The sequence below is a fragment of the Hevea brasiliensis genome, chromosome 7 (assembly GCF_030052815.1).
Source record: "Hevea brasiliensis isolate MT/VB/25A 57/8 chromosome 7, ASM3005281v1, whole genome shotgun sequence".
Classification (NCBI taxonomy): Eukaryota; Viridiplantae; Streptophyta; class Magnoliopsida; order Malpighiales; family Euphorbiaceae; genus Hevea; species Hevea brasiliensis.
Genome location: NC_079499.1, coordinates 17,995,455 through 18,139,633, shown reverse-complemented (window position 1 = coordinate 18,139,633; position 144,179 = coordinate 17,995,455). Strand labels below are relative to the sequence as shown.

Genomic DNA, 144,179 nt, shown 5'->3' with positions numbered 1-144,179 from the left:
CTCAGCAGGAGTAAGATGCCCCGGACGTCATCAGGGGTACGTTCTGTCTCTACAATACATCTGTGCATGCATTGGTGGATCCAGGATTCACTCATTCATACATCTGCATCAACTTACTCGTAGAAAGGGGGATACTAGTAGGGGAGAGCGACCAAGAAATTCTAGTCACTAATCCATTGGGCCACAGTGTAGTGGTGAACAAAGTGTATAAGGATTGCCCGTTAAGGATTCACGGGTATGAATTCTTGGCAGACCTGATTGAATTGCCTTTCTATGAGTTTGATGTTATTTTGGGAATGGACTGGTTATCACGTCATCAGGCAATGGTTGATTGTAAATTGAAGAAGATCTCCTTGAAAACTCCTGAGGGTAATGAGATTACAGTTGTGGGGGAAAGGACGGATTTATTGTCCAATGGCATATTAGCCACAGTTGGAAGAAAACTGATGAGAAAAGGCTGTGAAGCCTACCTAGCATATGTGGTGGATACTAGGAAGGCTAAGCCAAATCTGTGTGACATACCCACAATAAGAGACTTCCGAGATGTGTTCCCTGAAGAATTGCCTGGCTTGCCACCAGAAAGGGAAGTTGAATTTGCTATTAAGATACTGCCGGGTACAGCACCAATGTCTATTGCTTCTTATAGGATGGCACCTACTGAGTTAAAGGAACTAAAAATCCAGTTGCAGGAGTTATTGGATAAGGGGTTCATACACCTCAGTATGTCACCATGGGGAGCTCCAGTGCTGTTTGTGAAAAAGAAAGATGGGACTTTGAGGTTATACATCGATTATCGGTAGTTGAATAAAGTGACAATGAAGAACAAATATCCGTTGCCTAGGATTGATGATCTGTTTGATCAGTTGAAGGGAGTAGGAGTATTTTCTAAAATTGATCTCAGATTAGGGTATCATCAGTTGAGGGTGAAGGATGCAGATGTGCCAAAGACTGCATTCAGGACCCGGTATGAGCATTATGAGTTCCTGGTGATGCCTTTTGGCCTAACAAATGTACCAGCAGCATTCATGGACCTTATGAACCGTATCTTCCATCCATACCTAGATCAGTTCGTAGTGGTCTTTATTGATGATATTATGGTGTATTCCAAGACCAGGGAAGAATATGATGAACATTTGAGAATTGTTCTGCAAACTCTGAGAGAAAAGAAGCTGTATGCTAAGTTGTCTAAGTGTGACTTCTAGTTGAATGAGATTGCTTTCCTTGGACACATAGTGTCAACTGATGGGATTAGAGTGGATCCCAAGAAAATAGAAGCAGTAATGGAATGGAAGCCTCCTAGAAATACAACTGAGGTCACAAGTTTCTTAGGGCTAGTTGGGTATTACAGAAGATTTGTGAAGGGATTTTCTTTAATAGCTGCTCCAATGACCAAGTTGTTACACAAGAATGTTAGATTTGACTAGAATGACAAGTGTCAGGCCAGTTTTGAGAATTTGAAGGCTATGTTGACAGAGGCACCAGTGTTAACACAGCCAGTGTCGGGAAAAGACTTTGTGGTCTATAGTGATGCCTCTCATAATGGGTTAGGGTGTGTATTGATGCAAGAGGGGAAGGTGGTCGCCTATGCTTCCAGGCAGCTAAGACCACATGAATAAAATTACACTACCCATGATCTAGAACTTGCAGTAATTATCTTCGCACTAAAGATATAGAGGCACTGCTTGTATGGTGAAAAGTGTTACATTTACACAGACCACAAAAGTCTGAAATACTTGCCAACCTAGAAGGAGTTCAACCTTAGACAGAGGCGATGGATTGAGTTCCTGAAGGACTATGATTGTGTGATTGACTACCATCTTGGGAAGGCAAATGTAGTTGCTGATGCTTTGAGCAGAAAATCTATCACAGCTTTGAGATCATTGAATGCCCATCTATCCTTGGCTCAAGATGGAGCTATTTTGGCTGAGTTGCAAGTGAGGCCAAATCTGCTACAACAGATTTTAGATGGGCAGAAGGTAAATGAGAAGTTAATGACTACTATGAGTAAAATCTCAGAAGGGAAGGCAACTGACTATGAGGTGAAAGCAGATGGGTGTCTGTACTACAAAGGAACAGTATGTGTACCAGATGATGGGGAATTGAAAGCAAGTATTCTGAAAGAGGCACACACCAGTGTTTATACTATGCACCCAGGAAGTACAAAATTGTATCATGACTTGAAGCTTCATTATTGGTGGTCTGGTATGAAGAATGACATAGCTAACTATGTGACTAAATGCTTGACATGTCAGCAAGTTAAGGTAGAACATCAAGTTCCATTGGGTTTCCTACAGCCTATACATATACCTGAATGGAAATGGGATTGGGTCACCATGGATTTTGTGAGTGGTCTAACTCTCACCCAAAAGAAGCATGATGCAGTATGGGTGATAGTAGATAGATTGACAAAGTTAGCACACTTTCTACCAGTTAGGACTGACTACTCACTGGAGAAGTTAGCAGAATTATATATCAGTGAGATAGTTAGACTGCATGGAATTCCACTTTCCATCATATCTGATCGAGACCCAAGGTTTACATCGAGATTTGGGAAGAAGTTGCATGAATCCTTGGGTACACAACTCTACTTCAGCACAGCTTTCCATCCTCAGACGGCTGAGCAATCAGAAAGAGTAATCCAGGTCCTTGAGGATATGCTGAGGAGTTGTGTCATTGAGTTTGAGGGAAGTTGGGATAGATACCTCCCACTGGCAGAATTTGCATATAACAATGGCTACCAAGCTAGCATCCAAATGGCCCCGTATGAAGCACTGTATGGGAGGAAATGTAGAACTCCAGTGTGTTGGAGTAAATTAGGCAAAGATAAACTGGTAGGGCCAGACCTGGTGAAACAGACTGAGGAGAAGGTAAAGCTAATCAAAGCCAATCTGAAAATTACCTCAGACAGACAAAAATCCTATGCCGACCTGAAGAGAAAAGAAATAGAATTTGCAGTTGGCGATAAAGTGTTTCTCAAGGTGTCACTGTGGAAGAAGGTACTAAGGTTTGGAAGAAAAGGTAAGTTAAGCCCTAGGTTCATTGGCCCATATAAAGTCATTGAACTTGTGGGTCTGGTGGCCTACAGGCTAGCTTTACCACCAGAGCTGGACAAGATCGACAATGTATTCCACGTATCTATGCTAAAAAGTTACCGCTCAGATCCTTCACATGTCATCTCCATGGAAGAAATTAAAGTACAACCGGAATTGACATATGAAGAAGAACCCATATGGATCCTAGCTCGAGAAATGGAAGAGTTAAGGAATAAGCAGATTCCACTGGTGAAAGTGCTTTGGAGGCACCACAATACCGAGGAGGCAACTTTGGAAAGTGAACAGACGATGAGGCAACAATTTCCTCAACTGTTTACATCAGGTAAATTTTGGGGACGGAATTTAAATTAGAGGGGAAGAGTTGTAACACCCTTATTGTAGCAATTCCGTACATTTTACTATTCCGGTGATCAGTGTCGGTCCGGATAGCTAGAACGTCTGGAAAAAAAAATATTTAAACTAAAGTGAGGAACCATAATTAACTCAAATATTAATAAGAAAAATTTAGGAAAAATTTTAGAAATAAAATACAACCAAGTTAAATGAGCCGGTGCCCTAGCGATGGGTAACTAAGTGGGAAGTTGCGGTCCTCGCAACTAGGAGCCCTAAACTCGAGAGAAAATTCATAAAATAATTTTTGGGACTCCAGAGAAGAGTCATTGAGGTTTCTATGGCATTAGAATGCTAAGAAAATGCCTAGAAAAAATTTTCAATCGGTACAGACAATTTTAGTTTGTTAAGCCAAACGGAGGGCATTTTGGTCATTTCATCTTCAGAGATGATTTTTGGCCGACTTTTCCAGTTAAGTAAATAATTATTATGATATAAAAAGTGAATAAATATTGCTAAAAATTAAATTAAAAATGAGTAGAGAAGAAAAGAAAAGAAAATAAAATAAAATATCAATTATGACATCATTATGATGTCATTTAAAAAAATTCCACCAATCACATATAATAACCACTTAATTAACTAATAAAAGAGGATAAGTGAGACCAGAAAAAAAATCAAATGCCATCTGCCTTCTTCCTCCCTCAACCAGCCGAAACCCTCACCTTAACCCATTCCTCCATGGAAGCTTAAGCAAGCTCCAAATCCCACCTCATTTCACCCTAAAACTACTAACTTGCTTCACTAAAAATTAATCTTGCATCTTCAACAACCTCTAGCCAACAAAAAGAAGAAGGAAAAAGGAAGTTTTGGAAAGTTGGAAGAGTTATCAATTGAGGTTAGTGACCAATCTCCTACCTTTTTTACTTAATCCATGTTTAATGCCATGAAATAAGTGGAAAGTGTAAGAAAACAAAATAAAATTTATGTGTGAGCATCCCTATGATTTGGGCAGTTTAGGGATGGTTAGGGTTGATGAATTACTTGAAGCAAAGTGGTTTACGAGCTGTCCTTGACATGAGATGAGTGATTGAACATGTAAGTGTATGTGTAATGCAAGTGTAATGAATGAATGGAACTTGAAAACTTGGAGATTTGAACAACATTAGGGTTTGCTCATGTAAAGGTATATTAACATTGTAATGGTCAATTAGTGACTATTTGAATGTGTGTGAGGAGGAATTGATTGAGTAAGGATAATGGAGTTGAGCTTAGGCATGCTACCCTTGGTGACCTGTAGGACAGGGTGTGAGTCTAGCAGGCTTGGACAGCCATAACTAGAGTTGTATAGGTTCAATTGGTGCAAGGCTAATTGGACATAAAACTAGACATAAAATGGCACAACTTTGGTGAAGAAACCCTGCCCAGAAAACTAAACCAAGTTGACCTAAAAATTATCCTAATCCGGGTGACCAACATGCTATCCCTGGAAAATGACAAAATAAACAGTGTTTGTTCAAATGGTTATAACTCAGTGTAGAAAAGTTCAATTGATATGAAATTTTACCAGTAGAAAGCTGAGACATAGCCCTACAACTTTAATGAAGAAAAAAAACCCAAATTTTGATCATAACATGTCTAAAAACTAACCTGCAGTTAGTATACAAAAACTGCAGAATTGATTCTGGCCAGAAAATCTGGAAAATTGTAATCCGGCCAGTTATGGTTTTTAGGCCATAACTTAAGCTATAAAACTCCCAATGGAGTGATTCAAAAAATCAGATATAACTAGACACAATAAGGAACAACTTTCGTGAAGATAATTTTATCAAATTTCTACCGTAAAAATGACCAATAGAACAGTAAACTTAGTGCTTGAAATCTGAAAATTGTAAATAACCAACACTAAGCATTGAAATGGTATTGGCAACCAATACCAACAACTTTAGAATGCAAAATGTGGTATGTTGAGGATATTAGAACCAATATACCTATTATCTATGGAAAATTCAATATTTTAGTTGACTAATGAAATGAATAGTAACAATTAAACTTCAATTTCAAAGAATTGTAAGATTTAAATGTGTAACATACCTTAGTAGGCCTAATGTGATTGGTTTGGATAGGTTGGCATGCCAATAGGGTTCAGTTAGCGGTACTGTACATAGCATTATGTCATTCTGTGATTTTATGGCTTTTAACCATTTTGATATTATGATAATACTTGGCCTTGTGCCTAATGTTTATTGCAGCTTATCAGCTGTTCTGTTGCACACCGGGAGATACATATGTGACCGATGGTGTGATGGCTCGAGGTACTTGATATCTAGTGCTAGTTTACCCGTTTATCCAATCCAGTCTTCCAGTATAGGTTATTTGGGCAACCAAAAATGAAAGTTGATAAATTTAAGGAAATAATGAATATAACAAGTACCAAATAAATAAGACTACAAATAATTACCAAAAACTTATCTGCATGAGACAACAATACACTCACTGCATATTTATTTCTTTTTAGTTCTTTTTATTTTATTATTTGCACCACTAAGAATTATTGCTTAGCGCATCGCTTTTTGTCATGTGTAGGTTCTAGAGAGACAGACAGAGAGCCCAGTAGACCACAGACTGGGTGAGGACACAAATCTGCCTAGAGTCAGAGTCGCCTCTCATCTACAGTGCATCAGTGGTAGGACCTTTAGGTCCCTTTTGAAATTATGCACATTTTGTAATAAGTAGTAGTTTGTAATTTGTAAATTATGAACTCATGTAAATAGTAATTTTATGTAATCATATGTTGATGTACATATTTTGTAAAATTCTGTTAATTAATGTAATTTGAGAAAATCCTCATGAAATTAAAGTTGATTTTGAACTTGAATGAAATTGTGGATTCATGTTGATAATTTGAGGTGATTGCTAGTGTTGAGAATTGTTGAGACCATGTTGATGGTTATTGGAGTTTAAGAATGATTAGAAATGATTATTGGAAGTGTTTTTCACAGGTTCCGAAGAACTGTTTTCTCTATTTTTAGCAGGTACTCTGCAAGATTTTCTATAAAATTTTCAGAACCTCAAATGAATTTATAATTTCTATAAATGACTTAAATGAGTTAAATTTCACCAATTGCACTTCATAACTATGAAGAAATAAATTAAGGAAGAATAAAGATAATTGAGATAAAATATGGTGTTCCGGTACACTGTGTAACATATCTTACTCAGCTATACTGTAGACAGGTAAGGGGTGTCACACAATTTGAGTTATGTAGCTCAAGTTATAAGCGTCTAATCTTACTAGACTCAAGCTGTCCAGATTCAGCAATAATTGCACAACATCTAACTACTCAATATTCTCCCCAAATCACTAATGTTCCCCAATAAATACTCATTAAATAATCATAAAACATACGTAATAACATCACATAGACTTTATATAAAGAAAGCCCTAAATTTTTATAGAAACCCTAAACTAAAGTTGTAATAACTTTCAAATTTAAGGAAGAATCATAGCACTAACCTTGTTTTCAAGCTCTAATCACCTTCAATTCACAAAAACTTTGATTTCTCTTCTTAGTCTCGCCACACCAAAATTCCTTCCTTCCCTAGTCTTCCAAGTTTCCTTGTATTTTTACTTGCTCTCTTCAAATTAGGCTTGAGGTTGGTTTTTCTCCCAATTTCTTTTAATTTTTATGGAGGGAACTTAGGGTTTTATTGTATAATGGCAAAATTGTAATTAAGGGGAAATGACAAAATTGTTATTAATTTGAAATCCATAATCATTAGGTTTTGACTATTTATATCATTATGTTTAATTTTGATAATCTTAGTTGATGAAATTAATCACACTTTATTAACTTAATAACTCTCGCTTTTGGTCAATGTTGGACCTTTAAATTTAATTAACCAAAATTTTCTTTTACCGGGTTTTCGGTTCATCTTTTCCCAGTGTAGTTACTTATCGCTATGTCTTGTGCTCATTTAACTAATTATACTTCACTTCTTTTATTTGTGTTTTAACCTTATTTGATCTTTATTAATTTAATATATAACTCTTTACTTAAATTTATGGGTAGTTCCAAACATCCCAGTCTATCCGGACAGATATTAGTCGCCATAATAGTAAAATGTACGGACTACCTATAGTGGAAGTGTTATACTATTTCCTTCTAAAACTTTATAGGATCATAGATAGTATGTTGCCACTCAATCTGCTTATATCCATCATCCTTAAAACCAAGGATTGCACTCATAGAGCCCATATCTAGCTCTCTATTTGCACCATCACATCTAAAGTAAATTACATCTTTATGTCCAGGAACATTAGGTTTGAAATTCAGCCTTAGGGAACTCAAAAACTCCAAAGTTAAGTCTTTGTGCATTGGTTTCTTAATTCTAGCAAACTCAGTCCAATTAACAACATCTAGATAAGCAAACACAGCATCATGTATACCTAATTCTCTTAAAATTTGCTCATCCATATATTTATTTGCTTAAATGGGTTTGGAAATTAAACTCTCATATGTATTTTTCATATCTACATCCTTAAAAGCCCAAGGTAATGGAGAAGTTAGCTCCTCTATGTCATTTGCAGATGCTGATGGTGCTGCTAAAACATTAGCAGGCTAAGAAGATGTCAATGGTGACTGAAAAATAGGGACTGGAGCTACTGGTGATGAAAATGATGAGGCTGACCTTGTTCTTTTATTGGCTGGCTCTGAGGAAACCCTAGGTGAAGATCTTAAGTCCATATGAACAAGGGATGACCCTTTCCTTTTCGCAATAGAGGCTTTCTTGGTCCTACCCACAACCATTTTGGTTTTAGTTTTAGGTTTGGATTGAGCTGGCGCAAGTTCAGGTATTGGTTTTATTGTTTCTTGAACTGGGGTTTCAACAATGGGTGTCTCAATAGGGGTTTCGATGGAAGGGGCAAGAATAGGGGTTTCTATGGGGGTTTCTTATTATGGTGTGAGAGGCGTTAGTGGAATGAGAAAAGATGTTTGGTCTTGGGGTAATGGTGGTGAATGTGGTGGTGGTGGTGGGTTTAGGTGAGGGTTAGGGTCGGCAGAAGGTGAAAATGGCTTTGCCATTTTCAATTTGGCCAAAGTTTTGAATTTTTGAGGTTTGTGGGAAGACCAAACCTTAGTTCTAACCATTAAATAAGAAAAATAATCTCTTTAACTTCCTTAGAACTGCTCGATGAAACGGTGGAGAGGGTGGTAGTGGACTCTGGTTTTTCAAGTGAGAAAATGGGATAAAGGGGCAGAAACTTAGGATTTTAACATTTAGGGCAAACAACTGATGGCTTAGGGTAATGCTTGGGTAAGCACAAAATTGCTTAAGGTTAGGCATGACTTGCATAAGGTAGTTGCTTAGGTTAAGCATGTAGCAATTGCTGACCTAAAAATTCTGGTAATGCTTAGGGTTTGCACAAATTTGCTTAGGGTTAAGCAAGATTTGCATAGGGTAGAGCTTAGGGTAAGCAATATCATCAGCAAGTTTTGGCAGGTTTTGGGAAAAATTGTGATTTCACTTATCAAAAACAGTTCAAATGCTGTGGAATGCTATTATGACCCTTAGCAATTATCAAATACACATAAACACCATAAAATTGAAGAATTTAAGTTCATCATCTCTTAAAAACTTATCAAGCATGATATAAACATGTGGGAATTGAAAAATAAATAGCTAGAATGAGGCACAAATTGTAGATTACCCTTGCAAACTTAATGAAATGGACTTATTCCGAAGTTTATACCCAAAACACACTTTCAACAGCATTTGAGACAAATTATAAGCATTCAAAAAATTGTATAAAAGACATAGAAATTGATTTCTTAAGCAACATGAACAGTAGCATAAATAGTAACATAAACAAAATTATGCAAATTCTAACAAACTATAAAAACTATAGATATACTAAAAGGTAAAACTCAATAAACACTAGTTTTGCACTTCAATAAAGCTCATATCAGTCCTAAATATCAAAATTAATCCTCATTCAAGTTGCATTTCACAAAATTTACACAAGACACACCTTTAAACATGTGCTATCAAATAGATTTTCTATATCAGCAAGTTAACACAAGTATAAAAGTGTTACTGTTCACAGGGACTAGATAAATGTAGAAATTTGCTTTATACTTGCTTCCTTTCAATTGTTCACTTTTTGCTACAAGTCTCAATTTGCCTAATCTTCATGAATGACCTATAAAAGATAAAAAAAATATCGCTTTTGAGTTTAATGAGGGTAAAAATGGAAATGAAATAAAATAGATTATCAATAAACTGTAAAAGGATATGCTTGGGTTGCCTCTCAAGAAGTGCTTGTTTAAGGTCTTAAGCTTGACCTTCCTCTCCAAATCACCTAATCATCTCGAGTTGGGGAACTAAGCCATGAAACCTTTACAACCTTTTATGTGCGCTCTCCAATAATATAGTGCTTTAGTCTTTGCCCATTAACTTTGAAAGTACCTGAGGTTTCATTCCCTATCTCTACAGCTCCATATGGATATACCTATGTAACTATGTAAGGTCCGGACCATCTTGAATTCAATTTTTTAGGAAATAACTATAACTTGGAATTATGTAAGAGAACAACATCTCCCTCTTTAAATTCTCTCCTCCTAGTGTGCTTATCATGCCATCTATTAGTTCTTTCCTTGTAAAGCTTGGCATTGTCATAAGCATCAAGTTTAAGTTCTTCAAGTTCATTTAATTGCAATATTCTCTTTTCTCCAGCAGCCTTTAAGTTAAAATTCAGTGTCCTTATAGCCCAATATGCTTTATGTTCGAATTCCAAAGGCAAATGACAAGCTTTCCTATAAACCCATCTAAAAGGGGTTATGCCAATGGGAGTTTTAAAAGCTACCCTGTAAGTCCAAAAAGCATCATCCAACTTTAATGACCAATCTTTCCTTGAACTGTTCACTATTTTCTTAAGAATCCTTTTCAACTCTCAATGTGAAATCTCCACTAGACCACTAGTTTGTGGATGATAGAGTGTTGCAATTTTATGCTTAACTCCACATTTTTGTAATAGTCTCTCAAATTGATGGTTGCAAAGGTGAGAACCTCCATCACTTATAATGGCACGTGGAGCTCCAAATCTTGTAAAAATGAAATTCTTAAGAAATTTGACCACAACTCTAACATCATTAGTTGGAGATGGTATAGCTTCAACCCATTTGCTCACATAATCTACTCCAACTAAGATGTACTTATTCCCAAAGGATGATGGAAAAGGTCCCATAAAGCTAATACCCCACACATCAAATAGTTCCACTTCCAATATGTTTTGGAGGGGCATCTCATCTCTTTTTGAGATATTTCTTGTCCATTGACACCTATCACATGCATTTACAAACTTTCTCACATCTCTAAAACTATGCAGCCAAAAGAACCCTGCTTAAAGAACTTTTTTTGTAGTCTTTGTAATACTCATATGACCCCTATAAGGTGAAGAATGGCAATATCTAATGACATCCTCTATCTCCTCATCAGCTAAGCATCTCCTAATCATCCCATCTCCATATCTTTTAAACAAAAATGGCTCTTCCCAATCATAATCCCTCACATTAAAAAGAAGTTTCTTCTTTTGTTGCCATGTCAAATCAGGTGAAAGGATTCCACACACTAAATAGTTCACAAAATCTGCATACTAAGGGATTTTTACACTAATGGTTGCCAAAAGTTGCTCATTAGGAAAATAATCATCTATTGGAAGCTCTTTACCTAAATTGTCTTGTTCTTGCCTCAATTTAAATAAATGATCTACTTTTACATTTTTTACTCCTTTCTTGTCCTTAATTTTCAAATCAAACTCTTGAAGGAGTAATAACCATCTTATCAACCTAGGTTTAGCCATTTTTGTAGTAGAATAATTTATTTAAGCATCATCTAAGGTCTTACTTGAATAATAGATAGCATACACCTTCTTATCTTTCCTTTGTCCTAAAACAGCCCTAATGGCATAATCACTTGCATCACAGATCAACTCAAACAGTAATGACCAATCAGGTGGCTGCATAATAGGAACAGATATCAATGTTTCTTTTATCCTGCAAAAAGCATTCATACAATCAGTATCAAAATGAAATTCCACATCTTTGCTCAATAAATTATTAAGAGGTTTAGAAATCTTAGAAAAATCCTTGGTGATCTTCTGTAAAATCCAGCATGTCCCAAGAAACTCCTCACTCCTTTTACAGATGTTAGGGGTGGCATTTTCTTAATAATTTCTACCTTTGCTTTGTCTACCTCAATACCCCTGTTTGACACAAGATGTCTTAAAAAAATTCCTTCTTATACCATAAAATGACACTTTTCCTAATTCAAAACTAAATTAAACTCTTCACATCTCTGCAAAACCTTACACAAGTTAGATAAGCACTCATCAAAAGACTTACCATACACAGAAAAATCATCCATGAACACTTCCATAATATCCTCAATGAAATCAGAAAAAATAGACATCATACATCTTTGAAATATAGCTAAGGCATTACATAATCCAAATGGCATCCTTCGATATGTAAAGGTACCATAGGGACATGTGAAGGTGGTTTCATCCTGATCATCTAGGTGAATAGGGATTTGAAAGAACCTTGAGTAGCCATCCAAATAATAAAAATAAGAATGATGAGCTAATCTCTCAAGCATCTAATCTATAAATGGCAATAGAAAATGGTTCTTTTTAGTTGCATTGTTCAATTTCCTATAATCTATGCACATTCTCCATCCAGTTATAGTCCTAGTAGGTATTAGTTCATCATTTGCATTTTTCACTACTGTGATGCCCTTTTTCTTGGGTACAACATGAACTAGACTTACCTAATTGCTATTAGAAATAGGGTAAATGATAATTGCATCAAGCAATTTTAAGATCTCTTTTTTCATAACCTCTTTCATATTTGAATTCAATTCACTACTGTGATGCCCCTTTTCTTGGGTACAACATGAACTAGACTTACCTAATTGCTATTAGAAATAGGGTAAATGATAATTGCATCAAGCAATTTTAAGATCTCTTTTTTCATAACCTCTTTCATATTTAAATTCAATATTCTTTGTGACTCTCTAGAGGCTTTATGATCATTTTACAACAAAATTCTATGCATGCACACAGAAGGATGTATTCCTTTAATATCATTAATGGTATAATCAATTATCCTCCTATGCTCTCTAAGAACTCTTAATAATTTTTCAATTTTACAATCATTCAATTTAGCACTAACAATCATAGGATATGTAGAATTTTGACCAAGAAAAACATACCTAAAATTTGTTGGAAGAGGTTTTAACTCTACCTTTGGTGCTTCACTTCTTTCAAGAATTAGTGGTAAAGTAGTATCTTGCTTCAAATCTTCAATCTTCTTAGCATTAGCCATAAGCAAACGTGAATTTTCTTCCAAAATTTGAGCATATTCTACAGCTTCTTTAATCTCATCCCCCTTTTTGATGTTGTAAACCAAACAAGCTTCTAAGGGATCTTCAGGATGTTGCTTTTCAAACACTTCTTCAACTAACTCATCGAACACATCAACTCTCAAACATGAATCTGAATCATCTTTCTTATTCATTGCTTGAAACAAATTAAATTAAACTTTTTCTTCCCCAACTTCCAATGTAAGCCTTCCATTCTTTACATCAATCATAGCTCTAGCTGTAGTAAGGAAAGGTCTACCAAGAATAATAGGAATGTGAACATCATCTTCCATTTCCAATACAACAAAGTCTACTGGTATAAAAAATTTTCCAACTTTCAGAGGAACATTTTCAATCACCCCAATTGGAAATTTAGTAGACCTATTTACTAATTGTAGTGAAACAGTGGTCAGCTTCATTTCTCCAATCTTCATCTTCTCATAAATAGACAAAGGCATTAGGCTAACACTGGCTCTAAGATCACATAAAGCTTTATCTATACTGATATCTCCAATGTGACATGGTATTGAAAAACTACCAGGATCCTTCAGTTTGAGTGGAAACTTGTTTTGCAAGATAGCACTACTTTCTTCTGTAAGAGCTACTGTCTCAAATTCTTCCAATTTCTTCTTGTTAGACAAAATCTCCTTCAAAAATTTAGCATATGAAGGCATTTCTACTAAGGCATCAGTGAAAGGAATAGTCACATGCAAAGACTTCAACACCTCTTAAAACTTCCCAAATTATTTATCTAACTTTGCTTTCTGAAATCTTTATGGGAATGGTAAAGGTGGCATGTAAGCCTTAGGTGCTATATATTTGGGGTCTTCCTCTGTACTCTTTTTCTCTTTACTTCCTTTTTCTTTCATTAAACTCTCCTTTTCAACTTCAACTCTAACCTCAACTTTAGCATTTTTTTTTATCTCCTTCTCTATTTTTCTCTTCTTCAACTTTCTCTTCAATCTTTTTATCCCCACTCTCTTATATTTTTCCACTTCTCAATGTAATCGCTTTGCAATGCTCTCTTGAATTTTCTGGTTGGCTAGGAAGCTTCCCAAATGCTTTGTTGTTTGAGGAGCTGGCCTGTTGAGCTATTTGATTCTCCGACATCTTATTGTGTGTTGCTATTTGATCCACTTTAGATGCTAATTGAGAAATCATAACTTGTTGACTTTTATGGCTTGCTATTAGAGTTTCAATCATGGCTTCCAATCTAGCTGTCTTATCTGGTTGTGCTTATTGTGGTGGAGGTTTTTGTGGTTATGATGGAGCAGTTGCATTTTGAGGTTCAGGAATTCCAGGAGGAGGACCCCTATTCTATTGAAAATTCTGATGTTGTTGATACCCAGAAGGTTATTGAAAATTCTAGTGTTGTTCTTATCTACCTCCCCAAGAGAAATTGGGGTGGTTTCTCCATACCAGATCATAAGTTGCAGAAAATGAGTTACCACCTGGTCTTTGATTGTAATTCCCTACATAATCCACTTGTTCACTTGAAAAGTCTTATCCAAATGCAGGAAAATCAGTTGCATAGTTGACATTTGTAGCTCCAACATCTATTGAATTACTTGAACCTCCAACTGAAGAATTTACTTTCATGCTTAGCTTGTCCATCTTCCTTGTCAAAGCATCAAACTTAGCATTAATCATATTCATGGCATCAAGCTTAAACATACCAGCTGGTTTCTTAATCTCATTCCTCTCACAACTCCATTGATATTTGTTATAATCAATTTTATATAAAGCAAAAAATGCTTAATCTTTATATTTCTCCACAAGATTACCTCCAGAAGATGCATCAATTGTACTTCTAATAGCTGGTGAAACTCCATTGTAAAAGTATTGAACAAGCATCCACTTAGGAATCCCATGGTGTGGACATATCCTTTGTAAATCCTTGTATCTCTCCCACACAAGCTCTTATCATCTCTAGGTTTGAAAAAAGTCAGCTCATTTCTCAACTTAGCTATTTTGCTTGGTGGAAAATATTGAGCTTAAAATACTTGAGAATGTTCATCCCATGTTGTGATAGAACCTAGTGTCACACCCTACCCCTCCGTAAGATGTAACATGATCCCATAGTACATCTAATGAATTACCGTACATCGCCTACTGGTAACCCATTAAATATACTACAAGAGATTTTAAAACCATTTTGTTACATTTTGGAAGTGGTGAGCGTTTTGGTAGGAATTAAAAACATTTAATTGAAGTTTCAAAACTAGTAAAAAAATTTTGTCCATTTTTATTTTTCCGCAAATTTTATAAAAATTTCGACAGAGTGCCATCTATATTTTGAGAAAATAGTTCTTCAAAACCTGTGAAACACACTTCCAAATAATTTCATTTCACAGCCTCAATCTCCAATAATATCCCAAACAATATAGTCAACCACAATTTAAATCAAAATTCACTTTTCAAAATATTGTTAAAATAATTCCATTCATAAACGTGGCATCAAAATTAATTTTACATACACAATCTTAATATACAGAAAGAAAATCTAAAATAATATTATTATAATTTTTCCTGTACAAATGCTCAAACTACAGAGATACATATGCATACTATCATATTTACATCAAACTAAACTACCAGAGTATAAATAAATACCTGTACAAAAATTCTTCAACTGTGCTCCTCTCTGACTGTAGTAGCTCACTCTGCTACTATGTCATTTTCTCTATCTGCAACAGCAAGTTAAAGCTATCGCTGAGTATAAAAATACCCAGTGGTGCACAATAAAGTATAAAATGCATAACATAAAATATTTATGAATAAATTATAATTCAAAAATCTCATAATCGCATTTCACAATTTTTTAAATCATATTTATAACAAATCATAATTTTCAAAGCTTAATATAACACAAATTTAATCAAACAATTTAATAAACACATTGTTGCCAATCAATAACACAAATTAGGCCAGGACACAAAATTTCCAAACATGCCGTGTTGTATACCACGACAAGGCAAACTCACCCCACTAATCGAAATCAATGAGGGAGGTGGCTAGCTAGCTAATGAGTACCCATCCAAACTCACCTCCTGACTGGGAAGCCAAAGAGGGAGGAAAGTGATCAAATATCAATCTCAACCCCACAAGTGGATGAGGAACATATTAATATTGCCATACCAAGTGTGAATTAAAAACAATTTAAATCAAGTTATTTAAAAATTTTATGCAAAACACAATCAATTTCCAAAGTCAAATTTCCATTCCCAAAGTGGCAACACACAAATTCTCAAATAAAATTTCCAAAGCCATAACCAAATTCAAAACCATATTATTCAAATATTTCATACAAATCAATAAATAATTTTCATTTAAAATTTTCATTGTAAAATAGGCAACACAACATTCTCGAAATTCATAATGAATAAAACATATTCACAGTGTATAACAAATCAATTGTCATTGTGAAAACTATAATTTATAAATTTTTGTGCACAAACCTGGACTTAGTCGCCTCTAGGCCTTCCAGGTCTTTTTTAGCTGAAACACAAAATTTATAGTGTCTCAGTATCTTTGCCTCACAATAATTCTAATAATTAATTCCTATAGCTTAAACTTCATCATTGAACATTTTCATGTTGAGGTTACTATTCATGACACTATTCAAGTCAAAATATTGACTTTCTTATGCTTAATAGGTATGGGAAATCCAATTATATCCACATACCATATTTTGGTTACCTAACTTATTGGTTTTGGTTGTTCTCCCAAAACTTAAGTCTTTTAGACAAAATTGCAAATTTTCAGTTTTGGTGACATATTTTGCACTGTTCCATTGGTCATGTTGCTGTTAGAATTTGGCCAAGTTTTCTTCATAGAAATTGTTCCTTATTGTCTTAACTTTATTTTCCTTTTTGAATCACTCCATTTGGATTTTTGTAGCTCAAGTTATAGCCATTTGAACATGGCTGGCCGGATTGGTCTAACCCAGATTTTCTGGGTAAATTTCTGGGTTCTGGCAGTTTTAGATCACCAATTTTGGGTGGCTAAATGACTTCGTTAAGGGCATAATTTGGGTTTATATTCTCATGAAAGTTGTAAGCCTATATCTCAGCTTTCTACTGGTAAAATTTTATGTCATTTTAACCTGCCTAGCCCAAGTTATGGCCAAATGAACAAACACTGTTCATTTGGTCATTTTGTATAGGGCAGAATACCTAAGTTCGAATTTAGTCAATTTGTTCACTATGCTATGGTCACTTTTTAGGCATGATTCCTAGATGAAAAATGTGTCATTTTGTGTCTAGTTTCATTCCCAATTGGCCTCACACCAATTAGGTTGGTAAAATTTTAGTTTTGATCCCTGAAAGGGACCGTGGTCCTGCTGCCTACATAATGGCCCTAAGCAATCCAAATTTCCATTCAATTCCAACACTTCCAACATGCCACAATTGGTCACAAATGACCATTTTTCAGCTCAAACTAGGTCAAACACACCATTTGACCAATTCTCCAATTTTTAGCCTCCAAAACCCTGGGTCCAAACCCTAATTCACACAATTTGTTACATTTAACCAATTCAACACCTATAACATACTTCCTCAACTCAATCAAGCTTAGATACAATTTTAATTCCATCAAAACACATGTATATTCATATCAAACCCTAGCTGGCCAAAATTACCCTAGTCCTCCAACACTTGTTTTCATTTCATTTTATGTTAATTTCTAAGTTCATTTAACTATAAACACAAGAATTAAACCAAAAGTTTCAAGTTTGAATCACTAACCTTAGTGCAGAATTTTCTTTCCTCTTTAACTTCTTCCTTTCTTCTTTCTTTCTCCTTAACCCTTGTTTTCTAGTTGCCCAACCAAAATTTAGTTATGGTAGGATAATTTTCTATGGTGAGATTTGTTGTCTTCAAGCTCAAAAATGAGCTTCAATGGAGGATTTGAGAGGAAAAGGGTGAGAGAGAAATGGGTTGGCAACTTCGAAGAAGACAACTTTTTTTTTCTTTTCCTTTATAAATTTTTTTCCTTTAGGAAGACCAAAATTATCCAAAAATTTAAATTTTTTTAATTATAATGTTTATTGCATCATGCATAATGTGATGCATTATGTCATCACTTTTCACTTTTTCTTTTTTTTTACTTTTTCTTTTTCTTTTGTATTTATTTTTTCATTAGTTCTTTAATTTAATTCTCGATTCTGAAATTTTCTTTTCTCCAATTTTATTTGACAGTCAGGTCAGGAGTCAGCTCTAGAGGTCAATTGACCAAATTGCCCCTTGCCGGATCGATTCGGTTTGCAAATAATTCAATATTTCTTCCAGATTCCTGACCTAATTATTTGACCGGCTTTGTAACACCCTCCCGGTAACTACTCCGTACATCCTACTGTTCCGGTGACCGGTGTCGGTCCGGATAGCTAGAATGTCCGGAAAAATATTTAAATTAAAGTCAGGAACCATAATTAACTCAAATATTAATAAGAAAAATTTAGTAAAAATTTTAGGAATAAAATACAACCGAGTTAAACGAGCCGGTGCCCAAGCGATGGGTAACTAGAGGGAAGTTGCGGTTCTCGCAACGAGGAGCCCTAGACCCGGGAGAAAAATTATAAAATAATTTTTGGGACTCCAGAGAAGGGTTATTGAGGTTCCCATGGCATTAGAATGCCAAGAAAATACCTAGAAAAATTTTTCAATCGGTACAGACAATTTTGACCCGTTAAGCCAAACGGAGGGCATTTTGGTCATTTCGCTTTCCGAGGTGATTTTTGGCCGACTTGTCCAGTTGAGTAAATAATTAATATGACATAAAATATGAAGAAATATTACTAAAAATTTAAATTGAAATTGAGTAGTGAAGGAAGAAAAAGAAAATGAGAAAAATGCTTATTAATGACATCATGAAGATGTCATTTAAAAACTATAACCAATCCTATTTAAACAACTAATTAACCAACAAATAAAAAGGACTAAATAAAGACCAAATTAACAAAAATGCAGCAGCCATCTCCCTTTCAAGAAAACCAGCCGAAACATACCTAGAACCACCTCCATTGATTTTCAATCCAAACCTTAAATTCCCTCTTCATTTCACCCTAAAACCCTAGAGATCTTTCACTAAAATTTGCCCTAGCACCTTGCTAAACCTTTTGGCAGCCAAGAAGGAGAAAGAAAGTGAAGTTTAGGGGCTTGGGAAATTCTGCCACTCAAGGTTAGTGCTACACTTTCATTTTCACTCTTTTAATCTTAGTTAGAACATCATTTTGAGCTAAGAGATTTTAAGAAATTGAAGTAAATTATATGTGTTAAGGGTACCTTCAATTTTCGGCAGCCCTATGGAAGGATGAGTTTGATTGTTTAATAAACTTAGAGTGGCTAGAAATGATGGTTAAGGTATTAATATGCATGGATATTGAACTATGTTAATTAAAGTTTATGAGCAAATTGATTTGGACATTAGGGTTTGGAAAGGTGAAAATGTGACTTGGCTTAGGAAATTGTTAGAGAACTTTTTAATGGTCAATTAGTGACTATTTTAGGTAAGTTGACCATAGAATGGACTGAAAAATAGGATTGCAAAGTGAAGTTGCAGGCTGCCCTAAGACAGCAGCAGAGGAACTAAAAATTCAGTCCACTTGCACTGCCATAACTTGGGCTGTGTTGGTCCAATTGGTGTTTGGCCAATTGGACATGAAACTAGGATTATAATGGCATATTTTTGCTGAAGAAACCATGCCCAAAAGACCAAAGCAAGAGGACCAAAACTTGGCCCCAATCCGGATACCCTGCCACTGCTTCTGTAGAATTGACCAAATGAACAGTAACTGTTCATTTGGCCATAACTCACTGTAGATATGGTCAATTGACCTAAAATTTTTACAGCAATAAGTTAAGACATAGAAAAACAACTTTCATGAAGGAACCTACCCCAAATTATGGCCAGAACCTAACCTAAATGGCAGTGGAAGTCACTGTTCATGTTACTGTAGATATGGTAATTTCTGCAGAATGGGAATCCGGCCAGCTGTGGTTTTTGGACCATATCTGGAGCTAAAAAACTCCAAATGGAGTGATTCAAAAAAGGAAATTCAACTAGACAAAATAAGGAACAACTTTCATGTTTTATATTTCTTCAAATTCCCACAGCAACAGTGTCCAATGAAACAGTGAAGTTGACTCACCAAAACTAAAAATTCTGCTTGTGTTGGTTTAAACTTGAAATGGTATTAACACTTAATGCCAACAAGTTTTAAACACAAAATGTGGTATGTTGGAAGTGCCAAAGTCAATGTACATAGTTTTATTCTAAAAGACAACATTTTTGTTGACCAATAAGATGAATAGTGACACTAAAAATTTGAAATTCACAAATTGAAGAATTTAAAAGTTTCAAATGCCCTAGTATACCTAACAAGATTGGTTTGGATAGTTTGGCATGCCAATAGGGTTCAGTTAGCAGTACTGCACATGGCAATATGCCATTCTATGATTTCATGGCTTGTAGCCGTTCTAACTTTTTATTGAGACTTGGCCTTGTGCCTGATCTTGTTAGCTGTTCTGTTGCACACCGGGAGATGCATATGTGACCGATGGTGTGACGGCCCGAGGTACTAGGTACCCAGTGCCAGTTTACCCGTTATCCAGTCCAGTCGTCTAGTGTAGGTTTACTTGGAGCAACCAAATGAATAAAAGTGAACAACGTTAACGAAATAATGGATATACCAATACCAAACAAAGAAAGCATACACATTCTATACACATTTATTTTCTTGCTATTTTCCTTTATTATATTATTGCACCACTAAGCATTATTGCTTAGCGCGTTGCTTTTGCCACGCGTAGGTACTGGAGATTCCGATCGTGAGCCCAGTAGACCACAGACTGGGTGAGTCCATCCTGCAGCTCTGCACAGTGTCCGTGTCACCCTAACTTCTGCAGTGCATTGGTAGGACATTAGGTGTCATTTTGACATTTTGTAACTTAACTTTGTTTTTCTCCTATGTAATTAAACTTGTGTAATGTATATTGATGTTTATGTAAATTATGAAAATTGTACTTGTGAATGGAAAAGTAAATGTTTACTTGTGATTTATATGTGATCATCACATGTGATGGATGATTGAGAACTGGAATTGAAATGTTGTTGAGATCTTAATATTGAGATTTTGTTGATAAATTGAAGTTGGGATTGTTTGGAAATTATTTGGAAGTGTTTTTAACAGGTTCCGAAGAACTGTTTTCTCCATTTTTAGCCGATACTCCGCCGGATTTTCTATAAAATTTTCGGAACCTCAAATAAATAAAAATTTTGCTAAATGGCTTAAATAAAGTATATTTCATAAATTATATGCAAAAGCATGATATAAATTAATTAAGGTATATTAGAGTGTGCCGGTACACCGTGTGGCATTACTTACTCGGGTATACTGTACACGGGTAAGGGGTGTCACAATTAGTGGTATCAGAGAACGGTTTAGGCGTTTCTGGGCCTAGATTGAGTCCATACCATGCATTGCATTTGTAAGAGTCGAGGTGACACTAACGCAGATCTGTTTATCTTTCTTATTTTGAATAGGATATGGATCCTTCATCTCAGAGAGCCGTTGAGGAGGAAGTGGAGAGTCATGCTCCACCTGCAGCAGCTGAGACTGGTGGCATGAGAGAATCTGCTCCGCTAGCTCAAGCAGAGCCTGCTCAGCCTGCACAGGCCATGTTCCAACAAATGGCCGACTTCTTCAGACAAATGGCTGGGGTAATGCCAGCACCACGACCACCACCACCAGCTCCACAGCAGAAATCACACCTGGAAAGGCTAAGAAAGTTTGGAGCTGTGGACTTCTATGGCAAGAGAGAAGATGACTCATTGCGATCGAGAATTGGTTGAGCAGAGCAGTGAGTCCTAAAACAACTCCACTGCACTCCAGAGCAAAACCTGGAAGCTGCCATATCTTTGCTGCAAGATGATGCTTATGAGGTGTGGGACACTGTGTCCAGTGAAGTGCAGCCAGAAGCTGTAACTTGGGACTTCTTCCTCTCCGAATTCAAGAAGAAATATGTGGGTACTGTATACCTGGAAGAGAGAAGAAGAGAGTTCATTAATCTGAGGCAGAGGCAGTTGTCAGTGGCCGAGTATGAGAAGGAATTTGTTCGATTGAGCCACTATGGAAGGGAGATAGTCCCTAATGAAGCTGAAAGGTGCAAGAGATTTGAAGAGGGACTAAATGACAACATCAAGATCCAGCTCACTGCCTTGGGAATCACATAATTTAGCAAGCTAGTGGAAGCTGCAATAAGAGTTGAAAAAGTGAGAATCAGTGAGCAGACTGAAGGGAGAGAGCGAAGAGGGGACCGTCGGTCTAGCTCAGCTCTGCATTTGGAAAGAAGTTCAAGGGTCTACCCACGCAGTTCACTCACCACATGGTCGTGGTCACTCGAGGCCCAGCCACGCTCACCCCTAGGAGAGGTCACCCACACCATCGGTGGGCGCTCTCCGAGGATGGGGTTCAGGACCAGCCCCAATATCTTCTGCTTGTCCACACTGTCTTAATTGGCACAAGGGGAGTGTTGGAGAGTAAGGTGCCTACTTGAGATGTGGGTCGTGAGCATCACCGAGAAATTGTCCACGCAGAACCACTACAACGCTCCAACACAAGCGACATGCACTGCTCCCGCACCACGAGGTAGAAAATCTGCAAATCGACTCGGTGGGACCATCACGAGGCTCAGATCCGAGCCAGAGAGGCGGATAACGGACCACCTGCCAAATTATGCCCCGAGAGCTCGGGAGGAGCAAGATGCCCGGACGTCATCGAGTGCGTTCTCCTCTACAATACTCTGTGCATGCATTGGTGGATCCAGATCCACTCATTCCTACATTTGCATCAACCTACCCGTAGAAAGGGGATATTGGTAGGGAGAGTGACCAAGACATTACGGTCACTAATTTATTGGGCCACGATGTGGTAGTTAACAAAGTATTCAAGGGTTGCGCGTTGAGGATTCTGTGGTTTGAATTCTTGGCAGACCTGATTGAGTTGCCTTTCTATGAGTTTGGCGTGATATTGGGAATGGGTGGTTGTCACGTCATCGGCAATAGTTGATTGCAAATTGAAGAGAATTTCTCTAAAAACTTGAGAGGGTAATGAGATCATAGTTGTGGGGAAAGGACAGATTTCTTGTCCAATGTCATCTCACCACGATTGCAAGAAGAATGATGAGAAAAGGCTGTGAAGCCTACCTAGCACATGTGGTGGATACTAGGCAGGCTAAGCCAAACCTGAGTGACATACCCACAGTGAGAGACTTCCCAGAGGTATTTCCTGAAGAGTTGCACAGTTTGCCACCGAGAAGGGAAGTTGAATTTGCTATTGAGACAACTGTTGTACACCCATTTCCATTGCTCCTTATAGGATGGCACCCACTGAATTGAGGGAGTTGAAAACTCAATTGCAAGAGTTGCTGGATAAGGGGTTCATACGCCTCAGTGTGTCACCATGGGGAGCTCCAGTGCTGTTTGTGAAGAAGAAGGATGGGACTTTGAGGCTATGCATTGATTACCGGCAGTTGAATAAAGTGATGAAGAACAAATATCCGTTGCCTAGAATTGATGATCTGTTTGATCGATTGAAGGGAGCAGGAGTATTTTCTAAGATTGATCTCGAATCGGGTATCATCGATTGAGGGTAAAGGATGTAGATGTGCCCAAGATCGCATTCAGACCCAGTATGGGCATTATGAGTTCTGGTGATGCCCTTTGGCCTAACAAATGCACCAGCATTCATGGACCTTATGAACCGTATCTTCCATCCATACCGGATCGGTTCATAGTGGTTTTATTGATGATATTCGTGTACTCCAAGACCGGAAGAACATGATGAACATTTGAGGATTGTTCGCAAACCTGTGAAAAGAAGTCAGTATGCCAAGTTGTCCAAGTGTGACTTTTGGTGAATGAGATTGCATTCCTTGGACACATAGTGTCGGTGATGGGATTAGGTGGATCCCAAGAAAATAGAAGCGATGATGGAATGGAAGCCTCCCGAAATACAACCGAGGTCCGAAGCTTCTTGGGGCTAGCTGGGTATTACAGAAGATTTGTGAAGGGATTTTCCCTAATAGCTGCTCCAATGACCAAGTTGTTACACAAGAATGTCAGATTTGACTGGAATGACAAGTGTCAGACCAGTTTTGAGAAGTTGAAGGCTATGTTGACAGAGGCACCCGTATTAACACAGCCAGTGTCAGGAAAGGACTTCGTGGTCTACAGTGATGCCTCTCATAATGGGTTAGGGTGTGTATTGATGCAAGAGGGGAAGGTGGTCGCCTATGCTTCCAGGCAGTTAAGGCCACATGAACAGAACTACCCTACCCATGATCTAGAGCTTGCAGCAATTATCTTCGCACTGAAGATATGGAGGCATACTTGTATGGTGAAAAGTGCTACATTTACACAGACCACAAGAGTCTAAAATATTTGCCAACTCAGAGGGAGCTCAACCTTAGACAGAGGCGATGGATTGAGTTCCTGAAGGACTATGATTGTGTGATTGACTATCATCCTGGGAAGGCAAATGTAGTTGCTGATGCTTTGAGCAGAAAATCCATGACAGCCTTGAGATCATTGAATGCCCGTCTATCTTTGATTCGAGATGGAGCTATTTTGGCTGAGTTGCAAGTGAGGCCAAACCTGCTACAGCAGATTTTAGATGGGCAAAAGGCAGATGAAAAGTTAACGGCCATTATGAGCAAAATCCCAGAAGGAAAAGCAACTGACTATGAGGTAAAAGCAGATGGGTGTCTGTATTACAAAGGAAGACTGTGTGTACCAGAAGATGGGGAAGTGAAGGCCAGTATTCTGAAAGAGGCGCACACTAGTGTATATGCTATGCACCCAGGAAGTACAAAGATGTATCATGATCTGAAGCTTCAGTATTGGTGGCCTGGTATGAAGAGGGACATAGCTGACTATGTGACTAAATGCTTGACATGTCAGCAAGTCAAGGCAGAACATCAAGTTCCATCGGGTTTGCTACAGCCTATACGCATACCTGAATGGAAATGGGATCGGGTCACCATGGATTTTGTAAGTGGTCTACCTCTCACCCGGAAGAAACATGATGCAGCATGGGTGATAGTTGATAGATTGACAAAGTCAGCACACTTTCTGCCAGTTAGGACTGACTACTCACTGGAGAAGTTAGCGGTGTATATCGCTGAGATAGTTAGACTGCATGGAATCCCACTTTCCATCATATCTGATCGAGACCCAAGGTTTACATCGAGATTTTGGAAGAAGTTGCATGAATCCTTGGGTACACAACTCCATTTCAGCACAGCTTTCCATCCTCAGACGGATGGGCAATCCGAAAGAGTAATCCAGGTAAACAATTGAACCAATTGAATTAGTACAAATATTGAACTAAAATTATAATAATAACATGAAATATATGTCAGGTCCTTGAGGATATGCTGAGGAGTTGTGTCATTGAGTTTGAGGGAAGTTGGGATAGATACCTCCCAGCGCGAATTTGCATACAACAATAGCTACCAAGCTAGTATCCAAATGGCCCCGTATGAAGCGCTGTATGGGAGAAAATGTAGAACTCCAGTGTGCTGGACTGAATTGGGCGAAGACAAACTGGTAGGGCCGGACCTGGTGAAACAGGCTGAGGAGAAGGTAAAATCAATCAAAGCCAACTTAAAGGTTGCCTCAGACAGACAGAAATCTTATGCCGACCTGAAGAGGAAAGAAATAGAGTATGGGGTTGGCGACAAAGTGTTCCTCAAGGTGTCACCATGGAAAAAAGTATTGAGGTTTGGAAGGAAAGGTAAGTTGAGCCCTAGGTTCATTGGCCCATATGAAGTCATTGAACGTGTGGGTCCAGTGGCCTATAGGCTAGCTTTACCACTGAGTGGACAAGATCCACAATGTGTTCCACGTGTCTATGCTCGTAAGATACCACTCGGATCCTTCACATGTCATCTCGGAGAAGAAATTGAAATACTGACGGTTGACATACGAAGAAGAACCTCTACGGATCTTGGCTCGAGAAGTGAAAGAGTTGAGAAACAAGCAAATTCCATTGGTGAAAGTGCTTTGGAGGCACCACAACAGGAGGCAACTTGGGAAAGTGAAGAGGCGATGAGGCAACAGCAGTTCCCTCAACTGTTTGCATCGAGTAAATTTCGAGGACGAAATTTAAATTAGAGGAAGAGTTGTAACACCCTCCGGTAACTACTCCGTACATCCTCTTATTCGGTGGCCGGTGTCGGTCGGACAGCTAGAATGTCCGAAAAATATTTAAATTAAAGTCAGAACCATAATTAACTCAAATATTAATAAGAAAAATTTAGTAAAAATTTTAGGAATAAAATACAACCGAGTTAAAGCAGTATGCCCAAGCGATGGGAAACTGAGAGGAAGTTGCGGTTCTCGCAACGAGGAGCCCTAGACCGGGAGAAAAATTATAAAATAATTTTTGGGACTCCAGAGAAGGGTTATTGAGGTTCCCATGGCATTAGAATGCCAAGAAAATACCTAGAAAAATTTTTTAATCGGTACAGACAATTTTGACCCGTTAAGCCAAATGGAGGGCATTTTGGTCATTTCGCTTTCCGAGGTGATTTTTGGCCGACTTGTCCAGTTGAGTAAATAATTAATATGACATAAAATATGAAGAAATATTACTAAAAATTTAAATTGAAATTGAGTAGTGAAGGAAGAAAAAGAAAATGAGAAAAATGCTTATTAATGACATCATGAAGATGTCATTTAAAAACTATAACCAATCCTATTTAAACAACTAATTAACCAACAAATAAAAAGGACTAAATAAAGACCAAATTAACAAAAATGCAGCAGCCATCTCCTTTCAAGAAAACCAGCCGAAACATACCTAGAACCACCTCCATTGATTTTCAATCCAAACCTTAAATTCCCTCTTCATTTCACCCTAAAACCCTAGAGATCTTTCACTAAAATTTGCCCTAGCACCTTGCTAAACCTTTTGGCAGCAAGAAGGAGAAAGAAAGTGAAGTTTAGGGGCTTGGGAAATTCTGCCACTCAAGGTTAGTGCTACACTTTCATTTTCACTCTTTTAATCTTAGTTAGAACATCATTTTGAGCTAAGAGATTTTAAGAAATTGAAGTAAATTATATGTGTTAAGGGTACCTTCAATTTTTGGCAGCCCTATGGAAGGATGAGTTTGATTGTTTAATAAACTTAGAGTGGCTAGAAATGATGGTTAAGGTATTAATATGCATGGATATTGAACTAAGTATGTTAATTAAAGTTTATGAGCAAATTGATTTGGACATTAGGGTTTGGAAAGGTGAAAATGTGACTTGGCTTAGGAAATTGTTAGAGAACTTTTTAATGGTCAATTAGTGACTATTTTAGGTAAGTTGACCATAGAATGGACTGAAAAATAGGATTGCAAAGTGAAGTTGCAGTGCCCTAGGACAAGCAGAGGGACCAAAATTCAGTCCACTTGCACTACCATAACTTGGGCTGTGTTGGTCCAATTGGTGTTTGGCCAATTGGACATGAAACTAGGCTTATAATGGCACATTTTTACTGAAGAAACCATGCCCAAAAGACCAAAGCAAGAGGACCAAAACTTGGCCCCAATCCGGATACCCTGCCACTGCTTCTGCAGAATTGACCAAATGAACAGTATTTGGCCATAACTCACTGTAAATATGGTCAATTGACCTGAAATTTTTACAACAATAATTTAAGACATAGACAAACAGCTTTCATGAAGGAACCTACCCCAAATTATGGCCAGAACCTAACCTAAATGGCAGTGGAAGTTACTGTTCATGTTACTGTAGATATGGTAATTTCTGCAGAATGGGAATCCGGCCAGCTGTGGTTTTTGGACCATATCTAGAGCTACAAAACTCCAAATGCAGTGATTCAAAAAAGGAAATTCAACTAGACAAAATAAGGAACAACTTTCATGTTTTACATTTCTTCAAATTCCCACAGAAACAGTGTCCAATGGAACAGTGAAGTTGACTCACCAAAACTAAAAATTCTGCTTGTGTTGGTTTAAACTTGAAATGGTATTAACACTTAATGCCAACAAGTTTTAAACACAAAATGTGGTATGTTGGAAGTGCCAAAGTCAATGTACATATTTTTATTCTAAAAGTCAACATTTTTGTTGACCAATAAGATGAATAGTGACACTAAAAATTTGAAATTCACAAATTGAAGAATTTAAAAGTTTCAAATGCCCTAGTATACCTAACAAGATTGGTTTGGATAGTTTGGATGCCAATAGGGTTCAGTTAGCAGTACTGCACATGGCAATATGCCATTCTGTGATTTCATGGCTTGTAGCCATTCTAACTTTTTATTGAGACTTGGCCTTGTGCCTGATATTATTCTGACTTGTTAGCCGCTCACTGGGAGATGCATATGTGACCGATGGTGTGACGGCCCGAGGTACTAGGTACCCAGTGCCAGTTTACCCGTTATCCAGTCCAGTCATCTAGTGTAGGTTTACTTGGGGTAACCAAATGAATAAAAGTGAACAACGTTAACGAAATAATGGATATACCAATACCAAACAAAGAAAGCATACACATTCTATACACATTTATTTTCTTGCTATTTTCCTTTATTATATTATTGCACCACTAAGCATTATTGCTTAGCGCGTTGCTTTTGCCACACGTAGGTACTGGAGATTCCGATCGTGAGCCCAGTAGACCACAGACTGGGTGAGTCCATCCTGCAGCTCTGCACAGTGTCCGTGTCACCTCAACTTCTGCAGTGCATTGGTAGGACATTAGGTGTCATTTTGACATTTTGTAACTTAACTTTGTTTTTCTCCTATGTAATTAAACTTGTGTAATGTATATTGATGTTTATGTAAATTATGAAAATTGTACTTGTGAATGGAAAAGTAAATGTTTACTTGTGATTTATATGTGATCATCACATGTGATGGATGATTGAGAACTGGAATTGAAATGTTGTTGAGACCTCAAATAAATAAAAATTTTGCTAAATGGCTTAAATAAAGTATATTTCATAAATTATATGCAAAAGCATGATATAAATTAATTAAGGTATATTAGAGTGTGCCGGTACACTGTGTGGCATTACTTACTCGGGTATACTGTACACGGGTAAGGGGTGTCACAGGCTTAACAATTCTTTTTCATGATTTTCTCTTTTCCACTGTGTTCACAATAGTCCTAAGGACCGCGGCGTCACATTTTACGGTTCGAAATTTGAGTTTAAATTAACCTTGCAGTCGTTCCCGAGAAGGTCACCCATCGCTTTGACTCTCGGCTCATTTAACTTCTGGTGTTCTGTTTTTCTTATTTATACTTAACTAATTGACAATTACTAATTATTTGTGTTTAGGGCTTATCTAGTTATCTTAGACGTGGTTCTAATCCTCTTAATTGTTCGGACTGACACCGGTCTCCGAAATAGTATAATTTACCAGGCTATGTAAATAGGGGTGTTACACCCAGTGGCAAAGAATGTAACCACTCTCTAGTTCGGTCCTTCAAAGAGAAAGGGAATAATCTGAGTCAAATTGCACCATTAGAAACTCCATTTATCTTCAACATATCACTGATCTCAAGAAAGTGTGCTAAATGCACATGTGGACTTTCACTTGGACTTCCCCCAAATTATGATTATTGTGCCATCTGACAAAGTGCAGGCTTTAATTCAAAATTATTAGCTTCTACTCTTGGTCTTGTGATACTTGGCATGAAATCCCCAATGTTAGGATAGGCATAATCCTTCACAGATCGGTTGTTATTATTGTTGTTAGCCATTTCTTTTTATGGTTACTTTTGCTCTTGTGCTCTTTCTTGTTGTTGTTGAGCTCTAAATTTAGCTTTTCTCCTCTTAGCTTTTGCTGTCTTTTCTATTTCTGGATCAAAAAATAAATTGATTTCTTCACTTTTTATCCTTCTCATAAAATAAAAGTACCTGAAAAACAAAATAAACGAATTCTCAAAGTAAAATGGTTAAAAGAAATTTAAAATATAATACCTAAATTAACCAAACAAACAATCGTTCAATATCAAACAAAAATCAAATCTTCGGTAATTGTGCCAAAAACTTGATGCATGAATCTGCAAGTATACGGGTCGTATCAAGTAATAAAGTGATAAGTCAAGTATCATTCCTACAAGGACTTGCCGTTTGAGTACCAAACTATGAATAAAGCAATTATTTGGGCTAATGATTGATGAATATATAATAAATGTAAATGAGCAAAGTAAAATTAATAAATCTAACTAAAATGAGTAAAGAGCAAGCAAATAAATTCTAAATCTAGATGCAATTGAACTAAATTAATAACGGGTAATATAAATCAAAGTCCAATTACGATAAAAATGATTCCAGAGTTAGGAGTTTATGTATAAATTAATTGGAATTTGTCTTGGTTATTCCAATTTTAAGGAAAAATAGAGTTTGAAGATGATTCATTCTAAATTTCTTTGATACCTTTTTCAAGCAAACCAAAGTGTGTTTAAAGATAACTAAGCCTACTTTCGTACGATATTTGATTAATTTAAAACCCATTAAGTTTTGTAATCAATCATTAAATCCTCTTAAAAACCTAGATTATTTCTAAATCTAGGTGATTTTAAGTTTTAATCCTTGATTATCTATTAATGATCTTTACCTTTTGATCCTTCAATCAAAGATTAACACAATACCCAATGGGTACCAATATTAGGCAAGGAAATTAAGTACACAAGGAAAGAATCTAAACTCATATTTATATAAAATATGGAAATAACCAGTCCAAATCGACAAATTAATCTAAAATATGTTTCCCAACTCTAAAATCCAAAGAGTCTACTTACTTATACTGGTATTTACAAGAGAAATCAATGGAAAAGTAAAGAAAAACATGATAAGGGGACCTAAAATAGAAAAACCCGGTAGAAGAACCTAAAACTCTGAGTCCTAGAGCTTTCAGAAATGGCTGCAGTAGCTCCTTTTCTTTAGAATTGATGGTGTCCTCCTACCTTTTATTTTTGTAATTTTTTCTTTCGTTTCTTTCTTGTTGTTACATCTTGTGGCAAAAACTAGAAAATGATGCTTTTATATGGTCCCAAAAGTTGCCCTAAAAATAGATAAGAGCCAAGGAGTGGATAAAAAATGAGGTATAAAGATATCCAGGTTAGCAAAGCTATTCATGTTCTGAGCAATCTGCTTAGGGTACTGCTTATCCTAAGCAACATCTTTAGCAATTTTGGGCCTCTACATGCACTATCTATTCAAGGTTAAGTAAACATTCAACAAATCTTAGCAGTTTTGGGATAAAATGAGTTTTTTTGTACATGTTTGACTTCTAAATTGACCTGAGTTGCACCTTAAGCACTGCCGTTTACCCTAAGTAGGATCTCAAGTAAGACCCTAAGCAAATCTCGGCAAGTTTATGGATGAAAACTTGAATGTGTTGTATTTAAGCTATGCTTGACTTGCAGCTTGCTAGGGCTTAAAGTTAAGCAATATGACATACCCTGAGCAATACCATAAGCAAAATCTCAAGCAAATTTCGGCCAACTTAATCTTCCAAGGCTTAATTTTTTCAACTTTTCTCCATGCTTAAGGGGCTCTAAATTTATTCAAATCACTTCTTAATGCACTCATTGACCTTCAATTTGCCACAAAAACTTATTAAAAATAACAAAATTGTAAAAATCAAATATAAAGTAATTGAAGTTAACAAATAAGCTAAAATAAAGCTAAAAACATAAAATATCCTAAAATATAAGGGCAAAATAAATGCAAAGCTACCTTAAAATGCCTATATGAAATGAATGCAACATCTGCTCTTATACACCTTGACAAAATGGGGTGGTTGAGCAAAAACACAAACACATGTTATAAGTAGCTCGAGCCCTTATTTTTCAATCTCACTTACCTAAAAAATTCTAGGATAAAACCATCCTAACTGCTATATATCTTATATATGTTACCTTCTTCTGTTTTAAAATGGAAAACAATTTTTGAAGTTTTGCATAACAAATTGCCCACCTATGATCATATTAAGATTTTCGGTTACTTGTGTTTTGCCACTAATACCAACCCATACAAGACCACACTTGAACCAAGAACCATTAAATGTCTATTCCTTGGATATGCAACTAGGCACAAGGCATACAAAGTTTATGTTATCAATTCCCACATAGTGTTTGTTTTCAGAGATGTGATTTTCTATGAGTTAGTCTTCCCATATAAACCCTCTTTTACAATAATTAATCCAGCTACCTCATCAAACACACAAATTCTTATGGTTCCTATCTCTACTACAATAGAACTTCCATTTTATATTATTACTACTCCAACTGAAAGTACTCTTCCTTTGTCACATTCACCTTGTCTAGAGTTAACATAATCATTATCTTCTACACTGCATGTGTCAAATCCCACACCATCCATTGTCCCATTACAATGTAGCACTCGCAATACATCAAAACCATCCTGGTTACAAGATTTTATTTCTATTATTACTACACCTACTTCCTTACCAATAGCATTATCTTCTCATCATGATGGTTCTAAAAGTATGGTCTTCCCTTATAATCATTTTATTTTAGCTCGTAAATTTCATTCTTCTTATCTTGCTTTTTGACTAATGCATCAACTATTAAAGAGCCTTATTCTTATCATTAAGCTAAGAATGATATTAGATGGGTTCAAGCCATGAAGCAAAATTTGGCAGCACTTGAGCACAATAATACTTGGCAACTAGTTGATCTTCCTATTGGTAAGAAACCCATCATTTTTAAGTGGGTTTTAATAAGTCAAATACAAGCAAGATGGTACAATGGACGGGTTTAAAGCACAACTAGTCATAAAGGGCTTCAATCAGGTGAAAGGAATTGATTATGTGGATAGCTTCTCACTAGTAGCTAATATAGTTACAGTTTGAGTTTTCTTAGCCATTGTCTTAACTAAAAATGGGTTCATTCACCAAGCTAATATAAATAATGCCTATCTCTATGGTTTCATCGATGAAGACCTCTATATGCTTCCTTCAGAGGGCTCTAAAAAGGCATAAACAGGGCAGGCGTGCAAGCTAATCTAGTCACTCTATGGCTTGAAACAAGCAGGCCATCAATGGAATAAACAATTCACCACAAAACTCAAATAGTTTGGTTTTCAGTAATCTTCGGCTGATCATTGTTTATTTACAAAGTTTTCAAATGGGGAATTTCAAGCTCTCTTGGTATATATCGATGATGTTCTTATCACCGGTACAAATAAAGGTTCCATTATATCCACAAAATAGTTTTTTGATGAAGTTTTTACCATCAAAGACCTAGGATATGTAAAATATTTCCTGGGTATTGAACTAGCACATTCTCTCAAAGGGTTATTTATCAGTTAAAGAAAGCATATAATGGACATGATAATTGATGTTGGCCTCTTGAATGCTAAGCCTGCTCCTTTTCCCATGGCAAAGACTCTTCGTCTTGTGCCTGATATGGGTGATCCTATGCCATATCCTGAGAAGTGTCGGCAGATTGTAAGCAAATTATTATACATAAGTTTAACTTAGCTCGATATCTCCTTTCTTGTTCAACAGCTCAGTCAGTATCTTCAGATGCCAAGAGTCCCTCATTAGCATGTTGTTATTCAGGTCTTAAAACACTTTTAGGGTTGTCCTTGCAAAGGTGTATTTTTCCCATCTCAGTCTACTATGACATTAACTAGGTTTCTTGCCTAACTAGTCGTAAATCCATCACTGACTTTTGCATATTTCTCAGGTCATCCCTCATCTCATGGAAATCAAAGAAGATAACAATCAGTCAGTCATCAGCTGAGGCTGAATATTGCAGTATGGCTAGTATTGCCTGCGAGTTAAAATAGATTTCTTTTCTCCCCCAAGATTTCCATATTTCTGTTCAAACTCCAAGACTATTGCATTGTGATAATCAAACAGCCATCCATATCAGCAATAACCCAACCTTCCATGAGAGAACTAAGCACATTAACATCAACTACCCTGTCATCTACGGTCATGTAAACAATGGATTCCTACACCTAGTTCACACCCCTCATGTCTTCAACCAGCTGATGTATTTACCAATTCATTGTCTACTACATGTTTTTATTTCTTTTTTTCCAAGCTAAGCCTGGTTGAACTTCACCCGTCTCTAACTTAAAGGGAAAGAGGGGGGGGGGGGGGGGGGGGGGCTCTATGTATAAATTTAAATTATTTTATTTTTAGCTTTTTAGCTCAGATGGAAATGGCGCCAAGAATTTGTTAGTTTGTTATGCCCAACTGTCATTTTAGAATGTTGTTAGGAGAATATAGTGTAGCTCACAATGTTAATATGTGTCGTAGGTGTGCTCTAGAATACTCTTCGCTTTGTATATATAGACCTCATTGGTCAGTTGTAAAATTCATATGAAATACATTGCTCTGTATTCAGCTTTCCTCCGTTTGTCTCTGTTTTCCTTCACTCAAAAGAGGTGAAATTTTCATATATTATTACATACCCCTCCATAATATCAATTTTTAATTGACACTTTGTGTTCTTGTGGTAACTCTCATTGGTTCGAATTTTAAAATGTAATTAATGCATATCCTTTCATTTATTGAAAAGTGTTACGATGGTAACCACAATCATAGAGATGTCATTTCAGTTGCTTATATAAAGGATTTTTAGTCATTGCATTTTAATGTACCCCTTTATTAGCATTGAAGTTTTCTTTTTTATTAGTCATTTGCTAGAGTTTTCTTGGTGCATGTTTATATCCAATTTTTGTAAGTACCGTGGTTATTATTTTTTAATTGTTTTAACTTTCTGAGTATGTTGGCAAGGATAAATAAACTTCATCCACCCAATCACAGTTAAGAAACCAAACCACGAGGCAAGATATTGCATTCATGCTCAAAGAGAGTGATTTACCCATGATTCATGCTCTATATTTTATTTGTGAAGAGTTTTAATGCATGTGATAGATGAAGACAATATAGTTTGTGTGAGGAAGATTTGAAGGTAAGATTTCATCTCCCATTTGAGAGATTTCCTCCATAAATGCTAAAAAGGTATGGTTTGGTGTCCAACTAGTGAAGCCTAAATATATGGTGTACCATCATTGGGATATGACTTCTCTTTTCCCTAAAAAATATCATGTGAACTATAGGATTATGGCACAAATGTTTGCTTATAGAAAGTGGCCAATTGAAGATCATTGGCATTTAACAACCCATCCTAGCTATGGAGTGATGGTTGGTGCCGCTTATCCTTATAGAATGATTGATTTTCATTGTCCAAGACAAAGGGCTTTGAGGACATAAGTTAGGCTAGACAATAGAAGCCAAAGATATTTTGAGAGAGAGAGAGAGAGTTAAATAAGTGGCAGAATCAGAAATTAACATTATGGGGCAAAGACATTATATATATATATATATATATATATATATATATATATATATATATATATATATATATATATATTTATTTATTTCTCCTCTAAAAAATAGTGATCACTTTCAATTGTAGCCGAAAAAGTAGCTTCTAAATTTTAAAAACCTCTTTTTATGAAATACGCATCAATAAATTTATTTTTACTTATAATATTAACTTTTTAATTTTACTAACTTAAAATTTTTTTAATTAGTTCCCAATTCAAACATACACATAATCACCAAAGTAATAACTTAAAGCAAAAATTATCATTTAATCTTTATATTTTAATGAAATTAACTATTTAGTCTTTGTATTTTAAAAAATATACTATTTAGTCCATATATTTTATTTCTGTTAAACCATTTAATCCCTCCATTAAATTTTTTGTTAGTTAATGCTAGTCAAATTACTATTTAGTCCCTTTATTTTAAGGAAAATAATTAGTTGATCCTTGTATTTTGAAATTCATTATTACTTAGTCCTTCTATTTTAGTGAAACTAATTAATTGGTTTTTACATTTTTAAAAAACACAATATTTTGGAAAACATATTCTTAGATAAAAATGGAAATTTTGTTATGTGGAGACTAAATGTAAATATATATATATATATATATATATATATATATATATATATATATATATATATATATATATATATTAAATTGTTTAAGTAAAACATCCAATTCCTTGGACATTATTTGTGTTTTTTTTCCTGTGAAAAAAAAATTTCTTGATTAGTTAGAGATTTAGGGAAATCAATTAACCTTTTTTCGCAAACATTTTGTACCATTTTTATTAAAAGATGAAAATAGAGAGAGAATGAGGGGGAGAAATGTATGAGTATAGAGGAGAAGAAACTTGAAGAGAGAGAAATAAGAGAGGGTAAGAGAAAAAATAAGGGAAAGAGGATTAGTATAGTTTAGACATAAATAATAATAATGGGACTAAATAGCTAGTGGAATCAAATTATAAGAGCTAACTAATGTGTTTTGAAAATTATAGGGAGTAACTAATTATTTTACTAAAATAAAAAACTAAATAATAATTTGATTAACATTACTAATAAAAAAATTGATGGAGGAACTAAACAATACATAGTTTGATCTACCATTAAGCCAATATAAATTTCTAATACCGGTTAATATAATCTCTATCATCTCAAAATAATTAATGAAATTAAAAAAAATGAGAGTTTTTTCTTTATCAATTAAAATTTAATTATATTTAAGAGTGTTTCAAGACTAATTATTTAATTTTATAATATCAATATATGTGCTATTCTTTTAATGTTATTTAAAAATGATTACGTATAAGATAAACATTATTTAATTGTAAACATAAAAAATATCTCTACTTGAATTATACTATCTTCATTTATTTTTATTTGTTACATTACATTTTACACATTAATTAAGAAAATAATTATATAATTTTATTTTTATAAAATTGACTAAATTAACTTTTATCTCAATAGAGATAAAAAATAAAATTAAAAAAAAAATCAACATTTCTTAATTTTCTAAATACAATAAATAATTAAAAAAAACTCAAATGAAATAATAACTAATTGTGGGTTGATCATAGGGTGTCTTCTATAAATTTTTCTTATTAAAGAGAAAAAAAAAAAGATTGTAAAATGTTTCTTTTGAAAGATTGAAAATTGTTGGAGAAGAGAAAATGGATAGAGAATGGAAAGATGTCCAAGAGTACGTGAGATAGAATAGAATGGATGGTTTTCTCCTCGAAGTGCTAAAACTATTATCTTAGCCTTCGTCCATCAACCATTTCACAAATCCCAACACCAACTTAATCCTCATACCATACCTTACATTTGGGAGGTGGGTTTTCCAAGTTGGAAAAACCATTAATGGTAATGGACAAATTTGCTTACTCATCATAAATAAATAAATAAATAAACATAAATAATTAAAATAAAATAACTTTAACTCAATACGATTAAGATTTATAATCAAAATATAAATAAAACGGTCATTAGATAAAATTAGGCCTTGACGTCGACACGATAATGAAATTTTACAATTTACACTGTCAAGTCATATAATCTTTTAGATAATAATGTTCATAACACATGATGTCAATACAACTGTGAATTTTACACGATGAGGCCATGTAATCTTTTAAACGGCAATGCTTATAGCATATGGACAGGTACACAACCTTGTAACTCTATGGATTCCAAGTATTGCTCACATGCTTGGATTGTGTCTTCCTTGCATCACAAATCCTTGCATCACACGATAAGGATGTGCAATGCACTACCTCCACTTGCTTGGATGCCTCCATACTGTACTATATAACAGTGGCTGAGTGGCATTGTCCCCGCACCCTTAACTATTTTCTAACAAAAACAAATATTAATTCTTCTAATGATGCAAGGATTATGTGTCTACCAAAACACAGCCTTATCGCGTGATGATGCTTACGTTAAGGGTAAAATTGAACAGTTAGCTGTTTTCCTTCTTTTTATTCTTGCAATTTACAAGTTAACTTTTCTAGAAGAACAGAACATTTCATAGCTAACTTTTCAGTTTAACCTGTATAAAAAATGCCATTTCTATCACTAAGTTGGTCAGGTATCCCAGAACAAGGCTGACCACCCCTCCGGCAACTGTGGAAGATCCAACATCCACTTCAAGCTGAAACTTAGACACATTGAAAGGTTTAACATTTTGAAACTCAAATGATTACAGTTTACTTGTGTTATATGATGATTATAATCTAGTAATCTACCTCTAGGTAGTTTTTCCCGCGAAAATAATTTACTTCTAATGCTTGCCCCGCCAAGCAAGCTTTCCTTGCCAACAGTCTGCTTCACAATCCATGATCCCTGAGAAAACACATCACATTCAATGCTAAATGTGAGGAAAAAAGAAGCATGACCATCGAGTTATATGCGAATGCAAAAGGAAGAAATTTTAATATTTGGAATTGAGTTTTACTGACCTTGGAAATATAAGGTATCAGCTTAAATCTTGAATTCCTATAGGCATCATCACCATTAACAAAGTTTTGTGGCAAGAGTGTTTCCTCCAGAGGAGTTTTTAGCATGTAGTACAATGCCAGGGTATACATGGTTGAACCTGGAACCTTGTCATAATTGAGTAAAATACATAATTTTATTCTATATGATGATGACGATGACAATTAATTTCAAGATTAAGATGATTTATTTAACATCAAGCTCACATTTATGTTCACAATAAAGAAGAAATCTGGTCGATCTTGTGCTGCGTAATTCTGCATCAATCCAACAATAATTTAAGGTATTGGGGAATTTCATTTCAATACTCGGTTGTGCCTTTTGAATCTTGCTACTATGTTGGCATAATTATCGATAAAGAAATTTCAATATTAGGAAATGGCATTAGATTATAGATTAAATTTAAACCTGAACAGTACTATCAGGACGGCTACCAAGATCATTTTCATTTGATATTTAAGTTTTTTTTAATAAAAAATTATCTGTCACATTTAAAAAATTAATAAGTATTAATTATTTTTTTTAATTTTATCTTTTACCTCTATTAAATATAATAAATCTTTATATAAAGAGTAATTAAGTAAAATAATAGTTAATTTAAAATCAATTAATAATATGTTTTTATAAAAATGAGGTTATCTAATTATTTCATTATTTTTTGTGTAAAACCTAAATATAATAAATAAAAATGGATGAAAGTAGTATTAGATTAAATATTTTATTTAAATTCAAATATTTTTTATATATATTTTAATTAATTTTACACACATCTCGATATAAATTTAATCTAACTATTATTAAGTTGTTCTAATATAAATTCAAATTTATATTAGATGTATTATTTTAAAAATTTGACCAAAATATCAGTAAAATGGATTAAATTTAAGATAAAATTTACAATTTACAATTATATAATTTAATTTTCTGATTCTTTTATATCTTAACATAATTTCCAATTATTTAGTCAATATTTTTGTCAAATTATGCAGAGGATTAATCAGACAAATAAATCAATCAATTATTTTTATATTATATTAAAAAAATTAGTAAATTAAATTGTCTACCATTCCAATTTAAAAATACAGAATATAGCGGCAGAGATAAGAATGGATGATTGGTGACGACAACTATATGAAGATTGAGAGAAAAGGTTTAGGATAGAATCAAATTGTCTTCTTTTATTTTTTTTAATCCGCATTTAATATAATTTTGATTTATTCTATTTAAAATTAAATATTTATATTAAAATTTACATATAATTAATTAATATATAACAGAAATATAAAAATTTTTCTTGAAATCCTTGCATATAAAGTTTAAATTTTATAAATTACATAGTTTCTTAATATTATTATCAGAGTCTCTCAAGTTAAAAGGTTGAGAGTTTAAATTTAAATCTCCCTATTCATTAATTAAATATTTTAATATAAAATATAGTGATTTCTCGACAATATATACATATGATATAATTAAAATAATAAATAAAGAAATATAAATATTTAATTTAAAATGATTGAATTTATTTTTATACAAAATTAAAATTATAATAGTCACAACTTCTTCCAAATAAAAATAATAATAATAATAAATCAAATAGTGATAGATGCAAAAGAAGATAGGGTTATCGACATAGTTTCTCCTCGGGACTACCAATTCCAATTTCTTCTAAGCATTTCTGTCGTCATCTCTGTGACCAATTTCCCACGAGAAAAGGTAAGCTCTAACTCTTCAAATTTATTGGGAGAATATTATAATTTTATGAAATTTTCATTCAATTATTTTGCTCATCTTTGATAAATTATTATAGTTCGTTGAAGGATTTCAAATTTAATTTAATATATTAAATGCTAATTTTTTAATAAAAATTGCAGTGTTATTAATAATAAGTATAATTTTAAGATTGAATTATTTTATAATTATTAATCATATGAGGAAATTATTTTATTTTATTTTTTAAATTTAAGAGATGATTTTATTGTAAATTTTATATATTATATATTTATTTAAATATGTAACTTACTTCATGTTTAATCTGAATTGTAAAATAAAAAAAAATTAATGATGTTAAAGATTAATCTTTAATTTTTTTAATATTATAAATATAATTATCTCAATATTTAAAAGGAGAATTTTCTTTCAGACAATATTAAGATATAAGAATGGAAATTTCATTTTCTTTCTGAGTACATAATTTTTCGTTGTTCAACTGTATCCATTTTCAGACTCTCACTTCGACCAATGCCGTGTTGGGTGAAGAGAAGTTGACAACGTGGTTCAGCTTCAGTTACGTGAACATCTTCTTCCACTCCATTTGGCGATAATTCTTTATATATACAACAATAATTAAAAAAAAAAAAACCTTTTTTTTTATTATCAAAACTTTTTATTTGTAAGAAAACATAAATTCATTAATAAAATCAAAAGTTTAAGCATTACAAATAATTATGAAAATACAATTCTTTATTTATTTTGGATAGCAAAATAATCTTTTTGAATTTTTTATGCCTCAACTGTTTTTACAACAATTTGATGCATACATGTATAAATGAGTTCAAACTATTATGCACGAAGAGGCTGCACTATCAGATTTTACTGGTCCTTTATTTATTTAGACTTTATTTATTTGGATGATAAAATAATCTCTCTGAATCTTTCATATTTGAATTGTTTTTGTAGGAACTTAATGCATACACAAATGAATTCAAGTCACTGTGAGTCAATAGAGGAATATGTGGTACTGCTAGACTCTATTGGTAAAAGATCCATATCTGCAAATTAAGATATAAAATTTCTAACAAAATAAAATCTGTTGACCCCACAAGCTCAAAGGAGCATAGATTTTGATGATACCAAAACTCAACTAGAATCAAACTAATATTGTTTTAAGTGTTATGCTTCTCAAAGAACAAAAAAAAAAAAAAAGACTCAAGGATTTCATGATGGATTCGTGCTTTTAAAGAAAGGATAACATTTTAAAATAACACAGGACAAATCAAAGGAGATAAAAAAAAAATGTTACCTTCTAAAGCTGTATTGAAGATCAAATTTGAAGGTCCATATAGTATAGAAGTTAGTTTTAACTTTTAGGATTGCTTGTGAAAAGAATTGAGGAGTAGAAGTCAATGATACTTATTTTCAATCCCTCAAAAGATTTTCTTTTGAATATCATTAATGGCCTAAAAGCATTTGATTATGATTTGGTATAAAATTTTAAAGTTTTGAAAGTTGTGTAGAAAAGTTTTCCTGGTATGCTAACTGGTTTGCTACTTGTTTTGGTATGCTAACTTGTTTGTTACATTTTCCAGTATGCTAACTGTCTCAACTCTGCACAACATCGCAGAAAAAGACAAAATAATAGTTATTTTCTTGAAATTCGAAATTATAACGTTCAAACGAGTTCTCAAACGGTCAAAAAACATTCCAAAGCTATAAATACACATATCCTTGGTCATTTGGCACAAAATGAAAGTCTCTCTACTGTTCAAAATTATAAAAGCTTTCATTCAAAGTGCTCAAAGTGTTTTTATTGCTCATCATTGGCTTATCTACACATCTCTTCTTTATAGATTTTGTTGTATTGAGTGAGAGCGAGTTTTAAACACTTTATTATCATTTATGAGAGGTCATTCAAGCACATATTGAAGCTTGATTGTGAAAAAGTGTTTGGGATAACACTTGGTAGAAGTGTGAAGCTACTTGTAAAAGTTTTGGTGAGAAGATTTGTAAAGGGCTTTTGTCTCTTGCCTTTAAAAGAGAAGAATAGTGAAGTGAAGACTCAAAGTGGGATCTTTGAGAGAGTGGATGTAGGCTAGTTGAGCCAAACCACTGTAAAATTTCAGTATTCAATTTTCTCAACCCTTACTCTTTACATTTATGCATTTTAACTTTCTGATTGATGTGTTTTTGCTGATATGAAAGTTGATACTGTTTATTGTTAACCTTGCTGCAAATTGAGAAAATTGGTTTACTGCTGAATCTGCTGACATCTGATTTAATCTGCTTATTGTTTGATTTGCTGTCAATTAATATATCTGGTGTATTGCTCTGTTTGCTGTGTTGTAAACTTATCCAAATTACTGAAATTTCTACTGAATGACAATATAATGTGTTAGATCAGTATACTGATTGCATATGACCTAAATTTGAATCAACTTATCAATAGAGCTGTATTATTCATATTTTATATTAAACAATTAAGTTGAACCAAGCTGTAATTTTTCAAAAGTTTTGAGCAAGAACCAAAAAATTATTTTTAAAGTCTAATTCACCCCCCTCTTGGATATATTTTGAGACATCAAAATCAATTATCATACTTTATTTATAATAACTAAAAACCAAACTCTTAGAATAGAATGTAAAAATTGATAGAAATAAATTCAAGATCTATTAAGAAGAACATAAATGAGAACAAATTCTCAATATCCGTTTTAGAACGGCACAAATTTGAGAGTTATTAAAAGAAAACAAAAAAATAAAAACACAAAAACAAGAAAAGAATGGAAGAAGAAAAGATCTAAAGGAAGGAGAGAGGGAGGGGTCGTCACCACTCACCAACAAGAAGCCCTCCCTCAGATTTGATTGTGAGTTGAGAGAGCTTTTGTAGAGAAAGAATTTTAGAGAGAAGATTCTAGTTTCTGCGGATAATTAAAACTTAATTTTAAATTAATTGAATTGATCATATATACTTTTTGCTAACATTTTGATATATATAAAGTAACTGGTCGCGATAAAAAGTAAATATGAAGTAACTGGCTTTCACTGTGGAGCAAACAAATATACAGAGGCAGATTAAGAAAAACCAAACAGAAAAACAGAAATCAGTTGAAGCATGAATATAAATGATGACATCATAGAGAAAAAGAAACAAGAAAAGTGCATGGTGGTGGCATATGGCCTGGATTGGAAAAATACGTGCCTGCAAATGCAGCTCCCAAGGGACATGTTTCAATTGCTTTCTGAAGTTAACAATTCAAAATTTATTTATTATCAAGATAATATTTATATTATTTTTTAGAGGAAACATCACTGGAAATTTCTTGGTTTTTGTATTTTCTCTTTATCCAGAGATTGCAGCAGCCATCTTCATCACCTTCTTCTGTTATAAATTCATGTGCTTATTCAGACTCTTTTGCATGAACTTATACTTCTTCTCTTCTTTAACATTAAAACTTTCTTCTTCTTCTTCTTCTTCTTCTTCACAACATATAAAGCTTTAGACATGGCTGCTTCTTTCTCTGTTCCTTCAATGGTACCCTTCTCAACTCTCTTCTCTTACCTTCTATGCTTCAATCATTTGGCAATTCTCTTTTGGAATTCATTTTGTTCGCTTTTACTTGCAACGCATTTCCTTTATGGAGAGCTCAATCCATTTTAATATGATTGTTTTCTTTTGTTTCTTCCACCTCTCTTTTCTTGTTCGAAAGAAACGGGTTGAGGTTATGAATTTATGACATCAATATCTTGGATTATTGGTTGCTTTGCTTTCTTACCAAAATAATTTAGTTAGTGTTTAATTATTAATTAACATTTAGGCTTAGTTAATGACATTCTTGCATCATGTTTATGTGGCATTTTGTAATTTTTATAAAAAGAGCCACTCAGATACTCTTTATCTCCAAACCACTTCAGCTAGGCCTGCGTGTTGGTTAGGATGATTGATTTTTCTTTAGTATAACGGAAAATTTTTAAAAGAAAGGGTTGGAGTAGTGCAGCTTAGTTTTTGGTATTATTTGTAAGTATTTTTTTCTTTGGAATTTATTTTTCTTTTAAATAATAAATAAATTATTTATATATAATTAAAGAAAATGTAAACCTAACAAACCTAAGCTTTAATAACACTTTTTTGATACCATTTTATAAATGATGTTAAAGTAATAAAAAATATCAAGGTAACATATAAAATAATAAATAAAATATACAACATCATTTATAATTTATAATAGTGTTATAAATTAATGTGAAAGTGCTGTTAAAAACTTTAAGTTATAAGATCTATACACATCAGTAGATGCTTACTAATTGTTATTAACAACATATTTTAAATAGTTAACAATATATAATGCTTATCGTTAAAGGCAGGAAATTTTTATTTAGACCTGATTTATCATGAATACTAAATATAAATTTGTGAAACTAATATATTTAATGAGTAGATCATACCACATATCTTGGATCTTGGACTCATGATGAAACAAATTTAAGCAAGAAAAATCCTTATTAAATCTAATTTTATTATAGTGAGAAAGTTAATTTTCATATAATTTTAAGATTTAAATTTTAACTTACAAAATAACAATAAATTCATTTTTTATTTGAACTTAATACCTCACAATTCTAGTTTTATTAACTTATTTTTAACATAAAAAAAATTATGGGCAACTAGCTAGTTGAATTTTGTTAGAGGATATTGGATATTTGTTGATTAGAATAAATCTTCATAAATTATTTGCTTCCATTAGATTCAAAGAGTTATCCCAGAAACTGAAAAGAGATCATTGTTGAAGGACAACAATTTTGCTATTAATTCTGCAGCCAAATGACAAAGTTGCCAAGTTGTAGTTTCCCACCCTACTTTTAGTTAATTGTTAGCTGAGGTAGAACATAGTATTTGTCCTCACGTCTCTGCGTCTGACTCTAATTGATCTGCCATTTAGGCTGTCCAACAGGGACTTCCCCATTTGCTCATACCATAAGTGATGAGGATGGATGTTACGATCCAACATCCAGGGAATAAAAGAAAACACCAAATTATTCGCTACATCTGGTGGGAATTTTTTTTATAAGTTTTTATTATGAATTTAAAATATAAAAATGTGAAATTTATAAATAAAGTAAAAAATATTATTATATATTTTACATTTTAAATTTATGGCTTAGACTCATTTGATGAAAGGATATTATTCATATCACCTACTTAAGTTCGAATTTTTCAAATCCTTCTACTAAAAAAATTGTGATGAATTGAAGTAACAATATTTTAATATATATTTATCGATTTTTTTATTTAACTGAAATTCACCTTATATAAGTGTGATATATAAATTAAGAAATTATTAAATATATTTTAATACTTTTTCATTCAAATGAATATGCATTCAACTGTTCATTAATTAAGAGATTTCTATGTGTATAATTAGTGTATGATGTTTAATTAGTAGATGGAAAATACCCAATAATCTCCCTATGAATCTAATGTAATTAAGTGTTTTTTTAATCATATATATGAGTGTGTGTTTGTATCCCGCATACTATCTTAAGTTTTAACTTTCATATACCTTAATTAAGTTCTTCACATATTTCAAGCAGATAATGGACGAAGAAGGAAGATTCGAGGCCGAGGTTGCAGAGGTTCAAGCATGGTGGAACTCAGAGAGGTTCAGGCTAACCAAGCGACCATACACAGCAAGAGACGTGGTGGCTTTACGAGGCAACCTCAAACAAAGCTATGGCTCGAACGAGATGGCAAAGAAGTTGTGGAGAACCCTTAAGACCCACCAAGCCAATGGCACTACTTCAAGAACATTTGGTGCACTTGACCCTGTCCAAGTGGCCATGATGGCCAAATACTTGGACACCATTTACGTTTCTGGTTGGCAGTGCTCGTCTACACACACCACAACCAACGAACCAGGTCCTGACCTCGCTGATTATCCTTATGATACTGTTCCTAACAAAGTAGAGCACCTGTTTTTCGCTCAACAGTACCATGATAGGAAGCAAAGAGAGGCGAGAATGAGCATGAGCCGCGAGGAGAGGGCTAGGACCCCTTATGTTGATTATCTGAAGCCAATTATAGCCGACGGGGATACTGGATTTGGTGGCACTACAGCAACTGTTAAGCTTTGCAAGCTTTTTGTGGAGCGTGGAGCTGCTGGCGTTCATATTGAGGACCAGTCCTCAGTGACCAAGAAATGTGGTCATATGGCAGGAAAAGTTCTTGTTGCAGTTAGTGAACACATTAACAGGCTTGTAGCAGCAAGGCTTCAATTTGATGTTATGGGGGTGGAGACTGTGTTGGTGGCTAGGACTGATGCAGTTGCAGCTAATTTGATCCAAACCAATGTGGATACTACAGATCATCAGTTCATTTTGGGTGCTACCAATCCAAATCTTCGAGGGAAAAGTTTGGCTACCCTTTTGGCAGATGCAATGGCGACTGGGAAAACAGGAGTTGAACTTCAAGCACTGGAGGATAATTGGCTCGCAATGGCACAGCTCAAGACTTTCTCTGAATGTGTAACGGATGCAATCAAGAACATGAATATTAGAGAAGATGAGAGGAGGAGGAGATTGAATGAATGGATGAATTATTCTAGCTATGATAAGTGCCTATCCTATGAGCAGGGCCGAGAGATTGCTGAAAGAATGGGGCTTAAGAATCTCTCCTGGGACTGGGACTTGCCAAGAACCAGGGAAGGGTTTTACAGGTTTAAAGGGTCTGTGATGGCTGCTGTTGTTCGCGGCTGGGCTTTTGCTCCTCATGCTGATATTATTTGGATGGAGACTTCAAGCCCAGATTTGGTTGAGTGCACCAAGTTCGCAGAAGGCGTGAAATCAATGCATCCAGAGATCATGTTAGCTTACAATCTTTCACCATCTTTCAATTGGGATGCGTCAGGAATGACAGATGAACAAATGAGGGATTTCATTCCCAGGATTGCTAGGTTGGGATTCTGTTGGCAGTTCATAACACTGGGAGGTTTCCATGCTGATGCACTGGTAACCGATACATTTGCCAAAGACTATGCCAGGAGGGGAATGCTGGCATATGTAGAGAGGATTCAGAGAGAGGAAAGGAGCAATGGAATTGATACTCTTGCACATCAGAAATGGTCTGGTGCAAATTTCTATGATAGGTACCTGAAAACTGTTCAGGGAGGCATCTCTTCCACTGCTGCCATGGGCAAAGGCAAGTGATCCATACATAATTAAAAAGAAAAAAATTTTGTAATTAACTTCAAAATTTGTTTATAATTGTCTTGTGATCAATTTGAAAAGTGATTTTGTAGGGGTGACTGAGGAGCAATTCAAAGAGACATGGACTAGACCAGTGACCATGGAAATCAGTGGTGCAGGAAACGAGGTGATTGCCAAGGCAAGGATGTAGCTGAAACAGTCTTAAATTTCAGATTTGGAACATTAACCAGTTTCTTACATCGTGGAGCTGGGAGTGAATAATTTATGGCAATAATTTCACGAGCAATTAGCCCATCCTGCAGGGCTTTCCATTTATCTTTTTTGGCAAAACCACTGGGTTATTGTTGCTTCTTGATTGAGTTCTCTAAAGCCTTTTCCCTTTTTCTTTTCTGTTTTGGTTAGAAATGGAACCTCTTTTTGTTTACTGTAATTTGGTTTATTTCATATGTTTCCAACACCTGAATATGCGTGTTTTCTTCGCTGTATTGCAAGTTTTATAAAATTTATTTTAATTATGGAACAACAACTAAGTTTTAATATCTAACTTTGTTATGATGAACTGTATGGATAATTATTTTTTAATTATTACAATTGAAAATAAAATGTGTTCAAAATAAACCAAATAAATGTGAATGAATATTATCAATGTCAATTTAAAAAAAAAAAAAAAATCTTAGAGGCCTTTCTTCATGGGTTTATAATGAGAGGATTGCATACTTAGTAAATGTAACATCTAGAATTATTTATTAGCAAAATCAGAAAACAGAGAGGCCAACCTGCAATATAGTTTCTTGCATTATTTGTTAATAATGTATCTAAAAAAAAAAAGGGAGAAATACCCAAATACTGTTTCCCTTGGCTACTTTCCTGTGTTGGTAATTTGCATAGAGAAGAGCAAAATTAGTTTCCCTTGTTGGTTACTTCTTCCAAGGTTTCAAAATAGAAAGCACAATGATAATGGCAATAATCAAAAGCAAAAGAATGGAAATCATCATGCATTTCCTGGATTTCTTTTGCAAGCTCTTTGCAGTTCTAAGAGCATCTGTACCACTTTGAACATGATCCACTGCATTTGTCACCTGTTTCCAAAAATATCACAACTATGGGTTAATTAATGTGATGATATTGCTAAAGTCCAACATTTTTGGAAAATTTATAATATACACCAGAAGCAATGAAAAATAATGCTCCTTATAGATTTTTTTTTTAATAAAATTTTATTAATAATTAGGAAAAACTTAACAATGAAGGTTCAAACTAAACCTAGGCCAACAATCCTCCTAAACACACCCAATTTAAGACCTAAAATGTTAAGTGAAAAAACTTGGTGCAACTCCAGAAACAATAATATTACATAAGGATTATTTAAATTATCATCTAAAATTATTCAAACAATATATGTGACATGATTAGTGATTAATCCATAAAAGAACATGATGGACAGGATTCATATTAAGAATTTTTTATGAGAAAATGGGAAGAAACAAAGGAATGCTAGTCAATATAATAAAACTCTAATAAAGGTAAGGACATCACTCATGAGTTAAATGTTGTATATTATACCAAGTTTATCACTTTATGATGAAACTAAAAAATTTAAATTAAAAAAAAAAACACTCTTACCATTAATCAATGAGACTGTCCTATAGAATTATTATGGGTTTTACATAGCTCTCTCACTCACTAGAAGGATGACACTTTATCAGAATAAAATAAGGATTAATTAAGAAAAATTTGTTGAGGTTTTTGCATTAAAATATGCATTGAAACTTATTATTTTAAAATTAAATATTCTAATTTTTATATTATTATCGATGGAAAGTATAAAAAGTGTTCTATCATATAAAAATTTTAACTGCAGTTAAATTGTAATATTTCAATGACAAAATATGGTCTAGCTTAGAATGTGAAAGAATAAAATGTGATGATGAATTTATAATTTTATAATCAAAGACTAAAGCACAAAGTTATTAATAAATATAAGGAATAATATTGTTAATTACAAAATAATAAAAAAATAAGATATATGCAATATAACAACACTCTAAAATATAAATATTATCCATCGAAAATAAGCATTCCTAATTAATTGATTTCAGTAACACCCTCACTGTAGCAATTCCTTACATTCTACTGTTCCGATGATCGGTGTCGGTCCGGACAGTTAGAACGTCCGGAAAAATAATTAGACTAGAGTGAGGAGTCATAAATAACTCAAATATTAATAAGAAAAATTTAGAAAAAATGTTAGAAATAAAATACAACTAAGTTAAATGAGCCGGTGCCCTAACGATGGGTAACCTAGTGGGAAGTTGCGGTTCTCGCAACTAGGAGCCCTAAACCCGGGGAAAAATTCATAAAATAATTTTTTGGACTCCAAAGAAGGGTCATTGAAGTTTCTATGACATTAGAATGCCAAGAAAATGTTTAGAAATTTTTTTCAATCGGTACAGACAATTTTAGTCTGTTAAGCCAAACGGAGGGCATTTTGGTCATTTCGCCTTCAGAGGTGATTTTTGACCGACTTGTCCAGTTAAGTAAATAATTATTATGATCTAAAATATGAATAAATATTGTTAAAAATTGAATTGAAAATGAGTAGAAAAGAAAAATAAAAGAAATTGGGAATTATGACATCACATGATGTCATTAGTGTGCCTCCACCCAATCACATGGTGACACATGGCTATAACTCACTTAAAATGAGTTAAATGGGCAGAAATGAAAGAAAGAAATTAGTTTTCCTTTTACTTTCTTCTTCCATCCGTAGCTCTCCTCACCCTTACCACCATTAAAGCTTAACCAAGCTTTATAACCCACCCAAATCTCACTTGAAACCCTAAGTCCACTTCTACAAAATTTGTCTCTACATCTTGAGCAAGTGTTTGGCAGCCAAGAAAATTAAAGAAAGTGAAGGAAAAATCTAAGTTGGGTCAAGAAAAAATTCTGCTCCATTCAAGGTTAGTGCCCTAAGCAATTTCTTTCTTTCTTTAATCTTGTAAGCATGCTAAATCAAATAGAAAATTGTGTGAAATTAAAAGAAAAACTTGAGTAAATGAAATCTCTAAATTTGGCAGCCATGAGAAAGTTTAAGGATTGTTGGTTTTTGATGAAATTAAGTGGCTTAATTATGTTATTGATGAGTATAGATGATGGATAAAGTGATTTGGTATGAGTTTGGTGTGTGTATGCCATGAATTGGAAATTGGAGTTAGGGTTTGAGCATGAAATTGAGACTTTGATCATGTAATGATTAAAGTGAGTTTTAATGGTCAATTAGTGACCATTTGGTTATTGGTAAACAAGAAATGAAGTGTGTTTAGTGATGGGATTTAGGTTTAGTGTGGCTGCCCTAGGTGACCTGCAGAATTGGACATGAGTCCAGTAGGTTTGGGCAGCCATAACTTGAATTGTAGAGGTTCAATTGGTGTTTGGCCAATTGGACATGAAACTAGACACATAATGGCACAACTTTGGTGAAGAAACCATGCCCAGAAAACCAAACCAAGTTGACCAAAAGTTTGCCCTAATCCGGGTGACCTGCAATCTGCCTGGGCAAAATGACCAAATGAACAGTGTTTGGTCATTTGGCCATAACTCAATATAGAAAGGTCCAATTGACCTGAAATTTTACCAGTAACAAGCTGAGATATAGAAAAACAACTTTCATGAAGAAATCTGACCCAAATTATGACCATAACCTAGTCAAATTGCCAATCAAACTTAAGTCACCAAATCTGGCAGAACCAAATTGCCCAGAAAATCTGGGTACAGGTCACTCCGACCAGTTATGGTAAAATGACCATAACTTGAGCTACAAAACTCCAAATGGAGTGATTCAAAAAGGGAATTAAAGAAGACACAATAAGGAACAACTTTGGTGAAGAAAGGTTAGCCCAGTTTCCACTCTAAAATTGTCCAATGGAACAGTAAACTTAGGTAGTAAAAACTGAAAATTTAGAAATGCATCTAGGGGACTTTAAATTGCAATTGGCAATTAATACTAGCAAATGTAAAACTCAAAATGTGGGATATTGGTGTAATTAGAATTAATATATCCATTAAGTATAAAAAAGTCAACATTTTGGTTGACTAGTAAGGTGAATAGTAATCAAAATGATTAGTAAATTAAGATGAAGACCTAGAACCAATTCTAAGCTTAAATGCTTAGAATTGTATGACAAATGTGGACTATGCATCCTAGTCAAAATTGTTAAAAAGAAATTAAGGCCATAAATTTGAAATCCATGAAATATTCATGGATTACTTGAAACATGAAAAATAAGTCACCTAATTGATGTGAATAGATAGTTAGGGCTTATATGCCCATCACAAATGGAATTCATAAAATATTAGTAACTCAACTTGAAATATAAAATTTGTAATTACATAAGTAGATTCTTGAAAGTATAAATGAGAAAGGAAAAATGTTTTGAATACAATGGTACATGTGAACCATTGTTTAGAATTGTGATCAATATGAATAACATAATGAATAAATAAATGAACCATATTAATGTATGAATGAGACATTAGTTCTCATTATTGTAGAGAGGAGAAGTATTTTGAGTACAATGGTATAAAATGATAATTGATGTGAATTGTGATCATATAAATGATCAAATGAATGTATAAATTATAATTGAAATTTATCATGAAATAATGAAGTCATAAAACACAATATATTAATATTTAATGATATTATGTGCCCTTGTATTGCCTAGACATGTGTGTCAGATTGGATAGTTTGGCATGCCAATAGGGTATTGTTTTAACAGTACTGCGAAAGGCTTTATGCCTGTATTTATGGCTTTATGCCCGTATTCATGGCTTTATGCCCGCATTCATGGCTTTATACCTGTATTCATGGCTTTTATGCCCGATTATATGTTATTATGGCTTTTTAGCCATACTGACTGCATACGTGGTTGACGTTCCGCGTCCCATGGTATGACGGCCCGAGGCACCGCGGTGTCCAGTGCCAACGACCCGTTATCGATTTAGTCGACTGTCATAGGTTACTTGGGCAGTGAAATTTATTAAAATAAGTTAAGAATATTAGTAATAAAAAAAATATTAGAAATTAAATAAATGAGTAAGATGACCTAAAATAAATTAGAATAGTTATTTATTAGAAAGAATCGAAATGAACTGGACCGATATCAAAATTTACTTATTATGAAACAATCTGAGACAACCTAGCAAGTATAGAGAAAATGCTAAAAGATTAGCAAAGAAAATTATAACATAAATAAATATTGCAAATGTGACTTATATAATAATATAAGCATAAATTTATTATTTTCAGATCATTTTTCTTTGTACATTATTACTGTACATTGGCAAAATAAATACTTTCAAAGAAGACTAAATTAGGATAAAACATATTAAATTTTAGAAACCGCATGTGAAGTATAAATAAATCTTAATTATTTGAATTATATTTTATTTCTATCTTTATCTGTATATTATTTCCTTGTTATATTATTGCACCACTAAGCAGCAATGCTTAGCGCGATGGAATTGTTTCCTTCGCACAGGTACTGAAGCTAGAACCCAATGAACGTTTGACTGGGAATTTTGGGAGTTTTGATCAGCAGAGTGTCAAAGTTTGTTACCTCCTCAGCAATGCATGTAGATAGGGCCCATATAGATCATATTTTATATTTTGTATAAAATGTTTAGATATTGTATTGTAATGTATATTATGAACAGGTAATTAATAGGAATGCGATGTAAATTAATTAATTAGCTTTTTCATATGTAATTAATTTATATATCATGTAAATTATGAAATTTTGTAATTATTTTGTAAATTATGTAAATTAAGGAAATTTGAAAATTTTGCTTATGCAATTTGAGAATGTTTACATATGAATTGAGTATGAATGGAAATGTATGGAAATGATTATGAAATTGAAATGTATGGATGAGATTTGAAATATGAGAAAATTATGAGAATGATTGATGAGATAATTATGATTAGCATGGATAAGATTTTATTTTAGAAATATTGTTGAATTTCAAACAGGTGAATATTGAAATACGCCAAACGATAATAAAATAGGGGAAACTCCACTGGTTTCTCTGTCGAAAAATAATTGATATTAAATTAAATGAATTCAAAATTATTTAGAAAAAAATAAAGTAAGATAAGTTAGGGTGCTCCGGCACCGAATGTAGCACGCCTTGCTCGGCTACACTGTAGTCGGGTGAGGGGTGTTACAATTTCAAACCCCAGTTTAATTGGATTTCTACTATAATCACACTTATCATCCAAATAGTAAGTTTTCTTGATGTATATACAAGAAACTCAAGCCTCTATAATCAGGTACGCTGTTTTCTCTAATCAATTATTCTCAATTTCAGTTTTAATTATTGACTTAATCATTGGAGGGTGTCGCAAGGGTTTTGCGATCCCCGGACAATTCTCACTGAAGCAGAAAAAGTGAGGAGTTGCCACTTTAATTTTGAAGAAAATTAAAGAAAATTATTTGTAAAAATAAAGTTTATAAAAACCACTTTTAAAACAAAGATTCTAGATTCGGGGTCCATGCACGGGTGGGGAAGACGTTAGACACCCCACCTCATCCCTCAAAGAGGGCAAGTAGATCTAATGATGTACTCTTTATAATTTAATATTGATAATTTTAGGGTTAGAATTATGATGTTGGTCCCTTATATTGATAAAAGGAACATTCGATATTTCACCATATTAGGTTACCAAAAAACACTAGTATATGGAATGACTCTACAGTGAATTGATGTTGTGTTTATTTAATTTGTTATGTATTTATCAAGTTCCTCCCTCCTCGAATTAGGACTCTAATTCCGAAGAGGTATTATTTGGTCCTTAAAGATTCATAATGAATGAGGAGGACTCTCGGTTTACACATTATGTGCCTCATTATTGGCATTCGAATAGCTAAGGGTGTAGTGTGTGCGTGATGGATATGCAGGAACCGATATGGGTATAGATTTTCATTCCTTTTAATTAGGACTCTAATTCAAAAGGGATGTGTTAATTAAAACCTGGATAATTCCTTTCATTAATGAGGACTCTCAATTAATGAAAGGAAGTCTCATCATAGGTATAATTACCGGTAAAACTTTTATCCATATCATTTCTTCTTAAACAATTTAATGTTTTAGAACAATGGTATTTGTTTGATTAAGCTGAACTGAAGGAAGAACTCTCCCTTAATAATATGAGGACCTTGAGAAGGACTCTCCATCGGGTTTCAATATAAGATTCAAGGTTCTTGGAAAGACTCTGTCGCGAATCGATCACTAGAATGTGTGATAAATTTTATCTATAATATTCTAAAAAAATGTCAGGATTGTCAAGGAAAGGACTCTTTCCAGACCTCCCCAATTTAATACCGAACAGTTCCATAAAATGTGAAACTATGGGAATTTCAGGAAAGGACTCTCTCTCGATCCCCCTAATTTAATACCGAATAATTTTTAAACCTATAAGAATTTTAAGAAAAGAATCTCTCCCGATCCCTCTATTTTACACTGAATAGTTTTATAAGATGTATAACTATGGGAACCTAAGAATAGGCTATCTCCTGATCCCTCTATTTAATACCGAATAATTTTTAAAAACTACAAGAATTTCAGGAAAGGACTCTCTCCCGATCCCTCTATTTTGAAAAGTGAGTTTTAAAAATCACGAATGTTAAGCCGAACTCTTTATTATTCGAACTTTCTTGGTTCCCGATCTCATAACTTATGTTTGGAGCTTGTCTCGGTTTTCGATCTCGTAACTTGTTCGAGCTCATCTCGGTTTCCCATCTCGTAACTTACTTGTTCGAGCTCATCTCGGTTTCTGATCTCATAATTTGTTATCCGAGCTTGTCTCAGTTTCCAATCCCGTAACTTATTATCTGAGCTTGGCTAGATTTCTGATCTCATGTTAATTGCCCAAACCTTTCTACACCTACCTGAACTACGTCTATTCATCCCAATTATTTTCCCCTTTAACCAGATCGGAACTCTTAATGTCATCACTTCCATCCGTACTCCTTACAGTACTTGCGAAATTCCAGTAACTTTTATATCACCTGAACTTTTATTCTTGTACTAAAAAAAATAAAAATAAAGATAAAGATAAAAATAAAATTCTTTGAGGTGACGCAGACGTCACAATAGAAAGCAAAATGTGATATTTGTGAGATAAGTTCAATTGATGCTATCCTATCCTGCAAGTTTGGCATGACATGGTATCTTAAAAGTTCTTACATCATGAACATAGGTTAGTTATATTTGGAGAATGATAGGTTAAAACGCTTACCTGTGGAGAACTGAAGTGATGGGAGAGCTAATACTGATGTCCCACAAATCTAGAACTGCTAAAGCTGGGGTGACAAAATGACTTGAGCTACTGGAGATGATGAAAACAAGGTCTTAACGACGAACTGAGATTGGACCTTTGAGATAGCACGCAAGTACTAAGTATATGGAATTGCTATATTAGTAGCTCTGGTGATAAGATCCTTTAGAAAATTTATTTCTAAAGTCTCTAGAAAACTTAAGAGCAGTCGAATGAAAGCAACAAGGCTATAGCAATATTTAAATTTAGAGTTTTCTCTCGATACAACAATCTCCTCACTTTTTCCGCTTCAATGAGAATCGTCCAGTGATCGCAAAACCCTTGCGATAGCTTGGCGACTCCGCTGGGGATGAAAGCAGCCGCTGCCGCTGCCCAAGCTCAGAGTCGGATTTTGGTGGAAGTGTCGAGCTCCCCTTTCTGACCTCAAGAGCAGCTAGCCTCAGAAGCAGAAGTCATTTTAGAGCCCTCACCTTGACCATCTAAAGCTCCTTCTCTTCTTTCGGTCTCTTCGGGCACAGAAGACAGCTCTTCTAGACTAGTTGTCCCAGCTGCTCTACCGCTTTCTTGAGGTGCTCAAGTCCTAATTCAGTCATTGGAGAGGAACCGCTCTGTTCGGGGAAATCCTGATTTGGCTAAGGTCTTGGGCACTTCAATCTATTTTCCAGAAGATCGAACTCGGCTGACCCAAGATAGCATCGACAATCTTCTGACTCAGACAATGAGTTTGGGCTTAGAGGTGGTTGCAAATCAGCAAGTGATCCCATCTCTTAAGGAGGGAGATCATAAAGGTGGTCCATGAAGCAGTGTAATACCCCTATATGCATAGCCTAGTATATTACACTATTCCGGTGACCGGTGTCGGTCCAGATAATTAAGGGGATTAGAACCACATTTAAGACATCTAGGAAAGCCCTGAACGAAAATAAATAGTGCTGACTAGAAGGTTAAGTATAAATAAGAAAAATAATACATAAAAAGTTAAAGGAGCTGGGGGTCACAGCGATGGGTGACCTTACCGGGAAGTAACTGCGAGGTCAGTCTTAACCCTAATTTTGAACGAGAAATTATGACACCACGGTCCTAAGGACTATTGTGAAGCTATTGGAAAAGAGAAATTACAGAAAAGAGTTGATAAGTAGGTCAAATAATTAGGTCAGGACTCCAAAAGAAATATCAAATTATTTATAAACTGGGTCAAACCGGTGATAAGCAATTTGGTTAATTCACCCCTAGAAGTGACTTTTTACCTAACTGTCCAATAAATTTGGAAAAATGAAAATTTTGGAATGTAGAATTAAATTAAAGAAATAAGGAAAAATAAAGGAAAAAGAAAAAGAATGAAAATTTTGAATTATTACCTCATCCTTGTGACATCATGCATGATGTCAAAAATAAATTTAATTTCCCTATTTTTTTTGGACTAAGTCAAAAGCTAAATAAAAACACATTAAAATTTAAAAGAAAACAAAAATTGGTCATCTTCCTTACCCATAGTTGCAGTCCATTCCCACTCCCATTTCTCTCTCTTTATGTTTTTGTCCTCCATTAAAGTTTGGTTTCAAACTTGGTTTCCATTCACTTAACCCTAATTTCCCCAGAATTTCCCTATAAACCTTGCTAGTTCAACTAGAAAAGAAGATTGAAGAAGAAGAAGAAAGGAGAAAATGAAGGAATTGGTGAATTGGAACCAAAGAATTGAGGTTAGTGATTTAAATTAAAATTTCTAGTTTAATGCTTTTGTTTCTAGTTAAATTAACTTGGAATTAACATAAATATAAACAAAATAATCATCGGGGAATAATAGTGGAATTCAGCCAGCATTTAGGGAAGTTAAAATTGGTTGAGTTAGATGCAGTTAAAGTGATATAGAAGTGTAATGAAGTATGTAGATTAAGATTATGCACTTTAATTTCATTAGTTGCATGAATTACACAATTAGAGTTCTTGAGTTCTTGAAATTAGAGGAAAAATTGAAGGAAATGGTCAATTGATGCAATTGACCCTAATTGAGGTTAAAAATGATCAATTGGGATCAATTGTGATGTGTTGAAATGAGTGGAAACAAAATACAATTCGGATTGATTAGGGGTCCCAATCTGGTAGTTTGACTTAGGTCCTTTTCAGGGACCAAAACTGAAATTCTGACAACCCAACTGGTGTGAAGCCAATTGAAAATGAAATTAGACACATAAAGACACAATTTTCATTCAAAAACTATGCCTAGAAAATGACATTAAGGTAGTGAATAATTAGGTCAAATCCGGGTAATGTGCACTACCACTGTACCAAAATGACCAAATGAACTACAACTTTCATGAAGAACAATAGCCCAAATTCTGCCCATAACCAAGTGAAATTGCCAACCAAATTTGGTATCTTAAAACTGCTAGACCTAAAAGTTACCCATAATTCTAGGTTAAAAATCAATCCGGCCAGCCTTAGAAAAATAACCATAACTTGGGCTACAAAACTCCAAATGGAGTAATTCAAAAAGGGAATTAAAGATAAGACAATAAGGAACAACTTTGATATAGGACACTTAGCCAAATTTCTACAGTAACTAGACCAAGAGAATAGTACAAAATAGGAGATCAAAACTGAAAAATTTGAAATTTTGCTTAGGAGACTTAGAAATTGAAATGGCAACCAAGACCAATAAATTTGACACTCAAAATGTGGTATGTGGGTGTAATTGGAATTCACATACCTATTAAGCATGAGAAAGTCAACATTTTGACTTGAATAGTACCATAAATAGTAACCCCAAAATGCAAATTTCAAAGAATGTTAATTTAAGCATATTAGGGCTAGAATTTAGTAGACATGAATTTATTTATTGGATTTATTATAAGTTATAATACTGAAACACTGTAAATTGTGTGTTCAGTTGAAAATGCTACTGAGAAAGGGAAGGAAACATTGAGTCAAGGCTGAGAGGCTACTCGTACGAGGTTTATGCACAACATAGAAACTTTCTGTAAATTTTCTTTTGCAAATTGTTTTGAATGAATTGTAATCATTAAATTGTGACTTTATTTGTACTGAAAAATTGGATTGAAAAGAAAAATGTGTTATTGACTCAAAATGTTGAGAAAATAAACTATATGTGAATTATTGACATATGAATGTTTAGAAAACTGTTTAAATAGTTTGAAACCATAGTGTGATGACCAAATATTTGAATGCCTCACTAGCCTGACTAGTGGGAGGAATTAATTTTGTATTCTCTCTCTGGCTGAAGTGTTGAGGTGTGTGCTAGTAGAGGAAGAAATTTGAATGGGTACCCATAGATTTGAACTAGCTAGCCTTGGTATTCCTCATGAGCCTTTGGCTATTGAGATGAAAAATATATTGATGGCATGATATGACTGTGTGATTTTATAAAAATTATTTTATGGCTTATGAAGTGAAAATTCCTTTAATTAAAATTTTAAATTGTGTTGTGCATCTGTTTATCAATTCTAGTACTATATTTGGACTAATCATGATTTAATATATGTATAAATTAGTATTTTGTTATGTAATTGTACTCAGTGATGGCTTTTCGTTGCTATCGCAGGTAGAGAGACTGGTAAAGCAGCCGAGTAGGCTGCTAAGGACTGAAAGTACTTCACTTTTGGATTTTTGTCGGGTATTGAATTATACCCTTTTGTACATATTTATTTTGATGTATATGACTGTATGTATGCTTTATAATTGGTCTTGAGCAGTTGTACAGTAAAGTATAATAGTATATTTTTGGAGTTATATTATAAATTAAACTTATGGATGTAAAGTAAATATTTTAAATGCAATGTGATGAGTTGATTTAATTGTTCTGAAATATTGTAAATTACGAAAATTTGAGTTGTGTTGGTATATTGGAGGTTGAGGATAGTAATTGAAATTCAATTTGGAAGTGCTTCTTACAGGTTAAAATTTTTAGTTTTTCTCAATTACAGACGGCACTTTGCCGAAATTTCTATAAAATTTGCGGAAAAATAAAAATGGTTAAAATTTTTACCTAACATTTAAACTCCAATTAAAAGTTTTTAATATCTATTAAAAGTGCTCGCCACCTTCAAAAAGAGATAAAATTGTTTTAAAATCCCTTGTAGTGTATTTAATGGATTATCGGTAAGCGAAGTTTGGTAATTCATTAAGTATACTACCGTACCATATTATGCCTTTCAGAGGGGTAAGGTGTGACATGCGGCAGCTGCAAATACTCAAATCTCGGCTGCCAATGATCGGATCACTGACTTAGAGGGCCAAGTGAGGTCTTATGAGGAAAGGACAACTCAGCTGGAGCGGGAACTTGAAGACACTTGGGCCTGCAGAGCTGTCGATCTGGCTCAATTTTCTAAAGAGATCAAGGCCAAGAGAAAGAAGCTCTGGTGAAAAAGGCCGGCGCTTATGTGAATGCCCACAGCGATCTCTTAGCAGAGCTGGTGAAGCGCTACTCTGAAGAAGACTTCACCTGGCAGGAGAAGCTTGCCTCTAGAGTTGAGGCCGAGAGTGAAGAGGAGTAAGAGAGAGAGAGGAGGGAGAAAACATTGAAAATGTACCTGAAGAGTAGGCCAGGGAAGACCCTCCTGCTGAATGACTTGTATATTTTTATTTCTTGAAATGAATTTTAAAGTTTTTGTGATCAATTCTTGATGAGATCGGAAAATATCAAACTAAGTATGGATGAGTACTGAATCAACTCCCAATTGATTGGATAAGATCAAACACAGAACCTAGGATCGGTTATCGATCATAAAACATAACTCCTTAAAGAGATCGGAGAATATTACTCGCGAATATGAGATTGAAAAGCCTTGTGATCGAAAATCGATTAAAACTTGGAAACATTAAAAAAATGATTTGAGAACGGGTCCTAGTTTGAATTTGTTAAGTTCGGGACCACTTATTTAGTGATCGGATAAAACATTAACTTGGTTAAATACTTGAACAATTCGAGCGAGATATCTGATTACAAAACTGCCCGAAATTTGGAATTTGAAATCAAAAACAAAATACAAAATCAGATGGTCCGAAGGTCCAAAGATTAATCCGAACAGGTAGACGGAGAGATCGGAAAACACTTGATTTGAGTGTACATGAGATCGAATAGACTTGAAATTTATTATTTATCTAGAGATAACTCAGATTATTACCAGTTCAGAGAAAATGACCTGAGGTCAGGTAACTGGTAAAGATCGGATAAAACACTAAGATGGGAGATCGACTCGAGAAAGTATTTGAAAGTGAATTACAACCTAAGTTGTATATTAATTAAGCAAGTTATGCATTTGATGATCAACCAAAATATGGTATCTACAGAGGGAATTATCCAAGACAACCCACTTGATGTTTTTTTCCCTTTTCTTATAGGTATAAACTCATAGAAAATAAAATTTCAAAAACAACATTAATATGCTATAAAAAAAAATCTTAATAGGCATTTTGAAATTCACCTAGAAAATGAAGTACAAGGGAATGCTCGATTTAGGTTTTTAACAAGGGCCAGGGCCTAGTCTATTGACCAATAATAAGGTTTTGTTAGCTTGGGTTGGCATGTTAATAAAAACTACAACAAAAATAGGTTTACAAATCTATTAATCTATTAAATGCGTCATATATTACACACATATATAATGAAAGAGCTAACACATGAAGCGAAGAAAGATAATCCAATTAATCCTCTAATAGCATAAAAATAGAAATAAAAAGCAGGATCCATATGGTTTACTTTGAAAATAAAATGAAAAAGAAAAATTAATATTTCTTCCATTTCAAGTTCTTTTTCAAAATAGAAAAAATATTTTTAACGTTATATAAATTCAAATTATATAAATACAAGAGTAATAATATAAAAAAAATAAATTTTGATATATTAAATAAAAAATTGCAATATATTTTTAGTTTCACAATAAACCCAATGTAGCTTAAAATTGGAATAAAGCATCTAATAGAGAAAAAAAAAATTAATTTATATTTTTTATCATAACAGGAGATTGAAAATTAAAAGTGGAACACTAATTTTTATCTTAATGGTATTAAATTAGTTATTTGAATTCTATTGAAATATAATTAAAAAAAGAAAAGAAAAATACACTTTAGCACCCGTATTAAAATTAAAAGACAAACACTAATTTTTAATTTACTGGTATTAAATCAGTTATTTGAATTCTATTGAAATATAATTAAAAAAAAGGGAAATGTAGACTTTAGTACTCCATACTTTGGCACTTTTAGCTTTGAGGACATGTACTTTATTTTGTTGTAATTGAAGATAGAAACTTTTTACCTTTTGCACTTTAAGGACAAAGGACTAACGACGTTAAATATCACTGTGTGGCATTGCTAACTTTATCATCATGTTTGACATAACATGCTAATGTGGCTCACGTATGATGCGATATTGACATGACACGTTGACGTTAGAAATTTTTATACCATTATTCATTTTGTCAACTAAGTGTAAAAAGATTGAAAATATATGTCCTGAATTATAAAATATAAAAAATTAAAAATAAAGTTTAAACCCTGAATGCTAAAAGCGTAAAAATTTAAAAGGTACATGAAAAATTAGGAAAGAGATATACAAATAGGAGAAAAGAAAAGGCATGAGAGTGAGAGAAAAAAAAAAGGGAGAGAGGCATGGGAGAGTCTCTCTCTATCTAATTTTTAATCTCTTAATTAACCGTACTGCAAGAGAAAACGGGAAAGTTAGACAAAAATGAATAGATAAAGGGAGAAAGGTAGAGAGAGATAGGGAGTAAGGCATAAAGAGAGAGATAATAAAAGATATCAAGAGAGATAGGGACATAGTTACTTTTTGATGCGCCTCTCCTCAACTCTCCTTCTTCCTCTTTCTCTCATTCTGTCTTCCTCTCTCACCATCTCTCTCTCCTTATATTTTTTTCATGCACTTTCAAAAGTTTTACACTTTCTAACATTTAAAGCTTAAACTTTATTATTATTATTATTTTCCATTCAGGATATGCACTTATACCTTTTTGTATTTAGATAACAAAATTAATAATGGTATTAAAAATGATTGACATGGCAATGACATCAGTATATCGTGTCAACACCATGCCAACATGCCATTTTAGCACCACATTAATATGCCATATTAGCATCATATCATACATAGCGCCACTTTAATATGCTATGTCAGCATCATTTAACACAATCAGCAAATTATCCTTAAAGTGTTAATAGCACTAACATTTCTATTTATAATTACAATAAAACAAAGTACATATATTTAACTCTAAAACAACTAAAGTATAGGGCACTAAAGTATACTTTTCTTTTTAAAAAAAATTAGGACACAACGAATGCCGTAATTAAAGTGACACACATGCTATCAGTGGACTAAAAAAAAAAGGGATTCTGCAAAACGTATTGGACATTTTGTATTTATCAAAAAATAATAGCTTTGAAGATTATTTAAAATGATTAATAAAATTTAATTTAATAGTATTAGACTCAGACTTACAAAATTTTAAGTTTAAATTTAAAATTACATTGGAATAATGCATAAATTAAAACATTGAGGGTCCACTCATAAGGTGATAGAACTATACTTTCAATTCAATACAAAAAGAACGTAATTTTCTATTTAAAACTTTCAATTGAAAAAAAAAAAAGTTAACATAATTCATATCATAAAAATAAAAGTCATTAATTTTTGAAATAACAAATATAATACTGTAGTGAAATTAGTTGCGGGTAATGATAATTACTCAATATCAATATTCAAATGAAAAAAAAAAAAACTAAAGAATAAATTTTATTGATGTACATATTTTTTTTAAAAGATAACTTGTATTGGTTTTTTTTATAAAAAAGTAGACTTACTGATTAATTTATCAATTCAATTTGTACAAAAATTTACAAATAAAAATAAATCAGATCAAAACAAGCTAATGATTGATTTGATTCACATTTTAATCAGTCTGACTAAACAGTTCAAGTTTTTTTTTTTTTTTATATAATTTTTTTTAGAGCAAACCTGGAAGCTAATAGATACTTGATTTTCAAGTTGAGTACTTGCACATCCGATTCAACATCTTCACTAAAAATAATAACTAATTCCTGTGCTTAAAGTTTGAACATAGCTTAAGACTTTAAATGACGACTTCCAGACATAAATTAAATGAGAAATATTCAAATAAAATCATTTTACCATACAATTTTAACCTGTAAACTCAAAATTGTATCGTACTGTTTAGAAAACATTATTAAAATTTGAAACCTGTAAGGATTACCAAATTTATAGAGAGAGAGAGAGAGAGAGAGAGAGAGAGAGAGTAATCCCCACATAGCAATCATTGACCTAGAAAATACATATGATAAATGCATATGATAGAGAACCGAGGGAAGTTCCTTATGATTAGTAGAGAAGAAAAAAGTCAATCTCAAATGTATAAATGTCATTAAAAACATGCATGAAGGACCGATTACAAGTTTAATAACAGTGGAAGGAGATAGGGTAACTTCCACATGAGAGTGAGTTTATATTAGGGCTTTGAGTTCATACCTCTTTGCCTTGTTATATATAAACTAATAAATCAGATTTAAGATGTCCTATAGTACATGTTGTTTGCAGATAATATTGTCTAAATGGAAGAAACTAATAAGTGACTTAATCAAAAGTTGCAGTTCTATAAGACTATTAAAAGTAAGAGTATTAGATCAACTACAAATAAGATGGAATATATAAATTCTAGCGTAGCTCTCTTAGAAGGAATGGATGGGAGGTTCATTGAATGGAGTTTTTATTTAAAAAATGCAACCAATTCAAATATTTTGGTTCAATTATCCAAGTGAATGGAGTAATAGAAAAGAATGTAACTCATAGGATCAAAACAAGATGGATGAAATGGATAAGTGTGACTAGTGTGTTATGCGATCATAAAATCCTTGATAAAGTAAAAGGTAAGTTCTATGGAATTATGGTTAAGGCAAGAATGCTGTATGGAAGTGAATGTTGGGCATCTAAGATACAACATATCTACAAAATGAGTGTGGTAGATATGTAGATATTGAGTTAGATGTCTGATATTATAATAATAGATAAGATTAAAAATAGCCATATTCGGGAAAGAGTGCATGTAGAAAATTAAGATGGAAATGTCCTATATATCAATTAAGATGGTTTTATCATGTCCTATGTAGAAAATTAAAAGCTCCATTATGGAAATGTGATAATCAATGGTGGAAGGAGTGAGAAGGGAAAATGAGAGATCTAAAATGATGTGGAGGAAAGTAGTATCAAAATATTTACAGTTTTTAAATATGAATGCGGAATTAATATCAAATAAAGTTGAATGACAAAAAAGGATATAATTGACACTAACTAGTTTGGAATTAAGATTTAATTGTCATTTTTGTAGTAAAAGGGAATCAAACTAATTCTAGTTACTAATTTTACAAGTAACAATGATATATTATTAGAAACTTTGCATCTTAAAGAAACATTAGGTTTGAAAGATCAAGGGAAGAAGAAAGTTAACGGCAAACCAGAACTATATGATCACCAGCTTAGATCACATTATGAAAATGACTAAAGCAAACAAAATCTTCAATTTCTGCCGAAAAGTATTCACTTTATGGGGGTGTGTGTGTATATATATATTTATATATATGTCAAGGTCTTTCACACAAAAATCAAGCTTAACAGCAAATTGGAACTATATGGATCACCAGCTTAGATCACATTATGAAAATGACCAAAGCAAACACAATGCTTCATTTCATGTCCAGGAAGTATTCACATTATCGGTATATATATATCAAGGTCTTTCACACAAAAATCATGCTTGCAACAAGCAGCCAAACATCACCAAGAAGCAGGAAGAAATGAATTATGAAAATAAAAAGAAAATAGAAAAAGAGAGACACGGATAGGACAAACAATTTCAATTGGTTATAGGTACAGATGGTCAAGCAACGAAAACAGCAGACTCAAGCACCCTTGCTATTCTTCCAAGGTTGGACGACACCAATGACTATAACAGCTACTATAAGCAAAAGAATTATAATGGCAATGCACATCCATTTTCGGGAATTCTTCTGAAGTTTCTTTGCATTTTGAAGAGCAGTTGTCCCTGACTGGACATGATTCACTGCATTTGCAACCTGAACAACATTTCCATTAACACACAACGCCTAGCAAAATGCAACCTTGCTACAGACCATGTAGGTACACATACACATACTTGAGCCAAAGGGGATATGAGTAGCAAAACAAACCTGACTTTCAATGTTATCTAAGATCTCTCCTTGGGCCTCGACAAGAACAGCCATATCAAGATAAATCTGACAAATGATACTCATTAGACTATAGAAATTTTAATTTGATAGTTAACGTCTAGGTCTAGCTGCAGGTGTACCTGGTGCAGGTCAAGAAGCTTTTTCTCAATTTCCTTTACAGCATCATGCCTCTCCTGGATTTCTTCCAGGGTATTTAGTACCTGCAGCCAATATTTAAGCATAGTTCAAAATTACAAACTCAGTAGATACGTCCAATTACAAATTCAGGAAGCCATGAGAAATGTGTATGCAGAGCCAGAGCTCCCAAGAGAGGACAGCTATTTAGCAAAAGATTTTCCCCCATATTTTCCATATCTTACTATAATATAACTGTAGATACTTGGAACATGTTCTACCATTCTCATACCAATGAAGTAGAACCTTAAGACAAAAAAAAAAAAAAAGTACCAATCCACTAGGGAAAAGAAATTCCATTAGCTCACTGAAAAGCATTATTAGTTCGCATTTGATGAACTCCATGCAAGATTTTAATCAAGATTCTCACAGGCGATCAACAAGTGAAACGTCTTCAATCAAGTGTCTTCACCCATGCTCCCAAAAAAATTATTTATAGGATGAATATAGGGTGAACAGAGAAGTTCTGTGATGCAGAATAAGACACAAGCTTTTTGATGTCAACTGTTAAGATCCCACGTTGGCTTGGGATAGGAGTAATGTGCCCCTTATATAGCTTTGGACATTCCTCCTCCCTTGAACTAGCTTTTGAGAGGGAGTTAGGCCCGGCCCATTTTCTTAAGATGATATCAGAGCCTCCCCAACCAATATTTGAGCTTCTCACGAGTATTTCACGCTGCAAGTGTTCGGTCCTGGGCGTGAGAGGGGTGTGTTAAGATCCAACATTGGTTTGGGATAGGGTTAATGTGCCCCTTATTTGGCTTTGAGCACTCCTTCCCCCTTGAGCTAGCTTTTAGGGGTGAATTAGGCCCAGCTCATTTTCTTAAGACCAACAAGAGATAATATATGGACTTCTCGCTTCTACAGGAATCCCAACCATGAGGACAGAGAAAACAGCCAACAATATATGAATTATAAACTCTTGCACTAGCTCTTACATGGGCATTGAGATTTACTTTAAAAATCACACTGTGAAGTAGTGAATTACCTCGTAAATAGCAAAATAATTTCTAACACTTTATTTCATCTGTTATGGAAAGTCAATCACTATATTATTTCTCTGTATATTCTGTATTCTGTATTTCTATTTAGGATTTCTTATTTAGGATTTCTTCCTAATTAGTAGAACACAATTATAGGAATCAATTATATATATATACCCATGTACAGATTAATTGAAATCAATGAGAATCATCTCTTTCTACATGGTATCAGAGCAGGTCATCAATCTAGGGTGACTATTTGTTTTCACTACCCAGCTCAGGAGAGACCTTGGCCGCCGACCGGCCGACCGTTTCAACCCTGATCAACATCGCCGACGTCTCCTCAATCCCCTCATTCCACCACTGTGTGCTGTTGCCTGACCCAGTATACTATTAAAGGACTTCTGAGGTTTGGCTCTCAGATCCTATTTCGGTATTTGCTTGATTTATGATTTTTGGTTATTTTGCTGCTATAAGCACTTTGGATTAGCGTTTCTGTTAGTTTTCTTTGTCTCAACAAATGGCAGACAATAAGAATGTTATTTCTGATGTGATTTCGGTGATGACTAAGATCACGGAACACAAACTTAATGGTTCGAATTACCTAGAGTGGAGTAAGACTGTTAGGGTCTATTTGCGTAGCATTGATAAGGATGATCACCTTACTAAAGATCCACCCACTGATGATACACGACAAACTTGGCTAAGGAAGGATGCTCGGTTGTTTTTGCAGCTTCGGAACTCGATTCATAGTGAGGTAATTAGTTTAATTAATCACTGTGAATTTGTTAAGGAATTGATGGATTACTTAGATTTTACGTATTACGTAAAGGGAATATCTCCCGTATTTATGATGTTTGTAAGGCATTCTACGGTGCTGAGAAAGAGGATAAGTCTCTCACGGCTTATTTTATGGATTTTAAACGGGTATATGAGGAACTTAATATATTGTTGCCTTTTAGTCCTGATGTGAAAGTTCAGTAGGCCCAACGGGAGCAACTGGCTGTTATGAGTTTTCTTGCAGGCCTTCCTTCAGAGTATGAGACTGCTAAATCTCAGATTCTCTCCAGTTCTGAGATTTCCTCTTTGCATGAAACGTTCACACGGGTCCTTCGTACAGAGAATACTCAATCTTCACAGCCTGCCAGTAGTGCTCTTATTAGCCGTAATCCAAATGGACAACAGGGTAATAGAAGAGGAAGTAGAGGAGGAATTACAGGTGTTATGGAAAGTCAATCACTATGTTATGGAAAGTCAATCACTATATTATTTCTCTGTATATTCTGTATTCTGTATTCCTATTTAGGATTTCTTATTTATGATTTTTTCCTAATTAGTAGAACACAATTATAGGAATCAATTGTATATATATACCCATGTACAGATTAATTGATATCAATGAGAATCATCTCTTTCTACATGGTATCAGAGCAGGTCATCAATCTAGGGTGACTATTTGTTCTCACTACCCAGCTCAGGAGAGACCTTAGCCGGCCGTTTCAACCCCATCATTCCACCACTGTGTGCTGTTACCTGATCCAGTATACCATTAAAGGGCTTCTGAGGTTTGGCTCTCAGATCCTATTTCGGTATTTGCTTGATTTGTTATTTTGGGTTATTTTGCTGCTATAAGCACTTTGGATTAGCGTTTCGGTTAGTTTTCTTTGTCTCAACAAATGGCAGACAATAAGAATGTTATTTCTGATATGATTCCGGTGATGACTAAGATCACGGAACACAAACTTAATGGTTCGAATTACAGGTGGAGTAAGACTGTTAGGGTCTATTTGCGTAGCATTGATAAGGATGATCACCTTACTAAAGATCCACCCACTGATGATACACGACAAACTTGGCTAAGGGAGGATGCTCGGTTGTTTTTGCAGCTTCGGAACTCGATTCATAGTGAGGTAATTAGTTTAATTAATCACTGTGAATTTGTTAAGGAATTGATGGATTACTTAGATTTTCTGTATTCTGGTAAAGGGAATATCTCCCGTATTTATGATGTTTGTAAGGCATTCTACGGTGCTGAGAAAGAGGATAAGTCTCTCACGGCTTATTTTATGGATTTTAAACGGGTATATGAGGAACTTAATGTATTGTTGCCTTTTAGTCCTGATGTAAAAGTTCAGCAGGCCCAACGGGAGCAACTAGCTGTTATGAGTTTTCTTGCAGGCCTTCCTTCAGAGTATGAGACTGCTAAATCTCAGATTCTCTCCAGTTCTGAGATTTCCTCTTTGCATGAAACGTTCACACGGGTCCTTCGTACAGAGAGTACTCAATCTTCACGACTGCCAAGAGTGCTCTTATTTGCCGTAATCCAAATGGACAACAGGTAATAGAAGAGGAAGTAGAGGAGGAATTACAGAATGAAGTAATCAGCGTAAGAGAGGCTAGTTCTAATCGGGACTCAAGAGGAGTCATTTGTTATTATTGCCATGAGCACAGCCATACAAAATATAATTGTCCAACCGGAGGAAAAATCAGCGATCACGGATGGCAAATATGGCGTGAGAGAATTCTCTGATATCTTCCTCAGAAAACTATTTTAGTATCTGCAGAGGATTTTGCACAATTTTCCCAGTATCAGGCATCTCTAAAGCCTACCAGTTCCCCTGTCACTGCGATCGCTGAGTCAGGTAAATCCACTACATGCCTTGTGTCTTCTTCATCCAAATGGGTTATTGATTACAGTGCGACGGATCACATGACGAGTAATTCTAGTCTTCTATCGCTTTTAGTCTAATCTCACTTCCTCTATTACTTTAGTGATGGTTCTACTTCTTGTGTCATGGGTTGCAGGCTGCGAACCCGACTTCGTCAATTTCTTTGTCTTACATTTTGTGTCTACCAAAATTCTCTTTTAATCTACTTTACATTAGTAAACTTACTCGTACCTTAAATTGTTCTGTTTCCTTTTTCTGACCGGTGTTTGTTTGAGGATCTTACGATGAAACAGTTATTGGTAGAGGACGCGAGTCAGGTGGTCTCTACATTCTGGAAAATCATGTACCGCGGTCGCTTGTTTGCTCCAGTACCTTAACACCTCTTGAAGCTCATTGTAGATTGGGTCATCCTTCTTTGTCTACCATGAAGAAGCGGTGTCCTCAATTTCAGTCTTTATCAGTACTAGAATGTGAGTCGTGTCAGTTTGCAAAACATCATCGTTTGCCTTCTGTGTCTAGAGTCAATAAACGGGCTTCATCCCTTTTTGAGTTAGTTCATTCTGATGTTTGGGGTCCTTGTTCTATTACATCTAAAACTGGATTTCGTTATTTTGTTACTTTTGTTGATGATTACTCTCGTGTTACCTGGTTATATTTAATGAAGAATCGTTCTGAGTTGTTTTCTATCTTTTGTGCCTTTTGTAATGAAATCAAAACTCAATTTAATATTTCTGTGCGCATATTAAGAAGTGATAATGCCAAAGAATATTTTTCAGCACAATTTCAGTCTTATATGACACAAAATGGCATTCTTCATCAGTCTTCCTGTGCGGATACCCCATCCCAAAATGGCGTGGCCGAAAGAAAAAATCGTCATCTTCTTGAGGTAACTCGTGCTCTTCTTTTTCAGATGAAAGTACCTAAACACTTTTGGGCTGATGCAGTTTCTACGGCATGTTTTTTGATCAATCGTATGCCATCTTCTGTCCTTAATGGGGATATTCCTTATACTACCTTGTTTCCTACAAAATCTTTATTCCCTATTGAACCTCGTATTTTTGGTTGTATTTGTTTTGTGCGTGATGTTCGTCCACAGGTTACTAAATTGGATCCAAAATCTCTCAAATGTGTCTTCCTTGGGTACTCCCGGCTCCAAAAAGGGTATCGTTGTTTCTCTCCTACTCTTAATCGTTATCTTGTTTCTGCAGATGTCACATTTTTTGAGTCCACTCCATTTTTTCCTCCATCATCTGTGTATGAGAGTCAGGGGGAGGAGGATGATCTCTTAATATATACTGTCCAACCAATGTCTAGTCCTCTCCCACAGCCTGTTCCTTCTGTCTCTAGACCTACTCGACCTCCCGTTGTTCATGTTTATTCCAGGAGATTGGAGATTCCTGACTCAGATCCTCCACCAGCTACTTCGTTGGGCGATCCTGTACCTCATACTGATCATAATTCTGATCTAGACTTACCCATTGCTCTTCGTAAAGGTAAACGTTCATGTACTTACCCTATCTCTTCTTTTGTTTCTTATAATCAATTGTCTTCTTGTTCTCGGTGTTTTATTACTTCTTTAGACTCTGTTCCTATCCCTAATCATTAATGAGGCCTTTGTCTCATCGGTGTGATGCTATGAAAGAGGAAATGGAGGCTTTAGATGCTAATGGTACATGGGAACTATTGCCTTTGCCCACCGTAAGAAAGCTATTGGATGCAAATGGGTATTTCTGATGAGTAAATCCTGATGGTTCGGTGGCTAGGTTAAAAGCATGCCTTGTAGCAAAAGGATATGCTCAGACATATGGGGTTGATTACTCTGATACTTTTTCTCCTGTAGCTAAACTTACTTCTATTCGCTTGTTTATCTCTTTAGCAGCTACATATGATTGGCCCCTGCATCAATTGGATATCAAGAATGCTTTCCTTCATGGTGATCTTCAGGAGGAGGTGTATATGGAGCAACCACACAGGTTTGTTGCTCAGGGGGAGTTGGATAAAGTTTGTAGGCTTCGGAAGTCTCTTTATGGCTTGAAACAAAGTCCTAGGGCATGGTTTGGGAGATTCAGTGAAGCAGTACAGGAATTTGGTATGCAAAAGAGTAAGTGTGATCACTCAGTATTTTATAGGCAATCTGAGGCTGGCATAATTCTCTTGGTAGTCTATGTGGATGACATTGTCATCACTGGGAGTGATTCTGCAGGTATTTCATCTCTTAAAACCTTCCTCCAAACTCAGTTTCAGACCAAAGACTTGGGATTGTTAAAGTATTTCTTGGGTATCGAAGTTATAAGAAGTAAGAAGGGTATTTTCTTGTCTCAAAGAAAATATGTCCTCGATCTATTGACAGAGACAGGAAAATTAGGTGCTAAGCCTTGTAGCGCACCAATGACTCCAACTTTACAACTGTTAGCAGGGGATAGTGAGTTGTTTGAAGATCCAGAGAATCTGAGAGATTGGTAGGAAAATTGAACTACCTTACAGTCACTCGTCCCGACATTGCTTATGCCGTTAGTGTGGTAAGTCGGTTTATGTCTTCCCAACCGTTGCTCATTGGGAAGCCTTGGAACAAATCTTGTGTTATCAAGGCGCTCCAGGAAGAGGTTTGCTATATGGCAATCATGGGCATTTGAATGTTGAATGTTTTTCAGATGCCGACTGGGCTGGATCTAAGGTTGACAGGAGGTCAACTACTGGATATTGCGTTTTTATTGGAGGAAATTTGGTGTCTTGGAGAAGCAAGAAGCGAGTGTAGTTTCTCGATCTAGTGCTGAATCCGAATCTGAGCCATGGCACAATCGGTATGTGAGGTAATGTGGATACTTCAATTACTAGATGAGACCGGTTTTAAGACCTCTGCACTGCGAAATTGTGGTGTGATAATCAGCTGCTCTTCATATTGCTTCTAATCCGTGTTTTATGAGCGGACCAAACATATTGAGATTGATTGTCACTTTATTCGTGAAAAGATTCAACAACGAGATCATCTCAACAGGACACATCAAAAGCGGAGAGCGATTAGGAGATATTTTCACAAAAGCTCTGAATGGAGCTAGGATTGACTACATTTGTAACAAGTTGGGCATGATTAACATCTATGCTCCAACTTGAGGGGGAGTGTTATGGAAAGTCAATCACTATGTTATGGAAAGTCAATCACTATATTATTTCTCTGTATATTCTGTATTCTGTATTCCTATTTAGGATTTCTTATTTATGATTTTTTCCTAATTAGTAGAACACAATTATAGGAATCAATTGTATATATATACCCATGTACAGATTAATTGATATCAATGAGAATCATCTCTTTCTACAACAGGCAACAGAAGTAATCAGCGTAATGGAGAGGCTAGTTCTAATCAGAACTCAAGAGGAGTCATTTGTTATTATTGCCATGAGCATGGCCATACAAAATATAATTGTCCGCAACTTCAAAGGAAAAATCAGCGATCACAGATGGCAAATATGGCAACAGAGAATTTATACAGTATCTTCCTCTGAGAAAACTATTTTGGTATCTGCAGAGGATTTTGCACAATTTTCCCAGTATCAGGCATCTCTAAAGCTTACTAGTTCACTGCGATCGCTGAGTCAGGTAAATCCACTAATGCCTTGTGTCTTATTCATCCAAATGGGTTATTGATTCTGGTGCGACAGATCACATGACAGGTAATTCTAGTCTTCTATCTGCTTTTCAGTCTAATCTCACTTCCTCTACTGTTACTTTAGCTAATGGTTCTACTTCTTGTATCATGGGTTCTGGAACGGCGAATCCGACTTCGTCAATTTCTTTGTCTTCTGTTTTGTGTCTACCAAAATTCTCTTTTAATCTACTTTCTGTTAGTAAACTTACTCGTACCTTAAATTATTTTGTTTCCTTTTTTCCTGACCAGTGTTTGTTTCAGGATCTTACGACGAAGCAGATTATTGGTAGAGGATGCGAGTCAGGTAGTCTCTACATTCTGGAAAATCATGTACCGCGGTCGCTTGTTTGCTCCAGTACCTTAACACCTCTTGAAGCTCATTGTAGATTGGGTCATCCTTCTTTGTCTACTATGAAGAAGTTGCGTCCTCAATTTCAGTTTTATCAGTACTAGAATGTGAGTCGTGTCAGTTTGCAAAACATCATCGTTTGCCTTCTATGTCTAGAGTCAATAAACGGGCTTCATTCCCTTTTGAGTTAGTTCATTCCGATATTTGGGGTCCTTGTTCTGTCACATCTAAAACTGAATTTCGTTATTTTATTACTTTGTTGATGATTACTCTCGTGTTACCTGGTTATATTTAATGAAGAATCGTTCTGAGTTATTTTCTATCTTTTGTGCCTTTTGTAATGAAATCAAAACTCAATTTAATATTTCTGTGCGCATATTAAGAAGTGACAATGCCAAAGAATACTTTTCAGCACAATTTCAGGCTTATATGACACAAAATGGCATTCTTCATCAGTCTTCCTGTGTGGATACCCCATCCCAAAATGGCGTGGCCGAAAGAAAAAATCGGCATCTTCTTGAGGTAACTCGTGCTCTTCTTTTTCAGATGAAAGTACCTAAACACTTTTGGGCGGATGCAGTTTCTACGGCATGTTTTTTTATCAATCGTATGCCATCTTCTGTTCTTAATTGAGATATTCCTTATACTGCTTTGTTTCCTACAAAATCTTTGTTCCCTATTGAACCCCGTATTTTTTATTATACCGATTTTGTGCGTGATGTTCGTCCACAGGTTACTAAATTGGATCCGAAATCTCTCAAATGTGTCTTCCTTGGGTACTCCAGGCTCCAAAAAGGGTACCGTTGTTTCTCTCCTACTCTTAATCGTTATCTTGTTTCTGCAGATGTCACATTTTTTGAGTCCACTCCATTTTTTCCTCCATCTGTGTATGAGAGTCGGGGGGAGGAGGATGATCTCTTAATATATACTGTCCAACCAATGTCTAGTCCTCTCCCACAGCCTGTTCCTTCTGTCTCTAGACCTACTCGACCTCCCGTTGTTCATGTTTATTCCAAGAGATTGGAGATTCCTGACTCAGATCCTCCACCAGCTACTTCGTTGGGAGATCCTGTACCTCATACTGATCATGATTCTGATATAGACTTACCCATTGCTCTTCGTAAAGGTAAACGTTCATGTACTTACCCTATCTCTTCTTTTGTTTCTTATAATCAATTGTCTTCTTGTTCTCGGTGTTTTGTTACTTTTTTAGACTCTGTTCCTATCCCTAATACTGTTGGTGAGGCACTGTATCATCCCGGCTGGTGTGATGCTATGAAAGAGGAATGGAGGCTTTAGATGCTAATGGTACATGGGAACTATTGCCTTTGCCCACTGGTAAGAAAGCTATTGGATGCAAATGGGTATTTACAGTAAAGGTAAATCCCGATGGTTCTGTGGCTAGGTTAAAAGCACGCCTTGTAGCAAAAGGATATGCTCAGACATATGGGGTTGATTACTCTGATACTTTTTCTCCTGTAGCTAAACTTACTTCTATTCGCTTATTTATCTCTTTAGCAGCTACATATGATTGGCCCCTGCATCAATTGGATATCAAGAATGCTTTCCTTCATGGTGATCTTCAGGAGGAGTTGTATATGGAGCAACCACCTGGGTTTGTTGCTCAGGGGGAGTTGGGTAAAGTTTATAGGCTTCGGAAGTCTCTTTATGGCTTGAAACAAAGTCCTAGGGCATGGTTTGGGAGATTCAGTGACGCAGTACAGGAATTTGGTATGCAAAAAAGTAAGTGTGATCACTCAGTATTTTATAGACAATCTGAGGCTGGTCTAATTCTCTTGGTAGTCTATGTGGATGACATTGTTATCACTGGGAGTGACTCTGCAGGTATTTCATCTCTTAAAACCTTCCTCCAAACTCAGTTTCAGATCAAAGACTTGAGATTGTTAAAGTATTTCTTGGGTATCGAAGTTATGAGAAGTAAGAAGAGTATTTTCTTGTCTCAAAGAAAATGTCCTCGATCTATTGACAGAGACAGGAAAATTAGGTGCTAAGCCTTGTAGCGCACCAATGACTCCAACTTTACAACTGTTAGCAGGAGATAGTGAGTTGTTTGAAGATCCAGAGAGATACAGGAGATTGGTAGGAAAATTGAACTACCTTACAGTCACTCGTCCTGAATTGCTTATACCGTTAGTGTGGTAAGTCAGTTTATGTCTTCCCCAACTGTTTCTCATTGGGAAGCCTTGGAACAAATCTTGTGTTATCTGAAGGGTGCTCCAGGAAGAGGTTTGCTATATGGTAATCATGGGCATTTGAATGTTGAATGTTTTTCAGATACCGACTGGGCTGGATCTAAGGTTGACAGGAGGTCAACTACTGGATATTGCGTTTTTATTGGAGGAAATTTGGTGTCTTGGAGAAGCAAGAAGTATAGTGTAGTTTCTCGATCTAGTGCTGAATCCGAATACAGAGCCATGGCACAATCAGTATGTGAGGTAATGTGGATACTTCAATTACTAGATGAGACAGGTTTTAAGACCTTCCTGCCTGTGAAATTGTGGTGTGATAATCAAGCTGCTCTTTATATTGCTTCTAATCCGATGTTTCATGAGCGGACCAAACATATTGAGATTGATTGTCACTTTATTCGTGAAAAGATTCAACAACAGATCATCTCAACAGGACACATCAAAACTGGAGAGTAGTTAGGAGATATTTTCACAAAAGCTCTGAATGGAGCTAGGATTGACTACATTTGTTGGGCATGATTAACATCTATGCTCCAACTTGAGGGGGAGTGTTATGGAAAGTCAATTACTATATTATTTCTCTGTATATTCTGTATTCTGTATTCCTATTTAGGATTTCTTATTTAGGATTTCTTCTTAATTAGTAGAACACAATTATAGGAATCAATTGTATATATATACCCATGTACAGATTAATTGAAATCAATGAGAATCATCTCTTTCTACATCATCAAACAAAAATAAGAAATGGATATCATTTTAGGAAAAAATAAAACTAATTTTGATAGCTGCAATACATAATACAACAATTAGTGCAAATAACTTCAGATTCCACAAATCCAATCCTTGCAGATTTTGTGTCAAATTTCTAATTAAAAAAATGGTCAGAATTTTCAATGTAAATTGGAGTAAGATAATGGATACCTGTCCTCGACCCATTTCTTGAATTGCCTTCTGAAAGATTTGCTCACTGTTTCCAGTTTCAATCAGGTGGTCAATTGTCTAGCAGTCATCAAATTTTACCAATTATGATGATATCCATATCCATTTAGAGCATATTATAGTTTCAAAATTCATGCTCACCTCTTCATCTGGTCTGGTTCCTGTAACTGCTCAGTTGTAGACAGCAAAATAAACAAAAGATTATTAATAAAACTGGATCCAATGATTTAGAAAGGACAATAGAAGTATGAAATCACTATTATGCTGTAATGTTTTCTTTATATATATATATATTTTAATTATTTGCAAGAGAAGTTTTCAAACCTGTAATGACCCTTCTCTCCACAACTTCACGATACTCATCTTGGATCTTTTGTCTTAAGGTCTGGAATAAAATACAAAAATTAGAAAGCATAGAAAATAAAAAACTTTTCATCACCTTAAACTTGTAGATATACCTGAAACTCTGTCATTAAATCCCTGAATCTTTTTATCAAGGCACTGTGACCCAAAACAATGAAATAATAGTTAAAATACACGTGCAGTTTATACATGTATGTTAGAAATGCATGAAAGTTGTTTAGAAAAAAAAAAAAAAAGGGAGCGTAGGAATTTAATATTTAAAGATCTTCTCAGGCAACATACTTTGTAACGTTCATCCTAGCTCGGTCAACTCCAGTTCCCTTTTCGCATCCAGGTTTCTGCCGATTGGCTAAATTCTGGAGATGAAGACACGAGAAAAAACAGCAAGAAAAATTTTAATGCCCTGAATATTCTAGTAGAAATGTTCGATGATCTAGTTAAAAAAAAAAAAAAAATTGAGGTATTACGTCTCTGTTTATTGCTTCTAGTTTGGCTTTGACAATACGTGCAGTCTTACCCACTTCATCAACATCTTTCTCCATACGCTTCTTGATAGCTGCACTAGTTTAGCAATATTCTTACGGTCCAACAAACACAAAAGCCAAACAGCATGCACAAGTATTAAGCATGGATATTTTAAGATGACAAAACTATAAGTTTAAACAACAACTATCAAGTCCTAACACCAAGTTTCAAGAAGTTCTAAAATTTTACTTAAATTTTTTCCCAGATACGAGACAAGCTCATACTTTACTTTCCGTTGTGTGACTCAAGCTACTCAACCATTGGTGAGTCAACAAGAAGATGGTCCACATATCATGCTCAGGAAAATGACAGATTCACACTTAACTTAGAATGGTGAGTTCAATGTTCACATGTTTCAGCAAGTAGAGTAGACCAAGATTGTACCTTTCATGGAAGATGCTTTTGTTACAGACTTCGACTCCTCATTAGCTTCCTGCCCAGAAGTAAACATTAAAAAGTTTTACAAGAAAAGGCATGAAATTTTATTTGTCCTCTTTTCTTCTCAAGTAGAACCTTAGCAAGGGAGACACTAGACCATGCACTGGTTGGATTAATGAAAAGTTTTGAGCATTTAGCAAAGTTTGCTTATATACTTCATCAATAAGGTAGAAGATGATAGATGCACAAATACATCATTGATCATAGTTTAACCGTGTTGAATTCATTACTTCTGAAACTTGAAGCAACGTAGGAGAAATAACTCAACTAAATGTTATGACTAAGGGCGTTGAAAATAAATAGAGGGTCTTTGGGGTTGAAATTGTAATAAAGGAATATTATGGAAAGTTAGTGGAGTTAGCTAGAAAATAGTTAAGAGAATAGCGGGAGCAGTTATTAGAGAGATCTAAAGCCGTATAAATAACAACTATTGTAACTAAAGAAACTATTGCGGCATATTATCAATGAAATCTTCATTCTTTTCTTCATAAATTCAATTCTTTCTCCCCTCCTCTCTTCTTCTATCTTCTTCCTTTCTCTATATCTTCTTTCTTCTTCCCTGAGATTTCTTCCTTCTCTTTCCTCTAATTCTTCTTCCTTCATCCCTGAAATTTCTTTCCTTCTTCCTCTTTATTTCCTTCTTCTTCTCGGCAGATCCTGTTTCTTCTTCTTTCTTTCTTGAAATTTTTGAATCAAATTTCTTTCTTCTTCTGTTAATTTATGGTTCGTTCTTCTGTTCTTTCTTTTATTTTTCTCCTTTAATTTCATTTCCTGCATTTCAAGAAACATGTTTCTTGAAATTCTTGAAAGTTTTTTTTTATCAAGAATCAATACAACAGATATCTTTTTGCTTCTTCCCTTTTCTCTAATTTTTCCTTTCAATTCTGTTTCTCTTTTCAACTAATCTCTCTCTCACATTATCTTTTAGAGTTTCATTTCCACTTCTTTGTGTCAAACCTCTGTTGCAGGTCTGTTTCAGTTGACATCTTGTAGAAATATCAAGAAAATATCTTATTCTTTCCTCTCAATTTCCCTCTTTTTTCTCCATTTTCCCTTCTATTTTTTTTTTGTTCTCCTGCACTTGGGATTTTTTTTTTCTTTTCCCTTCTTTCCGTCAGTTTTTCTCTTCAAGAATTGTTATGGGTATCCATGGAACTACAACTTTGGCAAGAAAAGATCTTGCTCGATGTGCTTGAAGGTCTCGAAAGAATACAAGAAAAGTTGCGGACCACATTTGAGAAGCTTGACTTCAGTAAATAGAAAATTGATGAAGATTACATTCTTGGAAATTCAGACAAGCCAAATGAAGACCAAGATGGCTCAAGTGAAGTTTCCCATAATAATGACAAGGGCACTACTAAGATGGTGTAGGATTTTCTTGCTAATATGTCTAGTCTAGGTGAGGACTTTGAGGAGGAGGATGATGGAAATGTAGAAGACATAAACCTTGGAACTGGAATTTCTTGGAATGGTGGCAGTAAAATGCGATTTCTTATTCAAAAAGGAGAGACAAGCGGTTTTGATGTTAAGAAGGAGAATAACCTTCTTGTTGATGCAACAATTTTTCATGGTGACGGAGAAGAGGAAGAGGTTGATATTATTGGTAATGGAGAGTAGATTATCCCAAAGTAATCAAATTCAATGGAAAATGAAGACATGGCTGATGGTGATGCTATTTTGCCATTGGCATCAAATGGTACCCCATGCAAGGAAATATTGGGTATTGGAATAGTGGATGAAACTTCCAATTTGAGTTGCGATTCACATAAAAATGCTGAAGAAATATCTAATTTGTCTTTCTCAAAGGAAAGGATTTTGGAATATGCATGTGATTCTCATTTTTTCTATGTCACTGTTATTCATATTGAAGTTGGGAGAGCAAGGTTTCGACAGGATATTGACAGGGTTCCTATAGTTTCCATTCCCAGAGATACTCTTACTCTTGGTATTCAGCAACTCATTAATAGGCACTATCAGGTGTTTGTGGAACAAATATTTGAAGAGAAAATTTCAGGGAACCATAAGGATGTTTTCCTTCCAGAGAACGTTTGATTAAAGGAGGAAACATGGAAATTTTTGAAGAAGAAAAGTATTGGGATCTTGGTGGTATTATATTTGAGCTGAGACCATGTAATCGTTCGCTCAAAGAGAATGAGTTTGAAATCAAGAGAAGACAAAGAAAGAAAATGTGTTCTTCGAGATACCACAATCATTTACTACTCAAAGAGAATGAGTTTGAAATAAGGAGAAGGCAGAGGAAGAAAATAAGGCCTTGCTGTAGTTGTTTGTTTGCCAAAGGATTCTCCAGTTTTAGCATGCAAGATATTAGTTTTGAACATCAAAATCCATTACAGGTCCAAGTAGTGTCATGTGGTCTATAATTGCAATATGTTTTTGCTGATTATTGTTCCTTTCTTCATTCTTGAGGACAAGAATGATTTCAAGAAGTGGGGAATGTTATGACTAAGGGTTTTGAAAATAAATAGAGGGTCTTTGGGGTTGAAATTGTAATAAAGGAACATTATGGAAAGTTAGTAGAGTTAGCTAGGAATTAGTTAGAGAATAGTGGGAACAGTTACTAGAGAGATCTAACACTGTATAAAAAACAGCTATTGTAACTAAAGAAACATTCCACAATATTATCAATGAAATCCTCATTATGTTCTTCATAAATTTTATTCTTTCTCTCCTCTTCTCTCTTCTTCTATTCCTTCTCCCCTTTCTCTCTCTATTTCCTCTCTAATTTCTGTTCTTTCTGTGATGGAGAATCTGGTTACATAACAACAAACTCGTCTTTTATGCAATTTGGACCACCACCTAAGAATTCCCCAGCCAGAAGGATATTCAATAGTCAAACCACAATCCACAAAAGGGTACATAATTCAAGGAGAACAAATATTTCCTTCTGATTATTGCTGATTCAATTAAAGTAAATACTTGAAATCCTAGGCCATAACTGTTATAAAAATATATTAAAAATGATCAATATACCAAATACACTTCAGCACATTTCCAAGAAAACATGATTAATTATCTCACTTTCCAAGAATTTTCTCACGAAAACCTAACCTCAGTCCTCATATAATACAGCTAATCACAAACTACATACATACCTTCAAGTTCTTGAGAAGTCCAGAGACCTTATCAACCTGTTTCTCGACGTCTTGTATCTGAAAAGTAAAGAACAAGGAAAACATTGAGAGGAAATGTAAAATGAAAACTATTGAAGAGCCACAAAAAAAATAAAGGCATCATGCAAAAGAACTATAGGAAAAGGCTTTAGATGAACATTTACTCTTTTGATCCTACAATTATAAAAGAAAATTTAAATGAAAAAGAATGTGGGTGGGGGGGGGGGGGGGGGGGGGGGGGGGGGGGGGGGTGGGGGGGGGGGATTGGTTTGAATACGCGCAATGCATATATAGAATAACAACTGGAATACAGAGAATACCTGCTTATTGAAAGCGTCCATTCCCATATCGGAGTTACTCCTTGGAAGCTGCATTCCCATTTCAATATCATTATTGCTGGGAGGTCTTTTGGCATCACCAACAAATGAATCCTGAAAATGGGAGACATTACCACAAAATAAGTTCCCACTTTAGAAGGAGGTTAAAGAACGATAAAACTGTAGTTAGGTCTAAGAACAATAAAATAGCCATAAGAAAAGAATTCTACGAAACTATAACGATCAAAATGGACATCTTATGTTAAAGAGGAAAGGAAAAGAATTTTTGAATTCTTTGAGAAATATATTCTATTAATTAATTAATAAGAAACTCCAAAGTATTCATTACTTGGTTATCAGAGGTTCTCCGGATACTAGAAGAGGCCCCAAAAAACAAAGGACACCACAGGATTCTAAAGAGTTTAGCAATCCTCCATTGAAACTAAAATCATCATTGGGCCATAAACTCATTCGAAACTTGTACTAGGAGAATCAAATTGAGAACTCTAGTTCAGTTAGTTACCCTTACTTTCCTTAGAAATCAAGCACAGCCATGAAAAATTCGACATCTTGCCATCTCTTGGGAGCTTGAAACACTCATGGGTATCCATTAAAAGTTCAAATTGAACTAAAGTCCCCCTAAAAAAGAAGCCAATTTCACAAGAAGCAAGAACTATGCCAGCTCCAAACACCACTAGACCAAAATTCAAGCAACAAATGAAGCATTAAACTCAAATTCAAGAATAGACAATTGGTTGAACTGCAAAATCAAGATCTAAAACTATCCACTAAAACAACAATCATCTTAATCAAAGACATTAGACGGGAAATTAAAAAGATAGATGCTTTACAAAGAAAAACAAAACCAGACATACCGTGAGCAAGTCGTTCATCTTGATTGAGAAATCCCAGAATGAGAAAGGTGTTGTATTGTTGAAAGAAAGGAAAGAGAAACCAAGATAAAAATAGAAATAATGGAATAGTAATGATTAAAAAAATAAAGTGTTGGTTGGCCTGCAAAGTTTGATCGCTATATACATGATCTGCGAGGAAGTGGGAGACCACCAAACAGCCAAAATCATAGACGTTACAAACAAAAACCTTATAATGTATGAGCTTTAGCTTAGCTAGTTTGTTTTGTTCAGGATATTTTGGGATCTTTACGTCCTTGTTGAACTCCATTTGGGAATTTTATTATTATTTTAACTGAGAAGATCCTATTCCCTATGACAAATTTGTACTCCCCATGCCGTTTGGGACATTGGAAGTTGAAACCTTGGATGGGACCAAAGAATGTTTTTCTTTTATTTCTATCATCAACTGAAATCTGAAAATAGGTAGTCCTTTTTGGTGTTTGACTTGTCTTCCTTCCAAATCCAGTAGTATAAGGTAGAAAGCCAACAAGATTTATGTCATATTCTTATCATATTTTAGCATTGATGATATATTTTTACACATACTATTATAATTTTATTAATAAATATATTAATTTTTTTATACCAAAAATGATACTAATATCACCAAACTAAAGTTCATTGGTAAGTATTAAATCTTTACTTTTTTTTTTAATTGCAATTGTCCTTGCATTAAAAGCCCAAATTGGACAAGGATTCGCAGACAAGACCAAAGGCCAATTTACATGGAAACCCCAACTTAAATGCAGGCCCACTAATAGAGGCTCCTTTCTCTACATGGTAAAACCCTAGCCCCATTCCTACACAGCTCAAGGAAAACTCTGCGCCACTCATTGAAAACCAAAGGACCAAAGAAACGTTGAAGATCAAGAAAGAAAAAGCTTCCTCAAAGCCATGCATAGCTAGAAAACCAACCAGAGTCAAGACGGAAGCTCGAAAAACTCCATAAATAACCCATCGCCTCTCGAGGGAAATATTGGCCTCTGGAACCATTAACTTGGGAAAGAAGAAAGACATAGGGCATGGCATTACAGTCTTCTCTATTCTTTAAATGCTAGCTCTTAACCTTGGAGACGCCTCCCATTAGATCTACTCCTAAAGCCGATATCTACACCCAAACACTCCAACCCATGAACCCATATAGCTTTAGATCTGCAAACCAAGAAACAAAAACCAAAATCTTATCTACACCCATCCTAAAGGATGGGGAGGAAAACAACCCACACTCTAGGCTGGAGAAATGTATCCCCTACCTGGAAGGGCAAGTATCCCATAAAAAATGAAGGCTTCAACTTGACCAAAGGGAAGTGGAACCTATGAAGCACAGAAACGGCACTGAGTCATGTTTCTCAGTGTCGGAAACGTTTCCGATGAGGAAACGAACTGACACGGCTGGGAAACGTTTCCGGGCCGTTTCCAAAAATATTGAAAATCGGAAACGCGTTTCTTTAAACAAAATTAAAAAAAAGGTTAAAATCGATTACTTCACAACATTCACCAACAGAAAAGGAAGAAAAAGAAAAAGAAAAAGAAAAAGAAAGAGAAAAAGAAAAAGAAAGAGAGTACCTTCAACGACAGTTGGCAGTGTCGCAGATTGCAGTTCGCAGTGCGGGTAAGAATCGCAACACCTTTCTCTTCTTTTCTCTCTGATCTGCCATATTCACTCTTTGATATACTCTCTCCATCATTATCAAAAGAAGAAGAAGAAGAAGAAGAAGAAGAAGAAGAAGCAGCAGCCGAAGGGAGAACATCGACATATAAGTGGCCTTTCCTATTTTCTTTTTCTTCCCGATTGTGAATGAGAGTAATTAGGTTTATATTGGGGTTTTATTAATTTATTATTATTTAATTTATAATTTTCCTTATTATTAATTTATTATTTTTCTTTTCTAATTTCTTTGTGAAATAATTTTATTAACCAACTTTTATTAATTAATTATAATTTTATTCCATTAATTAATCATAAATTTATCATATTTAATATCAATTTTTTTTTCTCTAAATATATATTCCATAATAAGATTTTTCTCAAACTAAATTTGAGGAGTTATCATAAATATTTTTTTTAAATAAAAAAAATAAAAAAAATTTTCCCAAATTCACTAAAAATTTTCAAGATTTGCCATATTTTTACAATCAACATTTTGAAGGAAATTAAGGATAAATGTAAATATATTTTTAAAGTTATTTTTATAATTATAAAATTTCAAGTTTAAATTCTAATTAATGATAAATAAAAAAAAATTCCAACATTCAAAATTTGTATTTTATATTAATATATTTTATATTTTTGTAATAATTTATATATAATGTGTTTAATATAATTTGTTTTAATGTATCGTTATATTATTTATTAAAATTTTTCATAATATAGTCAATTTATTCAACTCTATTATTTAATTCTTTAATCTTTTAATATATAATTTGCATTGTGCTTTAATCCTTAGTATATAATTTGTTTAAATAATTTGTAAATTATATAAAATTGCATTTTCTTTTTGTCATTTTGATAGGACAATATTTGAATGGATTCTTCGAACTCAAATTCTACCCAAGCAAATAGCACTAGTGCCACTTCTTCAAAAACTAGGGAGGAAGAATTTAATCCTTTTGTGGAGATATGTAACTAAACTAGAGAAAACTAGAGAAGAAGGGGGTAATTGTAAATGGATATGCAATTTTTATGGACAAGAAAAGCAAGGGACTTATACTAGAGTGAGGGCTCATTTATTGAAAATCACTGGAAAATGGATTGGTGTGTGTAAAAAAGTGATGAATGATAGTATTTCTGAAATGAGGAAACAAGAGGATGAGGCAACAAACAAAATTACCAATTCACAATCTAGGCGAGTTTCTTTGCCTATTAGTATAACTTATGTTCCTTCATTGAATATAACTGAACCAAGTATTTCAGCAGCTTTGAAGAAAATAAGAGTTAATGATTCTCCTCTTGATAGAGCTTTTGACTTGTAAACTAGAGCTCAATTAGATGCAGAGATTGCTAGAATGTTCTACATTGGGGGTCTACCTTTTAATTTTGCTAGAAATCTTTATTATGTGAGTTCTTATTCTTTTGCTGCTAATCATGTTTTGGGTGGTTATGTGCCGCCTGGTTATAACAAATTGAGAACCACATTACTTTAGCAAGAAAAAGCAAATGTAGAGAGGTTGCTTGAACCAATTAAAAGCACTTGGTTAGAAAAGGGTGTTAGTATTGTGAGTGATGGATGGAGTGATCCCCAGAGAAGGCCTTTGATTAATTTTATGGTTGTTTCTGAGTCTGGCCCCATGTTTATCAAATCTGTAGATTGTTCTGGTGAAGTGAAAGATAAGCAATTTATTACTAATTTACTAAAAGAAGCAATTGATGAGGTGAGTCATCAAAAAGTGGTACAAGTCATTACTGATAATACTTCAAATTGTAAAGGTGCTGGAGAAATCATTGAGGAAATGTTGCCACATATTTATTGGACTCCTTGTGTTGTGCACACTCTTAATCTTGCTTTGAAGAATATATGTGCAGCAAAAAATTTGGAAACTAATCAAGAAACTTTTGATGTGTATCACTGTATCACTGAAATCCATGGGGATGCTTTGCAAATCAAGAATTTTATAATGAATCATTCCATGAGGCTTGCAATTTATAATCAGTTTAGCCCTTTGAAATTGCTTTCAGTTGCTGACACTCGTTTTGCTTCTATTGTTGTGATGCTTAAAAGATTTAAACTTATTAAGCGTGCTTTAGAAGCAATGGTTATGAGTGATCAATGGGCACAATACCGAGAAGATGACCAAGGCAAAGCTAGATTTGTTCGTGATAAAGTGATAGATGAGGATTGGTGGGAAAAGGTTGATTACATCATTGCTTTTACTGGGCCCATTTATGACATGATCAGAGTTTGTGACACAGACAAACCATACCTTCATTTGGTTTATGAGTTGTGGGATTCTATGATTGAAAAGGTGAAGCAAGTTATTTTTTATCATGAAGGAAAGCAAGCGGATGGGTTTTCTCCTTTTTATTATGTGGTTCATCGAATTCTTGTTGATCGTTGGGCAAAGAGCAACACTCCCCTTCATTGTTTAGCCCATTCATTAAATCCAAGGTAAATTTCTAACTTACATACTCATTTTCTTGTTATAATTTTTTTTTATTATTTTCTGAATTTATTTTCTTATTTTTGAAGATTTTATAGTGAAAAATGACTTCAAGAGGGAGAAGGTAGAGTGCCTCCTCATATGGATGGAGAAGTATCAACTGAGAGAGTTAAATGCTTTAGGAAGATTTTTTCTAATGAAGATGAGCGAATTAGAGCAAATGATGAATTTGCAAATTTTTCTTTGAAAAGTGGACCTTTTGCTGATCCTGATTCTATTGGAAGTATGTATGTTACAGATCCTAGGAAATGGTGGGCATGTTTTGGTTCTAATGAACCTATACTTCAAAGGTTGGCTTTTAAAGTGCTTGGACAACCTACTTTCTCCTCTTGTTGTGAAAGAAATTGGAGTATTTATTCCTTCATTCATTCATGCAGAAGGAATAAATTAACTCCAAAACGTGCAGAGGACTTGGTTTTTATCCATAATAATCTTCGTCTTTTGTCGAGAAACTCCTCCCAATATTATGATGAGAAGAAAAAATTGTGGGATGTTGGTGGTGATCAATTTGGGAGCATGGAAGATGTGGGAGTTCTTGAATTTGCCAACCTTTCATTAGATGAACCAGAGTTAAAGTCTGTTTTGTTTGATGAAAATGAAACTACAAGCATGGAGAAGGAGAATGAGAAAAACAGTGAAGTTGAGGAAATGTCATAAATTTTATTATCTTTTCTTTTTTAACATTTGAATGTGTTGTAGTTAATATTTATTTCTTATAAGTATGAAACTTCTAAATATGTATTTTTATGGTTGAATTAAAATATTGATTTGAACTTTATTTATTATTGAACATCTTTCATGATATATATATATATATATATCATGAAAGGGGGATGAGCTAACAGGGAATAAGTAATAATCTAGATCTTGAACAATATATAAATAATTAAAGAAATAAACAAAATGCACAAAGAAAGGAAATCTTCAGAAATGAAAATTAAACTTGTAAATTAAAGATTAAATATATATATCCTATAGGCGGCAGAGCCAGTTCGTTAAGAATATATATACTTAACAAAAAGAAAATTAAATTTGTAAATTTAAATATGAATATACATGTATATATTCAATAGGCGGCAGAGCCAGTCCGTTATGAACATATATACGTATATTTATGCAGATCAGGCGGTTGAACCAACCATATGCATGCTAAAGAAATAAATTTGAAACTTTGTAAAAGAAATTGAAGAAAACTTACTTCAAAATCTTATAAATTTTGTAAGATTTGTACAAAGGTTTTGGAGATGTAATTCCGGGTAGGACTTACAAAGGTTGCTCAGCACATGAGCTTCCTAAGATCTACTACAAGGAGATTCTGAGGTTTGTAGGTTTGTAGGTGAGGTAGAGGTAGGGCTAGATGGGAAGTGAATCGACCTTCTTGCTCCTTCTGAACCTCGGTGAGAACTCTTCTGGGACTTGAGAAGCTTGGGGATGGAGAAGCTTGGAGAGGCTTTGGCTCCTTTGTAAAAGCTCTGAAGTTCCAAAGAAAGCTCTTCCTTTGCCTTGGATGAATGCCTTCTTAAATAGAAGGGTCCAGGGGCAGCTTTGTAATTTTGGAAAGTTTGAACAGTGTCTGCCACTTGATGCCTTCACGTGTGAACAGTGATTTTTGTCTCCTTCACATGCGAACAGTAAAAAGTAAACAGTACAAGATATGACAGGTGAACAGTGTCCTGTCTGGTTTTGAAATAAAGTAAAAGAAAATAATTATAAAAGGAAAAGTAAAAGTGCAAAATTTTTTAAAAAGTAAAAAGCAAGATAGATAATTTTGCCGCCATAAATTTCTTTTGCCGGTCTTAATTTTTTCTTTTCTTTTCTTTTCTTTTCTTTTCTTTTCTTTCTTTTTTTTTTTTTTTTTTTTATGGAGTGGAGCTGGGACCACTCTTTTTACAACAGATTTTGTATTTGTGAAGAGGTACCACAACCTTCTTCATCATCATCTCCCAAGTCTATGATGGGTTCTGAGTCAGAATTGGCTGCAGATGAATTGGTTCTGTTTTGCAATAATTGTTCCATTATTGCAAAATATTCTTCATCATTTTTAGCTCCTGCTAATCTTGCCATAGCATGTGATCTTTGGGCCAAAAACAATTGATTTGAAAAGTTTTGTATAGGAGTTGGTGGCAAAAGGTTTTTTCCCTTAAGCCAGGTTTTTACTCCTTGGTTTGTAATTGTTTCTGGGATATTAAATGAATCCCACCATTTTACCTTGAACCTTCTGATGATCGTATTCAATCCATCTTGGGGTCGAAATTCAAAAAACCAGATAAGAACCCAAGGTAAAAAGAATTTTGAAGAGAACAAGAGAAGAGGAGGAAACCTTTTCTCTTTGGGTGAGGGTTTGTAATGGGTTTTGAAAAGGTTTAAACTCTCTGATATTTCGGGTGTAAGAATTTCAGGTAGTGCACCAAAATACTTCCACCACTGAGCAAACCATGAAGGGGTTTTGGAAGGATCAAATGTTTTTTGGAAATAGAACAGCTATGAATGACTATTCTTGTGATTTTGTATGAGAAAGGTATTGTACCATGCCTGTTGGTAATCCCAGTAATTGAAATGTTGGCAATGGTCAATCTTGTTTTGGAATGATAATGGGAAAATTTTTGGTTTTGTAAGGTCTTGTCCCCAATCAGAAGGATTAAGGATGTTTTGAATGTGGCAGGTTGAATAAGCCGGATCAGCATGATTTTCTTTTAGATAAAAATGTTTGAATTTTGTTGAGCCAGTAAATTCAAGTATTGCCTGATAGTAGGCTTGGGTTTTGGAAAGATCCCAAGGTTTGTAATACCATCCTTTTGTAAAGGCTTTTGAAATTGCCATAGAGGCATCTTGGTGTAAGAACTCATCCTCTATGATCAAAACATTTTGAAAATGGGTTTTTGTAATCCATTCCGAAGACTTCTTTTTTAATTTTGTTTGAGACAAAACTATTTGAGAAGAATTTGGTTGGGAAACATTGGTTTGAAAATCTATTTGTAAAATCTCATGGGCTTGAGAAATGTTTTGAAAAGTTTGAGAAAGGGTTTTTTGAGAGGAAGACTCTCCTTTCTCCTGGGTTTTGGAAATAGGTTTTGTAGATTTACCTTTCTGGGCCTGATTGGCCTGAGTTATGTTTTGTAGAGCCTGAAGAACTTCAGGAGATTTGGATAGTGATTCTATCCATTTTTGAATCTGACTATCTGTTTCTGGAGCCTGAGATTCAATAAATTTGTTTGATCTTCTTCTTCTGCTTCGACCATATCTGCCCAAGTTTGAATAGGTTTTGCAGAAGAGATGATAGGTTTTGTAGGGTTTGGTTTTGTAGAGGCTGAGGCTTCAGCCTTGGTATTTTTCTTTCTGGGCATTGGCATGTCTTGAAGAAATTCTCTGGTTAGAAAGTCTGGGATGGAATTTGTATCTCCTTTTATAAATTCTATTTCGAAATAAAAAATACTTAAAATTGCTTGCCATCGTGCAAAAATTTGTTTTGATGCAAGATTTTGAACATCTTTTTGCAAAACTTCTTTGGCTGATTTGCAATCAATTCTAAGTAAAAATTTTTGATTTAATAAATCACTTTGAAATTTTTGTATGCACATGACAATTGCAAGAATTTTTTTTTGATGGTAGAGTATTTCTTTTGACAATCATTCCAATGTGCAGAATGGAATTGAACTATTTGTTCTTTTCCGTTTTGAACTTGTTTTAAAATTCCACCATAACCTAACTCTGAGGCATCTGTCTCGACTACCTTAGGGACTAATGGATCTGCCAAATGCAGACAAGGAATGGTTTGGACCTGTTTTTTGATATGACGGATCACTTCAGTGTGATGATCTGTCCATGGAACAGGGTTTTTCTTTAACCTATCATGCAAGGGTTTTGCTAGACGGTTAATATTTGGATAAAAATCTAAGACATAATTCAGGCTACCTAAGAATCTCTGTAGCTGGGTTTTATCCAAGATTTTGTCAGGAAATTTGTTTGAAAATTCTAGACTTCTCTCTATTGGAGTAATGGTTCCTTGGGATATGTAATGACCTAGAAACCTAACTCTGGTTTGGAAAAGAGAAATCTTTGATTTTGAAATGGCAAGGCCATTTCGTTTTATAACAGAGAAGAATGTTCTTAAGTGTTTGAAGTGTTGTTCAATTGACTCCGAGAACACAAGAACATCATCTATGTAGACTATGCAAAATTTTGAATATGGATTGAAGATTTCATTCATAATTCTCTGGAATTCTGATGGGGCATTTTTCAGGCCAAAAGACATGACTTTCCACTCATACTGTCCAAAAGGAACTGTGAATGCGGTTTTGTATCTATCTTTTGGATCAATTTGTATTTGCCAAAATCCTGATTTCATATCAAATTTGGAAAACACAAATGCAGAATGAAGTTTTTGTAAAAGATCTTTTTTGTTTGGAATTGGATACCTGATCCATTTTAAAGCTTTATTCAAAGGTTTGTAATTAATTACTAATCTAGGAGTGCCTCTTTCTATTTCTGAATTTTTGTTTACATAAAAAGCTGCACAACTCCAAGGAGATCTAGATTCTGTAATTAATCCTTTTTTCTTCAATCCAAAATTTCTGAACGACAGTGTTGTTCTAGCTCAGCATTCATTTGGATTGGTCTGGCTTTTGTAGGTATCTGTTTTTCATTGAAATCATTTTCATATGGTAGATCTACCATATGTTGTTTTCGATTCCAAAAGGCGTTTGGTAAATCAGAACAAATTTCTCTTTCAATTTGGGTTTTGAAATCCGAAATTTTCTTTTTTACCAAATCATTTTGTAATTGTTTTTCAATTCTTGTTAAAGAAACATCTTGCTGCAAATACAACAAGTGTTGCCTTTTTTCCTCTATTAAAACATTAATCTCATTATTATAAATGGAACAAGCTTTTATAATATTGAGATTTCTTGTTTTTGGTTTTGTAACGAAAGGGAAAACAAGAGTTTGTTTTGTAGTTTTGAAGGAGATACTATCATCGTTAACCTTATAGGGAGTTATCAAGTTAATGAAAGGAGTCCCTAAGATTACACTATGATGAATATCTTGAACAATTACGAATGAGGTTTTGAAAAGAAAATCACCATTAGCTATGGAGGCTTCTGTCTTATAGCTAATAGCCATTTTTGAATTATTTGCAGCTGAAAGTTTTTCTGTGGTTTTTTCATAAAATTTCTTTGGTACAATTCCTTCTTTAATACAGTTCAAATCTGCTCCTGTATCAAATAAGGCAATTGTCTTAATTTTGAAATCTTTTGAAAAAACAATGGTAATTTGTATCAAATATTTTCTGGAGGTGATCTGATTAAGGATGAAAAGAAAATCTTCTGGAGATTTTTGAGTTACCAAACTATTTTCTTTATTTTTCTCAGATTCTTCCTGGGGTTTTGAAAACAAAAGCTGGATTGCTTTTGAGTCCTGTGCCTTTTTCTCCTTAAGCTGTTTAAGTTCATTCTTAGTGATTTTTATTTCTCTTTGGAGGCATTGGAAGGGAGGGTTTTGTAGTTTTTTCTGTTCTTCAGGAGTTTCTTCATGCTTTGAAACATCTAAGACTAATTCTTAATTTTTTAAAAGCATGTGAACATTTTTTGTATTTTCTTCAGATTCAATTTTAGAATCTAAATTGGATTTTTTAGACTCCTGGTTGGAGTTTGAAGAGGAAGTTGAAGAATTAGTACTCAAATTTTGAATGACTAGTTCTTCTTTTTGTAATGATTTATGATTGTTAGTGGATTCAGAGATTTTGAATTCACTTTCTATTTGTAATTCTGGAATTGATTTTGGAAGAGGTTTGTTTTGTAATGTAAAGGTTTTTTGGGGTTTTTGTTCCTTAAAAACCTGTTGTTTTGAATTCCTTTTAAGAGGAGTTTTGTTAATAACAGGATTAACAGACAGTTTTTCTTCTGCTTGTTTAGCAGATAGTTTTTCCTCTGCTTTCTTTAGAAGATCTTTTAGAGCTGCAATGAACTCTGATCGATTATCTTCTGGCTCCTGTTGTTTAGGTTTTGTAATTGGAGAAGGTTTTGAAACTGGAACTGATTTTTTGAAAGTTTTTGGAGTTTTTGAAAACGGATATGAAATGTTATGCTCTTTAGCATACATCTCAAACCAATCAAAGAAAAGAATATGAACTCTGTGTTGGTGTACAAAGTCATAATATTTCTTTTGAATTTCTTCCCTTCGACCAGTGAAATTTTTGAAAAACCATATTTGCTTTTTATGATTTTTAGGAGAATAAAAATCATCATGCAAATATTGTCATCTACTTCAAATTCTTTTTCAAGCACATTAAGTTCATGGTTTACATTTTACGTAATGGTGAAAAGGTAGGAGAAGTGAGTTGACTCTGTTTGGGTTTCATCCTGAGCAGGACTCGTTTGTAAATTTGTATAAACTGGATGTGGAACATTTGTAGAGTAATTCACGTTTTGTAAAGTGGATCTAGGTATTTACAGTAGAAAACCTAGAAGAGCTAGGTAAGTCTGAGGTAGAATACCTAGGCTGTATATTTTGTATTTCAACTGGTTTTGTAATAGGCAAACTAATGACAGAGGGTATACGAGATACTCTTCCTATGTCAACAGTACTGGACGTTGAGGAATCATCTGAAAACCTAAGGCTTCTGTTAAAGCTAAGGCTGACTCTTCCATCGTCATACTGGGTTTGGCTCAACTAATTTTGAAGATTCTGGTTCCACTGCACCTTCTAAAATCCATTCTTCTGGTAGGGTTATGTCCTTCCATTAGATAGATCTAGGGATTACAGTATTGGATTTTGTAAGATCAGTTTGTAAAAGCAAAGTTTCTCCTCTTTTGCTTTGAAACTTATGTTTTGTTGCAAAAGCAGAAATCATAGCTTTGTAATGAATTTTGCAAATCAGTGCAAGAGGAATAGATCCTTCAAGCATTTTGTAATTGTGAGTTTTGATTTGTAAAACAAGAGATTTTGTAATGTTACTGTCGTTTAACGAAACAGTAAAATTTGGATAGCAATCAAAAGATATTGGTCCATTGCACAGGCTAGACTCGACTGAACTAAGCAAGGAGTCCTGGAAGTTTATGAACCTAGTATCTCTAAGGACTGCTAGGATTGAGGTATTCAACCCTTCTTTTGTAAGCGGTTTAATTCCAATTTGGACTAAACCTATATGGATGTATTTGTATTGTTTTTCACGGTGTTTTTGTAAGGATTTTTGAGACAGAAGAGAAATCGTCTCAAAGGGTTTTGTAATCTGAAGATCTCTCTCTTCAGTTTTGATTGTGAAATCAGTTTTGAAAAAATTGAGTTTTGTAGTCTGATAGATTTGATCCTTTTGTACTTTTGGAATTTCCCAATTATCTATACATTTTTCAAAATTTTCGATTATTATTTCTTCACTATTAACTATTTTTCTCGACTCGGAGGACGAGGTAGAAGAGTTTGAAGAAGAAAGCATCCTCTGAGAAAATTGGATTCATACTTAAAGAATTTTACTGAGTTGATCTTTTGAGTTAAGTGAGGTAACCGCACTGGAATCAACGCCTAAAACGCCCTCTCTGCTAAACACGGGACTTACAACCCAGGCCTATTTACACCTCTAAAGAAGCTGTCTTATCACCTTAAGATCATCTTACCAACCTCTCAAAATGTTTAAATGTGAATCCGAACCTTAAATAGAACCTTTTCCCCCCCAGGCTCTGATACCAAGGGGACCCAAAGATCGAAAGGAGGATGAGCTAACAGGGAAGAAGTAATAATCTAGATCTTGAACAATATATAAATAATTAAAGAAATAAACAAAATGCACAAAGAAAGGAAATCTTAAGAAATGAAAATTAAAGATTAAATATATATATATTCTATAGGCGGCAGAGCCAGTCCGTTAAGAATATATATACTTAACAAAGATAAAAATTAAATTTGTAATTTAAATATGAATATACATGTATATACTCAATAGGCGGCAGAGCCAGTCCGTTATGAATATATATACGTATATTTATGCAGATCAGGCGGTTGAACCGACCATATGCATGCTAAAGAAGGAAATTTGTAATTTTGTAAGAAAAGAATTGAAGAAAAACTTACTTCAAAACTTTATAAAATTTGTAAGATTTGTACAAAGGTTCTTCTTTTTGTAATGATTTATGATTGTCAGTGGATTCAGAGATTTTGAATTCACTTTCCATTTGTAATTCTGGAATTGGATTTGGAAGAGGTTTGTTTTGTAATGTAAAGGTTTTTTGGGGTTTTTGTTCCTTAAAAACCTGTTGTTTTGAATTCCTTTTAAGAGGAGTTTTGTTAATAACAGGATTAACAGACAGTTTTTCTTCTGCTTGTTTAGCAGATAGTTTTTCCTCTGCTTTCTTTAGAAGATCTTTTAGAGCTGCAATGAACTCTGATCGATTATCTTCTAGCTCCTGTTGTTTAGGTTTTGTAATTGGAGAAGGTTTTGAAATTGGAACTGATTTTTTTGAAAGTTTTTGGAGTTTTTGAAAACGGATATGAAATGTTATGCTCTTTAGCATACATCTCAAACCAATCAAAGAAAAGAATATGAACTCTGTGTTAGTGTACAAAGTCATAATATTTCTTTTGAATTTCTTCCCTTCGACCAGTGAAATTTTTGAAAAACCATATTTGCTTTTTATGATTTTTAGGAGAATAAAAATCATCATGCAAATATTGTCTGTCTACTTCAAATTCTTTTTCAAGCACATTAAGTTCATGGTTCATTTGAACCAGAAAAGCTAGCTTGTCCAGTCAAGGCCCATAATTATTATTATCCTTTCGGACCACGTTGGGCATCCCAGGCATCCACTCTCCAACCCCTCTCCCACCGTGTGAGTTGAGAGGCCCCGGGTAGGGGCCCACATGGGCCCCATCCGGGGGGCATTATACACCACCAAGGTCTCTTGAGTTGGATATTACTAACCCCTCCAAGATTCGAACTCAGGACCTGGGGTAGCTTACCGTGGCTCTGATACCATTTGAACCAGAAAAGCTAGCTTGTCCAGTCAAGGCCCATAATTATTATTATCCTTTCGGACCACGTTGGGCTGATACCAAGGAGACCCAAAAGATCGAAAGGGGGATGAGCTAACAGGGAAGAAGTAATAATCTAGATCTTGAACAATATATAAATAATTATAGAAATAAACAAAATGCACAAAGAAAGGAAATCTTCAGAAATGAAAATTAAACTTGTAAATTAAAGATTAAATATATATATCCTATAGGCGGCAGAGCCAGTCCGTTAAGAATATATATACTTAACAAAAAGAAAATTAAATTTGTAAATTTAAATATGAATATACATGTATATATTCAATAGGCGGCAGAGCCAGTCCGTTATGAACATATATACGTATATTTATGCAGATCAGGCGGTTGAACCGACCATATGCATGCTAAAGAAATAAATTTGAAACTTTGTAAAAGAAATTGAAGAAAACTTACTTCAAAATCTTATAAATTTTGTAAGATTTGTACAAAGGTTTTGGAGATGTAATTCCGGGTAGGACTTACAAAGGTTGCTCAGCACATGAGCTTCCTAAGATCTACTACAAGGAAGTTACAGGGTTTGTAGGTTTGTAGGTGAGGTAGAGGTAGGGCTAGATGGGAAGTGAATCGACCTTCTTGCTCCTTCTGAACCTCGGTGAGAACTCTTCTGGGACTTGAGAAGCTTGGGGATGGAGAAGCTTGGAGAGGCTTTGGCTCCTTTGTAAAAGCTCTGAAGTTCCAAAGAAAGCTCTTGGTTTGCCTTGGATGAATGCCTCCTTAAATAGAAGGGTCGAGCGACTTTGTAATTTTGGAAAGTTTGAGCGATTATACGCCACTTGATGTCTTCACGTGTGAGCAGTGATTCTTGTCTCCTTCACATGCGAATAGTAAAAGTGAAGCGATTACAAGATATGACAATTGAAACGATTGTCTGGTTTTGAAATAAAGTAAAAGAAAACAAAGTAAAATGATTACAAAAAGAAAAGTAAAAGTAAAAATGAAGAGAAAGCAAGATAGATAATTTTGCCGCCATAAATTTCTTTTGCCGATCTTTTCTTTTTCTTTTTCTTTTTTTTTTATTTATTTATTTTTTTTTTATCGGAGTGGAGCTTGGACCACTCGTGTTAGCCTTCCAACATGTTTTGTAGGTTATGCCATGTTTCCTCATCATCACTTGTTTCGTCATCGGACGAGACAGAAGATAGGTCGTAGTAGTTTTCATATTGAACCATGTAATTTTCATCTGGGTTTCAATGTGAAAGGGTTTTAGATTCGCAAATGTTCGTAATGAGCGAATATCAGAGAATATGTACTGTATGGACTAGTATATACTCGGATATCTATATTTTACTTGATTGTCAGCATCGTCTTTGCTCGCCATTTGTTGAGTTGGGCGAAATAATCTTCATGATTGCATGGCCAATCGGAAGATGATAGAGAGGAGGAAGTTTTGTATCGGTAGAAGTAATGGATTGCTTGTTGGAGCTCTCCATTTGCTAATATACGGAGGTGTTGAAATTATTTGTCAGTGGACTGGTTTCTGGAGTAATAATAGTCTTCTGACTTCTTGAAGGACTCTATTTCTCAAAAACCTTATCATTTCACAATCAGATTTTGTAACTCGAACTCCAGCTAACATACCCCATTTGAATAGTTCTTGGGCGTCTAGATCTGGGTACGGACATCGAGTGGTTTTGAAGTGGGAATCTTTGAAATCTAAAATTTGTGTTCACAATTTGGATAGCACAGTCATTTGGTTGTGACGGTCCTGAGTCTGATGAAAACGGGGTTTTGAGTAGTACTCCCATTCCCATGACCATCCATTTTGACCTTCTGATTGCTTTTTGTAAAGTTGAGACCTTTTTGGAAAACATCCAGCTGTTCTTTGATTCTGGACTGGATGATATTTTGTAGGATCTGCTCGCGGATCTCTTGAGAAGACCGTTGAGAACTTGTTGCTGAATTTCTTGAAAGACAACGGGTTTGGAAATGTGCTAAGGACCTATTGGCACCAAGTGAAGCAAAGAGGACTTCCTTTGTGGTGATAATTTTCACATTGACCGATGGGGCCAATGGTAATTTTACACTAGAATCCGGTGGGGATCCTAGGCCTTGATCCTTCGCATTTGAATTTTTACACTAGAATCCAGTGGGGATCCTAGGCCTTCAAATTCCTGTTTTTGTAATTCAAGGTGATGATTTTGGTTAGAAGTGAATGGATCTGATGGACTAATTCTGGATGTAATGGATTTGTATAAAATTTGGTTTTGTAAAAACTCAATGAATGATTGAGCTACCATGATATGATCCTCATGATATTTAATTCTACTAAGGAGGTCAGCCACATAATTATTAGCTTCTTCAAACTCAACACAAAGTGCATTGAGAGCTGAAACTCCCAATCGTTTGTTTTGTATTAGAGTCCAAAGATTATCTAATAAACATTGGTGCCTCTCTGAGGGAACATATGCAGTTCTGGCTACATTAATTCTGAATTTCTGAGCAGGAGTTTTGGATAGGACTATTGGTCCAAAATGAACTAAATCTCCATTGTTGGGTGATTACATCATCTGCAAAAACTCATGAGGTTAGTTTGTAATAGCGATAATCAAATTGATTTTTGAAAACAAGCTTGTTTAAAAAGAATTTTGTTTTTTGTAAATGCGGTCTTGTTTCCTGTTCCAAAACATTTATTTGATTATCAAAAATGGAATAAGCCTTTATGATATTCAAATTCTCTGTTTTGGGTTTTTCAACAAAAGGGAAAACAAGATTTTGATTTTTTGTTTTAAAAGAAATACTATCATAGTTGACTTTGTAGGGAGTAATCAAATTGATGAAAGGAGTCCCTAAAATGACACTATGACTAATATCTTTTATTAAAACAAATGAAGTTTGTAAAAGAAGATTTGAACTGGCTATTGAAGCCTCTGTTTTGTAATTAATTTTGATTTTGGAATTGTTTGCAGCTGAAAGATTTTCAGTAGTTTTTTCTTGGAATTTTTCTGGAACAATGCCGTCTTTAATATAATTTATATACACTTTGTATCAAATAAGGCAATTGTATCGATCCTGAAATCTTTTGAAAAAACTATCGAAATTCTTATCAAATATTTTCTGAAAGAAATCTCATTAAGAATGAAGAGAAAATCCTTTGTAGGTTTTTCAAGACTTTGAATTTCTAAAGTATTTTCTTCATCTTCTTTTTCGACTTCTTCATTGATTTGTTTTGAAAGTAATATTTGAAGTGTTTCTGAGTCCTGTGCCTGTTTTTCCTTAAGCTCGTTAAGTTCAATCTTAACAGCTGTTATTTCTTCCTAGAGGCTTTGGACTGAAACAGTTGGTTATTTTGAAGTCTTCTTTCTACCCAATATGGCCGTAAGGTCATATGTGTTTTTTGAAACAGAAGGCAGAATAGAAGGTTTTTGTATTGGTTGTTCTTCAAAGGTTTTTAAAAGTTTTCCTAAAAATTCCTGTTGTAGTTGAGAATCTTCAACCTGTGTAAGGATTTCTAAGAGTAACTTCTGGTCTTTTGAAAGAACATTGATTTTCAATTTTGGTTTTGTAAACAGTTCATTTTCAGAATCTGAACTGGATGATGAACTTGTGATTAATTCATCAATTTGTAATCCTTCTTCTGTGGGTTCAGAATTACTGGACTCACCTTCAGTTTCAATCAAAAGAGCAGTTATCTTATTAATAACTTCTTCTTCTAATTGCAACTCATGAAGTTTTTTATTTAATTTGCAAAAATTTGCAGTGTGGCCTTTGTTACCACATTTGTAACAAGTCCAATTTTTGAACTTTGTTTTGGATTGAGGACTAGGTTTGCTAGTCTTTTTTGAAGGTTTTTTGTAATAGGAATCTTTTTCTGGTTTTGAAGAGTTTTTGTATTTTTGGGATGATTTTTGTAAGGTTTTACACTACAACTTCCTCCTGATGGAGTAGGGTTTTGGTTCCTATTTCAAATTGTTTGCAGAAAGATCCTAACTCTTGTGAGTTTTCTAATGTCTCATTTCAAATGTTTTTGTAATTTCAAATCCTGACAGATTTTTAAACCTTCTTTTTTAGTGAGACTGACTAGTTCACCATAGGTTAATTTTTCATACGGGATTTGATTTCCAAATGCTTCCTTAATTTTATTCCTAACCTTTTCTCCTAAAAGGATCGGAAGTCCAGCAAGGAATTTTTCTTTCCAAAAGGGATGACTAGAATCTTCTCTAAGCATTACCCTAGTAAGGAAAGTGGTTTTGTAATACTGAAAATCACTCAGTTTTTTGCATCTAAGATTTGAAAGGAGTTCGGCATTTTTATCCTTAAGATGAGATGGGTCACCTACGAAGTGTAAGGAGATTGTCACTATCAAGGTGGCTACTGCATCAGGGATTGGTTGTCCTAACTCATCAAGAATTGGGACACCATCTTCTTGGGTTTGTATGGATTCTAGAATCTCATATTTTTGTAGGTTCGTGAGATGATAATCCCACCATCCTTTGAGCTGTCCTGAGAATCCTGCAATGAGGAGTTCAACAATAGCTCATGCAGGGTTCGATTTGGGTTTTGTAAGCATTTCTTTGCCATGGTCATTTGCTGGAGCAAATTCAAGATGTTGTATTCAGACATACCATCTATGTTCCATTCATAGACAGTAGAGGCATTGAATTTAGACTGGGTCAGGATTTCAGATCTATTTTCTATGCCTAAGTCTGGAGCTGTTATTGGAAGGGGTGTTGCTACCCGCGGCCAATAAAGTCTATTGATTTGTAAGGGTTTTGAAGACTGAATTTCTTCAGTTTGGATGGGCTGGTTTTCTTGGCTTTGGATATCTGAATCTGAATCTTCCTCAATTATATTGACACTCCTTTGGGAAGTTTGAGGTGTTTCAGGTGCTACTGGAGTAGAAGTCGAAGCTTCTAGCCTAGTTTTCATATCTCTCAAAGCCTGAATGAACTCAGAATTGTTGTTGTTTTGTAAATCTTTTTGACTGTTTTTGGAAACTTGGAATGGTTTGAAAATTGGGTTTTTCAATTTTGTATCCCATTCGTTTCAACTTGGGAAATCAGAAATGCTGGTTTTGTTCCATTTTTGTAATTGCTTACCAATGGTATGCAAATGGGCATTTGTAAAGTTATTCTCAGAAACAATGTTTTTATATTCACGTAATCACTTTCATTTGGAATTTTGTAAGGGGTCGCTTCTCGCTTGTTCCAAGTGGGAATTTTTACTATCCTAAGAGGAGGATGTTGGTGTATTTTTCTACCATCCAAATTTCCCATTCAGAACTTTGTTTCTAATAAGAATGTGATTATGACAGTTTTCTTTCTGTTTGCTTAGCAGACAATTTTTCTTCTGCTTGTTTAGCAGACAGTTTTTCTTCTGCTTTCTTTAGAAGATCTTTTAGAGCTGCAATGAACTCTGATCGATTATCTTCTGGCTCCTTTTGTTTAGGTTTTGTAATTGGAGAAGGTTTTGAAACTGGAACTGATTTTTTGAAAGTTTTTGGAATTTTTGAAAACGGATATGAAATGTTGTGCTCTTTAGCATACATCTCAAACCAATCAAAGAAAAGAATATGAACTCTGTGTTGGTGTACAAAGTCATAATATTTCTTTTGAATTTCTTCCCTTCGACCAGTGAAATTTTTGAAAAACCATACTTGCTTTTTATGATTTTTAGGAGAATAAAATTCATCATGCAAATATTGTCTGTCTACTTCAAATTCTTTTTCAAGCACATTAAGTTAATGGTTTACATTTTCTGTAATGGCTGAAAAGGTAGGAGAAGTAGGTTCTGACTCTGTTTGGGTTTCATCCTGAACAGACTCGTTTTGTAAATTTGTATAAACTGGGTGTGGAACATTTGTAGAGTAATTCACGTTTTGTAAAGTGGATCTAGGTATTTCTGGAGTAGAAAACCTAGAAGAGCTAGGTAAATCTGAGGTAGAATACCTAGGCTGTATATTTTGTATTTCAATTGGTTTTGTAATAGGCAAACTAATGACAGAAGGTATACGAGACACTCTTCCGATGTCAACAGTACTGGATGTTGAGGAATCATCTGAAAATCTAAGGCTTCTGTTAAAGCTAAGGCTGACTCTTCCATCGTCATACTGGGTTACTTGCCTAAGTTGAACGTTTGGCTCAACTAATTTTGAAGATTCTGGTTCCACTGCACCTTCTAAAATCCATTCTTCTGGTATGGTCTCCTTGGTATCAGAGCCTGGGGGGGAAAAGGTTCTATTTAAGGTTCGGATTCACATTTAAACATTTTGAGAGGTTGGTAAGATGATCTTAAGGTGATAAGACAGCTTCTTTAGAGGTGTAAATAGGCCTGGGTTGTAAGTCCCGTGTTTAGCCGAGAGGGCGTTTTAGGGCAGTGATTCCTGGTGCGGTTACCTCACTTAACTCAAAAGATCAACCTGGTAAAATTCTTTAAGTATGAATCCAATTTTCTGTAGGACAGTTTCTTCTTCAAACTCTTCTACCTCGTCCTCCGAGTCGAGAAAGATAGTTAGTAGTGAAGAAATAGTAATCGAAAATTTTGAAAAATATATAGATAATTGGAAAATTCCAAAAGTACAAAAGGATCAGATCTATCAGTCTACAAAACTCAATTTTTTCAAAACTGATTTCACAATCAAAACTGAAGAGAGGGATCTTCAGATTACAAAACCTTTTGAGACAATTTCTCTTCTGTCTCAAAAATCCTTACAAAAACACCGTGAAAAGCAATACAAATACATCCACATAGGTTTAGTCCAAGTTGGAATTAAACCACTTACAAAAGAGGGGTTGAACACCTCAATCCTAGCAGTTCTTAGAGATACTAGGTTCATAAACTTCCAAGACTCCTTGCTTAGTTCAGTCGAGTCTAGTTTATGCAGTGGACCAATATCTTTTGATTGCTATCCAAATTTTACTGTTTCCTTAAGTGACAGTAACATTACAAAATCTCTTGTTTTACAAATCAAAACTCACAATTACAAAATGCTTGAAGGATCTATTCCTCTTGCACTGATTTACAAAATTCATTACAAAGCTATGGTTTCTGCTTTTGCTACAAAACATAAGTTTCAAAGTAAAAGAGGAGAAACTTTGCTTTTACAAACTGATCTTACAAAATCCAACACTGTAATCCCTAGATCTATCCAGTGGAAGGACATAACCCTACCAGAAGAATGGATCTTAGAAGGTGCAGTAGAACCGGAATCTTCAAAAATAGTTGAGCCAAACGTTCAACTTAGGCAAGTAACCCAGTATGACGATGGAAGAGTCAGCCTTAGCTTTAACAGAAGCCTTAGGTTTTCAGATGATTCCTCAACATCCAGTACTGTTGACATAGGAAGAGTGTCTCGTATACCTTCTGTCATTAGTTTGCCTATTACAAAACCAATTGAAATACAAAATATACAGCCCAGGTATTCTATCTAAGACTTACCTAGCTCTTCTAGGTTTTCTACTTCAGAAATACCTAGATCCACTTTACAAAACGTAAATTACTCTACAAATGTTCCACATCCAGTTTATACAAATTTACAAAACGAGTCTGTTCAGGATGAAACCCAAACAGAGTCAGAACCTACTTCTCCTACCTTTTCAGCCATTACAGAAAATGTAAACCATGAACTAAATGTGCTTGAAAAAGAATTTGAAGTAGACAGACAATATTTGCATGATGATTTTTATTCTCCTAAAAATCATAAAAAGCAAATATGGTTTTTCAAAAATTTCACTGGTCGAAGGGAAGAAATTCAAAAGAAATATTATGACTTTGTACACCAACACAGAGTTCATATTCTTTTCTTTGATTGGTTTGAGATGTATGCTAAAGAGCATAACATTTCATTTCCGTTTTCCAAAACTCCAAAAACTTTCAAAAAATCAGTTCCAATTACAAAACCTTCTCCAGTTACAAAACCTTCTCAAATTACAAAACCTAAACAACAGGAGCCAGAAGATAATCAATCTGAGTTCATTGCAGCTCTAAAAGATCTTCTAAGGAAAGCAGAAGAAAAACTATCTGCTAAACAAACAGAAGAAAAACTGTCTGTTAACCCTGTTACTATTAAGAATTCAAAACAAAAGGTTTTAAAGGAACAAAACCCTCAAAAAACCTTTGAATTACAAAAGAAACCCCTTTCAAAATCAATCCTAATTGTCTCAGAATCACATCAAGTTAGAAACAAAGTTCCTGAATGGGAAATTTCAGATGGTAGAAAAATACAGTCTGAACATCCTCCTCTTAGGATAGTTAAAATTCCCCACTTGGAACAAACAGTAGAAGCAGCCCCTTACAAAATTCCAAATGAAAGTGATTCTGTGAACATAAAAAACATTGTTTTACAGAATAACTTTACAAATGCCCATTTGCATACCATTGGTAAGCAATTACAAAAAATGGAACAAAACCAACAGGCTACAGTTTCCCAAGTTGAAACAAAGCCGGATACAAAATTAAAAAACCCAATTTTCAAACCATTCCAAGTTTCAAAAAATAGTCAAAAAGATTTACAAAATAACAACAATTCTGAGTTCATTCAGGCTTTGAGAGACATGAAGACTAGGCTAGAAGCTTCGACTTCTACTCCAGTAGCACCTGAAACACCTCAAACTTCCGAAAGGAGTGTCAATATAATTGAGGAAGATTCAGATTCAGATGTCCAAAGCCAGGAAAACCAGCCCATCTAAACTGAAGAAATTCAGTCTTCAAAACCCTTACAAATCAATAGACTTTATTGGCCGCGGGTAACAACACCCCTTCCAATAACAGCTCCAGACTTAGGCATAGAAAATAAATCAAATCGACCAGTCTAAATTCAATGCCTCTAATGTCTATGAATGGAACATAGATGGTATGTCTGAATACAACATCTTGAATTTGCTCCAAAGAAATGACCATGGCGACAAATGCTTACAAAACCCAAACTGGAACCCAGCAGAGCTATTCTTTGAACTCCTCATTGCAGGATTCTCAGGACAGCTCAAAGGATGGTGGGATTATCATCTCACGAACCTACAAAAATCTGAGATTCTAGAATCCATACAAACCCAAGAAGACGGTGTCCCAATTCTTGATGAGTTAGGACAACCAATCCTAGATGCAGTAGCCACCTTGATAGTGACAATCTCCTTACACTTCGTAGGTGACCCATCTCATCTTAAGGATAAAAATGCCGAACTCCTTTCAAATCTTAGATGCAAAAAACTGAGTGATTTTCAGTATTACAAAACCACTTTCCTTACTAGGGTAATGCTTAGAGAAGATTCTAGTCACCCTTTGGAAAGAGAAATTCCTTGCTGGACTTCCAATCCTTTTAGGAGAAAAGGTTAGGAATAAAATTAAGGAAGCATTTGGAAATCAAATCCCGTATGATAAATTAACCTATGGTGAACTAGTCAGTCTCACTCAAAAAGAAGGTTTAAAAATCTGTCAGGATTTGAAATTACAAAAACATTTAAAATGGGAAATGAGAAAAACTCACCAAGAGTTAGGATCTTTCTGCAAACAATTTGAAATAGGAACCAAAAATCATACTCCAGACTGTGGAGGAAGTTGTAGCAGAAAACCTTACAAAAAATCATCCCAAAAATACAAAAACTCTACAAAACCAGAAAAGGATTCCTATTACAAAAACCCTTCAAAAAAGACTAGCAAACCTAGTCCTCAATCCAAAACAAAGTTCAAAAATTGGACTTGCTACAAATGTGGTAACAAAGGTCACACTGCAAATTTTTGGAAGTTAAACAAGAAACTTCATGAGTTGCAATTAGAAGAAGAAGTTATTAATAAAATAACTGCTCTTTTAATTGAAACCGAATGTGAGTCCAGTAAGTCTGAACCCACAGAAGAAGGATTACAAATTGATGAATTAATCACAAGTTCAGATTCTGAAACAGAAAATGAACTGTTTACAAAATCAAAATTGAAAATCAATGTTCTTTCAAAAGACCAGAAGTTACTCTTAGAAATCCTTACACAGGTTGAAGATTCTCAACTACAACAGGAATTTTTAGGAAAACTTTTAAAAACCTTTGAAGAACAACCAATACAAAAACCTTCTATTCTGCCCTCTGTTGCGAAAAACACATATGACCTTACGGCCATATTGGGTAGAAAGAAAACTTCAAAACAATCAACTGTTTCAGTCCAAAGCCTCCAGGAAGAAATAAAAGTTATTAAGGTTAAGCTTAATGAACTTAAAGAAAAACAGGCACAGGACTTAGAAACACTTCAAAAATTACTTTCAAAACAAATCAATGAAGAAATCGAAGAAGAAAATGAAGAACATACTTTAGAAATTCAAAGTCTTGAAAAACCTACAAAGGATTTTCTCTTCATTCTTAATGAGATTTCTTTCAGAAAATATTTGATTAGAATTTCGATAGTTTTTTCAAAAGATTTCAGGATCGATACAATTGCCTTATTTGATATAGGTGCAGATATAAATTGTATTAAAGACGGCATTGTTCCAGAAAAATTCCAAGAAAAAACTACTGAAAATCTTTCAGCTGCAAACAATTCCAAAATCAAAATCAAATACAAAACAGAGGCTTCAATAGCTAGTTCAAATCTTCTTCTACAAACTTCATTTGTTTTAATAAAAGATATCAGTCATAGTGTCATTTTAGGGACTCCTTTCATTAATTTGATTACTCCCTACAAAGTTAACTATGATAGTATTTCTTTTAAAACAAAAAATCAAAATCTTGTTTTTCCTTTTGTTGAAAAACCCAAAACAGAGAATTTGAATATCATAAAGGCTTATTCCATTTTTGATAATCAAACAAATGTTTTGGAACAGAAAACAAGACCGCATTTACAAAAAACACGATTCTTTTTAAACAAGCTTGTTTTCAAAAATCAATTTGATTACTGCTTATTACAAACTAACCCTCATGAGTTTTTGCAGATGACAGAATCACCCAACAATGGAGATTTAGTCCATTTTGGACCAATAATCCTCTCCAAAACTCCTGCCGTAAATTCGAATTAATGTAGCGAATCGCATATGTTCCCTCAGAGAGGCACCAATGTTTATTAGATAATCTTTGGACTCTAATACAAAACAAACGATTGGGAGTTTCAGCTCTCAATGCACTTTGTGTTGAGTTTGAAGAAGCTAATAATTATGTGGCTGACCTCCTTAGCAGAATTAAATATCATGAGGATCATATCATGGTAGCTCAATCATTCATTGAGTTTTTACAAAACCAAATTTTATACAAATCCATTACATCCAGAATTAGTCCATCAGATCCATCCACTTCTAACCAAAATCATCACATTGAATTACAAAAACAGGAATTTGAAGGCCTATGATCCCCACTGGATTCTAGTGTAAAAATTCAAAGGCGAAGGACTGAAAGCCTAGGATCCCCACTGGATTCTAGTGTAAAATTACCATTGGCCCCACTGGTCAATGTGAAAAATTATCACCACAGTGAAGTCCTCTTTGCTTCACTTGGTGCCAATAGGTCCTTAGCACATTTCCAAACCCGTTGTCTTTCGAAGAAATTCAGGCAACAAGTTCTCAACGGTCTTCCTCAAGAGATCCGCGAGCAGATCCTACAAAATATCATCCAGTCTAGAATCAAAGAACAGCTGGATGTTTTCCAAAAAGGTCTCAACTTTACAAAAAGCAATCAGCAAGGTCAAAATGGATGGTCATGGGAATGGGAGTACTACTCAAAACCCGTTTTCATCAGACTCAGGACCGTCACAACTGCGACCTGTGCTATCCAAATTGTGAACACAGCTTAGATTTCAGCATTCCCTGCTTCAAAACCACTCAGATGTCTGGTACTCGGTATCTAGACGCCCGAGAACTATTCAAATGGGGTATGTTAGCTGGAGTTCGAGTTACAAAATCTGATTGTGAAATGATAAGGTTTTTGGGAAATAGAGTCCTTCAAGAAGTTAGAAGACTATTATTACTCCAGAAACCAGTCAACTTACAAATAATTTCAACACCTCCAGAAGTATTAGCAAATGGAGAGCTCCAACAAGCAATCCATTACTTCTACCTGGATACAAAACTTCCTCCTCTCTATCATCTTCCAGATTGGCCATGCAATCATGAAGATTATTTCATCCAACTCAACAAATGGCGAGCAAAGACGATGCGTTGACAATCAAGTAAAATATAGATATCCAGAGTATATACTAGTCCATACAGGTACATATTCTCGGATATTCGTTCATTACGAACATTTGCCGAATCCAAAACCCTTTCACATTGAAACCCAGTATGAAAATTACATGGTTCAATATGAAAGCTACTACGACTTATCTTCTGTCTCGTCCGATGACGAAACAAGTGATGATGAGGAAACATGGCACAACCTACAAAATATGTTGGAAGGCTAACACGAGTGGTCCAAGCTCCACTCCATAAAAAAAAAAAAAGAAGAAGAAAAGAAAAGAAAAGAAAAGAAAAAGAAAAGAAAAAGAAAAATTTAAGACCGGCAAAAGAAATTTATGGCGGCAAAATTATCTATCTTGCTTTTTACTTTTTAAAATTTTGCACTTTTACTTTTCTTTTTGTAATCATTTTACTTTGTTTTCTTTTACTTTATTTCAAAACCAGACAGGACACTGTTCACCTGTCATATCTTGTACTGTTCACTTTTTACTGTTCACACGTGAAGGCATCAAGTGGCGCATAATCGCTCAAACTTTCCAAAATTACAAAGCTGCCCCTGGACCCTTCTATTTAAGGAGCCATTCATCCAAGGCAAAAAAAGAGCTTTCTTTGGAACTTCAGAGCTTTTACAAAGGAGCCAAAGCCTCTCCAAGCTTCTCCATCCCCAAGCTTCTCAAGTCCCAGAAGAGTTCTCACCGAGGTTCAGAAGGAGCAAGAAGGTCGATTCACTTCCCATCTAGCCCTACCTCTACCTCACCTACAAACCTACAAACCCTGTAACTTCCTTGTAGTAGATCTTAGGAAGCTCATGTGCTGAGCAACCTTTGTAAGTCCTACCCGGAATTACATCTCCAAAACCTTTGTACAAATCTTATAAAATTTATAAGATTTTGAAGTAAGTTTTCTTCAATTTCTTTTACAAAGTTTCAAATTTATTTCTTTAGCATGCATATGGTCGGTTCAACCGCCTGATCTGCATAAATATACGTATATATGTTCATAACGGACTGGCTCTGCCGCCTATTGAATATATACATGTATATTCATATTTAAATTTACAAATTTAATTTTCTTTTGTTAAGTATATATATTCTTAACTGATCTGCTCACTTTATAGGATATATATATTTAATCTTTAATTTACAAGTTTAATTTTCATTTCTGAAGATTTCCTTTCTTTGTGCATTTTGTTTATTTCTTTAATTATTTATATATTGTTCAAGATCTAGATTATTACTTCTTCCCTGTTAGCTCATCCCCCTTTCGATCCTTGGGTCTCCTTGGTATCAGAGCCTGGGGGGGAAAAGGTTCTATTTAAGGTTCGGATTCACATTTAAACATTTTGAGAGGTTAGTAAGATGATCTTAAGGTGATAAGACAGCTTCTTTAGAGGTGTAAATAGGCCTGGGTTGTAAGTCCCGTGTTTAGCTGAGAGGGCATTTTAGGGCAGTGATTCCTGGTGCGGTTACCTCACTTAACTCAAAAGATCAACCTGGTAAAATTCTTTAAGTATGAATCCAATTTTCTCAGAGGATGCTTTCTTCTTCAAACTCTTCTACCTCGTCCTCCGAGTCGAGAAAGATAGTTAATAGTGAAGAAATGATAATCGAAAATTTTGAAAAATGTATAGATAATTGGGAAATTCCAAAAGTACAAAAGGATCAGATCTATCAGACTACAAAACTCAATTTTTTCAAAACTGATTTCACAATCAAAACTGAAGAAAGAGGTCTTCAGATTACAAAACCCTTTGAGACGATTTCCCTTCTGTCTCAAAAATCTTTACAAAAACACCGTGAAAAACAATACAAATACATCCACATAGGTTTAGTCCAAATTGGAATTAAACCACTTACAAAAGAAGGGTTGAACACCTCAATCCTAGCAGTCCTTAGAGATACTAGGTTCATAAACTTCCAGGACTCCTTGCTTAGTTCAATGAGTCTAGCTTTGTGCAATGGACCAATATCTTTTGATTGCTATCCAAATTTTACTGTTTCCTTAAGTGACAGTAACATTACAAAATCTCTTGTTTTACAAATCAAAACTCACAATTACAAAGCTATGATTTCTGCTTTTGCAACAAAACATAAGTTTCAAAGCAAAAGAGGAGAAACTTTGCTTTTACAAACTGATCTTACAAAATCCAATACTGTAATCCCTAGATCTATCCAATGGAAGGACATAACCCTACCAGAAGAATGGATTTTAGAAGGTGCAGTGGAACCAGAATCTTCAAAATTAGTTGAGCCAAATGTTCAACTTAGGCAAGTAACCCAGTATGACGATGGAAGAGTCAGCCTTAGCTTTAACAGAAGCCTTAGGTTTTCAGATGATTCCTCAACAACCAGTACTGTTGACATAGGAAGAGTGTCTCGTATACCTTCTGTCATTAGTTTGCCTATTACAAAACCAATTGAAATACAAAATATTCAGCCTAGGTATTCTACCTCAGATTTACCTAGCTCTTCTAGGTTTTCTACTTCAGAAATACCTAGATCCACTTTACAAAATGTAAATTACTCTACAAATGTTCCACATCCAGTTTATACAAATTTACAAAACGAGTCTGTTCAGGATGAAACCCAAACAGAGTCAGAACCTACTTCTCTTACCTTTTCAGCCATTACAGAAAATGTAAACCATGAACTTAATGTGCTTGAAAAAGAATTTGAAGTAGACAGACAATATTTGCATGATGATTTTTATTCTCCTAAAAATCATAAAAAGCAAATATGGTTTTTCAAAAATTTCACTGGTCGAAGGGAAGAAATTCAAAAGAAATATTATGACTTTGTACACCAACACAAGGTTCATATTCTTTTCTTTGATTGGTTTGAGATGTATGCTAAAGAGCATAACATTTCATATCCATTTTCAAAAACTCCAAAAACTTTCAAAAAACCAGTTCCAATTTCAAAACCTTCTCAAATTACAAAACCTAAACAACAGGAGCCAGAAGATAATCAATCTGAGTTCATTGCAGCTCTAAAAGATCTTCTAAGGAAAGCAGAAGAAAAACTATCTGCTAAACAAAGTAAGAAAAAGCATCATTAACCTCAAGTATCGTTAAGAATTCAAAACAAAAGGTTTTAAAGGAACAAAACCCTCAAAAAAACCTTTGAATTACAAAAGAAACCCCTTTCAAAATCAATCCTAATTGTCTCAGAAATCACATCTTGTTAGAAACAAAGTTCCTGAATGGGAAATTTCAGATGGTAGAAAAATACAGTCTGAACATCCTCCTCTTAGGATAGTAAAAATTCCCCACTTGGAACAAACAGTAGAAGCAGCCCCTTACAAAATTCAAAAAGAAAGTGATTCTGTGAACATAAAAAACATTGTTTTACAGAATAACTTTACAAATGCCCATTTGCATACCATTGGTAAGCAATTACAAAAAATGGAACAAAATCAACAGGCTACAGTTTCCCAAGTTGAAACAAAGCCGGATACAAAATTGAAAAACCCAATTTTCAAACCATTCCAAGTTTCAAAAAATAGTCAAAAAGATTTACAAAATAACAACAATTCTGAGTTCATTCAGGCTTTGAGAGACATGAAGACTAGGCTAGAAGCTTCGACTTCTACTCCAGTAGCACCTGAAACACCTCAAACTTCCCAAAGGAGTGTCAATATAATTGAGGAAGATTCAGATTCAGATGTCCAAAGCCAGGAAAACCAGCCCATCCAAACTGAAGAAATTCAGTCTTCAAAACCCTTACAAATCAACAGACTTTATTGGCCGCGGGTAACAACACCCCTTCCAATAACAGCTCCAGACTTAGGCATAGAAAATAGATCTGAAATCCTAACCCAGTCTAAATTCAATGCCTCTACTGTCTATGAATGGAACATAGATGGTATGTCTGAATACAACATCTTGAATTTGCTCCAAAGAATGACCATGGCAAGAAATGCTTACAAAACCCAAACGAACCCAGACAGAGCTATTGCTGAACTCCTCATTGCAGGATTCTCAGGGCAGCTCAAAGGATGGTGGGATTATCATCTCACGAACCTACAAAAATCTGAGATTCTAGAATCCATACAAACTCAAGAAGATGGCGTGCCAATTCTTGATGAGTTAGGCCAACCAATCCCAGATGCAGTAGCCACCTTGATAGTGACAATCTCCTTACACTTCGTAGGTGACCCATCTCATCTTAAGGATAAAAATGCCGAACTCCTTTCAAACCTTAGATGCAAAAAGCGAGTGATTTTCAGATTACAAAACCACTTTCCTTACTAGGGTAATGCTTAGAGAAGATTCTAGTCACCTTTGGAAAGAAAAATTCCTTGGACTTCCGATCCTTTTAGGAGAAAAGGTTAGGAATAAAATTAAGGAAGCCTTTGGAAATCAAATCCGGTATGATAAATTAACCTATGGTGAACTAGTCTCTCACTCAAAAGAAGGTTTAAAAATCTGTCAGGATTTGAAATTACAAAAACATTTGAAATGGGAAATGAGAAAAACTCGTCAAGAGTTAGGATCTTTCTGCAAACAATTTGAAATAGGAACCAAAAACCCTACTCCAGACTGTGGTGGAAGTTGTAGCAGAAAACCTTACAAAAAATCATCCCAAAAATACAAAAACTCTTCAAAACCAGAAAAAGATTCCTATTACAAAAAACCTTCAAAAAAGACTAGCAAACCTAGTCCTCAATCCAAAACAAAGTTCAAAAATTGGACTTGTTACAAATGTGGTAACAAAGGCCACACTGCAAATTTTTGCAAATTAAACAAAAAACTTCATGAGTTGCAATTAGAAGAAGAAGTTATTAATAAGATAACTGCTCTTTTGATTGAAATCAAGGTGAGTCGATGAATTGCAACCCACGTAAGAAGGATTACAAATTGATGAATTAATTACAAGTTCATCATCCAGTTCAGATTCTGAAAATGAACTGTTTACAAAACCAGAATTGAAAATTAATGTTCTTTCAAAAGACCAGAAGTTACTCTTAGAAATCCTTACACAGGTTGAAGATTCTCAACTACAAAAGGAATTTTTAGGAAAACTTTTAAAAACCTTTGAAGAACAACCAATACAAAAACCTTCTATTCTGCCTTCTGTTTCAAAAAACACATATGACCTTACGGCCATATTGGGTAGAAAGAAGACTTCAAAACAACCAACTGTTTCAGTCCAAAGCCTCCAGGAAGAAATAACAGCTGTTAAGATTGAACTTAACGAGCTTAAGGAAAAACAGGCACAGGACTCAGAAACACTTCAAATATTACTTTCAAAACAAATCAATGAAGAAGTCGAAAAAGAAGATGAAGAAAATACTTTAGAAATTCAAAGTCTTGAAAAACCTACAAAGGATTTTCTCTTCAATCTTAATGAGATTTCTTTCAGAAAATATTTGATAAGAATTTCGATAGTTTTTTCAAAAGATTTCAGGATCGATACAATTGCCTTATTTGATACAGGTGCAGATATAAATTGTATTAAAGACGGCATTGTTCCAGAAAAATTCCAAGAAAAAACTACTGAAAATCTTTCAGCTGCAAACAATTCCAAAATCAAAATTAATTACAAAACAGAGGCTTCAATAGCCAGTTCAAATCTTCTTTTACAAACTTCATTTGTTTTAATAAAAGATATTAGTCATAGTGTCATTTTAGGGACTCCTTTCATCAATTTGATTACTCCCTACAAAGTCAACTATGATAGTATTTCTTTTAAAACAAAAAATCAAAATCTTGTTTTTCCTTTTGTTGAAAAACCCAAAACAGAGAATTTGAATATCATAAAGGCTTATTCCATTTTTGATAATCAAATAAATGTTTTGGAACAGGAAACAAGACCGCATTTACAAAAAACACGATTCTTTTTAAACAAGCTTGTTTTCAAAAATCAATTTGATTACTGCTTATTACAAACTAACCCTCATGAGTTTTTGCAGATGACAATCACCCAAAAATGGAGATTTAGTCCATTTTGGACCAATAATCCTCTCCAAAACTCCCGCCGTAAATTAATTAATGTAGCCGAATCGCATATGTTCCCTCAGAGAGGCACCAATGTTTATTAGATAATCTTTGGACTCTAATACAAAACAAACGATTGGGAGTTTCAGCTCTCAAAGCACTTTGTGTTGAGTTTGAAGAAGCTAATAATTATGTGGCTGACCTCCTTAGCAGAATTAAATATCATGAGGATCATATCATGGTAGCTCAATCATTCATTGAGTTTTTACAAAACCAAATTTTATACAAATCCATTACATACAGAATTAGTCCATCAGATCCATCCACTTCTAACCAAAATCATCACCTTGAATTACAAAAACAGGAATTTGAAGGCCTAGGATCCCCACCGATTCTAGTGTAAAAATTCAAAGAAAGGATCAAGGCCTAGGATCCCCACTGGATTCTAGTGTAAAATTACCATTGGCCCCCATGGTCAATGTGAAAATTATCACCACGGTGAAGTCCTCTTTGCTTCACTTGGTGCCATAGGTCCTTAGCACATTTCCAAACCCGTTGTCTTCGAAGAAATTCAGCAACAAGTTCTCAACGGTCTTCCTCAAGAGATCTGCGGCGGATCCTACAAAATATCATCCATCCGAATCAAAGAACGGTGGATGTTTTCCAAAAGGTCTCAACTTTACAAAAAGCAATCAAGAAGGTCAAAATGGATGGTCATGGGAATGGGAGTACTACTCAAAACCCGTTTTCATCGCACTCAGGACCGTCACAACTGCGACCTGTGTTATCCAAATTGTGAACACGGCTTAGATTTCGATTCCCACTTCAAAACCACTCAGATGTCTGGTACCCGGTATCTAGACGCCCGAGAACTATTCAAATGGGGTATGTTAGCTGGAGTTCGAGTTACAAAATCTGATTGTGAAATGATAAGGTTTTTGGGAAATAGAGTCCTTCAAGAAGTCAGAAGACTATTATTACTCCAGAAACCAGTCAACTTACAAATAATTTCAACACCTCCAGAAGTATTAGCAAATGGAGAGCTCCAACAAGCAATCCATTACTTCTACCTGGATACAAAACTTCCTCCTCTCTATCATCTTCCAGATTGGCCATGCAATCATGAAGATTATTTCGTCCAACTCAACAAATGGCGAGCAAAGACAGTAGTTGACAACTGGCAAAAATATAGATATCCAGAGTATATACTAGTCCATACAGGTACATATTCTCGGATATTCGTTCATTACGAACATTTGCCGAATCCAAAACCCTTTCACATTGAAACCCAGTATGAAAATTACATGGTTCAATATGAAAGCTACTACGACCTATCTTCTGTCTCGTCCGATGACGAAACAAGTGATGATGAGGAAACATGGCAAAACCTACAAAACATGTTGGAAGGCTAACACGAGTGGTCCAAGCTCCACTCCGATAAAAAAAAAAAAAAAAAGAAAAAGAAAAAGAAAAAGAAAAGACCGGCAAAAGAAATTTATGGCGGCAAAATTATCTATCTTGCTTTCTCTTCATTTTTACTTTTACTTTTCTTTTTGTAATCATTTTACTTTGTTTTCTTTTACTTTATTTCAAAACCAGACAGGACACTGTTCACCTGTCATATCTTGTACTGTTCACTTTTTACTATTCGCATGTGAAGGAGACAAGAATCACTGTTCACACGTGAAGACATCAAGTGGCAGACACTGTTCAAACTTTCCAAAATTACAAAGCTGCCCCTGGACCCTTCTATTTAAGGAGGCATTCATCCAAGGCAAACAAAGAGCTTTCTTTGGAACTTCAGAGCTTTTACAAAGGAGCCAAAGCCTCTCCAAGCTTCTCCATCCCCAAGCTTCTCAAGTCCCAGAAGAGTTCTCACCGAGGTTCAGAAGGAGCAAGAAGGTCGATTCACTTCCCATCTAGCCCTACCTCTACCTCACCTACAAACCTACAAACCCTGTAACTTCCTTGTAGTAGATCTTAGGAAGCTCATGTGCTGAGCAACCTTTGTAAGTCCTACCCGGAATTACATCTCCAAAACCTTTGTACAAATCTTACAAAATTTATAAGATTTTGAAGTAAGTTTTCTTCAATTTCTTTTACAAAATTTCAAATTTATTTCTTTAGCATGCATATGGTCGGTTCAACCGCCTGATCTGCATAAATATACGTATATATGTTCATAACGGACTGGCTCTGCCGCCTATTGAATATATACATGTATATTCATATTTAAATTTACAAATTTAATTTTCTTTTTGTTAAGTATATATATATTCTTAACGGACTGGCTCTGCTGCCTATAGGATATATATATTTAATCTTTAATTTACAAGTTTAATTTTCATTTCTGAAGATTTCCTTTCTTTGTGCATTTTGTTTATTTCTTTAATTATTTATATATTGTTCAAGATCTAGATTATTGCTTCTTCCCTGTTAGCTCATCCCCCTTTCGATCTTTGGGTCTCCTTGGTATCAGAGCCAAGGAGACCCAAAGATCGAAAGGGGGATGAGCTAACAGGGAAAAAGCAATAATCTAGATCTTGAACAATATATAAATAACTAAAGAAATAAACAAAATGCACAAAGAAAGGAAATCTTCAGAAATGAAAATTAAAGATTAAATATATATATATATATATATATATATTTTATAGGCGGCAGAGCCAGTCCGTTAAGAATATATATACTTAACAAAGATAAAAATTAAATTTGTAATTTAAATATGAATATACATGTATATACTCAATAGGCGGCAGAGCCAGTCCGTTATGAATATATATACGTATATTTATGCAGATCAGGCGGTTGAACCGACCATATGCATGCTAAAGAAATAAATTTGAAACTTTGTAAAAGAAATTGAAGAAAACTTACTTCAAAATCTTATAAATTTTGTAAGATTTGTACAAAGGTTTTGGAGATGTAATTTCGGGTAGGACTTACAAAGGTTGCTCAGCACATGAGCTTCCTAAGATCTACTACAAGGAAGTTACAGGGTTTGTAGGTTTGTAAGTGAGGTAGAGGTAGGGCTAGATGGGAAGTGAATCGACCTTCTTGCTCCTTCTGAACCTCGGCGAGAACTCTCTAGGACTTGAGAAGCTTGGGGATGGAGAAGCTTGGAGAGGCTTTGGCTCCTTTGTAAAAGCTCTGAAGTTCCAAAGAAAGCTCTTGGTTTGCCTTGGATGAATGCCTCCTTAAATAGAAGGGTCCAGGGGCAGCTTTGTAATTTTGGAAAGTTTGAACAGTGTCTGCCACTTGATGCCTTCACGTGTGAACAGTGATTCTTGTCTCCTTCACATGCGAACAGTAAAAAGTGAACGATAAGATATGACAGAACAAAGGTCCTGTCTGGTTTTGAAATAAAGTAAAAGAAAACAAAGTAAAATGATTACAAAAAGAAAAGTGCAAAATTTTAAAAAGTAAAAATGAAGAGAAAGTAAGATAGATAATTTTGCCGCCATAAATTTCTTTTGCCGGTCTTTTTTTTTTTTTTTTTTTTTTTTTTATGGAGTGGAGCTGGGACCACTCTTTTTACAACAGATTTTGTATTTGTGAAGAGGTACCACAACCTTCTTCATCATCATCTCCCAAGTCTATGATGGGTTCTGAGTCAGAATTGGCTGCAGATGAATTGGTTCTGTTTTGCAATAATTGTTCCATTATTGCAAAATATTCTTCATCATTTTTAGCTCCTGCTAATCTTGCCATAGCATGTGATCTTTGGGCCAAAAACAATTGATTTGAAAAGTTTTGTATAGGAGTTTGTGGTAAAAGGTTTTTTCCCTTAAGCCAGGTTTTTACTCCTTGGTTTGTAATTGTTTCTGGGATATTAAATGAATCCCACCATTTTACCTTGAACCTTCTGATGATTGTATTTAGTCCATCTTGGGGTCGAAATTCAAAGAACCAGATAAGAACCCAAGGTAAAAAGAATTTTGAAGAGAACAAGAGAAGAGGAGGAAACCTTTTCTCTTTGGGTGAGGGTTTGTAATGGGTTTTGAAAAGGTTTAAACTTTCTGATATTTCTGGTGTAAGAATTTCAGGTAGTGCACCAAAATACTTCCACCATTGAGCAAACCATGAAGGGGTTTTGGAAGGATCAAATGTTTTTTGGAAATAGAACAGCAATGAATGGCTATTCTTGTGATTTTGTATGAGAAAGGTATTGTACCATGCCTGTTGGTAATCCCAGTAATTGAAATGTTGGCAATGGTCAATCTTATTTTGGAATGATAATGGGAAAATTTTTGGTTTTGTAAGGTCTTGTCCCCAATCAGAAGGATTAAGGATGTTTTGAATGTGGCAGGTTGAATAAGTCGGATCAGCATGATTTTCTTTTAGATAAAAATGTTTAAATTTTGCTGAGCCAGTAAATTCAAGTATTGCCTGATAGTAGGCTTGGGTTTTGGAAAGATCCCAAGGTTTGTAATACCATCCTTTTGTAAAGGCTTTTGAAATTGCCATAGAGGCATCTTGGTGTAAGAACTCATCCTCTATGATCAAAACATTTTGAAAATGGGTTTTTGTAATCCATTCCGAAGACTTCTTTTTTAATTTTGTTTGAGACAAAACTATTTGAGAAGAATTTCGTTGGGAAACATTAGTTTGAAAATCTATTTGTAAAATCTCATGGGCTTGAGAAATGTTTTGAAAATTTTGAGAAAGGGTTTTTTGAGAGGAAGACTCTCCTTTCTCCTGGTTTTTGGAAATAGGTTTTGTAGATTTACCTTTCTGGGCCTGATTGGCCTGAGTTATGTTTTGTAGAGCCTGAAGAACTTCAGGAGATTTGGACAGTGATTCTATGCATTTTTGAATCTGGCTGCCTGTTTCTGGAGCCTGAGATTCAATAAATTTTGTTTGATCTTCTTCTTCTGCTTCGACCATTTCTGCCCAAGTTTGAATAGGTTTTGCAGAAGAGATGATAGGTTTTGTAGGGTTTGGTTTTGTAGAGGCTGAGGCTTCAGCCCTGGTATTTTTCTTTCTGGGCATTGGCCTGTCTTGAAGAAATTCTCTGGTTAGAAAGTCTGGGATGGAATTTGTATCTCCTTTTATAAATTCAATTTCAAAATCAAAAATACTTAAAATTGCTTGCCATCGTGCAAAAATTTGTTTTGATGCAAGATTTTGAACATCTTTTTGCAAAACTTCTTTGGCTGATTTGTAATCAATTCTAAGTAAAAATTTTTGATTTAATAAATCACTTTGAAATTTTTGTATGCACATGACAATTGCAAGAATCTCTTTTTTGATGGTAGAGTATTTCTTTTGACAATCATTCCAATGTGCAGAATGGAATTGAACTATTTGTTCTTTTCTGTTTTGAACTTGTTTTAAAATTCCACCATAACCTAACTCTGAGGCATCTATCTCGACTACCTTAGGGGCTAATGGATCTGCCAAATGCAGACAAGGAATGGTTTGGACCTGTTTTTTGATATGACGGATCATTTCAGTGTGATGATCTGTCTATGGAACAGGGTTTTTCTTTAACCTATCATGCAAGGGTTTTGCTAGACGGTTAATATTTGGACAAAAATCTAAGACATAATTCAAGCTACCTAAGAATCTCTGTAGCTGGGTTTTATCTAAGATTTTGTCAGGAAATTTGTTTGAAAATTCTAGACTTCTCTCTATTGGAGTAATGGTTCCTTGGGATATGTAATGACATAGAAACCTAACTCTGGTTTGGAAAAGAGAAATCTTTGATTTTGAAACGGCAAGGCCATTTCGTTTTGTAACAGAGAAGAATGTTCTTAAGTGTTTGAAGTGTTGTTCAATTGACTCCGAGAACACAAGAACATCATCTATGTAGACTATGCAAAATTTTGAATATGGATTGAAGATTTCATTCATAATTCTCTGGAATTCTGATGGGGCATTTTTCAGGCCAAAAGGCATGACTTTCCACTCATACTGTCCAAAAGGAACTGTGAATGCGGTTTTGTATCTATCTTTTGGATCAATTTGTATTTGCCAAAATCCTGATTTCATATCAAATTTGGAAAACACAAATGCAGAATGAAGTTTTTGTAAAAGATCTTTTTTGTTTGGAATTGGATACCTGATCCATTTCAAAGCTTTATTCAAAGGTTTGTAATTAATTACTAATCTAGGAGTGCCTCTTTCTATTTCTGAATTTTTGTTCACATAAAAAGCTGCACAACTCCAAGGAGATCTAGATTCTGTAATTAATCCTTTTTTCTTTAAATCTAAAATTTCTGAACGACAGTGTTGTTCTAGTTCAGCATTCATTTGGATTGGTCTGGCTTTTGTAGGTATCTGTTTTTCATTGAAATCATTTTCATACGGTAAATCTACCATATGTTGTTTTCGGTTCCAAAAGGCGTTCGGTAAATCAGAAAAAATTTCTCTTTCAATTTGGGTTTTGAAATCCGAAATTTTCTTTTTTACCAAATCATTTTGTAATTGTTTTTCAATTCTTGTTAAAGAAACATCTTGCTGTAAATACAACAAGTGTTGCCTTTTTCCCTTTATTAAAACATTAATCTCATTATTATAAATGGAACAAGCTTTTATAATATTGAGATTTCTTGTTTTTGGTTTTGTAACGAAAGGGAAAACAAGAGTTTGTTTTGTAGTTTTGAAGGAGATACTATCATCGTTAACCTTATAGGGAGTTATCAAGTTAATGAAAGGAGTCCCTAAGATTACACTATGATGAATATCTTGAACAATTACGAATGAGGTTTTGAAAAGAAAATCACCATTAGCTATGGAGGCTTCTGTCTTATAGCTAATAGCCATTTTTGAATTATTTGCAGCTGAAAGTTTTTCTGTGGTTTTTTCATAAAATTTCTTTGGAACAATTCCTTCTTTAATACAGTTCAAATCTGCTCCTGTATCAAATAAGGCAATTGTATTGATTTTGAAATCTTTTGAAAAAACAATGGTAATTTGTATCAAATATTTTCTGGAGGTGATCTGATTAAGGATGAAAAGAAAATCTTCTGGAGGTTTTTGAGTTTCCAAACTATTTTCTTTATTTTTCTCAGATTCTTCCTGGGGTTTTGAAAACAAAAGTTGGATTGCTTTTGAGTCCTGTGCCTTTTTTTCTTTAAGCTGTTTAAGCTCATTCTTGGTGATTTTTATTTCTCTTTGTAGGCATTGGACTGGAGGGTTTTGTAGTTTTTTCTGATCTTCAGGAGTTTCTTCATGCTTTAAAACATCTAAGACTAATTCTTATTTTTTTAAAAGCATGTGAACATTTTTTGCATTTTCTTCAGATTCAAATTTAGAATCTGAATTGGAAGAATTATTAACTAATCCATCTTTTTGTAAATTCGCGTTTTCTTCAGACTCCTGGTTGGAGTTTGAAGAGGAAGTTGAAAAATTAGTACTCAAATTTTGAATGACTAATTCTTCTTTTTGTAATGATTTATCAGTGGATTCAGAGATTTTGAATTCACTTTCAATTTGTAATTCTGGGATTGATTTTGAAAGGGGTTTCTTTTGTAATTCAAAGGTTTTTTGAGGGTTTTGTTCCTTTAAAACCTTTTGTTTTGAATTTTTAACAGTAGCAGGGTTAACAGACAGTTTTTCTTCTGTTTGTTTAGCAGATAGTTTTTCTTCTGCTTTCCTTAGAAGATCTTTTAGAGCTGCAATGAACTCTGATCGATTATCTTCTGGCTCCTGTTGTTTAGGTTTTGTAATTGGAGAAGGTTTTGAAACTGGAACTGATTTTTTGAAAGTTTTTGGAGTTTTTGAAAACGGATATGAAATGTTATGCTCTTTAGCATACATCTCAAACCAATCAAAGAAAAGAATATGAACTCTGTGTTGGTGTACAAAGTCATAATATTTCTTTTGAATTTCTTCCCTTCGACCAGTGAAATTTTTGAAAAACCATATTTGCTTTTTATGATTTTTAGGAGAATAAAAATCATCATGCAAATATTGTCTGTCTACTTCAAATTCTTTTTCAAGCACATTTAGTTCATGGTTTACATTTTCTGTAATGGCTGAAAAGGTAGGAGAAGTAGGTTCTGACTCTGTTTGGGTTTCATCCTGAACAGACTCGTTTTGTAAATTTGTATAAACTGGATGTGGAACATTTGTAGAGTAATTTACGTTTTGTAAAGTGGATCTAGGTATTTCTGAAGTAGAAAACCTAGAAGAGCTAGGTAAGTCTGAGGTAGAATACCTAGGCTGTATATTTTGTATTTCAATTGGTTTTGTAATAGGCAAACTAATGACAGAAGGTATACGAGACACTCTTCCTATGTCAACAGTACTGGATGTTGAGGAATCATCTGAAAACCTAAGGCTTCTGTTAAAGCTAAGGCTGACTCTTCCATCGTCATACTGGGTTACTTGCCTAAGTTGAACATTTGGCTCAACTAATTTTGAAGATTCTGGTTCCACTGCACCTTCTAAAATCCATTCTTCTGGTAGGGTTATGTCCTTCCATTGGATAGATCTAGGGATTACAGTATTGGATTTTGTAAGATCAGTTTGTAAAAGCAAAGTTTCTCCTCTTTTGCTTTGAAACTTATGTTTTGTTGCAAAAGCAGAAATCATAGCTTTGTAATGAATTTTGTAAATCAGTGCAAGAGGAATAGATCCTTCAAGCATTTTGTAATTGTGAGTTTTGATTTGTAAAACAAGGGATTTTGTAATGTTATTGTCGTTTAACGAAACAGTAAAATTTGGATAGCAATCAAAAGATATTGGTCCATTGCACAGGCTAGACTCGACTGAACTAAGCAAGGAGTCCTGGAAGTTTAGGAACCTAGTATCTCTAAGGACTGCTAGGATTGAGGTGTTCAACCCTTCTTTTGTAAGCGGTTTAATTCCAACTTGGACTAAACCTATATGGATGTATTTGTATTGTTTTTCACGGTGTTTTTGTAAGGATTTTTGAGACAGAAGAGAAATCGTCTCAAAGGGTTTTGTAATATGAAGATCTCTCTCTTCAGTTTTGATTGTGAAATCAGTTTTGAAAAAATTGAGTTTTGTAGTCTGATAGATTTGATCTTTTTGTACTTTTGGAATTTCCCAATTATCTATATATTTTTCAAAATTTTCGATTACTATTTCTTCACTATTAACTATCTTTCTCGACTCGGAGGACGAGGTAGAAGAGTTTGAAGAAGAAAGCATCTCTGAGAAAATTGGATTCATACTTAAAGAATTTTACCAGTTGATCTTTTGAGTTAAGTGAGGTAACCGCACCAGAATCATCGCCTAAAACGCCCTCTCGGCTAAACACGGGACTTACAACCCAGGCCTATTTACACCTCTAAAGAAGCTGTCTTATCACCTTAAGATCATCTTACCAACCTATCAAAATGTTTAAATGTGAATCCGAACCTTAAATAGAACCTTTTCCCCCCCAGGCTCTGATACCAAGGCTCTGATACCATTTGAACCAGAAAAGCTAGCTTGTCCAGTCAAGGCCCATAATTATTATTATCCTTTCGGACCACGTTGGGCATCCCAGGCATCCACTCTCCAACCCCTCTCCCACCGTGTGAGTTGAGAGGCCCCGGGTAGGGGCCCACATGGGCCCCATCCGGGGGGCATTATACACCACCAAGGTCTCTTGAGTTGGATATTACTAACCCCTCCAAGATTCGAACTCAGGACCTGGGGTAGCTTACCGTGGCTCTGATACCAAGGAGACCCAAAGATCGAAAGGGGGATGAGCTAACAGGGAAGAAGTAATAATCTAGATCTTGAACAATATATAAATAATTAAAGAAATAAACAAAATGCACAAAGAAAGGAAATCTTCAGAAATGAAAATTAAACTTGTAAATTAAAGATTAAATATATATATCCTATAGGCGGTAGAGCCAGTCCGTTAAGAATATATATACTTAACAAAAGAAAATTAAATTTGTAAATTTAAATATGAATATACATGTATGTATTCAATAGGCGGCAAAGCCAGTCCGTTATGAACATATATACGTATATTTATGCAGATCGAAATTGACCGACCATATGAATGCTAAAGAAATAAATTTGAAACTTTGTAAAAGAAATTGAAGAAAACTTACTTCAAAATCTTATAAATTTTGTAAGATTTGTACAAAGGTTTTGGAGATGTAATTCTGGGTAGGACTTACAAAGGTTGCTCAGCACATGAGCTTCCTAAGATCTACTACAAGGAAGTTACAGGGTTTGTAGGTTTGTAGGTGAGGTAGAGGTAGGGCTAGATGGGAAGTGAATCGACCTTCTTGCTCCTTCTGAACCTCGGTGAGAACTCTTCTGGGACTTGAGAAGCTTGGGGATGGAGAAGCTTAGAGAGGCTTTGGCTCCTTTGTAAAAGCTCTGAAGTTCCAAAGAAAGCTCTTCTGTTGCCTTGGATGAATGCCTCCTTAAATAGAAGGGTCCAGGGGCAGCTTTGTAATTTTGGAAAGTTTGAACAGTGTCTGCCACTTGATGCCTTCACGTGTGAACAGTAAAAAGTGAACAGTACAAGATATGACAGGTGAACAGTGTCCTGTCTGGTTTTGAAATAAAGTAAAAGAAAACAAAGTAAAATGATTACAAAAAGAAAAGTAAAAGTGCAAAATTTTAAAAAGTAAAAAGCAAGATAGATAATTTTGCCGCCATAAATTTCTTTTGCCGGTCTTAAATTTTTCTTTTTCTTTTCTTTTTCTTTTCTTTTCTTTTCTTTTCTTTTCTTTTTTTTTTTTTTTTTTTTTTTTTATGGAGTGGAGCTTGGACCACTCGTGTTAGCCTTCCAACATATTTTGTAGGTTGTGCCATGTTTCCTCATCATCACTTGTTTCGTCATCGGACGAGACAGAAGATAAGTCGTAGTAGCTTTCATATTGAACCATGTAATTTTCATACTGGGTTTCAATGTGAAAGGGTTTTGGATTCGGCAAATGTTCGTAATGAACGAATATCCGAGAATATGTACCTGTATGGACTAGTATATACTCTGGATATCTATATTTTTGCCAGTTGTCAACGACTGTCTTTGCTCGCCATTTGTTGAGTTGGACGAAATAATCTTCATGATTGCATGGCCAATCTGGAAGATGATAGAGAGGAGGAAGTTTTGTATCCAGGTAGAAGTAATGGATTGCTTGTTGGAGCTCTCCATTTGCTAATACTTCTGGAGGTGTTGAAATTATTTGTAAGTTGACTGGTTTCTGGAGTAATAATAGTCTTCTGACTTCTTGAAGGACTCTATTTCCCAAAAACCTTATCATTTCACAATCAGATTTTGTAACTCGAACTCCAGCTAACATACCCCATTTGAATAGTTCTCGGGCGTCTAGATACCGGGTACCAGACATCTGAGTGGTTTTGAAGCGGGGAATGCTGAAATCTAAGCTGTGTTCACAATTTGGATAGCACAGAGGTCGCAGGTTGTGACGGTCCTGAGTGCAGTGAAAACGGGGTTTTGAGTAGTACTCCCATTCCCATGACCATCCATTTTGACCTTGCTGATTGCTTTTTGTAAAGTTGAGACCTTTTTGGAAAACATCCAGCTGTTCTTTGATTCTGGACTGGATGATATTTTGTAGGATCTGCTCGCGGATCTCTTGAGGAAGACCGTTGAGAACTTGTTGCCTGAATTTCTTCGAAAGACAACGGGTTTGGAAATGTGCTAAGGACCTATTGGCACCAAGTGAAGCAAAGAGGACTTCACTGTGGTGATAATTTTTCACATTGACCAGTGGGGCCAATGGTAATTTTACACTAGAATCCAGTGGGGATCCTAGGCCTTTAGTCCTTCGCCTTTGAATTTTTACACTAGAATCCAGTGGGGATCCTAGGCCTTCAAATTCCTGTTTTTGTAATTCAAGGTGATGATTTTGGTTAGAAGTGGATGGATCTGATGGACTAATTCTGGATGTAATGGATTTGTATAAAATTTGGTTTTGTAAAAACTCAATGAATGATTGAGCTACCATGATATGATCCTCATGATATTTAATTCTGCTAAGGAGGTCAGCCACATAATTATTAGCTTCTTCAAACTCAACATAAAGTGCATTGAGAGCTGAAACTCCCAATCGTTTATTTTGTATTAGAGTCCAAAGATTATCTAATAAACATTGGTGCCTCTCTGAGGGAACATATGCAGTTCTGGCTACATTAATTTTGAATTTCTGAGCAGGAGTTTTGGAGAGGATTATTGGTCCAAAATGGACTAAATCTCCATTGTTGGGTGATTCTGTCATCTGCAAAAACTCATGAGGGTTAGTTTGTAATAAGCAGTAATCAAATTGATTTTTGAAAACAAGCTTGTTTAAAAAGAATCGTGTTTTTTGTAAATGCGGTCTTGTTTCCTGTTCCAAAACATTTATTTGATTATCAAAAATGGAATAAGCCTTTATGATATTCAAATTCTCTGTTTTGGGTTTTTCAACAAAAGGAAAAACAAGATTTTGATTTTTTGTTTTAAAAGAAATACTATCATAGTTAACTTTGTAGGGAGTAATCAAATTAATGAAAGGAGTCCCTAAAATGACACTATGACTGATATCTTTTATTAAAACAAATGAAGTTTGTAGAAGAAGATTTGAACTAGCTATTGAAGCCTCTGTTTTGTATTTGATTTTGATTTTGGAATTGTTTGCAGCTGAAAGATTTTTAGTAGTTTTTTCTTGGAATTTTTCTGGAACAATGCCGTCTTTAATACAATTTATATATGCACCTGTATCAAATAAGGCAATTGTATCGATCCTGAAATCTTTTGAAAAAACTATTGAAATTCTAATCAAATATTTTCTGAAAGAAATCTCATTAAGAATGAAGAGAAAATCCTTTGTAGGTTTTTCAAGACTTTGAATTTCTAAAGTATGTTCTTCATTTTCTTCTTCGATTTCTTCATTGATTTGTTTTAAAAGTAATTTTTGAAGTGTTTCTGAGTCCTGTGCCTGTTTTTCTTTAAGTTCATTAAGCTCAACCTTAACAACTTCTATTTCTTCCTGGAGGCTTTGGACTGAAACAGTTGATTGTTTTGAAGTTTTCTTTCTACCCAATATGGCCGTTTTTGCAACAGAGGGCAGAATAGAAGGTTTTTGTATTGGTTGTTCTTCAAAGGTTTTTAAAAGTTTTCCTAAAAATTCCTGTTGTAGTTGAGAATCTTCAACCTGTGTAAGGATTTCTAAGAGTAACTTCTGGTCTTTTGAAAGAACATTGATTTTCAATTTTGATTTTGTAAACAGTTCATTTTCTGTTTCAGAATCTGAACTTGTGATTAATTCATCAATTTGTAATCCTTCTTCTGTGGGTTCAGAGTTACTGGACTCACATTCGGTTTCAATTAAAAGAGCAGTTATTTTATTAATAACTTCTTCTTCTAATTGCAACTCATGAAGTTTCTTGTTTAACTTGCAAAAATTTGCAGTGTGACCTTTGTTACCACATTTGTAGCAAGTCCAATTTTTGAACTTTGTTTTGGATTGAGGACTAGGTTTGCTAGTCTTTTTTGAAGGTTTTTTGTAATAGGAATCCTTTTCTGGTTTTGTAGAGTTTTTGTATTTTTGGGATGATTTTTTGTAAGGTTTTCTGCTACAACTTCCTCCACAGTCTGGAGTAGGATTTTTGGTTCCTATTTCAAATTGTTTGCAGAAAGATCCTAACTCTTGGCGAGTTTTTCTCATTTCCCATTTTAAATGTTTTTGTAATTTCAAATCCTGACAGATTTTTAAACCTTCTTTTTGAGTGAGACTGACTAGTTCACCATAGGTTAATTTATCATACGGGATTTGATTTCCAAATGCTTCCTTAATTTTATTCCTAACCTTTTCTCCTAAAAGGATTGGAAGTCCAGCAAGGAATTTCTCTTTCCAAAAGGGCTGACTAGAATCTTCTCTAAGCATTACCCTAGTAAGGAAAGTGGTTTTGTAATACTGAAAATCACTCAGTTTTTTGCATCTAAGATTTGAAAGGAGTTCGGCATTTTTATCCTTAAGATGAGATGGGTCACCTACGAAGTGTAAGGAGATTGTCACTATCAAGGTGGCTACTGCATCTGGGATTGGTTGTCCTAACTCATCAAGAATTGGGACACCATCTTCTTGGGTTTGTATGGATTCTAGAATCTCAGATTTTTGTAGGTTCGTGAGATGATAATCCCACCATCCTTTGAGCTGTCCTGAGAATCCTGCAATGAGGAGTTCAGCAATAGCTGCATGCAGGGTTCAGTTTGGGTTTTGTAAGCATTTGTTGCCATGGTCATTTCTTTGGAGCAAATTCAAGATGTTGTATTCAGACATACCATCTATGTTCCATTCATAGACAGTAGAGGCATTGAATTTAGACTGGGTCAAGATTTCAGATCTATTTTCTATGCCTAAGTCTGGAGCTATTATTGGAAGGGGTGTTCCTACCCGCGGCCAATAAAGTCTATTGATTTGTAAGGGTTTTGAAGACTGAATTTCTTCAGTTTGGATGGGCTGGTTTTCTTGGCTTTGGATATCTGAATCTGAATCTTCCTCAATTATATTGACACTCCTTTGGGAAGTTTGAGGTGTTTCTGTGTTCTTTGGAGGAGAAGTCAAAGCTTCTAGCCTAGTTTGCATATCTCTCAAAGCCTGAATGAACTCAGAATTGTTGTTGTTTTGTAAATCTTTTTTACTGTTTTTGGAAACTTGGAATGGTTTGAAAATTGGGTTTTTCAATTTTGTATCAAACCGTTTCAACTTGGGAAACTGTAGCCTGTTGGTTTTGTTCCATTTTTTGTAATTGCTTACCAATGGTATGCAAATGGGCATTTGTAAAGTTATTCTGTAAAACAATGTTTTTTATATTCACATAATCACTTTCATTTGGAATTTTGTAAGGGGATATATATATATATATTTATTTATTTATAAATATACCCCTATATTTTTTATATTTATAAATATACCCTATATTTTTTTATATTTACACGTTTCCCCCACGTTTCTGTTTCCTATGTTTTTTTAAAATGCCGTTTCCTTGTTTCCCCGTGTCCGCTTTTCCGTTTCCGTGCTACATAGGCTGGAACAGAGATAAAGGAGAGAGAATTTTTCTCTTTAAACAAGTAGGGAGAGGCTAATAAGAATCCTATATAAATATAATCTTAATATTCAATATATGCGATGGATTATACGTATGTATTTTGGTTATAAGTAAAAATATAGAAGCAAAAGAAATAATTATTAGTTGATTTTTTTAAATGGGTGTATTTTAGCAACTGATTAGTATCGGAATCAAAATCTAATTAGCAACGGATTCAAATTTCATTAATAATCAAAGAAAATATCTACAATTTAATTTCATTACTAATTTATCAACAAACTTAAAATTTGTTGCTAAATTTGGCAACATATTCAAATTTATTGCTAATCGAAGAAAAATCTCCACAATTTAGCAACATCCGTTGCTAATTTACCAATGAAATCAAAATTCATTGCTAAATTTAGTAACATATTTTAAAATTCATTGCTAATCAAAGAAAAGTCTCTATAATTTAGCAATGAAATTTAAACTTCAATGCTACTTTATCAATACAATTTAAATCTATTGCTAAATTTAGCAATGAAGTCAAAATTCGTTGCTAATTGAAGAAAAGTCTCTACATTTTTGCAATGGAGTAAAATATCAACATAAAACAAATTCGTTCCTAATCCAAGGAAAGTTTCTACAATTCAGTAACAAAATTAGAAATTTGTTACTAATTTACCAATGAAATCAAAATATGTTGCTGCATTTAGTAACGGACTTTAAATTCATTGGTAATTAAAAAAAATCTCTATAATTTAGCAATAAAATTAAAAATTCATTACTAAATTTAGCAATTAAGTAAAAATTATATTAAAAATTAACTAAATAATTATAATTTCATTATACTGTAAAAAATTAAAAATTTAGCTATTAAAATTATTGACTATTTTAGAAAGATTATAATTGATAACTACATTTACCGGCCAAATACTAACCAAAAGCAAGGAGTCCACTAATTAGGTTGTAGGTAAATTTCACCTACCACCCACTTCTAGTCAGTAACATTATTGACCAAATTATTAATTAGTAATTGGTGGAGATATGGTCGGCATTATCATGAGTAAATCATAGGGTACGTAGAATTAACAACCATTTATTGACTATTATTATTGACTAAAAAAATGGTAGCTAATTTTTTTATATAATTTTTATTTTAAATAATATAATATTAAAATAAAATAATGAAAAATAATATCAACTACTTTAATTAGTCAATTTTTTTATTATTAAAGAAAATAAATTGTCGACTAAATAAATTGTGGCTAATTTTTTTTATAGAAATTTTCATTTAAAAATTATAATGTTAAAATAAAGCAATAAAAACAAAACCAAAATTATGATTAGTTGTTTTTTTTTAATTATTTAAGAAATGAAATTACTGACTAAATAAATGGCTGCTAATTTTTTATATAAATTCTTATTTTAAGTAACATAATATTAAAATAAAATATTATATAAATTCTTATTTTAAGTAACATAATATTAAAATAAAATACTGACCACATAATTTGCTGGGTATTATATATATATTTATAATTAATTACCGACCAATTTAATTTGAATGGTTGGCATTTTTTATTTGTATATTTTTTAAATTTTCAAATTTTAAATAATTTTATTATTGATTTAAAAGTTAAAAATTCATCGATAATAATAACAAAATTCAATAATAAAACTAATTATTGCATCCAAATAATAAATTAAATATAAAATTCATATCAATAAAATATAATATATTATAATCCAAAAGTCAGAGATAAAATATAAAACCATCAGTAAATGGACTAGATAGATTTACAGACATGTACTACTTAATAACACTTGCTAAGTCATTAACTTTACCTAATATAAAATCCATAATACCCATTTCATTTTCTTCATTGTCATCCTTCTCACATATATCTCCTTTACATAACCTCCTTTTCCCACAAAAGTTTTGATCCTAACCCCTGATTTTGTATCAATAGTTGTGATATCTTCTACCCTAACATCTTGGATGCCACCGAACATCTCACTCTCCCCAATGCAATTGCTGCACTGAATGGAGAAATGCAAATGAGCCTTCTGATTACAAGCTGTTTGGTAGGCATCCCAAACGCAATACAATACTGATTGGTAATTTGAAATGTCTCTACTATTTAGGAATGGATTAAAAAATTTATTGCAAATCCATTGTTAATCAGTAATGTAAAAAAAATCCATTGCGAGTTTCTATTGCTAATCTTGATATTTCTTGTAGTGTTAATGGATCGAATATTTTTTTTTTTTTGGGGCTTTAGTTAGATTTGGTTTTCTTCCAATTTCAAGTCAGTTTGATTAGTATTTCAAAATCAATGAAGAATTCGATTAATCAAAGTTTGGTTCATTTAACTAAATGCACACCTCCACGATGATGATAAATTACACTGATCATCCCTTAACTTATATTGTTATTTATTTTCAATCACTCAATTTCAATTTATTAAAATAAAATTCCTCAATTTTAATTTTATTTCAGAAAAAGTCCATCAAGCCTGTAAAAATAGATTCCAGATTCATTTTCATTTTTTTTAACTAACACTAAATTAATATTTAATCAAAATAAATCTATAAATTAATATTGATAAAGTATTATATATTAATAAAATATTATTTTAAAATTTAAAATTATTATTATAAATATATTATTCTTTTTCTGGGTTGTTATAAATTAAATTTTAATTAATAATAAATAACATATATAATTAATTATTTTGTTAATAAATTTAGTTAATATTTAAAAAAATTTATTGATAATAATTATCAATTAATTTAATCATAAAGGTAAGGGAGAGAAAAAAAAAAGAAAAAGAGAGCAAAAGTATAACTGTATTCTTTTTAACGTGAAAATATGCTATTGCAAGCCTGAACTTTTATGAAATAAAAAAATTAAAATTAAAAGATTTTATTTTAACAAATTGAAATTAAATGATTGAAATAAAATAACCACATAAGTTGAGAGACGATCTGTGCAATGTACCCAAAAAGAAAAAGGAGATATGGAAAAGAAAAAACTAATGAAATTTCTTATTTTTACTTTTTAAAAATTTTATTTTGTTTATTAGGTGTAGACACCTACCTTTTAACTCCCTACTATCTAGATGTAGTGTGAAATTCTATGATGAAAATACCAGTGGATTGTGAAGAATTCTGCAGCACTTTGGAGAGTTATAGAATGATTAGAAAATTGATAAAATAAATTAATTTGTCATTTTAGGAAAATTGCATTTTAGGAAATTAGTTGCATTATTTTTTTAAAATAAAAGTTTTTCAAGGGATAATACCAATTTTTTTTGTTAATTTAATTTTATTTTTTTAAAATTGTTTAGATAGGATAAAATAAAAAAAATAGATAAAAAAATAAAATATTTTTTTAGGTTGTTTTTTAGATAATTATCCTTATATTTCTTTTTAAATTAATTATTAGATATTTAGTTAGATTAGGATTAGCGCAGCCTTATCATCTTTTCTCTATAACCAAGGCTTGGGGATCAAAAAATCAATCTAAAAATTAAGAAAAATTAGGCTACATTCAACTCATAATTGGTGTGTAGGAGGTTTTCTCATATATAAGTTCTCTTCTTCCCCAATTGCACCTTCATATTCAACCTACACTCACACATTCTCATCTAGTTTCATATAGATTTTAGGCTAATTAATTTCATCTACACCAAATTAATTTAGCTTATTAGTTTCTACTATTCCTAAACCATTCTAAGGAGCCAAGGAGACCTTACAAATCCAAGAAGGTCCATCCCATAAAGATGTATGTTCCGATCAGGCAACTTCAACTCCATTGATGTATTTTCATCTACTTTGCTTTTTCTGTGTTTTAACTATGTAGATGATAGATTTAAGTCTTGAAAATAATTTTAATGATTTTTTTTTGTTTCGTTTGCAAATGAAATAGCCTTTTGAATCACTCAAAAAGCTATTTCTTAGGTTTAGTTATGACTTTCTTAGGTTTAGTTATGACTTTTTTAAGTTTAGGTCTGATTAAGAACAATTTTCTAAATACCCGATTTTGTCAAAATTGTTTCTAGGTCAAATCTTACTCTTTTTAAGTGTTTTTTTTTTCTGGTGTGCACCTTATGTGTCTAATTTATGGCCATATTTTTATTTTATACAATTCATTGTAGTTTAAAAGGAATAATTTTTACAAAAATTATTGCTCAAATCTGTCCAATTTTTTATGTTAGCAGTTTACTTTATTTTTGTGTGTTAAATTTTGCATAGATAAATTTGATTCTTTTTACCATATTTTAATTTGAAGTGTTAGCTATCATGTGGTTAAGTTTTAGAATTTTTTAGGCATAACTATTTTTAATGAATTTTATGAATTTGCTGTCTTGTTTTATGTTCTTTGCATCAGGTCTGACTTTGACATTTTTTCCTGGGTTATTTTAATGCACGAATTTGTGATCTCTTTTTTTCCATATTTTTTTTATTGTATTAGGAATCTTATGTGCTTTTTGCATTTTTTTATATTATTTTATTGTGTAAAAACTTATTTTGTTGAGTGCTCAATTCTGCCATTTTTAGCAGAATTAGAGTTTTAGTGTAAAAATAGGAATTTTTTTTTTAATTTCTTAATTAACGCTAACATGTTCTTTTATATTTTGTATGAGCTAGGAGACTTAAAAGAGTTAGAGATGAGGTAAAAAATTAGGGGTTTGGCTAAGAAACAATTTCCTAACTAAACTCAAATTATGAAAAAGCATAAATTCAAGTAGAGTTAGAAGTTTTATTTTATTTTAATTTTTTTAATTTATCTCTAGTGTTTATTTTTTAATTTATTGTGTTTTATCTTATTTAATTCTTTTTTCTATTATAATATATGTGAAAATAAATTTGTACATAATTAGTTAAATATGCACATAGAGTAAGGTGGTAAAAAGGGTAACAACACTAAATTTAGTAACTTGATATGATTAGAAATTGTGTTTGTGATATTCTACTTGCTTGTATAAAAAAGATGTTTGTGTCATGATTTAGCTTGCATAAATGTGTGTTAGGGAATTATTAAAAAAAAATAATAAGACAGGCTTTGGGAATTATTAGTAGAGGCTAGGCCTTATGTTAGGGTAAGTCTAGGTTAAGAGGGTACCTAATACCTTTCATTTCTTGTACCCACTAGCTCAAACCTAAGCCATTAAGTTCATAGTAAAAGACGGGTGTTGGACCTCTGCAAGAGGTAAGTTCACACCACATCCCCTCTTACAAATTTGTTCCAGTTATTAACCAGGTGGCGACTCTTTCCTCCGCTTTTGTGGCATTAATATCCAAGGATTGTAGTTGTGTTATGGGAAGACAATGCTAAACCATATTCGAAGGTCCCTCATAGGGCTCCGACTATAACTCAATGAAAAGTTTTTTTTTTTTAATTTTTAAGGTTTTTTTTATTCATTTAGCTTTGAATAAAATTCAAACTCGAAATCTCACAACTCTACAAACAACTCTAACATAGACCCAACTAGGAACCAATTCAAATTGTAAATTAGATTGATCAACGGTTTGTCAGCCTGGACTAGCCTTGAACCAAATACTAAGGGGTCCATTAGGGGCGTGCTAAGCCCCTAAACTAGAATCAAGGTTCAAACCATAGATTCCAATTCAATTCAAAAAGAAAAAAAAAATAACAATAGGAGACCATGCCACGTGGCATGTGCAAAGAGCACCAATTAGCATGATTCCTGATACTCACCTAACTGTTTAACAACATTTTTTTTCTTTTTTTATTATTTATATATTTTTTTTGTGAAATGTCAAATTTGCCTCTATAATAGTCAATTAACAACTTTTTCTTTGGGAATTTTGGGAAGATGAAAAATAATTTTCCCTATAAATACCCCAACCTTAACAAAATTTACATTTTCCTAGTTTTACAATTTCTCTCTATTCTCCAATTCTCTATTTAAATTTCCTCTCAACTATATTCCAAAAATAAATTCCATTTTTCAATTCCCTAATATTTTGTTTGCTATTATTATTTATTCCAATATTCATTATGCAACACCCCTCACTCGTCTACAGAATAGCCGAGCAAGGCGTGCTACACGGCGTGCCGGAACACCTAGTCTATGATTATTTCATTTCCTGAGCTCAATTTGATTTTAAGAAGTCTTTTATGTAATATTCATATCATGCTGATACTATTTTCATACTTTGATAAAATCAGTGTTTCAAGATTGGTAATAAAAATTTGGTAAGGTGCCGTCTGTATTTCGGACAGATTGTCCTTTCAAACCTATTGAAAACAGTTTAATATGATAATATTAAAATCTCAAATATTTCACAGTCTCTATTTCTCAGTAAAGTCAATAGACATTTACAGTTATTAAACAGTTCTATAATAATTCAAATATATCCAGAAAATCTCCATGTTATTCAATATATACAAAATATTACAAACTTTAGAGCTTTCATAACATTACCAAATACAAGGCCAAATTTCAAAAATACAATAAAAGTACAAAATACAAGATATTCTAAGTCCTACCATGTATGCAATACAGTGCAGATGACTCTGGACTCCTGTGCAGATCTGATGTCTCACCCGGTTGTAGGTCTGCTGGGCTCCCCAGTTGTGTCTCCAATGCCTACGCGTTACAAAAGCAATGCGCTAAGCAATTTTGCTTAGTGGTGCCAAATATAAAGAAATATATACTAAAATAAAGTAAATAAAGTGTTTACGAATTTTTGGTGGTGCTGTATGTCAGTAGACTGGATTTAGGTATTTGAATTTAATAGTACTTGAATTAACTGCCCATGTAGCCTATATACTGACCAGACCGAATAAAAGGATATACTGGCACTGGGTACCTAGTATCTCGGGCCGTCACACCATCGATCACAAAGTGTCTCCCGGTGTACAAATAGTGTGGCTAAAAGCCATATAGTCAATCTGGCGATAAGCCAAGAATAAATAGACAATATGTATAGTCATAGGCTACTAAAGTTACAGTGCGGCATAATAAGCCGTAAAAACACAGTATGGCATGAAGCCATTTACAGAAAAGCAGTCAGAATCCTATTGGCATGCCAACCTATCCAAACTAGTCAACTAGGTAAACTAGGGCACATTATAAATTAATTATTTAATTCTTCAATTTTTAGAGTTTACTAATTATTATGTAATTCATAAGTTAATGCATATGTTGACCTTTTTAGGTACTATGGATAAATTGTTTCTAGCCTCAATATGTCACATATTGTAATTCAATATTCTGCCAATATAGTGCAATTTACCATTTTTACAAGTTGGCATTCATTGCCAAATTGCTTCAAGCATCATTGTATGTAAATGTCAAATTCTCAATTTTTGGTATGCTAGATTGGTCTAGCTTAAAGTCCTATTTCTCTTGGTTTTTAGCTTCTGGTCAAAGAAGCAAAATTGTAGCTCTATGTCTTATTACACGCGGGGTAAAATTTCAGGTCATTCTGAGTTGTATAGACCAAGATATGGTCAATTTACTAAAGCTGGACAGATTGCACCTTTAGTACAAAATTTGGTCAATTTTAGGTCACTTTTAGTCCTGGCAGTTTTGGTACCCGAACTTGTACAAGCTATTTGACTTGGTTCTGGTCATTTTTGGGCTTTGGTGTCTTCATAAGAATTGTAGCTCTATGTCTAAGCTAACCATGGTAAAAATTTCAGGTTAATTGGATCTGTTTTGAGTGAGTTATGGTCATCCTAATGATTACTATTCATATGGTCAAAAATCTGGGTTGCAAGGTTGCTATTTCGGATTTGCTCATTTTTAATGTTAGTTTATAGGCAAAATTTTAGCAACATTTCTACATGAAAGTTGGCCTATTTGGTGTCTTGTTTCATCCCCCCCCCCCCCCCCCAATTAGCCTCATACTAATTGGGTTTACAGTTTGGCACTTATGACCTAATTTAGGTATTGCCATCAATACACAACCTGCACAAAACACATACACTTTCAATTTGATATTCCTTCTCCTCATTACTTCAATTTTCAATCAATCACACTTCCATATATATATATATATATATATATATATATATATATATATATATATATATATATATATATATATATATATTATACACAATTCCAACAACAATTTTGGGCAGAACATTCAAGTGCTCAATGCACATAATTCACCATTAAGTTCAACATTCACTTCCATCAAAATTCAACATATCTCAATGTCAATATTACACATACACTTCAACATAATCATACTTCAATATCACTTACACATGCTGCCCACAATTTAACACTAGCATATTTCATTAATAACTACATATTCACACACAAATTCATGGTTTAATAGGCTGCCAAACATGGCAGTTTGCCCAAAGCATTAAGGTTTCATTTCACACCCTTAATTCAAGCACTACATGCACATACTTCGATTTTAACTTACTAAATCCTCCATTTGAGTTAATCAACTATAATTTCCATCCATTAGGGGTAAGAAAAACTCAAATACAATACATAATCATGGTTGCCGAAAATGGACCATTTCATTTCTCAAGATTTTCTTCTTTTCTCTTCACGAAAATACTCACCTCAACCTAAACACAAGGTTTACTAATGCAAGGGAGAGGTTTTGGACACTTAGCACTTTTGGAGCTTATTAAAACTTGACCAAAATTCTTCCTTTTTGTTCCCTATAATCTGCCCAAGAGGTGTGGACCAACTTTAGTGAAGGAGCTTGAGAAAACTATGGCTTATTCATGGTGGATGTGAAGCTTTTGCTTGGGACATTAATGGTGGTTTGCGGAGGAGATGGAATTCAGCCAAAATGAGTTATGAGGAAGAAGAAGATGTTATGGGATTACACATGTCCAGTTAGGTGTTTAAAATACTCCCCTAGTGGTTCAACTAACTTAATATATATATAAATATAATTAAACTTTTAATTATCCTAAGTTTACCCCCCATTTCTTTCACCATTCTTATAATGTATCACAATTTAATTTTTCATGACATTTTCTAAGTGCAATATCATTTATTTTTAATGGATATTGAGGTCAAAAGGCAGCTCTTAGTGTCAAATGACCAAAATCCCCCACTTCAGGTTATATTCTCGATTTTTCGATAACACCAATTTTTGTCTGTTTCTCGATTTTTCATTTTTCTTTGTACTAATTTATTAATTTTTCTTTGATAATTCTAGTGTCAATTATATTTCAATAGACCTTTACTTACATCATGAAATTAAATTTCGAGGGTTCCCTGTGGTCCTAGGGTCGGCAACGGCCTTTCCGGTGCGGTCACCCATCGCTGCGGTGCTGGCTTGTTTAACTTAGTTTCATTTTCTCTCTTTCATTTTTCTTTGATTTTTCTTGTATTTTCTTTTTATTTATTTCATCATTATATGTCTGTTCACTATCACCGAAGTGTAGTTCTAGACATCCTGACTTGCCTGGACTGTTATTTGGCCACTGGAGCAACAGAACGTACAGAACACGTACAATGGGGATGTTACAACTCTTTCCCTCTAAATAAAAATTTCGTCCTCGAAATTTACCTGATGTGAAGAGCTGAGGGAACTGTTGTCTCATTGTCTCCTCGCTCTCCCATGTTGTCTCTTTCATGTTGTGGTGTCTCCATAAGATTTTCACTAGTGGAATTGTCTTGTTTCTGAGCTCTTTTACCTCTCGTGCCAAGATTTTAATTGGTTCTTCTTCATATGTCAGGTCAGGTTGTACCACAATTTCTTCTGCTAAGATGACATGTGAAGGATCTTATCTGTATCTTCTGAGCATCGAGGCATGGAACACATTATGTATCTTGTCCAGCTCAGGTGGTAAAGCTAATCTGTAGGCTACTGGTCCCACACGTTCCATAACTTCATATGGGCCAATGAACCTAGGGCTTAATTTTCCCTTTTTCCCGAATCTCAACACTTTCTTCCACGGTGATACTTTGAGAAATACTTCTCGCCAACTTCATACTCAATGTCCTTTCTCCTCAAGTCAGCATAAGATTTCTGTCGGTCTGAGGCAACTTTCAAATTGGCCTTTATCAGTTTCACCTTTTCCTCTGTCTGTTTTATGAGGTCTGGCCCCACTAGCTTATCTTCACCCAATTCAGTCCAACATATAGGTGTTTTGCATTTTCTCCCATACAATGCTTCATAGGGTGCCATTTGCATGCTAGCTTGATAGCTATTATTATATGCAAATTCTGCCAGTGGAAGGTATCTGTCCCAACTTCCCTCAAACTCAATAACACAACTTCTTAGCATATCCTCGAGGACCTATCACATATATTCAGTTATTATTATCATTATCAGTTTAATTTATTGTTTGCAATAACTGAATGAGTTTCAAAATTTACCTGGATTATTTTTTCTGACTGTCCATCCGTCTGAGGATGAAAAGCCATACTAAAATGGAGTTGTGTGCCCAAGGATTCTTGTAGTTTCTTCCAAAATCTAGATGTAAACCTTGGGTCTCTATCAGATATAATGGAAAGTGGAATTCCATGTAGTCTAACTATCTCACTGATATATAATTCTGCTAGCTTTTCCAGTGAGTAGTCAGTTTTGACTGGCAAAAAATGTGCTGATTTGGTCAACCTATCCACAATCACCCATACTGCATCATGCTTCTTTTGAGTGAGAGGTAGACCACTGATAAAGTCCATAGTGACTCGGTCCCATTTTCATTCAGGTATGTTTATGGGCTGTAACAAACCTCATGGAACTTGATGTTCTGCTTTGACTTGCTGACATGTCAAGCATCTAGTTACATAGTCAACTATGTCCTTCTTCATACCTAGCCACCAGTATCGGAGTTTCAGCTCATGATACATTTTTGTGCTTCCTGGGTGCATAGCATACACACTGTTATGTGCTTCTCTTAGAATATTAGTTTTCAATTCTTTATCATCTGGAACACACACTCTTTCTTTATAGTACAGGCACCCATTTTCTTTCTTTTTATATTCAGTTTCCTTCCCTTCAGTGATTTTGCCCATAACAGCCATTAATTTCTCATCTCTCTTCTGCCCATCTTGTATCTGTTGTAACAGATTCGGCTTCATTTGCAATTCAGCCAAAATAACCCCATTATGAGTTAAGGACAGTTGGGCATTCATAGATCTTAATGCTACAATAGATTTTCTGCTTAAAGTATCAATGAATACATTTGCCTTCCTAGGGTGATAGTCAATCACACAATCATAATCTTTTAGGAATTCAATCCATCGCCTCTATCTCAAATTAAGTTCCTTCTGGGTTGGCAGATACTTCAGACTCTTATGGTCTGTTTATATGTAGCATTTTTCTCCATACAAGTAATGCCTCCATATTTTCAATGCGAAGATAATTGCTGCTAACTTTAAATCATGAGTAGGGTAATTCTTTTCATGTGGCCTTAACTGCCTGGAAGCATATGCAACCACTTTCCCTTCTTGCATGAGTACACACCCTAACCCATTGTGTGAAGCATCACTATAGACTACAAAGTCTTTTTCAGACATTGGCTGTGTTAACACTGGTGCCTCTATCAACATAGCCTTCAGCCTCTCAAAACTGGCTTGACACTTGTCATTTCAGTCAAATTTCATATTCTTATGTAGTAATTTGGTCATTGGAGCAGCTATCAGGGAAAATCCCTTTACAAATCTTCTATAATAACCAGCTAACCCCAAGAAACTTCTGATCTCAGTTGTATTTCTGGGAGGCTTCCATTCCATCACCGCTTCAATCTTTTTAGGATCCACTCTAATCCCTTCAGCTGATACTACATGTCCAAGGAATGCAATCTCATTCAACCAGAACTCACACTTGGACAATTTAGCATACAGTTTCTTCTCTTTTAGAGTCTGCAGAACAATTCTCAAATGCTCATCATGTTTTGCTTTATCCTTGGAATACACTAGGATGTCATCAATGAAGACCACTACAAACCGATCTAAGTATGGATGGAAGATACAGTTCATAAGGTCCATGAATGCTGCTGGAGCGTTTGTTAACCCAAATGGCATCACTAGGAATTCATAATGCCCATACCGGGTTCTAAATGCAGTCTTAGGCACATCTGCATCCTTAACCCTTAGCTGATGATACCCTTATCTGAGATCAATCTTAGAAAATACACCGGCTCCCTTCAACTGATCAAACAAATCATCAATTCTAGGCAATAGATACCTATTCTTCATTGTTACTCTATTTAACTACCAGTAGTCAACACATAACCTCAGTGTCCCATCTTTTTTCTTTACAAAAAGTACCGGAGCTCCCCACGTTGACACACTGGGGCATATGAACCCCTTGTCTAGTAATTCTTGTAGCTAGATTTTCAACCCTTTCAATTCAGCAGGTGCCATCCTATATGGAGCAATTGAAATTGGAGCTGTACCCGGCATAATCTTAATAACAAATTCAACTTCCCTTTCTGGTGGCAAACTAGGCAATTCCTTAGGAAATACCTCAGCGAAATCCCTTACTGTGTGTATGTCAGATAAGTCAAGTTTACCCTGCCTAGTGTTAACCACGTGTGCCAGATAGGCTTCACACCCTTTTCTCAACCATCTCCTTGCAACTATAGCTGAGATGACATTGGATAAGAAATCTGTCCTTTCACCCACAACTGTTATTTCTTCGTTCTCAGTAGTTTTTAGAGAGATTCTCTTCAATTTACAATCTACTATTGCCTGATAATGGGATAACCAGTCCATTCCTAAAATCACATCAAACTCATGGAAAGGCAGTTCGATTAAGTCTGCTGAGAACTCTTTCTCTTGAATCTTCAATGGACAGCCCTTATACACATTGTTTACTACCACACTGTGGCTTAGCGGATTTGTGACCAGGATGTCTTGGTCACTTTTCTCTACTGGTATTCCCATTTCTATGGGCAGTTTGATAAAAATATATGAATGAGCAGATCCAGGATGCACTAATGCATGCACAAAAGCATTATAGAGGAGGAACATACCCTTAATGACATCTGGAGCATCCTGTGTAACACCTTAGGCAAATCCCACTTTGGCAAAATATAGGAGAGATGCTGGGTTTATAAGTTGACGGTTCGTAACCCCTAGTGACTCGTTTTAAAACCGTGAAGGCTTTGGCCTAGAGCGGACAATATTACTAGTGGGCCAGGCCATTACATTTGTGGTATCAGAGCCGCTCCGCGTGCAACCTTGAGCGATGGTGGGGCAAACCTCAGCGAGGACGCTGAGTCCCATAAGGGGGGTGGATTGTAACACCCTAGGCAAATCCCACATCGGCAAAACACGGGAGAGATGCTGGGTTTATAAGTTGACGGTTCGTAACCCCTAGTGACGTGTTTTAAAACCGTGAGGGCTTCGGCCTAGAGCGGACAATATCACTAGTGTGTAATGGCCTGGCCCACTAGTGATATTGTCCGCTCTGGGCCAAAGCCCTCACGGTTTTAAAACGCGTCACTAGGGGTTACGAACCGTTAACTTATGAACCCAGCATCTCTCCCGTGTTTTGCCGATGTAGGATTTGCCTATGGTGTTACAATCCACCCCCCTTATGGGACTCAGCGTCCTCGTTGAGGTATGCCCCACCATCGTTCAAGGTTGCACGTGGAACGACTCTGATACCACAAATGTAATAGCCCGGCCCACTAGTGATATTGTCCACTTTGGGCCGAAGCCCTCATAGTTTTAAAACGCGTCACTAGGGGTTATGAACCGTCAACTTATAAACCCAGCATCTCTCCCGTGTTTTGCCGATGTGAGATTTGCCTAGGGTGTTACATCCTGTTCCTCTTGTGCCTTATAGCATAGGCTCTGGCTGGTTTTCTACCTTCTGCTCTCTCCACAGATTCTGATACAGGTTTCTGTTAAGTACCGGCTGCCTCAGCCTTGCCCGGCTTTCTACCCCTCGGAGCTAGAGGGGCAGGCCTATCAGTTGATACCAGAGTGGATGTAGCAGTTCTGCGAGGACAATCTCGGACTAGGTGGTCTGTAGATCCACACCGTAAACAAGCATCTATCATCCTCCAACATTTGCCCTTATGCCATTTTTGGCAATGTGGGTAAGTAACAGATATTGTTGGGGCTGGTCCCCTGTACCTTGTCCCTGCAGAGCTAGCCATTGAAGGGGTGGACTGGCCTCTCCTTGGTGCAAACTGAGATTTAGGCCTCTGTGATTGACCCTGACTTGGTGCTCTACTGAAACTCTGAGTAGGTGAACCTCTGAATTTCTTTCTAGGGGTAGAAGATGTACTGGTCTGACCCTAACCTCTTTTCTGCTGTCTATCCCTTCTGTTCTGTTCATTCATTCTAACTTTTTCAACCTTTAGTGCAGCTTCCACTAACTTGGCAAGCTCTGTAATCCCTAAAGTTGTAATCATTACTTTAATGTTATCATTGAGTCCTTCCTCAAATCTCTTACACCTCTCTGTCTCATTAAGGACTATTTCCCGCCCATAGCGGCTTAGTCTGACAAATTCTCTTTGATATTTAGCCACTATCAACTGTCTCTGGCGTAGGGTAATAAACTCCCTTCTCTTCTCTTCCAGGTATACACTGCCCACATACTTCTTTTCTGAACTCAGTGAGAAAGAAATCCCAAGTTATCTATTCTGGTGGCACCTCACTAGTTACTGTATCCCACCATTGGTATGCATCATCTTGCAGTAGTGATACAGCAGCTTCCAAATTTTGCTCTGGAGTAAAATGAAGTTGTTTCAAGACTCTTCTAGTTCTGTCCAACTAGTTTTCAGCTGTGACAGAATCATCTTCCCTTTTACCCAGAAAATCAACTACTCCGAACTTCCTGAGTCTCTCCATATGAGATTTTTAATGTGGAGGTGGTGATGGTGGCATAACTCCTACCAACTATCTAAAGAACTCAACCATTTGCTGAAATGTGGCCGGTGCACCTGGTACTAATGGAGCAGGTTCCCTCCTGTCTCCTGGTTCAGTCATAGATGGAGCATGACTTTCCACTTCCTCATTGACCGTTCTCTATGATGTGGAGTCCATATTCTGATCAAAATAACAAATCAAAAGATCTGCATTAGAGTCATCTTAACACTTACAATGCAATGCATGAAATACAATCTATCTAGGTTCAGAAACGCCTAAACCGCACTCTGATACCACTAAATGTAACACCCCTCACTCGTCTACAAAATAGCAGAGCAAGGCGTGCTGGAACACCTAGTCTATAATTATTTCATTTCCTGAGCTCAATTTGATTTTAAGAAGTCTTTTATATAATATTCATATCATGCTGATACTATTTTCATACTTTGATAAAATCAGTGTTTCAAGATTAGTAATAAAAATTTGGCAAGGTACCGTCTGTATTTCGGACAAACTGTCCTTCCAAATCTATTGAAAACAGTTTAATATGATAATATCAAAATCTCAAATATTTCACAGTCTCTATTTCTCAGTAAAGTCAATAGACTTTTACAGTCATTAAACAGTTCCATAATACAGTCCATAATAATTCAAATATATCCAGAAAATCTCCATGTTATTTAATATGTACAAAATATTACAAACTTTAGAGCTTTCATAACATTACCAAATACAAGGCCGAATTTAAAAAATACAATAAAAGTACAAAATACAAGATATCCTAAGTCCTACCATGTATGCAATGCAGTGCAAATGACTCTGGACTCCTGTGCAG

General features: G+C 34.4%; 3 protein-coding genes and 1 pseudogene across 5 annotated transcripts; 2 read left to right on the top strand and 2 right to left on the bottom strand.

The window, feature by feature from the left end:
• Positions 1 to 33,696: 33,696 nt before the first annotated feature.
• Positions 33,697 to 38,657, bottom strand: LOC131181341 (protein ENHANCED DISEASE RESISTANCE 2-like; annotated as a pseudogene).
• A 4,658-nt stretch (positions 38,658 to 43,315) lies between these two features.
• LOC110632150 (isocitrate lyase) lies at positions 43,316 to 47,596 on the top strand. The gene is made up of 3 exons (XM_021780267.2): positions 43,316 to 43,449; positions 45,507 to 47,109; positions 47,210 to 47,596. The coding sequence occupies exons 1-3, from the start codon at positions 43,420 to 43,422 to the stop codon at positions 47,305 to 47,307; spliced, it is 1,731 nt and encodes a 576-aa protein (XP_021635959.2). The 5' UTR covers positions 43,316 to 43,419; the 3' UTR covers positions 47,308 to 47,596.
• Positions 47,597 to 47,831: 235 nt separating this feature from the next.
• Positions 47,832 to 82,659, bottom strand: LOC110632164 (syntaxin-132). Of its 3 annotated transcripts, none has more exons than XM_021780286.2 (13): positions 82,333 to 82,614; positions 81,461 to 81,571; positions 81,123 to 81,179; positions 77,956 to 78,004; positions 77,514 to 77,602; positions 77,329 to 77,402; positions 77,142 to 77,184; positions 77,008 to 77,068; positions 76,825 to 76,850; positions 76,666 to 76,743; positions 65,829 to 65,909; positions 65,689 to 65,754; positions 47,832 to 48,196 (listed from the first exon to the last, which is right to left on the bottom strand). In XM_021780286.2, exons 1-13 carry the CDS (start codon positions 82,348 to 82,350, stop codon positions 48,035 to 48,037), a joined length of 915 nt encoding a protein of 304 aa, XP_021635978.2. In that variant the 5' UTR covers positions 82,351 to 82,614; the 3' UTR covers positions 47,832 to 48,034. The 3 variants fall into 3 exon arrangements, with proteins under 3 accessions (XP_021635978.2, XP_021635977.1, XP_058006024.1); XM_021780285.2 differs by lacking the exon at positions 47,832 to 48,196 and adding an exon at positions 65,163 to 65,574 and having other exon boundaries at positions 82,333 to 82,659; XM_058150041.1 differs by lacking the exons at positions 47,832 to 48,196; positions 82,333 to 82,614 and adding exons at positions 65,163 to 65,574; positions 81,987 to 82,122.
• A 2,976-nt stretch (positions 82,660 to 85,635) lies between these two features.
• LOC110661199 (uncharacterized) lies at positions 85,636 to 87,186 on the top strand. The gene is made up of 3 exons (XM_058149380.1): positions 85,636 to 86,477; positions 86,652 to 86,819; positions 86,907 to 87,186. The coding sequence occupies exons 1-3, from the start codon at positions 85,636 to 85,638 to the stop codon at positions 87,184 to 87,186; spliced, it is 1,290 nt and encodes a 429-aa protein (XP_058005363.1).
• Positions 87,187 to 144,179: the final 56,993 nt, after the last annotated feature.

What these genes read in the sequence shown, in the direction of transcription:
- LOC110632150 (XM_021780267.2), top strand. Translation starts at nt 43,420, where the DNA reads ATGGCTGCTTCTTTCTCTGTTCCTTCAATG. An exon ending in CTTTCTCTGTTCCTTCAATG is followed by an intron (nt 43,450 to 45,506) that starts GTACCCTTCTCA and finishes TATTTCAAGCAG; the next exon opens with ATAATGGACGAAGAAGGAAG. An exon ending in CACTGCTGCCATGGGCAAAG is followed by an intron (nt 47,110 to 47,209) that starts GCAAGTGATCCA and finishes GTGATTTTGTAG; the next exon opens with GGGTGACTGAGGAGCAATTC.
- LOC110632164 (XM_021780285.2), bottom strand. An exon ending in AAAAGCATCTTCCATGAAAG is followed by an intron (nt 77,603 to 77,955) that starts GTACAATCTTGG and finishes AAACTAGTGCAG; the next exon opens with CTATCAAGAAGCGTATGGAG. An exon ending in AGCTTCTTGACCTGCACCAG is followed by an intron (nt 65,755 to 65,828) that starts GTACACCTGCAG and finishes ATCATTTGTCAG; the next exon opens with ATTTATCTTGATATGGCTGT.
- LOC110661199 (XM_058149380.1), top strand. Translation starts at nt 85,636, where the DNA reads ATGGTTGTTTCTGAGTCTGGCCCCATGTTTATCAAATCTGTAGATTGT. An exon ending in GCCCATTCATTAAATCCAAG is followed by an intron (nt 86,478 to 86,651) that starts GTAAATTTCTAA and finishes TAAATGCTTTAG; the next exon opens with GAAGATTTTTTCTAATGAAG. An exon ending in AATGAACCTATACTTCAAAG is followed by an intron (nt 86,820 to 86,906) that starts GTTGGCTTTTAA and finishes TCATTCATGCAG; the next exon opens with AAGGAATAAATTAACTCCAA.